Source organism: Gambusia affinis, linkage group LG23 (genome assembly GCF_019740435.1).
Source record: "Gambusia affinis linkage group LG23, SWU_Gaff_1.0, whole genome shotgun sequence".
Taxonomy (NCBI): Eukaryota; Metazoa; Chordata; class Actinopteri; order Cyprinodontiformes; family Poeciliidae; genus Gambusia; species Gambusia affinis.
Window position 1 is genome coordinate 17,382,390 of NC_057890.1, and position 144,179 is coordinate 17,526,568.

Consider the following 144,179-nt stretch of genomic DNA (forward strand, 5'->3'; position numbering starts at 1 on the left):
TCACTCTTAGGTAATGTTTTAGCACCTTTGTCACGCTAAACCAAATAAACTGCTGGCCACGCCCCCCAACTCAATGATTACTCTCACGTGAAAATGACTGCAAATTGATGCGCAATTATAGAACCGTACATCTTTGAAAAGCATTAGTAGAGCGTCCTGCACAACCAGCAAGAATGCAGGAAGTAGTTTCGGGAAGGTAAGTCAACAAAAAAATATCTGTCTATGTAAAACCAGCTGACTAAATGTGCTGGAACTCTGCCTGGGTTGCCAAGTAACGGGCGGAACTCTGCTGGTGTTGCCTGGCAACAGTGGAATGTGACGTTACATTCGGAAGGTTTTTGAAAGAGCTTGTTTTTCAGACACCAAAAAATCTTAACTTATTGGCAAAAAACAGCTGGGTGCTTTTTTTAAACACTTGGCCTGTTTTTAGAAGCAGTTGAGACCAAAATTGAAGCATAAAAATTTGCAAAATAGAAATTTTGCATAGAAGATGCCTTTTAAAAGCCAAACAATTAGAGATTGACTCAAGTTTTATGAAGTATAAAACCTGTGGGATGAGAGAAATCTCCACCACTCCGCCTGTAAAAGCCACACAGTGTGTCTGTGAGTCGTCCCTGACAGCATGCGGTGTTGTTGTATTAAACTCAGACGTGGGCGGTTATTTATACCAGCCGGACGCGTTTCATTCACAAAGCAGAACCCGGCACAGACTGTCGCTGTTCATCAGTCAGAACAACAAACATGCCCACAGCCTGGGAAAGCGGGAAAATGTTGCGCTCACCTGCCACGTCAAACTCGATCTCCAGCGTGAGCTGCGCCGTGATGGACGAGTCTCTGAGCAGCTGGTTGGTTTCCTCCAAGGTCGAGTCTTCGGTCGGGACGCCGTTAATCGACAGGATCCTGTCACCGATCTGCAGGATGCCACACCTGCACAAACAAACACAGAAATCAGAAAGACTTACATACACTTCAAACTGAAAAGTTCCTAACTGAATGTTTTAACAACAGTAATTAGAATTACAGAAACCTCCATGAAAAAAACTAATCTTGATGAAAAATTGTTTTTTAGCCATATAAAAGAAAAACATGCATATTGTAACGTTCACTGGAAAAAAGAGAAAATATACTTACATCCACTTATACACAAATATATTCAAGAACAAACAAACACTAAGGACAAGACTCATCACCACAATAATATTTGAATTGTATAGTGTACATGATTTATTAATTATATAATGTGTCTGTATCTTTTCAAAATTAGGAATGAAATTATTATATTTAGTAATTGTGTGAAGGTATTGGTGCAAACTGTATAATGTGCATTAAACATGATTTCAGTGTAAACTGTCTCCAGCGTTTTTCAATAGGGAACCAAAGTTGCAGCCTTTGCTACATTTTTCACCAGCCGAACCTTGGAGGAGGCTGTTCCCCTCCTCGCCTGCGGGAGCGCTGCACCAAAAACAACATAAAAACCTCTGAAGAAGACACTGAGCGCAACTTCCTTCTTCACAAAATGTAAACAAAAACGGAGTAGCATCATATTTTAGCGACTGTAGAATTTCTTTTTTTGTCTTTGGTAAAAAACGAGTCATTTCTCCCGCTAGCACTAGGTTAGCACGTTCATTTTGGTTGTATTTACCCAGAATGCTTTGCGCTTAGGGGCGGGTAAAGTACCCAAAAATAATACTCAAGTAAGAGTAGCACCACTTTAACATATTTTTACTCAAGTAAAAATAAAAAGTAGCCGTCAAGAAATTAAAGGAGAAATAGTAAAAAGTATTTGGCAAATGAATTATGAAAGTAACATCATCAGACGGACCAAAATGTAAAGTTATGTGGAAGTTTTGGTATTTTAAAGACCAAAGTGAGAATAATTCATAAAAACAACAAAGTTATAAAATAAAATCAGGCAAACACAAACATTTTTCCAAATTAATTTTTTTCCATAAGAGACGAAAACTGCAGGTTTGTTTCTAAATCTGGTGAATTTTTGGTTAAAACTTGTGAAATTACTGCCAGTATGAAATGTTCACAGTGAACCTGCTCACCTCTCTGCAGGGCTGTCTGGGTCAATGTAGGCGATGAGCGGCGGGGACGACAGCGTCTCTGTCGCAAAGACTCCGCCTTGGAGCTGCAGGCCAAACCCCATGATGCCGTCGCCTAGCAACGTGACCTCTGTGGTTTCCGTGTGGACCACCTGACCGGCGAGGCCGACCGTGCTGGAGGCCAGAGACACTGCAGACGGACATCACAGATCAGTTACTGATGAGCCGATAGATCAAGTTTATCAGTCTGGATTTTTTAAGATTTAATCTTCTGGAAAATTGTTATTTCCCAGGGCGGCCATCTTGTTTCACAAACGTTCACACTTTGAATTCAGGTGAACTCTATGATGGAATATTAGGGCCAGGTTACAATTTTTTATTTTTAATTAAGAGAAAAAAGTCCTAATATTACAAAAATAATGTAAAACAAAAAAAATCAAAATGATATTAGAAAGTTGTAATATTAGAAGAATTGAGTCAAAACTTTATGAGAAATCAAAAATAGAATGAGAAATGTTGAGCATCTTGTGAAGTTATGTTTTGGTGGAAGATTTATAGATAAATACTACTAAGATAAAATCACAAAATTACCAGAATAAAATCGTAGTTTTACGAGAACTCCAACATAATCTTTTAGCAGATTAGCATAAAATTATTATCTTGAAGCGATCATGGAAACAACTGAGTTCATTTTGAAGAAAGAACCACAAACTAATAAATAAGCTTAAAAACATTTTTCTCTTAATTTTTAAGCCTTTTTGTAGTAAAGTTTTGTCTTTTTCTGCTAATATTACAACTACATTCTTGTAATTAAGCAAAAATGCTCATAGCCTGGTCCTGATACTCCATTGTCCAACTGAAAGATGGGATAATTTCTGGTTTCTTTTTCAAAAAAGAAACCAAATCAGTCAGCTTTTTATCCGGAGACAGACTCACAGGAGCTTTTGAAGTCCTTCTTCTTGGCCTTCCTCCTCATCATGGTGCTGCGCGGACTCGTGGGATACATGTTCCTGGGCAGAGTGCTCATGTTGAGGGACGACAGGCTGTAGGCCGACATGGAGCCGGGAGAGAACGAGTGGCTCAGAGCTGCAGAGACACGGAAACCCCCATTATCGGGTTTTTGGTTTTGGTTTTTCCCCATCAAAACCAAACCGAAAACCAAGGAGAGAAGACGTACGAGGGTTGTTTGCATGGCGGTTGTGGGATCTGACGCCTGATTGGTCGGGGTGGTAGGTGTTGTAGTGGTAGGGAGGGAGGATGGGGGCGGAGCCTCCAGTTTCCCAGGGAAGGGGGCGGGGACTACGCTGCACCTTGACTGCACATGCACACAGGCACAACCATGCACACGGAGGAGGAAGGAGAGGTTAAAACAAAGGGACAGGATGAGGGTCAAAGGTCAAAGGTCGGGGTAGGTCTCGGCATTAAGGACGCTTTATTTTTAGCGGTTTGCTAGCAGGAGCACGTCACAAGGAGTCTAATTTTTGGAAAATGTGGATTTATTTCCACCCCAAGGTGATGTCATCACACCCACGGCGGCCATCTTGTTTACAGCTTCTATTTATCTATTAATCTATTTGAATTCAAATCAAGCTTTTTTTTATTTTTGATTACAAGAATAAAGTTACAATGCTACTAGAATAAAGTCAAAATTTTATGAGAATTCAGACAAAAAAATAACAAAAATTATAAAGGTTTGTTGGGCATCTTGTGAAGTTATACTTAATAATTAATTATGCATAAAATTATTGTCAAACAACTGACTCCAGAAGAAAGAACTACATGAACTGAGATGCTCACATTAAATCCTAAAAAATAACGTTTTATTTTAATAATTTTTCTGGTAAAATTGTATTTAAACTACAATATTTTTGTAATTAAACACAAAAAAATTGTAGCCTGGCCCTTATACTGATGAGTGAAATAAAAATAAATTTTTGAAAATATTTTCTGTCATTTTTTTTTTTTAAAGAAAACAAGCAAAAAAAAAACATGGATTCAAATTGGATAAAAATAATTGGAGATTTTACATCTGAGCCGTATCTACCAGCCTCTGCAGAAATTTAATTCAGCTCATGAAAAAAAGCCGCCATACATCTCCTTTAAAAATCACTCTGAGGTGCATTCAAGGCCTCTCAGTGCACTGAGTTTGTTCAGGGCTCATTAAGTTTGATGTCTATATGTTTACACCGCGCTGAGGGACGTTCCGCTCCACCTCATAAACACTTTGTTTCTGCAGAGATCTGACACATTAAATGTAGCTCCAAACTGTTGGGCATAAATCTGCAGGTTCTCCAACTGCAGTTTTTCTGTGTTACCGTGCTGCGGTGCGTTCAGGGCCGGTCGGGCCTGGTGTTGTGGCAGAATCTCCATGCGGACGGTTTGACAGGAAGCAGAGAGAAGCTGAGTGGCTTCAGCCAGAGAACAGAACTCCATCGACTTCCCGTCGACAGACAGGATGTGATCCCCGGCATGAAGCGCGCCACACCTGCACAACCACATGACCGTCTGGGCGTAAACATTGTGCATGAAGAGTGATAACCTAATTCAATACATTATTCTTGGTACTATGTCAAGATCAGAAGCCAAACGTAGGGAAAACAACTTGGTGAACATCAGTGGTGGACACACTTCCTCCAATCTGCTAATGGGCTAATAGTGGAGCTAATTTTTGACATAGCGCTTTTGCTAACTTTCAGAATCATTGGTGCACTTAGCTTCCCCTAAATAAGCTTCTTCTAAGATGCTAATAGCAGAGCTAATTTTTTTTTGTTTAGCACCTTTGCTACCTTTGAAGATTTTTAGTACACTTAGCTTCCCCGACATAAGCTAAAGGTTGTTAAAACAAATTGCCAAATATCAGTGCTGGGTGAACGTCTGACAATCCGCCAATAGTGGAGCAAATTTTTTTTTGTTTTATGATTTTGCTAATTATGAAAATGTTTTGCACACTTAACTTCCTCTAAATAAGTAGTCAAAAAAACTTTTTTAAAAATCAGTGGTGGTAATATGTCCGCTAATGCGCTAGCATCAGAGCAAATTGTTTTACCTAGCGCTTTTGCTAACTTTGAAAACGTCTGGCGCACTTAGCAAATGACGTTTATTCTGTTCCCAGAGTGCATTGCAGTAGAGATTAAAATCTAGTGATGTCCTGCTTGCTTTCTGACTGAAGCGCTATTGTTGTTAATTAGATAAAAGCAGCAACAGTTAGCGAAACTTAACAACTATAAAACTGAACTACGAGTTAAAGGTCAGTTCCAAAGAATCACTTCCTGAAGCGCAGGTAGGTGTGGAATGAAGGTAGTGATTTAGCGTTTTAGCATTAGCTTGCACTGAATACCATATTGGCGCTTTAGCATTAGCGGGACTAATATTTGTGATTTTTCTTTAGGTTTAGCACAAAGGTTTAGTGTAAATATAAATTAAGCTGCAAATAAATCCAGAAAGAAATAATAAAAGATCTTCAATCAGAGACCGTCAGACTCATACCTGTCTGCTATGCTGGCTGGTTTGACTTTGTCGATGATGATGACCTGCTTGCTGCAGAACATGGAGGTGGACAGAGCCACGCCCAGGCTGGATCCCGCCGCCTTGGCAACCTCAACCAGCAGGGGCCCCGACGCCGTGGCAACTGAGTCTAAAAGGGCGAGAACAGTCACTGGTGTTCACTGGTTTGAAGTTAAATTATCAAAACATTGACTAAAACTGAATAAATAAATAAGGTTTTGTTATTTAAAACTTTTCTGTAACTTCTCCTGGAAATTGATGATGTTAAGTTTTGTAATCACAAATAACAAACATCCTAAACAACAAAACAAACATTTTACATTGAAGCTGCTGAAATCGTGACTTCCTGTCAACAGAAAAAGCGGACTGACCCATCACCGACACGTCGTACTCGATCAGTAGCGTGGCCTCCTGGCCGCACTGCTTCAGGATGCTCATGGCCTCCGACAGCGTGCTGCCATGGAGACGAATCCCATCGATGCTTAGCAACCGATCGCCCGGCTTGATCGTTCCTTCTCTGCAGAACGACAGCGTCAGGTTTTAGCTGCTACAGAAGCTCCAGAGGTTACAAAAAGTCTGCAGAGGTCGGTACCTTTCGGCGGGTCCGCCCGGCCGAATGGTTGTTATGACGATGGGGCGGGTCTTATTCCTGTCCTCATGCGTTCCTCCTATAAGAACAAGTGGCTTTATAATTTTATTTGCATTTATTGTTGAGATGCTCAAACACAAACCGAGCCGCGCTCACCTCTGATGACGAAGCCGAAGCTGTTCCCTTCTTTGTGAAGCGTCACTTCCACATTTTTAAAAATGACCCCTGACCCCTGCACGGCTGCAACAGAAACACATCATCAATCACACAGGCACACAACTTCCACATGTGGAACTAAATCAGATCCGACTGTTATAAAAGCGTCTGCAGTCTGAAAGGTCATGTCGCATTTAGGGCTGCAACTAACGACTATTTTCTTAATCGATTAATCAGATTAATCAGATAATCCGATTAATGATTATCCTGATCATTAATTAGATAAAAATTGTCATATTCTGCAGATTTTTCATTAAACTGCTTAAGCATTTTCTATACAATATTAGAAATACATTAAACAATAAAAATAAAAAAATAAATTCCTTTTTAAAATAAGAAAATAGACATTTTATTGTGTAAGATCCCATAACGCAGCATTCCTTTAGTAAATTTAATCAGGTGAATAGGAAAAAAAATTAGTTTAGGTAAAATATATTTACAGACAATTATGCTGACAGATAACGAGTAGACATTCGTTAACTACTAGAGTATAACTAGATTGTATACTCTAGATAACGATTAATCCATTAGTAAATTAGTTTAAGATTTAATTCTGCCAAAAAATAAGAAACTTTTCGATTATTCTCAGAAATTTTCTAGAAAGAAACTTGGAAATTTTTGAGTTTCAAAAGTTGAAAATGTTCAAGTTTTTTCAAGAAGAGATTTGAGATTAATCTCAAAATTTTTAAGTTTATTTTTCACAAATTTTTAGAGATTTGTAATTCAGAAATTCCATTTTTTCTAGAAAATTTCTGAGATTGATTGTGAAAATTTCTGGGGGGTTTTATGCAGAAATGTATTCTTCTCTGTCTACAATGGACCTAATTGTAGCACCAGTGTACTAAAATATTGCTTCAACATGTCAAAATGTAAAAAAATTCAAAGGATGTAAATGCTTTTGGAAGATTAAAGTAGCTCCTAAATTCAAAACTCAATAAATTTCAGCTCCTTGGAAGATAAGTATGAAGATGCTGAGTCACTTACAGACGGGCGGCAGCTCGTACTCGACCTCCAGCACCACGCGCTCCCCGACGTTCTTCAGCAGGCTGATGATCTCGTCGTGTCTGAACTTGGCCAGGTTGATGCCGTTGACCGAGCGGATGTAGTCGCCCACATTCAGCTGGTCGCTCCTGAACAAACAGAAATGGTTAAGAGTTTTATGAAATGCTTCATTTAAAGCTGATAATTCTGGTATGGAATATATATATATATATATATATATATATATATATATATATACCGTAATTTCCGGACTATAGAGCGCACCTGATTATAAGCTGCACCCCTTACATTTTTAAAGGAAACACATTTTTATACATGCATAAGCTGCACCGGTGTATAAGCCGCATGTGCCTACATTGAAACATGAGATATTTACAAAGAAAGACGGTACACAGAAAGTGTTTTTAAAGTTTTAATAATATGCTGCAGCTTTTCTTTCTGAACAGAAGCAATATAGCAAAACAACACTAACAGGGCTGGTTTAAATAACAAACGGTTAAAAGTCACGGAGAGCCGTCATCCTCTTCCTCCTGTGCACTGAAACCATGGAAGTCTTCTTCCTCACTGTCTGTTTCCTTCTTTATCGGCTCGATTGCTTTTAACTTGAAAGCTGCATCATATGCATTTCTTCTTGCATTCTCCATGATGAGGGTCTGTTCAAGCTCATTTTATTCATGCACAAAGCACGATGTTACATTAGTCTTCCTCTACAGATATATTCCAGCTGTCTCACGCTTACCTTTTCTGCTCCAGCGGCCCCTACTGGCCGTTAGAAAAAAATTCATAAATAAGCCGCATCGTTGTATAAGCCGCAGGGTCGAAAGCCTGAGACAAAAGTCGCGGCTTATAGTCCGGAAATTACGGTATACATATAAATAAGATGTGGAGGAAACATGTTTATTTTACAAGACACACAAGTAACAGTGCGTTTTGAATAAACTTTAAACCGAACAAATTAAAAATTTGTGTTTGTTTATGGAACGTAAAGCTTAAAATTATGAGTGTAAGAGATATTACAGCCAATGTTTCTGGGCGCCTCCCTGCTGAAATTCTGACGCAGTTACCTCGGTTCTGACGTCAAACCCAGCTTCGAGTTTCCACTTCACAACCAACTGGAACGCAGCATTTTTATATGAAGAAACCGGCAAATAACGACAACAAAATGGCGTACAACGTTATGCTATGTGTACTACTTAATCTCTAAAGGTTAACACAACCTCTACTAAGGAAAATACCGGAATGAAGTGGAAGCTAGTGAGATGGAAGCTAAAGGTCAAAAGCGCATGCGCTTTCAGTGTAATACTAAAGTCCCAGCGCCTTCTAGCGGTTTGGCATGGCAATTACATCTTTTCCCCAAACACCTGTAGCAGTTTCCAGGCAGCGGTATCTTAAATGTAGACGAAATTAATCGATATCACCTGGCAGCGATCCCTCCTTGTCGCAGGTTCGAAACCCGAGGCTTTCCGTCTTTGTCGATTCCTCCTGAAACGGTGAGTCCGAGCGTCGTTCCCTCCTTCTTCATCAGCTCCACCACTGTGCAGCCCCGAAACTCATCTGAAAAACAGGTCACTGCGGGTCATCGTCAGTGTTTCTACGACAGCGTAGCAGCGCAATCATAGACAAAAAAGAAGTAAATTTCCAACAAAAAACTCAGCAATTTTCAGATTAATATCAGAAAAATTTCAAAAAGATAATGAAATTTGAGTTTGAAAGGAGGAAAATCAGCTTAAAAAAAGATCAGAAATTCTGAGATTACTTTTAGAAATTTTCTTTTAAATAAAAGAAGAAATTTCTCAGTCTGAAAAGTAGAAAATCTGCTACAAACAAAGCTCAGAAAAGTTATCTAAAAATTTTTCTAAAAGAAAAAGGAAAAATGAAAAGCAAAAAAGACATTTCTGTGCTGCAAAAGTCAATATTTCCTCAAAAAATCTCAGAATGTTTTTGATTATTCTCAGAAATTTTCTAGAAAAAATAATGAAATTCGAGTTCGAAAAGAACTGGAAAAGCTCAGAAATTGAGGTTAATCTCAGAAACTAAAACAAATGACATTTCTGAACTCCAAACGTTGAACTTTGCTTGAAAAGTCAAAAGTAAGTCAAAAATTTACTAAAAAGACTAAAAATTTTAAAGTAATTTGAGAAATTTTCTTTATAAAACTTGTACATTTTAGTTTGACAAGTCAAAAGTTTGATTTAAAAAAGACTCAAACTTAAACTTTGAGACTCAAAAATGTGCAAGTTATTTCAATAAAATTGTTTCAGGGGTTTTTTTTTTAGCAATTTTTTGACTTTTGAAACTTAGAAATGTTCTTGTTGTTTCTATAAAACTTCAGAGTTTTTTGGTGGAAATGGACTCCTTTCTCCATCTACAATAACCCCAACACGCTGCCGTAGTGTTTCTCTAAAACACAAGGAGAAATTAAATAATAACCCCAACAAACAGAAAAGAAGTCATCTGGTCTGTCGGACATTTATTTTTTATCAAACCTCTGAATTATTCAGCGGCGGAAGCGGTGGGCGAGAGGAAACTAAGAGCTGCTGCCGCGCGATGTGAACCGTCCTCAGGTGATAAAACAGAAATCTGGATTTCACTCAGTCGTTGGATTTTAATATTAATGAGTCAGGGATTCACCTCTGTTCATTCAGCCAGGATTACGACGGTTTCACAAACGGCAGCGAACAGCGACTCCATCTTAAATAAGAAAACCTCCAATCTTTGATTCTGCTCCCATGTTTGATGAAGCAGCTCCCTGCAGCTGCAGAGGAGCGACTTCTAAAATTGTTTCTTCACAAAACGGCTTTTTTTACTTAAAGGAGCTGAGGAAGAAAGCCAGCCTCACAGGAAGCTCTATTTCTGTAGACGGGCTCTTTGCAGCCTGAATGTGAACTGTGGCTCCTCTGTTTCACCGCTGATGAAGCAGCATCAACCTCCAGTCTCTGTGCCAGGAATTCAACCAGGAAATTTAACCCGCAGCATTTTTTAAGGTTTAATTTTAACTGTGATTTAATGGAAATGCAAAAAAACATTTAATTTTACCAACTGCTTGTGACTGGATACCAACAAAGTGTATCCAACTGGGAATGTAAAACGTCAAATAGGAATATCTGCTTGACTTTATGATTTAAACACTTAAAGAAAAATAATCCAGTAAAATTAAATCAATTAAAAATTTAAGCAAATGTAAAGAAGCAAATAAAACGCAGCAAAAAATAAATAAATTTAAAATAATTCAGACTAAATGAAGTGGAACGTATTAAAAAATAATAATAATTACAAAGCATCGCAAAAATTATATTATATTAAATTTGAAACAATATTTTATGTCAAAACAAATAAACTATCAAACCCATTACATTTAATCAAAATAAAATTAAAATTAAAAAATATTTTAACCAAAACTAAATAATTAAAATATTACCGAGTCAACGCAAAACAATGAAAACATTATTTTCAATTTTTAAGATCTTAAATTTGACATATATGTATAAAAAAAGAGTTAAAGGAAAAGGCAATTAAAAAGAATGTAAATAATTAATAAAATAAAACCCAAAAAATACTAAAGTGTTTCTAGCAGCATCGGTTTCAGAGGGGTGGAAACCATCATGTACTGGTCTTACTGGTGTAAACACATTAAACAAACATCTCCACCAGTTTCTGTGAATAGTTTAAACTAACTTATAACAAGCACAGATTTCTCGCTCGTTTTCGCAGAAAGCAGTTCTAACTGGGACAGCAGCTCCAGGTGGGAGCAGACAAAGTGCAAACAAAGCATCTTCCTACAACTAAAGGGAGGAAAACATCAGCTGTTCCTGTTCTCCACTTTTAGCTGCCGTCTTCATTACTCCCAACCACAGGAATCCCAGTAACTCATTTTAAACCATCAGCAGGATGATACCTGGAATACTCTGCCTCCTGATGGCCAGCGCTCCATCTGGAGGTCGCGACCCGGCCGAGTGCTTCGTGTACGGCCCTTCATCTGAAAGGAACACACAGAAAAACACACCATCATTTATTGATTTAAACTCCAATCAGCTGGATTCAGAACAACAACACTTCCAACTGGTTTTAATTCACTTCAGACGTCCCACCAACAATGACTGGTTAGTTTTAAACATATCTTAGATAATTCTGGGAAAAAAACAAACTTTCTGTTTCATCAGTTCCTTAAACTGGTTTTCAAGCTCCAGCCATTCATTTAAAGGGGAATTATTATGGAAAATTCACATTTTGCAAATTTTTGTACTTCCCTTTCTACAGTTTCTAAAACCAACTAAAACGCTTTAAAAAACCCACCAAACCATGTTTTTTGGTGTCTGGAAAAGGAGTCATTGAAAAAATGTTAAGTCACATTCCATGCGCACTGCACCGTTACCTAACAACCCAAGCAGTTCTGCCCGTTACTTAGCAACCCAAGCAGAGTTCTGCCTGTTACCTAACAACCGCAGCAGAGTTCCGCCCGTTACCTAGCAACCCAAGCAGAGTTCCGCCCGTTACCTAGCAACCCAAGCAGAGTTCCACCCGTTACCTAGCAACCCAAGCAGAGTTCCGCCCGTTACTTAGCAACCCAAGCAGAGTTCCATGTGGAACTCTTCTTGGGTCTCACATAGAGACACTTATCTCTATGCAAGACAAGTGATTTGTTTTTGATCGGTCTGTTGTAACAGATAGAAAAATTCCACTGCAGTATCCACCCTTTGACCAAAAGAGGGCAGCATTGAGACAGTTTTAGGCAAAAATGTAACAAAACTAAATAAATGTGCAAAAAACATCAGTTCACACAGAAACATAAAGATATCACCCTAAATAACATATTTAGACAATTTATCAACACACAAAAACAATACAAACTTTTTACTTGTCTAGAATACATATTTTTTTCAGTTATCTTTTGTTTAATGAGTAAAAAAAAAAGTGTAAGATAAAAAACTGTCAGTAAATACAGACTCATGGTTTGATTTAATTATGAGTTTTAATCCAGTTACAGTCTCAGATTATTAAAAGAAAACACAAAAATATCCAAAAGTTTTCCGTCGAGCTCTTTCTGTTTTATCTCACTCTTTACCATTATTATATTTTGGCTTCCAGTTGGGCTGTAATTTATTCTAATCTGATGTGGATCGGCTCTGTTCGGTTCCAGCAGCCGGGCTCAGAAGCAAAATGAGATTGTGGAAACACTTCATTGTTTTCCAGCCACTGTGAGGACATCGCTATCCTGGAGGTTCAGTTTGAACTGAAGATACTTTCTGACCCTAAATCTACGTCATTCTAATAAAATTTGAGGATTGTTTTTATTTTGTTCTCCAAATTGAATCCCCTGAATGTGATTGTTTCAGGTTTTGGTCCCCAGTAGTCTTGCAACACACACACTCACATTCAGACCATATCTAAGTGAAGATGAAAGCCGTTCCTCCTCCTCCTCCTTCAGATGTAGGGCAGCAGCATCCAGCCTTTTCTGTGCTCAGCGACACTACTATGTACTCAACTTGCTCCGTATAATACTGCATAAGGCTCAAATAAAAGCTTTGGATGAAATGCTGACGTAAATTCACTCAGACTGAGGATTAAATTTGCATTTTCAGTGATGCTAAAATATAAACAAGCGATGTTTGTTGCGTCGGGACATCCTAAAATGAGGTGAACAGCAACAAAACATGACACTTCACACCTCTCATTATTTATTCAGAAGAAATGAAACCCAAAAGCAGGAGCAGGGAGTGAAAACCAGCCCTATCCGTCACCACATGAGGGAAAGTAACAGCAAAGGATCTTTAAACGCCTTTAAAGGGAGTCCATACTTCTGTAACCAGCGCAAAATAATAACCCGGTCTTAGTTTGACTCATTGATTTGTTGTTCTGATTTTGTGTTTTTACAAACAGAATAAAGATTTCCTGATGTGTTTTAGATTTTGAGCAGAAATGATTGGATCCAGTTGACTTTTATGAGTAATTCTACAATGAGTTCATGTTTTTTGGCATCTGGAAAACCTTTCAAAAACCTCTGGAATGTAACGTAACAAATCAGCAGGCATTGCCCGTTACTTAGCAACCCAGGCAAAGTTCCGACCGTTACCTAGCAACCAAAGCAGAGCACCAACACATTTGGTCAGCTGGTTTAACAGCTGTGTGCGTTGTACAACGACTGCTGGGAAAGTCAAGTGTTTTATTGTTGACCTACCAGCCAGAAACCCCTCGCTGCGTTCCCGTTGGTTGTGCAGGAGGCGCTACTAATGCTTTTTAAAGATGTACGGTTGTATAATTGCACATCTGTTTGAAATGTTGAGTTTATTGAATGTAAAGTGACGAGTCCCTAAAACTGGGCAGAACTGAAGAGATAAAAATTTCATTATTATGCAAAAAAATCTACCAAACATGTTTTGTATAGGCCATACACCTACCCTAAGACTAATCGATCACCTAGATTAAACCTTATTTAATTTAGGTTTAAATAAGTCCATTTGTCCAAGCAGGGCTGGACAAATGGACAAGAATAACAAAAATTGAGGTGTTGAAACGTCCCAGTCAAAGCTCAGACCTTAAGAGAGCTTCAGATAACAGGTGTAACAAACAGCTCAGGTCAGTTTGTTGTTTTGACGAAGGTCTCCTCACAGCGCCTGCAGATCGATACGGTTGTTCTGAGTGATTCCCTTTATCCTGTGGTGAAGCAGCAGGGGGTCCCTGAACAGAGTGATGCCTATAAACTGATCGGTGTTGGCAGAAACTGACTGGATAACACCTTCTCAGGTCCTGGTTTTCATTTTGGGAACGCATAATGTAATAATTTACCTCATTATTTCCCCTAAATGTCTTTAAAAATGTGCCGTACCGATGATCTAAGGCTTGCTGCTTATTAAAAATAAACAAAATTTGCATTTACATTCATTACTCTTGTCCTGCAGCTACAATGTGGGGTTTCAAAGCTGAGTTGTGTTTTCGGTTGTATATTTAATATCCTCTGAGGAATACAGCGACACACTGACGCTCCGTATCTTATTATAGACTCATTCAAAGCCATTTAAAACACACTGGCAAACCGAAGGAGCAGCCGCTGTGGCGGAGACAAAGCTTTTCTCCGAGGGTTAAATTCAGATGTTAAGAGGTGCTGCTTTAAAAACCACTGAGTCAAGATGTTTGGCTGCGAGAGGAAACCTACTGAGCCACTTAAAAAGAGCTGCGAAACTTCAAATGGAGGCAAAAATGATGAAAGTTATTCCCCAGCTTGATCCTGGGAGTCCTGGGGCTTGGAGTGGAGGACGGGGTCCAACTTGCTCAAGTGTTTGCTGTGATTCCCGTAATTAAAAAGGAAGAAGAGCGGAGCCAAAGTCAGAGTCTCAATGGATTTCAGGCAGACAAGGTTCTGGTTTCCAGTCTGGTTCTGCTGCTGGGACACGGAGGAAGCGGCTCGTTTAATCCAATAAACCAACCGCTTTTCAAAAGGTTAAATATTAGGGGCTTTTTATAGACATCTAAATATAGATAACCAAAGGAAAGCACATTCAGATCAGGTGTTCCTGTTAATTTGTGAATACACAAAATTACTCCAATAAATGACGTGTCTGGGAATACGACCCAGACTCTGAGTTGAACGACAGAGTATAGAGTCAGGCTGTGCAAAGTTTTGTTAAATTATGATGGGATAGTCTGCGGGCAATGCAACGTTACCTAGCAACCCCGACAGAGATCCGCCTGTTACCTAGCAACCCAACCAGAGATCCACCCGTTACCTAGCAACCCTGCCAGACTTCCAGCATGTTTGGTTAGCAGGTTTTCCCGCTGTATGCATTCTACAATGGCTGCTGGAAAAGACTAGTGTTTTATTGTTGATAGGCCTGTTGCAGTAAGTAATATATCAATAAATTGAAACAAATTCAACCATGCCCATTTGAATGATTTATTGCTTTTCTCTATTTCTACCATAAATGGGATGATAATCCGTAGGAAAAAATTGTAACAAAAGAATATTTGCGTCGCACCTTACTTACAGCACAGATGAGAAATAATATTTGATTTCACTGATGTTGTCAGAAGAAGGAAAGCAAATTTTTTACATTTTACATCCACTAGCAACTAACTACTATTTTTATTTGTCCACCGATTCAATATTTGTTGTTAAAACAAAAATCAAAGGTGCACATAATAGAAACAGAGCAGAAAGTGTCCTGAAATAAACTCCAACTGCCAAAAACGCTTTGTTCCAACACGGTTGCTGTTTGTTCAGGATTTAGCCATTCAGACATAATCTGATGTTGTTTTCACCTCATCTGTGAGGCTGCAGCACAATCCTGGTTGTATAATGATAATTCAATTCAATCTGTAACGTTTCAGTAAACCGTGACATTGAACCAGCTAACATCTGAACTGTGTAAACAAAAGAAGGAAGCGCAAACGGAAAGAAACAGCAGATGAAAAACATCAACCGGAACATGAAGAGAAGCACAAGCCATTAAATCTGAGAAATTAAAAAGGAGTTTACATTTGATATGGACTGAATTTTTTCTTTAAAAAAATAAGCAAAACAAAAACAAGCCTCTGAAATTACAACAAAAATAAATCTAAATATTCCTACTTTTCATTTTTAGTAAAATAAATTTGCAACAATAAGTAAAATAACATTATGACAGCGACATTAATGTAACGCAACTAAATACACGAGTTAAATGTAAACTTTTCTCAACTCTTATGTAGAAAAGAGAGGACGTTGAATAGTAATCATGACTTTCTAAAAAAAGTATTCTGTTCAAACCATTATTTAGAAAAATGGAAAGTCTGAATCACTTAGAGCAAAGTCTAGCTGAGTTTTGACAGAAATCAAGCTTCAGATGAAAGTTTTTATTCACTAAAGTTCAGCTTTAGTGGGCTGTGCTCCCCACCAAGAGCTCTTAAATCACTCTGTGTGGTGCTGGATTGTCAAGTCTCTCATTTAATACAAGTTTCACTTGGATTCTTAAAGGATAAATCACTAGATAAACATTAATTTAAGATCATTTTTGTCTTTTGGTTATGTCCGAAAAGTTCAGTGTTTTCGACCAAGATTATTCTTTCACGTTATAGAACATATTTATTTAATTTAGACAATAAAGTGGATATAACTGCATAGCTACAAGGTAAAACAATAATGAAAAGATAACCTGTCTAACAAGAGTGATTATAGGGAGAAATCTCTGTAAATCCTAAACATTTATAATGACAAATTCAACAAAGATCCCAGGATAGGACTCCTGACATTGGAACCTGGAGGGTTACAGTTAAATAGAAAAATATCTCTTTAAAATATTGATAACTTCATGTAAAAAGAAGCCGGATGACATGCAAACCTCCAAGGACAGATTCCCGACTCCACACAGCAGAAACTGACTCATTTTTAGAAAACGTCAAGGCTTTGACTCCCTGAAGGGTTTGATGAATGATGCATGTTTCTTGTCAGATTCATGTTGATGTTTGATTTGACATTTTAAGAAAGCAAACGGTTGAAAGAGCCGTTTGTGGCTGTTAAGTCAGGTAAATTATCCTGTCTTAGCCAGTTCTGAGAGAAAAACACTTCAAATTTGAACAATTTAGAGTTTTTCCACTTGACTCGGTTTGATTGGGGATAAAAATTGCAACATCTGTTACATTTGCAGCTGCTGTGGTTCTCTTTCTCACTATACTGAGTCAAACCAACCAAATCCTTTGAAAAACCTGTTCCCCTCCTCGCCTATGGGGGCGCTGCACCTAGAACTACTGAAAGAAACAACATGAAAACCAAAGAAGAAGATCCTGAACTTCTCAACTTCTTTTTTCACAACATGCAAAGAAAAATGGTTTCCACAGGTTTTAACGGTTGTTCTTTTGTCTTTGGCTAAAAACCACAAACAATGTAGGTCCACAGGTTTGTTTTGGTTGTATTTACCCAGAATGCTCTGCATTGTTGTCCACTTCCTGCTTTCGGAGCAACCGCTGGTCTGCTTGGTGTTCAAATATGCATTCGAACCGCAGCAGAGTTCACTTCAACCAAATCCACACCAAGATTTTTAAGCGGTTTTGGTCCAATTACACATTCACACTCCCCCAAACGAACAGAACCTTCTAGGCAAACAAACTGGAGTTGCGTTAAAGCGGACTGAGTTCACTTTAATCGAAACAAGAAAAAAATGTAGGCCTTGTTTTAGTAGTGAACTCTGGTGTGGTTCAAATGCATATGTAAACGCCAAACAGACCAGAGCAGAAAGTGGACTAAATCGCAAGGGATTGTGGGTAAATACAAGCAAAACAAACATGCTAGGCTAGAGCTAGCAAGAAAAATGTGACGTACGTTTTTACAAAAGAAAAACTCTCCAAGCCCTAAAATCTGACGACACTCCTTTTTTGTTTAGATTTTGGGAAGAAAGTTGAGCTCAGTGTCATCCTTATAGGTTTTCATGTCGTTTCCTTCAGTTGTTCTTGGTGCAGCGCCCCCACAGGCGAGGAGGGGAACAGGTTGTTCATTTAATTTGGTTGGTGTGAAAGAGAATCACAGCAGCTGAAAATGTAAAAAATGTTGCAGTTTCAGTCCCAATCAAACAGAGTCTACCGGACTACCAGGTATGAAAACATCCTAGGTTTGTTAGTGGACCAAACATCAACTGCGCATAAACACTTCCCCAAAAGAACCGGACTTTTTAGGCAAACAAACTAGAATTTAATTCAAGCGTACTGAACACAGTTAGTGTAAGAATCGAGGCTTGGAGGTGGACCTGAAGAGTCGAGTACGAGAAGTTTGACTTTAATCTCTGAGAATAATATTTCAGCGAGACACAAACTCTTTCTGACAGGAGAGAAAGCAGCTCAAGCTCACAGTTTCGCCCTGAAAGTTGTGTCACAGCGATGAAAAGCAAAAAAAAAAAGAAGCAGCCAAGAAACACCTGAAGCTTCAAACCAGACGGAGAATCTGATCAGAAACAAACAGATGAGCAGCCATCGCCTGCCTGCTTCCTGTTCACACATGAATATTAGATCCTGATAGTAGGACGCTGCCCGGAGCCGCAGCAACCTGCAGCCATCAACTGGATGGATCCATCAGGAGATCGTTTAGCACACACACACACGCGCACACACACACACACACACACACACACAGCTGGTTGTAATGCCCAATAACCCCTTCTCCTCTCTTCATGCTCAATGTCAGCAGTTTGCCGCCAGAGACACACGACCAACATACAGCATGTATGTTGCATGCTAACACACACACACACACACACACACACACACACACGCACACACGCTGTCTCTACCTTTGTTCACCCTACGCAGGATCTGGCAGCGACACTTAAACGACACGGCGATCATAGTGAAGCCGAGCCAAGCGTCGCCTCCCCCCCGAGCGCCATGCAGGTGCAGCAGCCGCCGATGAAGAACGGGAAAGAAAGACAGGAAAAATGGGAAATACTACTCTTCCTCCTCCTCCTCCTTTGCTCCTCTTCCTCTGCGAGCGGCTGAGAGACGAAGGAGCTCCTCAAACCGAAACTGTCATCGAAGGCGGGAGAGGGAGGCGGAGAGCGCTGCAGATGTGAAGCTCTCAGATAAAAAATAAAAAAAAATCAGCCAGAGGGGAAGAGAGGGAGGAGAGGGGGAGGGGGAGGAAGAGTCTGCGCAGACTGGAGGATGAAGAGGAGGAAGAGGAGGAGGGAGGCTGCTGTATCTCACCACTGGACTGAGCATCTGGATGGACGGATGGATGGATGGATCAAATTTACTGTTTTTGTTACAAACCAAAACAGGTTCTGTGATAAATGTTTTACTTTTGTTATTTTTAATTCAATTTTTAAGAATTTATATTTTAGTTTATTATATATTTTTATAAAAAAATATATTTTTACTTTGAATGCCTCTGAACCCTCAGGAGAAAATAACTGATTTTCTGCTTAATTAATATTTATTAGAATAATAAGTATTTGTTCCGTGTTAAATTTAACCACAAAATGAAAAGAGAGACGACACACCAGCAGAAACAGATTAAACAGTCAAAATGAGCAGCATTATTAACAACAAATCCGATAAAATCAATTATTAAATTGACCCAGACTAATTAAACAGTCCGGTTCTGGAGGCTGCAGCTGTTTAAATCCTGACCTGTGAGGACCAATCAGCGCTCAGCTCCTGCGTAGTGTGCCATGTGATTGGCCGGCAGCTGATAAGGGGGCGTGTCCTGCAGTAGGTAGTGGTCAGACATGTAGGTCAGTGTTCCAGCAGCAGATTACAGCAGATTAACGTCAGTCATTGTGTATTAAAGGTATAATCTGTGATATTTTACTATAACCGCTCTGACTCTCTCCCTCTCTGTGAGCCTTCCTCAGTCCGTGTCTCCCCACCAGCATCATCATCCTCAGTCCAACAAAGACTTCTTATGTCTCAGAATCTGATGTCTGCTGCCCCCTGCTGGTCAGATTTACCATCAGATTCACCTTGAGACTGTTGCGCCTCCTGATGGTGATACGACAGCACCGCAGCTTGAAGCTACAGATCTACAGTTTGTCTTTAAACCAAACTTTTTACTTTTCTTCTTCTTTTTATAACTTCCAGTAATATTTATTCTCAGTATTTGGCTCTAAAAATCAGAAAAAATAAATCACAAAACAGAAAGAGCAACATAAAATCAGAACCAGCTGAAAAAGGACAGAGAGATTACAGCTTAAAGAATGAGATTCTGGAGAAAATACCGAACCCGTTCAGAACTGGAACATAAGGAACAGAACCAGAATTTAAAGGTACCAGAACCGAACAGAATCAAAGATGGCGGAAGTGTAACACCCCAAGAACCAGAGAAATGTGGAGGAAATAAAGACATGAATCCAAAACCAGAACCACAGGAAGTTCTATCCGATTAACCATCAAACCAGTCAGAAACGGGTCTGACAAAAGTTCTGAAAGATCCAGCCAGAACCAGACAAATGGTTCGGAATGAGCAGAACCAACCAGATTAATTTAGAAAATATTTAAAACCAGAACCTGCGAGAAACAGATTCATCAAAGCAAAGACCCAAATCAGTCAGAACCGAAACCAGAAACCCTAAATAATCTAACGCCAGAACCAGAACCAGAACCAGTACCAAGAGGAAACAATATAAAAGAACCCAAACCATTCACAACCAGTTTAAATCAATAAAACCCAACAGAAACCAGAACCAGTTAGATTAGAACCACTGGGGAGTTTCAGAACCAGCAGATTCAGGAAAGACCAGAGCTGATTCAGAACCAGACTGAACCCAGACCCAAATCAAATAATAAGCCAGAAAAGATCCCAGAGCAGTTCGAAACAGAACCAGAACACTTCGAACCCAACAAATGACCAAAAATAAGAAACATCTGGGTTCAGTGGAGGTCCAAACCAAACAGAACCCATCCTACCTGACAATGGTTCTGAAACCTTCAATCCAAGCTAAACCCAACAACTCAGAACCAGCTGAGCAGATCAGATAAATCCAGACAGAACTGGACTCAGAAGAACCATCGAATGCATCTTGGATCAGTACCAGTAAAACCATTAAGAGAACATCAGAAATGAAGAAGAACCAGCTGAGATCCATAAACCCATCAGAACCAGAACCTAGATAGAACTGGACTCTAGGATTCTGAACCAAAAGAACCAGAACTACATGGATCACAGTGTTCCTCGAGAGACTAAAAACAGAACCAACTGTTATCTATAACACTGGTTCTGAAAGGTCCAAAGAATTCAAACAGGATAAAATGAAATAAATCTGTTAAAATCCAACAAACTGGGGCAGAACCAGCTAACGAACCAGAACCAGCTAACGAACCAGAACCAGCTAACGAACAGAACCAGCTAATGAACCAGAACCAGCTAACGAACCAGAACCAGCTAACGAACAGAACCAGCTAATGAACCAGAACCAGCTAACGAACCAGAACCAGCTAACAAACAGAACTTGTTGTATCATAAATCAGAAGGTGGATCCAGCAGAATCGAGAAACTGGGGAAAGTTTTCAAAATCGGAAGAATCAGAACCAGGACAAAAGTTACAGGAAGTAGAACCAAAATAAAACAGAACCAGATTCAGCATCGATGCAAACCAACCGGTCCCAGCGCAGAAAGGTTCTGCTGCAGAGTGACCAAGTTTACGGACGTCCCTAAACGCACCTCGCATGTAATAATACACCGTCGCGAGCTGATGAAGCCCGTCCCGCTGCTGCCGAACACACGCGCATGCGGCCGCAGCGGTTACCATGGAAACAGGCCGATGAATAATTGAGGGGCGAGAGCGACCCCGCGACGTACAAAGAGTGATTTTACAGATGAAAGCAGAGCTCACACACACACACACACACACACACACATTCCAGGTTATCATCACAGCTGCTGGCAAAACAACAAAATCGGTGTGTGTGTGTGTGTGTGTGTGTGTGTGCGTGCGTGTGTGCGCGCGAGTGTGCATGTGTCTGTGCGCGCGCATGCGTGCGTGTCTGTGTGTGTGAACACGAGGTTTTGAGTCACCATGACATCTTCTCTGTGCGCACATAAACTGGGTGTTAATAACACCGCTGCTGTGACGGGAAGAAGAAGAAGAAGAGTGCTACCCCTTAATTAGAGAGAATAGTCTGAGTCCGACAGACCGGCTCATGTGAGAGGCGGACCAGATGGGACAAAGCCACGACACACTGAATCAGACCAGAACCAGAACTCTGTATCCGGCTTTTCCAGGTGGAGTAAGAATTTTAAAAAACTTGACAAAGAATCCAAGTTGGTTGCATTGTTGTCCTAAAGCAAAAAGGTCCAAGTTTTGAATCCCTCTGAGTCCACAAACTTGACCGCCATCTTGGTAGGAAAGTGCAGCTTAAAGTATCAAATACGAAGCTCACAGAAGTGTGACGACACACGAGAAATATGTATTGATGTCTAAATCGACTGTGGGTCCAGCTGGCGGTGGAAACGCTCTCCTGAATACAGCGGACCAAACCGCACCGACCGACCTGTGCCGTACGGAATGAAGGTAACTAAAAAAGCAAAAGACAACTAGCTTTAGCTAGTCCCTTCTCTTTCACACTACACTGAGTCAAACCAACCAAATCCGTTGAGCAACCAGTTCCCCTCCTCGCCTGTGGGGGCGCTGCACCAAGAACCACTGAAGGAAACACTGAGCTCTACTTCCTTCTCATGAAATGTAAATAAAAATTGAGTGCCATCTAATTTTAGCAGTTGTAGGACTTCTCTTTTGTCTTTCATTAAAAACCACAAGTCATTTCTTTTGCTAACGCTAGCTAGTTTGCTTTGGTTGTATTTACCCAGAATGCTTTGCACTGTTCTCCACTTCCTGCTTTTGGAGTGGTCTTGGCGTTGACATTGAAATCGCACCAGAGTTCACTTTAACCAAACAGTGACCGAGGTTTGAAGGCGGACCAGAGTTCACATTTTTGAGCCGATTAGCATTTGCACTTCAACAAATGAACTGGACGTTGGCTTAAAGCGGACTAAAGATGTGATGTGGAGTTTCAGCAGTCCCAGAGTTTCAACACAGAGTATAGAGAAAGTTGTTTCAAAGAGTTCGTTTTGCTCAAACTAAAAAGAAATTATTCAAATTGCCACATTGACCAATTTTTCCAGCCATGTGAGTAAAATATGAAGCTGCAGATTAAGAGAATAAAACAGCAGCAAGAACAGAAACCAGCAGGAAGTCCTGAGCATTAGAAGTATGGAAAGCGCCGGGTTTGTTGCATCACTCAGAGCCAGATGTACCTAATGAACTGGCAACTGTCTGCAGGGAATCAGAGGGGGAAAATGAGGAAGTTGTTCTTTAATTTAAAAGAACTAATTAAACATCAAATCCAAATAATGAGGGGAAAGTGCAGTGAATCCTGAGAGGCCTGCAGATTAATTAATTGCGCCGATTTCTGCTCTACTTTCCGCCGCTCGCTCGCGTGTTCATGGGCTGTGAAGATAATCAGGAGAAGAACGCCGCCTCCGGACGGAGCGGCTCGGCGCCAGCGGCAGCTGACGGACGAGTGGAGGACGTGGGCCTTGGAGCCGGCGGAGCCGAGGGGAGTCTAACACATTCACACATGGTAAAAAACATGTAGGCGAACACTTCATGGTGGGTCTGCTAATGGCAGCCAGGAAGGGATAAAAACAAAGATGTTCCTGCTTTTAACAGATTTGTTTCCTCCAAACAGGAACAATCAGACGCAGCAGAGCTTCCTGATCTTTCATCTCCGTCACGTTGGACGCAGAGATGTTAACCGAGCGCCGATTGGAGGCATTAATTAGCACGATTTCTATGTCAGCAGCCTTCGCATCACACATGACGGCTGTGAGCTGCACCGCTCTGGATCATCCAACCGTCACTTTCCCTGTGTGTTAATGTATGCACCATAATATTTCTGCACATAATGAGATCACAGAGCGGTCGGAGAGGGAAGGTGAGACAGGTGACAATGACTGCTAAAAATATTAGAAAGCTGCTCATCATCAACAGATCTGAGGGAGAAACATTTAATCTGAGAAGTTCACAGTCTGACATTTTGTTGCACCACAAACTGCAAAGATTTATCCCTCATTTCATATTTATGATTTTTTATGTTGCTCCATCACATAAAGTCCCAATAAAACACGCTGCAGTTTGTTGGTGTAACATTTTGAAATGTGAAAACGTTCAAGACAATATTTATTAATATTGTATAATAAGTAAAGATGTAGGGGGCGCCGTTTGTAAAGTTACAGTCAAAAAATATTTTGGGTTATTTAGTCTGAAATAAGAGGAAAAATGGACTTGATTTCCCAAAGCCACACGGTTACAATTTGTTCAATTATAAAGGCCACTTTTAATTAGATTGATGCTAAATATTTAGGTTGGAACTAAATCATTAGAATCAAACTAAAATTTTGCTAGCTAACTAAATATTTAGCTTGAGGCTAAATATTACCTTTCTAACTAAATATTTAGGTCAGAGCTGCACAGTTAGCTTCAAGCTTGCAAAATAAATATTTATTTTTTGCTGCTGGTTGATAGTCAAACATGAGTCAGTCTGATTGCTTCAGGGAGTAAATAGAGAAGAATGAAGGGTCTGCAAAGGCCTAGTCAAAGTCTAGACCGTTAACTGTGGTGGGACCAAAGGCCTAGTCAAAGTCTAGACCGTTAACTGTGGTGGGACCAAAGGCCTAGTCAAAGTCTAGACCGTTAACTGTGGTGGGACCAAAGGCCTAGTCAAAGTCTAGACCGTTAACTGTGGTGGGACCAAAGGCCTAGTCAAAGTCTAGACCGTTAACTGTGGTGGGACCAAAGGCCTAGTCAAAGTCTAGACCGTTAACTGTGGTGGGACCAAGGAGCAAAGAAATGTCTGCTTCTCCACTCTGGTAAATCCTGTACTGCTTTGTTTTTGCTCATTTCAGAAAATTGGTGTTTTTATCTCCTGTGATAAATAATAGATTATAATGTTATAAAATTTACATTTGTGTCCAAAAAGTAATTTTTAGGAATTTATATCGGTCCCAACTTCTACCTGAGACGTTGCTCACTTAGTCTGCATGCATTTTGTTTTCTAATATTTATGAGAAACGGATTCATGTATCCATACAGTAATGATGAATCCACAGAGACGATTGGAGAAGATCAATTAAACTACATCGATGATTGAAATGGTTAGATTTTTCAAAATGGGCCTAGAACATGAACACATCTCCTCTTTGAATAGAAATGAGTCCTGAGGGGGAAAAGAGGAGAAAACCCGGATATCTCTGATGGTCTCGTTAATGTTGGTAAAGCAGGTTAGCAGAGCCGCCGCACATTAAATCAGTGAGTAAAAACCCAGTGAAGCAGGTCTGAGGAGAGTTTCTGTGTTTGTCTCCGGGTCAGTCAGTCAACCAGCCATAAATCGCTTTCAAATACAATCACACGCTGCAATGACCACAACACACACCCTGAGTCGGACGATGGCTTCGAGAAATGCCTTTTGGCAGCTCTGCAGCACAAACACACACAAACTGTACATTCCCAAAGCAGGGTCAAAGTTCAGCAGTAAATCTCAGCATGTAAACACACTCTGATGTCACGTTTTAGGCGATTAAATTCGCACTCAGAGTTGTTTGTTGAGTCTTCTTTGGGGAAAACCAGCGAGAAGTGGCCAAACAGAATCGTTAATCGGTTTGGAAAAGTTCAGTTAGTTTCTCTGAAGGTTTGCAGACGGCGACGGGAACCAGGGTTCACCCACAAAAACCAGGGTTCCCCCACGAAAACCAGGGTTCACCCACGAAAACCAGGGTTCACCCACAAAAACCAGGATTCACCCACGAAAACCAGGGTTCCCCCACAAAAACCAGGGTTCACCCACAAAAACCAGGGTTCACCCACGAAAACCAGGGTTCTCCCACAAAAACCAGGGTTCCCCCACGAAAACCAGGGTTCACCCACAAAAACCAGGGTTCCCCCACGAAAACCAGGGTTCTCCCACAAAAACCAGGGTTCTCCCACAAAAACCAGGGTTCACCCACGAAAACCAGGGTTCTCCCACAAAAACCAGGGTTCTCCCACAAAAACCAGGGTTCTCCCACAAAAACCAGGGTTCACCCACGAAAACCAGGGTTCTCCCACGAAAACCAGGGTTCACCCACAAAAACCAGGGTTCACCCACGAAAACCAGGGTTCACCCACAAAAACCAGGGTTCACCCACAAAAACCAGGGTTCTCCCACAAAAACCAGGGTTCTCCCACAAAAACCAGGGTTCTCCCACAAAAACCAGGGTTCCCCCACGAAAACCAGGGTTCACCCACAAAAACCAGGGTTCCCCCACGAAAACCAGGGTTCACCCACAAAAACCAGGGTTCACCCACAAAAACCAGGGTTCTCCCACAAAAACCAGGGTTCACCCACAAAAACCAGGGTTCACCCACAAAAACCAGGGTTCTCCCACAAAAACCAGGGTTCTCCCACAAAAACCAGGGTTCTCCCACGAAAACCAGGGTACACCCACGAAAACCAGGGTTCACCCACGAAAACCAGGGTTCTACCACAAAAACCAGGGTTCTCCCACGAAAACCAGGGTACACCCACGAAAACCAGGGTTCCCCCACGAAAACCAGGGTTCACCCACAAAAACCAGCTGCAGGAAATCAAACACTAAATATCCTCTCTAGTCATCTAGAGGCAAATATGTTGGTGCTTTTTAAAAAAAATCCCATCCTTTAAAGCCCAGAAATTGGGATGAAACGTTAGATTTTAACAATATTTCTCCGATATTTCAACATTTCCAGAGCATAAAAAATCAGCAGAACGAACCAAACTGTGGAAGCTGTAACTACATTACAACCTCTTCACAGTTTTCATCAAGACTACATGATAACAGGTGCAATAAATCCCGTTTTGTTCACCGTCAGCATTCTGGGCCACTAACAGGTAAATTAATATTAGCATCCAATCCTGTGAACTGCAAACACTGACACCACAATGACATATATCATATATGTCACAAGTATTCAGAAATAACCGCGAGCAAACTGTTATATCCAATATGTCTGTTTCATCCAGGCTGCGAAAGAGCGAGAGAGAGCCAGACTTCAAATTTTAAACAGGATTTTTTAAACCAGGTGAAGCTAAACTGCCACTTTAGGAGTTATGAGAGGAACAAATTTACATACAAAGAAGGTTATTTGTATTTTAAATGCAATATTTATATATTTTTTCAACAGTTTTGGCTTAATTGCTGCTTTTGTCTGTTGTTCTTTAAGCAAATGGCCTTCTTTTGATCTCCCAGGTGCCTGAAACAAGTCTGAACGTTGTCACTTCAATGGATTGATTTGTTTGGTATATTTAGATCCAAAGCTGGCCTCAGAGGGTAAACCAGAGTCTAAAACAGCGAAAAACCTGCAGGATCAGGCTGAAAGCACCACGCCCTGCCACCTTTTTAGCAACAGATCCAGTCTGATCTGACGGCATCAGATCCACAGAGGCCTGATTTGTAAATTTATTCAGGGACGGATGGAAGAACAAAGACAGCTCAGCTTTGTCAGACACGGCCGAGTGAGAAATAAAACGGTTTGGTTTGTTAATGAAGCAAACACCTGAAAACTGTCAAATTTAAACTGAAATTAAAGATGAGAGAATAAAGATTGGAACAGGCCTGATTGATTGGAAAGTCTGGAGATGGAAAATATATTTTTATTAAATTCTTCTAGGGCTGAACATTAAACTGATTTTATCTATAAATCATATTTTCGGTTTTTGAAGATTAAATTTTTGGAAAATTGGGATTTTTTTTTCCACCAACGTACTCCTTGCCCAGGGCGGCCATCTTGTTTGACAAGCACACTTTACACTTTGAACTGAATATGAAGGTCGGGCTACATCGTTTTATTTCCATCAACAGCCGTTTGACAACAGAGTCAAAATAATACGAGAATAAAGTGGCAACTTCATGAAAACTAAAAAAACAACAACATAAAAGTAGTTTACGCTGGTTTGACAAATAAGGAAACACTTAATATTTTAACACATCAGCATCAAATTATTATCAGCAGCAGAACTTTGGAGTATTTTGAAGAAAGAACCAGACAAACTGAGCCGGTTGCTGCAGAAGATTTTTCTTACAAAAAACTTTTTTCACATAATTTTAAGATTTCTTCTGATAAAGTTGCATCTTTTTACTGCTAATATTTTGACTATATTGTTATAATTACACCAAAATCCTGCGACGTCCAGCTCACAGAAGGGATGACTGAAACTAAAAACACTTTAAAAATATTCTCTCTCATTTGAAATTTCTTTTTTTAAAAAGTTTTCAAAATATTCAATTTTTAACCCACGTTGCTTAAAATGGCTTTTTACAAAGAAGCTTTTTGCTCTTAATTGTTCTAAAGTAACGATTCAAACTATTTTCTTATAAACCAACAACACCCAGTTTTATCCAGTTTTTCTCAAAGATCAATAAACATTAACTTCTAAAGAATACCAGTTCATGATTAATCAATTACTAAATTAGTTATTTCAATAATCAAATCATCACGATTAATCCGATTAATCGTTTTAGCTCTAAGATGAAGAACATACACAGCAGCTGCAGGTTTTCTACTTTTCTACTAATTTTTCGTAGACAGGAAGAAAAACATGCTGTTCATTCAGCAAATTTTATTTTTTACAGTGTATACTCCAGCTAACGATTAATCGATTACTGAATTAGACTAATCACGGTAAATCATGTCCACCAGGAGAAGTCTGATCCGTAAATAAAAGCCAAGAAGAGGATTCCTGCAACGCTTGTTGATGTTCAGCAGGATTTCACTGCAACAGAAACCTGGAATTATGTGAATTTCCCACATTCCTTCCTCCTGTAAACACTTCCTGCCTTGTTATTACCAACAATCCACCTGGACACCTGAGCGGGCGTGTGTGCCGTAACTGAGAAAAGACCTTCATCTATAATGGAGGAGCCGCCACACGCTCCTATTTTCACCTCATTTTAAAGTCAAATCGAAGGGAACCTCGCGTGCACCTGCTCCCTGCGCCCAGCCGGGCCGCTTTCAATCCCCCGGCGTCCTCTGAGGAGGACTCCAGCCCCAGCTTGGAGCTCCTTCAGCAGTGATAATCTGTTGATAAGCTGCCCTGCCTGCAGCACTCACTCAGAAGGTGTGTGTTGTACTTGCTGGTGTAGTAGTAAACGTCTTCGTAGCCTTCCTGGTAGTCGTCGTCCGCCCGGTACCGCCTCCCTCGCCGCCTCCGGCTCAGGAGGCGCAGCAGGGCCAGGAACCGCTCCATCCCGGCGCGCCACGGGTCCAAACCGGGTCCAAACCGGGCCGGGCTAAGCTAGCAGCGATGCTGAGGACGATGAGCGAGCTCCACACAGGCAGACGGGGAGAGAGAGTGGGATCAGGTTTCCTCCTCCTCCTCTTGGCTTTTTGCTTGCTGCTGCACTCACACACACACACACACACACCTCTGGACGCCTCACACACACTCTCTCTGACACACTTGCTCTTTGTATTCTCTGCAGCCTTCCTCTCCTCCTCTGTTCCAGTCTTCTTTCAGCGGCCTGGCCAATCAAAAACCTCGCCTCACACACACAAAACACTCCTTCATCTCAGCTCTCCATTGTGTGCTTCCTCTCCTTCATTAGCTCCTTCCTCCCTTTCTTTGTCATCCTTTCCTCCTTCTCATCCATGATTGCCACCTTCCTCCTCCTCTTCACACTCCAGGGGGGAGGGGAAGGCTCTGGATTCCTCGGCATGGTCTGTAATTGCGCGCTGAGAGGAAGAGGCGGCGTTTTTTTTTTTTTTCTCCACTGGTTTTCTGTCTTCCACCTTTGTGGAAACAACACCTGCTCAGCGTTTCTCAGTTTTCTCAGTCCGACCGGACCAAAGAGCAACACCAGCATCCCCCGGAAAACGCTCTGAAGTTTCTGATTCTGCCATCATAGACCAACATTTCACCACAACGTGTCACAGAAATCACAAACTTCATGCTTTTCATGGAGATTTTATGCAACAGACCAACTAAAAATGTCACTCAGAAATCTGAAAAGCAGGGCGATAAATCAATCGGATCAATTAATTAAATGTTTGACTTTTGGAGGATAAGGATTCTTTTCACGCCTACGGTGGCCATCTTGTTTTACTTCTTTTTACATTTGAAATAAGATTAAATTTATGGTGGAATATTAAGGCCAGGATACAATTTCCAAATAAAGTCGCAAAACCACCAGAATAAAGTCAGAAAAAAGTTGTAATATTATGAGAAATTTAACATAAAAAGCCACTTTTTGAAAATATTTTGTAAATTCTGTTTTAGAAAAGAAATCGACTAAAATCAAAAATCAAATCTGGAATGAAAAAAATCTGATATTTTATTTTTTAGCCGTATCGCTCAGCTCTACTGAAAAGAGCAACCTGAATTTTTACTCCAACCCCTTTATTATGATACTCTAAATAAAATCACCCAACAATATTCATCAATATTTGTTACATCCCAGAATGGCCTAGTCAAAGCCCAAACCTAGATATACTTTATAACCTGAACAAGTTTAGTTAGTCTGTAATGTTTTATTAAACAAAAAGTAGTAAATAACTTTTTTAAAAGCTAAAACATTTTTGTTACCTGTTCAACAACAAACTAAACATCCAAACACAATTATTTTTGTTAAGAAGGATTTTTGCATGTTTACGTCATTAACAAGGATCCAGTTTGCATTTTATCAGCACTAAACCAGATTCAGTTGACTCTCTGAAAACACCTGCTGTATTTAATTAATAAGTTAAATAAATGCATATTTGGATCAACTAAAGTTTGCTTCAGAGCAGGTGACGGGATAAATGTGGTCAGATTTACTATAAAATATTAAAATATAAACTCTTCAATTACTGCAGGTCCTTTGTTAATCCACAAACCAAACTGTTGATCCAGCAGAAGCTCATCGCTGATCCAAGCAGATCCCAGTTGGCAGAAGAAAAGCCAAACAAGCCGAGTGCAGAAAAATCAAACACACAAGAGACAAATTAACACCGTCTGACGCTTCCAGGTTGGACTAAAATTAAAGTCTTCATGTTTCAAAACGGTTCTGTTTCTGAGCCCAGAACCTGATGGGATTCCTGGGAAAGGTTCAGACGGGAGGTGATGGGAAACGTCTGAGTTCGTTTTTAATAAGAATCCAGAGGAAAAGATGCTGAAGCAGCAAAAACTACAACACAGACTGAAGATCAGGCCGAAAGAAACAGAACGAGGCAAATTCATCAAATTAGACTGATCAGAAACTACCGTTTTCAATTTCCACACAACGGTGTGTTGGAGTCACTGCAAACAAAAACAAAAAGTAGGAGCAACTTTCCAACAAAACATGTCTGAAATTTTCTAGAAAAAAAAAAATTTCACTGTCAAAAGTAAAAAAAGAATTAACTTTTAAAACAGGAATTTTTGAGAAAATTTATGAGTTTTTTCTAGCAAGTTTTTGATTTTTCAAACTCTGAAATTCCAATTTTATCCCAATAGATGATAACCGATATGATAAAAGTCCAATTAATTAGGGTTTGGATGCCTAAATATCTAAATATATAGAAAAAAAAAGCAAGTTTTATTTATATAATTACCTAAAAGGTAGTAAATAAGAAGACGGTTCTTCAAAGATGACAAACGTCTCAGCAGATATTTATCAAAAGGCTTTGTTTACAACTAAAGGTTGCAGACTGCTGGTTTATCGCAGAAACTCTCGTGGAAATCCCTGGTTTGTGTTTGTAAGGTGAGAAAAGGTGTAAAGTTGCATTAAAAACTGACTGTAGGAACCGTAAAACACTGTGACGCTCAGTAACCATCGCTTGATTCCTGACTGACAGCCGCTCTGCAGGGAGTTCAGTCACACACTGCAAAATATGTAGCATCATGTGTTAACCTTTGACCTCTGTCATGCTCTGACAGCTGTTGTTGCAGCCGCAGAAACGCTGACGGAGTTTATGTGTTTAAGTGTTCAGACTCTAAAAACTCACTGTAGTTTAATTCAAAAGTACTTTATTAAATGAAACAAACTTTTCTGGACGGTAAATTGTCCCAGAAGTTATTGCAATAAACGATACTATTGTTGTTTTAAAACCATTTTCATGCAATAAAATGGTAACAATAAAAAAATCCATCCAAGAAATGACCCAAGTAGGAGTAAAAAAAGTATCGGATCAAATTAATAATTTAATATTCAAAATCTAATGTTATGTGAAAATTCTAGTATTTTAAGGACAAATATGACAAAAATTTATAAAAGTAACAAAAAATAACAAAATCAGACTAAATAAAATGTTTCCAAATCAGTTTCTTTCCATTAAAAACTGATGAAACAGAAACTGCAGGTGTGTCAGGTGAAGTTTTGGTTAAAACATGTTTGTTTTTCATTCTGTGGGTAGAAAATCCAGAAATTTTACTCTTTGTTTTACTTCATAATAAAAATTCTCAAACAAAAGTAAAAAGTGCAGTGCAGTAAAAAATGTTACTCACGTAAACGTAACAGAGTGAATGTGACTGTTTGTGGTTATTTGTTGGAGAAAATATCGGGTTGGTCAATAGAGACTGACCAACCCGATATTTTCTCTTTTTAAGACCTCAGAGACAGTTGTGTGTAAAAATCCCAGTAGATCAGCTGGTTCTGAAATACTCAGACCGGCCCATCTGGCACCAGCATAAAGTCACTCAAATCTCCTGGAGTCCAAAGCTGCAGAGTCTGCATTATTTGGACATTTGGGGCTGAAATAGAAACTCACCAGCAGCAGTTTTGAGGTTTGTTGCTCTAACTTCGAGCATTTTAACCTGGATTTAATGTGTGGAGCATCATCGGACCTACAGAGACAGTCTGGATGTGAGAAGAAGAATCCAAGAGGGATGTTTGAAGGTAACGTTGGATTAGCATCTTGGAGGACCAGGAGGAAAGCTCGACTCCTCCCTCCTCACCTGTCCGACGTCCCAGAGGGCTTCAGCAGCCCAAAAGCTAATTCAGCAACGCTTTACGCTCACAGAACTGACAACCGACCGCCGGGTCGAGAGGCGCTGACTGAGAAAGGCGGAGAGAGAGAAAGAGGCTGCTAAAGTGGAGAAGCTCAAATCCATATCGCTTCCAGGCTTCTGCTGCTCTGTAACGTGATTGGACGGCACATCTGTGTGTGTGTGTGTGTGTGTGTGTGTGTGTGTGTGTGTGTGTGTGTGTGTGTGTGTGTGTAATCTGGTTCTCCACGCTCCACTTAAACACACGCATGCAAGCCGTTTATCCTCTGCTGCCACCTGCTGTCCACTTTGAGGAACTGCAGCGTGTGGAGCTGTAAGTTACACCCAGCAGCCTGGAGGCGAAAACTGAACGTTTCTGTTGGGTTTTTACACTGGACACTACCCATAATGCAGTGGGGCAGAGTCAGGCAATGATTGATGACGCCCGAGGCCGAGTGAGACGGATGGAAACGAAGTAAAAGAGGTTGAAAAGAGAGAATCAGTGGTTGTAATGGACTGCAGAGTGGCTGACCCCGATTCCTACTGGACACAAAAACACACAAGGCATCGACCTGCATTCATTCACCAACGGCTCGGTCCGACCTGGACCCAAATCCAGTTGGAGGACAAAAACAAGACCAAACAACCAACAACAGGGGAAAGTTCTGATATATCTATAGATGCTTCTGGAGGAAACTCCAAGTAAGTTTATGAAGATCCATTTCATTACCACCTTAAATTTCTGATAAAGTTTTTAGTCTTTTAGAGTAAAAAACTTTCAACCAAAGCATTTTGTGTAAAACATTTTCCTTCCAACAGTCTTGATCAAAAATTGTCCAGGTTTGAATGTTTTTCTTTGGACGTTGGCTGCTCAACAGATTCCCACCTTTTAACAGAGACAAAGAGAGTAAAAATATAAAATAACTACAAAAAAAACACAAAAAATGACAGAAGCTTGACGTACAGTAGTCCGCTTCAATCCAACTCCAGTCCGTTTGCCTAGAAAGTCCGGTTCGTTTGGGGAAGTGTGAACCCTAACCGAACTCTGGTCCACATACAAACCTCGGTCTTAGTTAGTAGGAAACCGCTCCAAAAGCAGGAAGTGGACTATAATGCAGAGCATTCTGGGTAAATACAACCAAGAAATGACTTGTGGTCTAACGACAAGAGAAAATCAGATGCCTCCATTTTAGTTTCCACTTTGTGACTAAGAAAGTTGCGCTCAGTGTCTTCTTCATGTCGTTTCCTTCAGTGATTCTTGGTGCAGCGCCCCTACAGGCAAGGAGGGGAACTGATTTTATTTTATCGTTTTGGTTCTTTTGATACAGTGAAGTGTGAAAGAAAATCGCAGCAACTGAAAATGTAACAAATTTTGCAATTTTGTACTCTCGGTCCAGCGAAACAAAGTGTTTCAGCTTCCCAAACTGCCTTTTTACTTCTACTCTACAAAAAAAGCAAATAATTGTTTTTCCTGCAATGAATTTGGAGTTGCACTCTACAGAAAAAAAAATCAATGAATAGGTGGGAATCCACTGTAGTTTAAAGCTTTCACTCCTTATTGTACACTTACAGAAATAATTATGATACCGTTTAAGAAGACAATAAGACCAGAAGTCTTATTGGGAAGCAGAAAAATTTATTTTCATTCACCAGATTTCCGGAGGAGGAATTCATTCTGCAAGAAGAACTGATCCACACAAACCCACGGCGTGAATCTGCAGCTCACAAACAAGCAACATCATTTGTATTCCCTGTGGTTAGTACATCTGTGCAGGAGAAAAATCCTTGACTGAGCTGCATTCCTGTAGAAAACAAGCACCAGTTTCCCAGAATCCACACCTTACGGCGGTTCACGCCGGACTGAACCGAACCTGCAGCGTTTTGTCTCAGAGCTCAGCCTCAAAAGGAGGAAGCAACAAAAAAATCAGTTATCAGACGATTGCAGGTGGCAGACAGGCACACAAAAGAGGATGAAGCGGATCAGAGAGGAGTCCGTCTCTGCAGGCTGTGGAGCCGAGCCGAGCGCCGGACCATCAGAGACACACTGGGACGCAAGGTGTGAACGGCTCTGAGTCCACGCTGGGTTTATCCACGTGGAAAATGACTGTGTGTGATGCCAGCGTGTCCACCTGCAAGCTGCCAGGGCTCAGAGTGTGTGTGTGTGTGTGTGTGTCTTACACTCCCTTCCATCTGGAATTAAAATCCTATTTTTTTGTCTTTATTTTTTCAAAATGCTAAATTTAAGTTGAAAACCAAAGCTGAATGCTGAATATCAAGGCGGCAGCGAGTCGTTGTGAGCAACACAGACAGATTAATAATCTTGTTTCAAACAGGTGACTGTAATCCCGAGATTATCACCCAGCCTGTTGATAGGAAGCCTATTCCTATAACGGCAGAGAAATGATTAGCGATCACATTCTGAGAAAAACATCAGGCTGTTGATAGGAAAAAAGCAGAGCAACATCAAAAAATTAAAATTTTTTTTAAAAACAAAGCAATTCTACGAGGTTTTATTCAACTGAGTCTCCAGCCATTCAACCGTCTCTCCGTTTCCAAAGACAGTGAACAAATATTGAAGCTAAAGTAAGAGAGATGGGCCAAGCAGAGACCTCCCCAACACGTGCACTTCAAATATCCAACACAGAGCTTCACACCTCCAGCTCTGTCGCAATAAGACATAAAAATAAACTCAACAATTTACATTTAAATAATTTATATTTATTCCTCTTTTCTCTCTTTCTGTCAAAAACTGGACGATAAAAGTCTTCAGTTTGGCCTCAACTAGTGTTTTTCTTAGAGGACAATTTTGTTTACAGGCTTCATATTTCTACCTGCATAATTATAACAATATTATCATTTATCGCAATAAATTCTGCGATAAATTTATCGCCCACTGAAATTTGCTATTGTGACTGGTCTTTGTGTTTCCATTACAAATGTCTGCAAAACTGGGGGTGCTGCGGTGGAGTGGTGGATACCGCGACCCACGTTTGGAGGCCTTGAGTCCTCGACACGGCCGTCGCAGGTTCGATTCCCGGACCTGACAATATTTGCCGCATGTCTTCCCCCCTTTCCTGTCAGCCTACTTTCATGTAAGGGACACTAGAGCCCACAAAAACCCCTGGGGGGTAAAAAAAAAGAGAAGAGTCTGCAAAACTTTGACAATATTCCCCTAATGATGAAAAACCATAAAACATTTTGCTAGATGATAAATTGTCCTAGAAGTTATCGCGATAAACGATGATTTATTGTTCCGAGATCCTTTTCAAATAATATAATGGCATAGTAATGAAAAAAATCATTCTCAAAAATCAATAAACTTTAAATTCTAATGAATATTTAACACTGGAACTGGAAAACGTTTAAACATCCAAAATAATAAACGAACCAACAGAAACAACAAATAAAATGAATTTAAAAATTCTCCAAATTGTCAAAAAAGGACCAAACTGAAGATTTTTATCATTCAGTTTTTGTAAAATAAAAATCATGCAAATGGAAATGACTGAGCTTATTTTACTTTATGATGCGATTAATTGATTATTATGACAGGCCTAACGGTGGCTGGTCAGTATGTGAACACAGAGAGAGGTGTTTAAGTCTTTATAGTTGGTGTTTAGGAACTGTTAATGTTTTCTAATAACATAATTACCTAGTCATGTGAAATTTCCTGTCAACTTTAAACATTTTTTAAGTCAAATAATGTTTGATTCTACCATCGAGCTTTTCTGGGGGAAGTCATGAATTTCTGTTAAAATATTATTTTTTTGTTAATCTGATGTATTTTTCTGAGGCATCAAATTGTGATTTTCATTCTCTGTACAAGAAATAAAGATTGAATATTTCACTCAGTGTTTGATGAATGAAATGAGGAACAAAAATATTGATTTTTTTTTCACAATCCTGCATTTCTTTTGGATGTTTCTGTAAATGTCTGACAGTTTGAGGTTACTCTCTTCTGTCTTTTATTTTGATATATTTTTCCAGCCTTATATAAACTTCTGAGTGCCGCTCTGCACAGGCAGAGTAACTCGCTTTGGAAACAATATTTGCACTTGAAACAAACGCATGAAAATGGGTAAAAGTCACGCAGCAGTTTGTTCTTCAGAGAAACAGAGAGGGAGAAAGTAAGGGTGAAATCTGTGAGAAACGGAGGAGATAATACACTAAGCTGAGGGAAATGGATGTAAACACACACACACACACACACACACACACACAGAGTGAGGTCTGCTTCAGTAATCCTGAGCACAAAGATGAGCAGAGTTCTGACATCAGCACCTCTTAAAGGACGCTGTGTGTGTCTCAGTGTGTGTTTCAGCGCATGTTTGTGTTAAAACCATTTTCTCTGCTTCTTAGGCCAAAAGCTTAAAACGGCAGGATGATGTCATGCTCTGACACACACGCGGTGGCTCCGCCGCTCCGCTCAGAACATCCTCCCGCGCTTCATTTACTCAGCCGCAACACCAACACAAACCGGGTTTACCCAGCTGGTGCCGACGGTCCAGAACGGCAGAACCAGGCTGACATCAGATAGTAAAAAATAAAAACTATAAAGCAGATAGAAATGAAAAAAATGGATGGATGGATGGACAAATCATGGATGATCAGGGAATATTGATTATCAGCCCAAATGTTCATATCTGAGCATCCAAGGAAAGAAACCAAGGACTTAAAATGGTCTAGTCAAAGTTCATATCTCAACCAAGCTGTTGAATATGAGAAACAGACGATCATTAACTGTTAGAAAAATTAACATTTATGTCCAGAAATCCTCTTCCGACTCCATTTTCTGAGTCGCTCTGATCCATCAGCTTGTAAGAACAATAAACAAAACGACCCCAGAGAATAAACAGAGCTTCCCTTTTAATAAAACCTGAGAAAAACACAAAATGGAACCAAAAAATTAATCACTGTTACAAAGTGTTTGGTGAGCAGCAGGAAGATCATGTGAACAGAAAAGAAGCAAACAGAATTAATCCTCAAAATATTTATCGTCTTATTTGAATTCCCGACCCAAACTCAGGGGACAAATTTGACTAATTAACATGACAAAACTCCTGTTCCAACATCTGCAGCTGCCATTTTGTCTCCGCTTCGAATTCCCTCTTTTCTTTTAACTGGTGTTCAGCCTGAATTCCTCATCAGCTGTGCTGTAAACCCTGCTGAGAGGACGGCTGACATCAGGACGACATGAGGCGGGACAAATAAAGCTCACTTCAAACATACTGCTGCTGTGCTGTCTTCGCTTCCTGATGAATTAATAATAAAAACTATATATAATAAATACAAAATTCATCATAAAACTATAAAGTATATAAAAAATAAAAAATGGACGGATGGCTAAATCAAAGGTAAAATGGATGGAGGGATGAACTAATGCATTTTAACTTCAGTTGAATTCGCTATCAGCTGAGCTGCAAAAAACTCAGCTAATATCAGCTAACACCAGGCTAATATCACACTGACATCAGGCTAACACCAGGCTAATATCACACTGACATCAGGCTAACACCAGGCTAATATCACACTGACATCAGGCTAACACCAGGCTAATATCACACTGACATCAGGCTAACACCAGGCTAATATCACACTGACATCAGGCTAACACCAGGCTAATATCACACTGACATCAGGCTAACATCACACTGACATCAGGCTAACACCAGGCTAATATCACACTGACATTAGGCTAACATAAGGCTAACACCAGGCTAATATCACACTGACATTAGGCTAACATCAGGGTGACATTAGCGTAACACCAGGCTAATATAACACTAACATCAGGCTAACAACACTCTGACATGAGGGTGACATTAGCGTAACACCAGGCTAACATCAGGCTGTACAGATGAATCTGATTTCCTACATGTTCCGGCTCCGTAGCGCAGCGCTTCACCGGCTTTCTTTTGGTTTCCTGATCAATTATTTACCCATTCTCTATTTTTACTCTCCTGCTCGTGGCTGGAGGTTCCAGCCTCTGTTTTTGTGTCTCTGGCTGTTGGGGGAGTGAAGTGGCTGGAAGGTAAACACATCCTGAGTGCATCATCACCTCCGCAGGATCTCCACACACAGGTTTAACATCGCTACAGTAAATTTAAGCTGTATCTCCGTCTGGAGGCTCAAACTGGGCCGGGCCGGCGCTGGACCCCATGATGAATCATCTGCCAACTATTTCTGGAGCTAATTAGGCTGAAAGTTTTATGTGAAAAGTCTGAATCTGATAGGAGAGAAATTCTCATCTTCATTTGGTAAAAAAAACAAACAAATTGGCATTTTCTATTTAATAAATGACGAAGTTGTGTGATTTTTGCTTTTGTCCTATTTTACTATTTAAAAATCAAAGTTTTCTTAAGGGAGAACCAATTCTGATGAATCAAGATTGGTTCATTTAACTTTATTCTCTACAACTGTTTTTTGGTAAGATTACAACTTTATTGTGGTAATAATAACACTTTATTCTCACAATATTTCCACTATATTGTTGTACGACTGCATTTTTGAGATATTATAACTTTATTCTCGTAATTAAAAATAAAAAATATCAGTCTGGCCCTAACATTATGCCGTGGAATCGACCTGAATTCAGATAATTAGAAGCTTGTGAAACAAGATGGCCGCCCTATTAAACCCCAAAATGCATCTGCAGTGTGTAAAAACGACGGCCTTCACTGCTCCACGCCTTCGCATTCTTCTCACACTTCCAGCACTCCGTTTTCTTTCAGTCTGTAGATAACGTCTCTCAGCCTTGCAACTGCTATGCAATCTTCTGTCATAAATTCTGCAGCTGTAATGAACCGATCAATAAAAAGAAGCAAAGCAAATTAATCTTTTATTGGCGGTCAAATAAAAGAAAACATTGAATTTGTCATGTTTGGTTCTGAATGACTCGAGGTTGGCTTCTTCTCTGACATTTCTCACACTCAATAAAGTTAAAATCCATACCCGAGTCTCTTTCCTTAAACAGACACTCTGAAAATAAACAGCTTTTCCTGCCACTTAATGCACAATCAAGATGTTCATTATTAATTATTTTTGATGCGTTTTATGTTGTTGAAATGAACTCAATACAATTTAAAACCACATTTTCTTCAGCAGCTGTGATGACCAGTCTGTGGGGTTCAGACCTCAGAAATAAGAGCTAAACATGGTTTGCTGAATCTGACAAGTGGAATAAATTACATTTGTGTTTTTGGTTTGACCACAACGCGACGTCCATCACGATGATGGACGACTTGTTTTCTGCTTCTCCTGAACAGATTTAACAAGCACTAATGAGACAAAGTGGGCGTATTCAGCTGGACTTTACTTCAATAGCAGAAAAATATTTTCTAAAAGTTAGTCAGCAGTAAGTCAAAGTAAACATTTTAGTAAAATGTATGTTTAAGAAAGAAAACCTTACTTAGCTAGCTCAGTCAAAAACTGAAATAAAACAACAGCTTTCGTATTAAAGATTTTCCATGTTACGTTTTATATAACTTGTGGGTTAAAACCTGGAAACTTGTGGGTGAAAATTCAGAAAATGGGGGTTGAATTTGGAAATGTAGGTTAAATTTTAAAAAGATGAGTGCAAATTTGTGAAAGTGGGATAAACTATAGAAACTTATGGATTAAAATTTAGAAATGAGTAAAAATGTGGAAACTTGTGGGTTGAAATTTGGACATTCAAGGGTTGAAATTTAGAAACGCAAGCTAAAATTTGGAAATGTCACTTAAAATGTGGAGGCTTGTGTGTTAAAATGTGGAAACTTGAGGGTTAAAATGTGGAAATTTGAGGGTTAAAATGTGGAAACGTGAGGGTTAAAATGTGGAAACGTGAGGGTTAAAATGTGGAAACTTGAGGGTTAAAATGTGGAAACGTGAGGGTTAAAATGTGGAAACGTGAGGGTTAAAATGTGGAAATTTGAGGGTTAAAATGTGGAAACGTGAGGGTTAAAATGTGGAAACTTGAGGGTTAAAATGTGGAAACTTGAGGGTTAAAATGTGGAAACTTGAGGGTTAAAATGTGGAAACTTGAGGGTTAAAATGTGGAAATTTGAGGGTTAAAATGTGGAAACTTGAGGGTTAAAATGTGGAAACTTGAGGGTTAAAATGTGGAAACTTGAGGGTTAAAATGTGGAAACTTGAGGGTTAAAATGTGGAAATTTGAGGGTTAAAATGTGGAAACGTGAGGGTTAAAATGTGGAAACTTGAGGGTTAAAATGTGGAAACTTGAGGGTTAAAATGTGGAAACTTGAGGGTTAAAATGTGGAAACTTGAGGGTTAAAATGTGGAAATTTGAGGGTTAAAATGTGGAAACGTGAGGGTTAAAATGTGGAAACTTGAGGGTTAAAATGTGGAAACTTGAGGGTTAAAATGTGGAAACTTGAGGGTTAAAATGTGGAAACTTGAGGGTTAAAATGTGGAAACTTGAGGGTTAAAATGTGGAAACGTGAGGGTTAAAATGTGGAAACTTGAGGGTTAAAATGTGGAAACTTGAGGGTTAAAATGTGGAAACTTGAGGGTTAAAATGTGGAAACGTGAGGGTTAAAATGTGGAAACTTGAGGGTTAAAATGTGGAAACTTGAGGGTTAAAATGTGGAAACTTGAGGGTTAAAATGTGGAAATTTGAGGGTTAAAATGTGGAAACTTGTGGTCTCCCAATATTTGTGGGCCATTGCTTACAGCTCAGGTTAAGAAGAAGAAACCAACCAACTGTAATGAAACTCCACCACTTCTGGCAAAAAGTCTGGTCCAAATTTCAGCAAGAATTACAGACGCTTGCTGTCGGCTACCAAATGTCCACCATAAAATCAAATTTGTGCACCTAACTCTTGATTTCAGCTAAAACCTCAATCAGGCATAACATTACGACCACTGGGGAGTGAAGCTCACTTATCTCCTTTTCACTGCACCTGGTTTTAGTTTCAGATGATTTACAACTCTTTGGAACATTTTGTTTACATGCCTACTATTAGTAACTTTTTGCCTTTATAAGCTCAAACAGAAAGAATGTTGACACGATTTAAGACGGAAAACAGATGATGATTTTTTCCGAAACTAAAACGTGTTAAACATTACTACTTCTTCTGTCAATATTTAAATCAAACCAACAGATTTCACCTCCGGGCGAACCGACGCTGAAGAGGCTGCCGATTGCCGCTCTCAGCCCGGTGAAGGTGGTCGTTACACGGACACCAAGGGCAGACTCTCCCCCTGACCCACCGGTGGTCCAGAACGGGCTAGCTTGTTAGCAGTGCTGCTAACCAGCGAGCTCGTTAACCGGTCACCGGTGACCACTAACACGTTATAGCACAGAGCGCAAGAAAAATTTATAAGACATAAAAATCACGGGGACGTCACTGCGCGTGAGATTAGCACGAGATATCCCAGAGGCACGCGCACACATTCACGGTGTCAAGTTTCACTAATTAAAAAAAAAAAAAAAAAAAAAAAAAAAACACACCCAGCCAATACCAAGCAGCACGAGAGATTCTACTGATAATTACCGCACGCGCGTGCAGCACCACAAACACACACGCGCCAGGAAACGCACGCTCACCGGTCCGTGTGGCTGTGAACACGCACGGTCCAGTCCGGGTCCGCTCTTACCTCCTTCCTGGTCCGGTTGGAGACAGGCCGGAATGTTCTTCTTCCAGCCGGGCATGATGCACCTCAGGGCGGTTAGGGAGTCCAGGGCGGCCCGCTAGCAGTCACACACCAGCAGCAGCGGCGGCGGGGACAGCAACATGGCTAGTTAGCCGTAGCTTCAGCTGCTTCACCTCCCTCTCTCTCCTCCTCCCACTCCTCCTCTTGGTCTCTCTACCCCCTCCCTCTCTTGTAACTCTACCCCTCGAGCCTCTGTGGTCTCCGGGGGAGCACGAGAGAGAGGGTGACGTGATGACCGTGAAGGAAAGCGGGGCGGACGGTTTGTGAAGCCGCCAGCTCCGCGGTCTGTTCCGTTATCTCCACAGATGGAGCTCGGACTGGTCCAAATTAACGCTCCATTTACCGGGCTGTCAACTGGTTTCACAACACCGCTGTGCACGCGCATCATTCATTCGTGGCAGGATCAGGAGAGAGGATGAGATCGATGTAAAGATAAACGTAGCATGTATCTGTCCTTTAACTACTTTAAAACAAACTTACACACTGTGTAAACGGTAAATACTCTTCGTCAAATCAGTTCGCTCTACTTTTATTATGATAATATAATGATCAATAATTCTCCAGGTGTTTTCGTTTGACCTTTCACTGTGTTTCAGTTAACTTTTTGCTCCAGACAGTAGCATAAAAACGTGACTCTGCATTATATGCAAGGCATAGGGGCGCTGAGCTTGGGGGGGCGCCAGAAAATGGAGAAAAAGTTATTTCTAGGTGGGATTTTCTGTATTTAACAGCACTGAAAAAGTGTGAAGTTGCCCAGCTGCAAACCAATAGGGTCTGTTTTGACTGTTTATCATTCAGGCATAAAAAAGACTCCTAAGCTCTTTTGGATGAACCAGTGTGGTTGTGTCTACTCTCCAGTAGGTTTCTGTCCTATTTAAAGCATCAAATTGAGACAGTAACTGCTCCCCAGAATCTTGGGGGGAACATAAATCTCTTTAATACCTTAGCAATAACAGTTTCCTACAGTCCGTGGGAGTTTGAGCCAGGCAAACACCCAAACTACATAAGTGATGTTTTTTAAGTGCGACCCAAACCGAACCTTTGCCCCAACCATTCAATGACCCTGAGTGGACCAGCCCACTGGGAAATGTCTCGCTGCTCCCAGCGGACTGGCTGGGAGTCCGCCAGTCTCCCTTATTGACCATCCCTCCATTTAACAGATGGAGGGATGGCTCCTGTGTATTTAAATAACCTCAAGTTATCGGTAGCTTAGGCGTTAATTACATGTAAATCATGAGTATTTTTGGAGCAAAACTTGGGAGTCTCCCAAACAATGTCCTACCTGTTTCAGCTACTGAAACAAGTTTGTGTTTTCCGCCAGGTAAACCAGTGTATGACTCTATTTCAGGGGTCTCAAACTCCAGGCCTCGAGGGCCGCAGTTCTGCAGCTTTTAGATGAGCCTCTGCTGCATCACCTGAATAGAATAATTAAGGCTCTGGAGAACTGATCTACACCAGGTGGAGGTAATTAAGCCTTTTCATTCCAGTGTTTTCTACTGTGGTACATCTAAAAACTGCAGGACTGCGACTGGAGGCCTGGAGTTTGAGACCTCTGATCTATTTGATTAGTAATATTATATATAATATGCGTTTAACTCTAAATATTGGTTCAACTTTTGGTGATAAGTGTTTCATTAATAAAATCTATATCTTATATAAATAAAAAGGTATTATTGTTGGCTAATGTTGTTATGAAAAGCAGCGTAGAAGTACTGACCGTCTTAAAATATTTTTTTCCTAAGTAATTTTTGGCAAAAGAAAATCACCACCTCCTTCTTTCCAAAATATGTTTTAGGGAACAAAAAATCACTTAGCAAAAAATGACCTTTGCTTTTAATTTAAGAAGGTGATGATGTGACTTTCATTCCTTTAAAAACCTGTTTTCATGAAGCTTAATGGAAAAAAAATATACAAATTATGCAGACATGTTCACACCCATCTCTGCTAATAACCATAATTGTGTGTTTATTCATTTATGAAAGCATGAGGAGAATTATATCAGTGATTTATATCTCAGAACTTATGAAATTTCTCACTAATGTGTCATTATGAAGCTTTAGGAAAGAAACAAAACTTGCATGCTAATATCAGCTGTTTGTAATAATAACCATCATATTAGCACTTTAGAGCAGCTTAAGCTTTTAAAATATAAAACTAAACAGTGATCAAAATATTTATTTCACAAAATACTTGCAGCAGTTTTCTCGCTCTGTTTTTTTCCCACCCAGCTGAGGCTGTTTTGATAAAAGACAGTATAGATTAGATTAAATGTCAGTATCTGTTACAACTCAGCGTGTGTTTTCCACACATGATGTGGGGAGATAAAACACGCAGATCCAAGAAGACACAATGCTGTTTGAAGATGCGACGCTAATGAATCTGCAGAGACCACACACACAAAGCTGAAGTCTGGATCCTGTCCGGACTCGCCGCGGAGGAATTCAGCCTCCAGCTCCACTCAGCTGGGAATTAAAGGGCCATTCTGCCAAAAAAGACGCCTCTTAAAGGCAACATATAGAAGAAATGAAAATAAGTATGGAAGACGAAGTGAATCACAGTTTTGTTTCTGTTTTAGGTTCAAACTTTGCTATGCTGAAAAAAGAAAACAAGTGATCTAATTTAATTTTTAAAAAGTTGAAAGTAATCAAACTAAGTTTATCCAAGTAAATATATGACATTTAATAAGTTGTCATGTTAAATAAATTAAGTTTGACAAATTTAATTTGATTACATGTAACAAACACTGCAAAAACAAAATATCTTACCAAGTATTTTTGGTCCCGTTTCTGCTGAACATTTGAGACAAGACAAAAATTAAAGTTACTTACAACTAGCTTTTAAGCAAAATATGTCAACTTGTCAAAAAATCCTTAATACTGATGAAAAAGTACATGTTCCACTAGCAGTTTATTTCACTTATAACATTGGAATGATGTCTTGTTATAAGTTAAATAATCTGCCAATAGAACAAGTGCTATTTGTTAATAATAAAATACATAATTATAGTGATAATTAAGGTTATGTTAATTTTTAGTGAACTCATTAGATTTTCTGTTTCTGAGGGTCAAAATTCAGAAAGTAGTTAAATATTTACAACAAAAAGTTTGTTATACTTTTATTGTTTTATTGAAAACTCTTCAAGTTAAAGTAAAACTGAAGTGCGTTAATGAGATAAAGCAAAGCTGAAGCCTGCATGAGTAATCAAACTAAAGATTAATTAATAATTAGAGTCGCTGTCAGAGCTACTAACCAGACATTCAGCATATAAATTAATAAACATATACATATAATAAAGTCAGTAAAGATGAAAACCTGCTCAGCATATCGATCTAAACAGAAATGTTGTTGAAACTGCTCTGTGGTTCCTCAGAGAGGTTTTCAAATCTTTAGTAAGCAGCTTTAAGGTTTGATTGTGAAACACTGAGCGAATAAAGTCAGTTTAAATAAGTTTTCTCAGATTAGAAGAAGAAAATGATCCGCTAACTCAAGTTTTATTGATAGATCAAATTTGACATCATCAGTGTAACAAGTTCTCCATCATTCCAGATGATACTTCCCAAAGAACAGATGAGGTCCTAATCTAAACCCCTGTGGAACACCATAAGGAATTTGAATAAGCTTGGAAAACATGTTTTTGATATACAGTATCTGGGGTCTGTCCAATAAATAAAACTTAAACCAATGTGAGCATCTTTTGTTCAGATTTGTTCAAGTCTTTGCATTAAGAGCTTGTCTTCATAGAGTCGCAAATTAATTAACTTTTTATAGATAAAATAGTAAATTTTTTCATTTCACATAACCAAATACTGGGGTTGTTTAAATCCTCCATCATGTAAACCATGATCTTCATCTCAAAATTAGCTAAAAATAAGTTTCTTAAAGCAGAAAAAGTCACCATTGTGTCTGCAGTGGACTGGATCTGATGGTTTGACAGGAGGAAGAAACCAAAACCCCCACTGGATCAAAACAAACAAACAAAAACACCATATTGTTCGCAACGACGACAGTGATTAACTGACAGCCTTCACTGTGACAAGCATCCATCTTTGCTCCCAGCAGAGTTTTCCAGAGATGGATGGGGGGAGAGAGAGCAGGAAAAGACCCAGTGAAGTGGAAGAATGGGTCTCTGCAGGCTATGAGATAAAAAGCAGAGAATGACCTCAATATGAATAGAAATACAGACAGAGACATGTGACTGTCTCACAGGGAAACCACGCAATTTTACTGCCCTTCAGAATAAAAGTAGCATGTAAGAGCTACTTGTTCTCGCTAGCTCAAGTTATAAAAAGCAATGTGATTAGTAACCATATGATACTCAGCTCTACAGTACAATGTCACAGGGTTACTCTGAACCCGTCCAAACACTGAGCAGGAAGTGCCTTAACTTTCTCTGGATGAACAGAAACTGAAGTCTTGGTCTTGGAGCAATCAAGAGTCCACACCGCTTCAGTTATCATTACAGCTGGAAACTAGAGATCAGGCCCAAAATCTGGGTGTAGTAATGAACAACTGAACTTTTAGAGTCACAGAAAGATGGTTACAAAGTCAGCCTTCTATCACTTGAAGAACATTTCCAGGATTAAAGTACTAATATCCCAGAAAGATATAAAGAAACTCCACGTGTTTCTCTTTAGTCGCATTAATCACTGCAACCGTGTCTTCACAGGTCTGCCTTAAAAAAATCATTCAGATCCAGAACGCTGCTGCTGGAGTTCTGACGAAAACCAGGAAGATAGAGCACATCACCCAGTGTAGCTCAGAGAACAGGCTTTAAGAAATCTCTGATAGTTTGTAAATCACCAAAATACTTACAGAAGAGACACATAAAGACAATTACAAAGTCGGCCTTCCATCACATTAAAGATCTGCTGTTGTTGTCTCAACCTTCCAGGCCTCTCAGATCTTCTGGTTCTGGTCTGCCCTTCGTCCAGAACCAGAACCAAACATGAAGAAGCAGCACTCAGCTTCTAAGCATCACAAATCTGAAACAAACTTCCATAAAACTGCAAAACTGCCAAAACATAGAGTTTCTTTAAGTCAACACTAAAAACCCACCTATTTGAGGTTGCCTTTGATTATCAGTAACTGGAATCAAATGCTAATGATAGCATTTGATTAAATGCAATGTTTATTGATTGTTTCATAGTTACTGTATTATGTTTTTATGTTATAAAGCGCTTTGTTGCTGAAATATGCTAAAACAAATAAACTTCACTTGAAATGTCTGCTGGATTTTTCCATTAACAGCGTTAGCAGGAAGCCTCTTTTCTGCACAGTAAAGTCTGTAAAAGTAACTCTGTCTCTTGATTTGGACCATCAGCTGTGGATGGATGAACTTTCTGGATGTTCTTGATGTTTAGCCTCAGGCCTTCTTCTTGACATTTCTCCAGATTCCCTGAATGGTTCAATAAGATTTGACATAATAGGAGAATATCCAAATCCTTTTCCTTCTGTTTCTGAGCAGTCGCCAAAAAGCCAGATTAAATACGGCTGATGAAATAAAACCTAAAATATTTATTCGTTTTTAGATTTTTTCTCCCTTAAATCTCTTGGTATTTTCTTTTATTTTTTCTTAATAGTGATGATTTTAAGCTTTGTATGTTTTATCCAAAATGCACTGAAATCTAATCAGGGTGTATTTTTTGGAGAATTTTTTTTTTATGAGTTTAACTAAATAGAATAATTAATTTTTTCTGCAGAATTGAACACACTACTATTACAATTTGATTCAATTTATAATTATCTAAATTAACTTTACACAAAGAATAAAAATGGAACAGAATCACATTTGTTGCTAATTTCTGACTTTCCCAGTTTTAAATAATAATAGATTCTGGGAGAAAATCAATAAAGAAAACAAAACAGACAGTAACTAATGAAGCTGACATTTAAGGTGTAAAAATTTATAACATTTGTAAAGATTTATTTTGGTGAGGATTGAAATTAATAAAAGCATAAAAATTCTGAAGAAAATCTTCTGAAATCTTTAAACAAGCTTTTTCTGTCGAAGAGAACCAGAAATCTCTTGTGTCCAGTTTCTCCATCTTCCCCCTGAACATTTTGACTCATTAGATGGCATCCTTTTGTGTACGGTTACCATGGTTTCAGGTGTTATTCTCGTCCATGGCGAGGGAAACGGAAAGGACTCGGTGTCAGTGTCCTTCTGGTCTGTGGTGACACGACAGACGCTTCACGTCTCGGCAAATATCTCATCTCCAAACTCCGCCACGTCCAACAAAATCCTGTTTAATGTCTGGGAAGATAATTACAGTGACTCATCCCGGCTTGATTTTCCCCTCGTCTTCATCAGACAACTAATGAGAGCAGAATGACTGAAAAATAATCCTCTTCGTTACACCTTCATCATATTATTTAGCTTCTTAATTTCGTTCCTGACAGGAATCTGAAGGAGTGTTTGTGATGCAGCTGCAGCCAAATTTCAGAGATTATTGCCAGCTGCTGTTGAAGCCGTAACACAAAGTCATGTGCAAACATTAGCACACATATAGTAGATGGATACACCTACACGGGAATCACAGCCTGCATATGTCAGCAGCTGCATTATGTGTCAACACGGAGAGCGCCCGGGGCTTCGTAAACATCCCACGCCGCTGATCGGTGACTCATCACACGTTTAAACGTCTGTCCTTTCTGAGGAGCCTCATTCACATAAAGTCAAACTTAACTCGAAGCGAACCAACGTCCACATCCAGTCTAATTTAAACCTTATCTTTTTGTAATTTCAGTTTGGTTTCATCTGAACATAAAACCTAAAACCAACCATAAGCAAACACAGAGGCAATCTGAACTTTCTTTATCACAACCTAGTTTAGATCTCATCTGAAAACCAGAACATTTCTTAAGAATGTTCTGCTGAGTCATTGGTTGCTATGGTGATTCCCAGCATTACTGGGGAAAAAGAGGGAGGGGCGGAACACACATCATTACCATGGTAACCGCTAACTGAAAAGTTAGTTGCACTAACCCTAAAGCTCTAGTCATAAACATTAGTACCACAAAGCACTACACCAACACTGCATTTAGCAGAAGCTAATGCTAATATGCTAACTTCAATTCAAATTATATCTGCTGTTGAGAGACTTCAACCCTCAACAACCAATTAAAATGTAAGATTATATTTCATGTATTCGATAATGCTCTTAGATGTTGTATTTATTATATTTTGTTCTCAACTGTTCTCAAGTTTTATTTTGATATGAATATGAAGAGAGGAAATGGAATCACTTCAAAATAAGAGCATGAATATAAATGTTTAATATAGTGTGTTGAAAATGTTCCGAAATGTGATTTTTGTACACAGTTACAACTTTAGGGACAATTTGAAGCAAACTTATGCTGAATGCAAACCTTAAATCCATTCACAAACAAGAAAACCTCAAAGTCACCATGATTTAGTAACCTGGATATTTGTGTCATAATGATTAACTCAAACAAATCCATTCCTAAATCTGACCTAATAAAATGTTTACCAAAACTTTCCCTGAGTCTTATGTGGATTAAATGTTTGAGAAAGATTTTTTAAAATCACAGATTTAAGCAGAACTACCGCTTGATCACACCTACATCTTCATTTTTACTTTAAAGTAGACTTTAATAAATTATATTTGAAACATAGGCTTCACTTTCACTAGATTTGACCTGAAATATTCTCCCAAATTAATTTTAAACCAAACTTTTAACCTGATATAAACAAAAACCTCCATACATACACCATCTCAATGTAAGTTAAACTTTTTCTCCTCCAAACCGAAACCAAAGAGATCTATGAAATGTTAAAATGTTCCTTTTTTAGGATTTATTTCCCTCTGCAACGGGAACATGACTGTCCGAAGGAATTTATGTCTCTGCAACATGACTAATACAGGTGCACACTAACACCCAGAGCATGAACAGCATCCCTAATTTGTCTCCTGCAGCTACAAACCCACTGTGGATGTGATGAATCATTTCTGAGCCGAGAATAATGTCCTAAATAAATAAATCTGCACACACAGAAAGCTGCAGCGTCTCTCTGCAGCTGTATTTGATTTTCTTTCTGTTTACTGATCCGGTGCTCGACAGACGCTCTCATTGATGACATTTTCTATGACTACACCTGCTGCAGAGAGGTTAGAGGCCCTGATTGGCTGCACTAAACAGTGGATTAATAAAGCAGAAAACTGCATTCAAACAGCTGCAGATTAAGGTCATATAATAAATGGTATCATTCTGGTGCTTAAACCAGAACCCCCCGCTGCCTTAATCATTAAAACACGTTTGGTTCTTTATGCACAATGTGTGACAGGAAAGGACTTCAGCTCAGGTTCAGAGACAATCAGATAATAAAAAATTATAAATGATCAAATGTGTAAGGAGATTATATTCTCAAAAAGCAGAGATACTTAACTGTTTCATCAACTCAAAGAGTGAGGCATATATAATATAAATCCATTATCCACTGAATTATTTATTTCAAGGGGTGAATTTCTCTTCATTTTAATGATTTTGCCAAAATTAAAAAAAAACTATAATAATCTTTCCTGAACCAGATGAAAGTAATACATACACCCATAAGTATATACATATGCATCTACCTGCATATATACATCAATAGTATTTACCTATTTACACCCCCACACACACCCCCACACACACACATATTTACACACACACACACACACACACACACACACACACACACACACACACACACACACACACACACACACACACATATTTACACACACATACACAAACCTGCACCAATTGCCCCAGTCATCCACAGTGCTGTAATTCCCAGCCAAATTCATCACCCCTGATCATCCTTATACTTTTGAATAGTGAACATTTTGAGTCTTTTGTTAAAATATCTCATGCTTGGACTTTGCTTCAGCTCTTTAGTGAGTTTATTCCAGATCTTCACTCCAATAACAGAATTGCACATTCTTTTCATTGTTGTTCGAACATATAAAGTTCTGAAGTTGAGGTTTTCTCTATACTCATATCCCCCCACTCCATCAGTAAATAAGTTTTGAATATTTCCTGGTAATAATTTGTTGCTAACTTTATACATAAACTGTGCAGTTTGAAACTCTACCAAATCTGGGAGTTTCAGAAAATAAGAATCTACAAAAAGATTGTTAGTATGACAATAAAAGTCAACCTTGTGAACTGTTCGAATGGCTCTTTCCTGTAATCTGCATAATGGTTGAAGTGAAGTTTTGTAAGTGTTGCCCCAAACTTCCACACAGTAACTTAGATATGGCAAAATAAGTGAACAGTAAAGAATATTAAGGGCAGATGAGTTTAGAAATGTTCTAGCATTGGAGAGAACTGAAATACTTCTAGTTATTTTAGATTGAACATATTTAGTATGAGATTTCCAACAGATCTTATTATGAATCAAAACTCCCAAAAACCAAATGTCACTCTCTCCAGTCAGATTATCAATTATTATTTGTAAATCACTATGCCTTTTACAATTCCCAAATAACATAAACTTAGTTTTATCTAAATTTAGTGATAATTTATTAATATCAAACCACTTTTTCAATTTACATAACGCTAAATTAATTTCTATCAAAAGCTGCCGTAAATTTTCACCTGTACAAAAAATGTTTGTATCATCTGCAAATAAAACAAAATTGAGTATTTTGGAAACCTTACATATGTCATTTATCTATAAGATAAACAGCTTTGGTCCCAATACTGAGCCTTGGGGAACACCACAAACAATGTCCAGGCATGAGGACTGGAAATCACCCAATTGCACAAATTGTTACCTGTTGCTGAGATAACTTTTCATCCAGTGAAAAACTACTCCTCTTAGACCATAGTGATCAAGTTTCTTGATGAGTATTTCATGATCAATTGTATCAAATGCTTTTTAAAGTCAATAAATACCCCAACAGCAGGTTTCTTTTTATCTAATGCACAGGTCACCTCTTCAGCGATGGATCACAAAGATCCATCGCTGTGGATCTTTGTGACCTAAATCCAAACTGACTCTCAGTGAGTAGTTGGTGTTTGCTAACAAATCTATCCAATTCAGCAACAAATATTTTTTTCTGTTGAAAGTGAAGAAAATACTTTGAATTTTGATTTCAGCAAAAACATTATGGGGTGTACTCTGTTGTACAGTACTTTGCACTTTCCTATCTCCCAGCACAATGCAACATATTTTTGACAACACTGGCATCCCATACAATGTCGCTACAACCACTGATACAAACACTTTATTTGGTTTCAAAAGATTGCTACAGATCTTTTAACAGAGATATTCAAAATTATGCTGCATGAGATGTTTTTTTTTTTAAAACAATGTATTTGTAAAAACAAAAACATTACTTGTTGAAGGAACAACTGATGGTTATATTCTTTATCTAGTATTTGTGTATGATTTCACATTCCTGCCAAAAACCACAGGGAACTTAATAAGAAATAACTACAATGTTTATATTAATGAAAAAGCAAATAGCTATGCACCATCTCAACTAATAAATGGTGGTGGTAATTTAGTAAGACACTCCTTGGACTTTTGACAGGAATGCAAGGCCATACTTTATGCCTCACTTTCTCTAATGCTACCCATGTGGACCATATCAAAAGCCACCACCTGGTGTGAAAGTCCAAGTCTTTTGATTTATTCAGTCAGTTTAAACTCGATAAACTTGCGAATTGAGTTTGACTCGATTCCAAGTCCTTAGCTCTGCCTCTAATATTAGTGATCCAGTTAAAACAACCCGATTAGTTATATTTTTTTGCTAAAAATAGAAAAAGCAGGTAAGAAAACCATCGTCAATCCTGCCTCCGCAGATACAGCACTGTTTTTAACAGCAAGAAAATGTGTGAACCGTGACCTTCGACCCCGCTGCGTCCGTCCCTGATCACTCCGCCCCTCTGCAGAGAGAAACGGCTGCTCCATTCAAACAAACTCCGCGCCCCGGGATGCGACAGTCGCTGTAGACGGAGAGGACGGTGGCTTCAGCAGCAACAACACACCCTTTTAGTCTTAAAAAAATCACGCACACGCAGAAACACGCAGAGACACGCAGCGGGGCTCGCAGGAACTCTCACTGAGCGCAGTGTGCTAGCGGGAGGCTAACAGCTAACAGCACCGACATGGCGAGCGCCTCGTACCACATCTCCAACCTGCTGGAGAAAATGACATCCAGCGACAAAGATTTCAGGTAAAATCGGCACAAGTGGTTCCGCCTTATGGATCGGTTCTAGGTTCCTGTTAAACCCGCTGCTGTTGTTGGTTAAACCCAGTGCAGTCTCAGTAAGGCCTGAGACTAATGTGCTAGCTGCTAGCTTCCACCTGTCTGATCATCGTCACCCCGTTAGCCTGGTAGTTAGGCCCGATCCTCGGGTTAGATTTGATGTGACAACCGGTGTTTTGCTGCTAGTTGCTGGTTATCAGGGTAACGATCGGGGCGTTAAGATTTTAACCAGCTGGAGATGCGGGTTAACAGACAGCTGAGCTGCGGGTTAACGGCCGTTGGTTAGCAGCTAGCCCGCCTGCTAGATGTTTGCCACCAACTTCAGTCATGCAGCAGTACTGTGAGGTTCTGCTGCAATACAGCTGGGTCTGAACCCCGAACTCGGGTCCGGAGATGACGTCAACTCCAACTTAACCGTGTTCCGATTGGAAGCCGGTTGGATTTGACCGTGAAGTGGTGATCAGAAGCGATGCTAACTACCATTAGCAAACCAGTAAACATGGCTTGTGTTGGTTTGGGGCATTCAGACTGTCCAGCAAGTTTTCTGACAGAAGTGGGACTAGTTTTGTCTATGGATGATGGATTTAATGAGACAGCAGTCCACTAGGGTTCAGATAAGATGTTCGACTGCGTTACATACAGGAGGCCGCCATATTGTATTTAGTATCCAGTGTTGTTCAGGGACCTGAGATCTGGGGTATTCCAGCTCATTTTCTGATACTTAAGTCACACTTACTCCTCTTAACACTTACCTGACTGGCTCACAGGGAATCCCTGAAGACGTCATCACACAGGGGTGCATTATTGGTACTTGGTAGCTTCCTGGCAACTTCACAGGCGCTGTTTAGAGAGAGAGAGTTATAGTCTGGAGTTTATGACAAAACAAGGATTTTAAACTTGGTAGAGCTTCGTAAAGGATCTTCGTAAAGGATCTCCAACATCTTTCTAGCTATATGACCAGACAGAGATTTAAAAAGGAGCAGCTAAAGCAAATGTCTTTGTTTAGTGTTGCTTTGGACATGCTAATGTAGAATATCGTCAATTAGATGTTACCATAACAGTTAATAGGCTGTCATAGCAACATTCTTCAGTCAGAGGCCTATTCAGGTTTGTTGCAAGACTGACTGTTACTGGAGATTCATTGCTCCATTAGATTCTGAATCGCAGTTGTTATCGCATGCTAATCAGAGGATGCTGGTAGAGAATATTTAGTTGGATAGAGCTGCACAACGTATCATAGTCGCCATATTAAAATTGCAAATCAATACAGGGATTCAATATTTGAATGGATACGGGATTTAAAGTGTCAGAAAATCAGACGCTGAATACATTTGAGCAGGATGGTCTCTTAATTGGCTTTATTGTGAAATGGTAAAAAAGACACAAGTGTTCAGTTTTCTGTAATAATGACACATTTTTCAGATTTTTGTGCAGCCCTGGTTTAATATTTACGATGGGTTTATATGATTAACCACTTAAACTGGGATTGTGTTTTAATCCTTCAACCCAAAGTTCTGTTATATTGGTAAAGAATGTCGATTAATCTCTGTTAATATTGTTAGTATTAATCAATAATATCACCACAAGCTGTTTGACATGCAGCCCAGTTCAAACTGGATCACTGCTTGTGGTGCTTCATGTTTTTTATCACTTTGTACAGATCGCCAGTACTTTCTTTATTACTTAATAATTTATTAAAGAATTATTTTCTTCTGAAAAACTTTTTTTCTTCAAAAGATTATCATATATATTCCACAAAATAAAATTTATCAATGCAATGTGTTCTGAACTATTTGAATATTACATATAAAATTAACATTGAACATTATAAAAACAAATCAAATGAAGTTGTAATGTTTCCATATTAACTTATATTAAAAATTAAACATAAAATTTAAAATATGTTGACCAAAAATAAAAATGTTTGGGTAGCTTTAGTAACAATAATTTATTATTATTGATTTGTTGGGCCGTCAGGTTCTCCTCAAAGATCAAAATAAATAAAAATTTAAATGTCATTTTATGCTGTTATTAAAACAAGTCAATAGGTGTTAAAATCTATTTGTCTCCATTGACCTTTTTAGGATCACAGTTTAATTCGGAAACCAATTTTTCTATTTAAGAGGTCTAAGAATTCAATGTAAATCGTGACTGACAATAAGAAAAGACAATGTAAATAGAATATCTTTAATACAATTCTATATTGTTTCATACTGCATCAATTTCTATCAGTTTATATTTTAACAAAAATATGTTTATGCAGAAAATTCTGTTACTTAAATTATTAGTATGAGGTTAGCTCAACTGCATGGCTTTTTTTTTAAATAAAAAAAATCTGAGAATTATTCTAAATATAATTTTACAAAAAAATTAAGTAAACTAAAATAGATTTTTTAACATTTTGAATTGATTCTGAATTTCCAGGACTAACAGTTATGTTTTTATATAGAATAAATATCTATTAATTGGACAAAAATTTGTTGTGTGATATAAAGTAGGTTGTGTTGCTGATTATTTGACTATGTTGTGGTTGTTTGTTCAGTGTTTCTTGAAGAAAAGAATTTTTCTTCAAAACAAAAAAATCTGAGAATTATTCTAAATATAATTTTACAAAAAATTAAAATTAATTTTTTGAGCATTTTAAATTAGTTCAGATTTTTTCCGCACCTCTAATAATTGAAAAAAAAACTTTATTGTATACTATAGAAAAAAGATTGTGCTTCAGATTATTTAACTATTTTTATGTTGCTTGATTTGTTCAGTGTTCTTTTTCTGAAACCAAAAAAACATAAAAAAATATTCCATTTATAATATTATAAAGACTTCACCAGATTAAAATTGATTATGAAGCTTTTTGATTCAATCCAGAATTCCCAGCAGTAAGAATTGTGATTTTTCTGAAGAATAATTATTTCCTGCCTTTGTAATATCGGACAGAAAGGTTTTGTGTGCTGTAAAATAAGTTGGTAATTATTTGACTTTGTTGTGGCTCATTTGCTTGATGTTTCAGCTGAAACATTAAACAGACGCAGTTGCAGCAGTGAAACTCCTAAAATCTCATCAAACTCTGGGAGCAAAGCAGCTTGTTTGGTGAGAAGCTCCAAGGCGACGTTATCGTTTTCATCGCCTCCGACAGCAGCCGCGTCTGTCCCATAAATCTGTGAAAAAATGCGCTCGCTGTGGAAATTGCTCGTGACCTCGGCTGAGTGGAGCTGAGGAGCCGTTCTTATCGGAGCGCTTTAATACCAAATCAGCGGATGCTCAGCAGGAGAGGAAATGTCTTTTTTAGGTGGAGTGTCGCTGCTGGAGTCTTCACAAATGATCTTCTTAAAGCTCTGCTGCGTCGCTGTCAAACATATGCAAATGAGTCGCCGTGCTTGCAGGATGTGTCGCAGAGGAAAGCGTGATTATTGGATTGGACTTGCTGTCAGCAGATCTCATTTAGCATTAAAGGATTTGGATTAATAGCAGAAAAAATCCCCCAAAAAACAAGAAGGCTCCAGTGAAGAAGTTAATAAAAACAACTTTAGATTTCTTTGATCTGGATGTGAAGCAAACAGAGGAGACTTGTCATAATTTTGTTGGTGTTTTATGTTTCTCTTAAGGTTTGTGCATAAAGACGGACCGAGTTCATTCCTGGAGCTAAAAAGAAAACATATTTAGCGTTATGAACTCCAGCTGCCCTGATCTGGTTTTCCTCTTCAGGGTTCAAAATGTTGGTGCAGAAAAGAGAAACTTAATCTGATTCCTGTAATTCTTTACCAAGACAAATAAAAAGCTTGAAGTAGTTGGAAGAGTGATGGATCAACACAAAGTAGAGCAAAGCTGAAAACAAGAGAAGATCTGAAAAGTGTGGCATGCTTTTGTTTTTGAAAATCCTTTGTTACATGTTTGACTATCCAGAGCAGGGCTTCCCAAAGTGGGTCCTGGAGGCCCGGCATCCTGCATGTTTTAGTTCGAGCTAAAAAACCATCATTTGATCCAGGTTTTGTTAAACCAGTGAGACTAAAACATGCAGGAGGCCGGACCTCCAGGACCCACTTTGGGGACCCCTGATCTAGAGTAGGACTATAATAATGATTGATTAATCAATTATTAACTAACTACCTTATACAGACTCCAAATCCCCAGTTTGCTTATAAAATAACTTATTCAAAGCACTAAATAAGCCAAAAGTTTACACAATATTTATACATTTAAACAAAACTCCTCAAGTGGCAGTTTTAGCTTCATCCAGTTCAAATTCACGAAAGGAATTAGGAAAATAAAATTTTTATTTTGTTATTTAAAAGAGGAATGTATTTATTTGCACCTTTTAATACATTTTTAAAATTGTACATAAAAGGTTAAGAGGTTAAATTAGAAATCTGCAGAATGTGAAAACAGATTTATTATCAGTAAAATTGTTGCTTGTTGTTCTTTATAAAGCAGCTCAAGTTTAGTCAGATTGGATGGCAAACAATGGTAAACATTAAGTCTTGCCTCAAATGTGGGTTTGGACTTTGACTAGGCCATCCTAACACCCGAATCTGAAACCCGTATCAGGTTTTAGATTTTTGACTCCATTTGTCTTTATTTTTAGATTTTTATGTGTAAAAATGAGAACAGCATCTCATTCTGCATAACAACAGTACTTTGTGTTTGTCTGTCAATAAAAATGTAAGATTTTAATGTAAAAGAGAGGTTGGTAAATGTTTGACCTTTGAACCCTGAGGATAAACGGTTGAATTTGTTTTTGGTTTTAGGTTTATGGCCACAAACGACCTGATGACAGAACTTCAGAAAGACTCGATCAAACTGGACGACGACAGCGAGAGGAAGGTCGGTTCGTACGGATGAAATCCACTGAATGCTTTAGTTTCTGGACTAATCGATCGATTAATTGTGATTATTGACAGGTGGTGAGAATGATCCTGAAGCTTTTGGAAGACAAAAACGGAGAAGTTCAGAACCTGGCAGTCAAATGGTAAAAAAAAAAAAAAAAAAAAGCATCTGTTTTGAAACGTTTTTGTTTTAATTGCGGAGGTAACTGTGGGTGCGTTTGATTCGCCAGCCTGGGGCCGCTGGTCAGCAAAGTGAAGGAGTATCAGGTGGAGACGATCGTGGACACTCTGTGCACAAACATGCTGTCAGACAAAGAACAGCTGCGAGACATTTCCTCCATCGGCCTCAAAACCGTGATTGGAGAGTTACCGCCGGCTTCCAGCGGTAAAACATGACCTTAAAATTATTCCTAATAGTAATAATAATCTTCATTTTTCTTTTGTTGCCAATAAAATGATCTAATTTACTTTAATACGAGTCTCGTTTACCTTGTCCGTGTTTCAGGCTCTGCTTTAGCTGCCAGTGTTTGTAAGAAGATAACGGGCCGCCTGACGAGCGCCATCGCCAAACAGGAAGACGTGTCGGTGCAGCTGGAGGCGCTGGACATCATGGCGGACATGTTGTGCAGGTATGGAAACACCTGGATGCAGCTCTGAGCCGCAGGAACGTAAAGAAACCAGAATAAACTGAAATGTGTCCCTGATGATGACATCATCAGGGACACATTTCAGTTGCTCTAAGTGATCAAACCTGTTGTTTTTTAGACAAGGCGGCCTGCTGGTGAACTTCCATCCCTCCATCCTCAGCTGCTTGCTGCCTCAGCTCACTTCCCCCCGGCTGGCGGTCAGAAAGGTGCATTCAGGAACCTCAGGTTAAATCCGCTGCCATGAATCCCTGTTGAGCGTGTTTTCTTCCTGTTTCCAGAGGACCATCATGGCTCTGGGCCACCTGGTGATGTCGTGCGGGAACCTGGTCTTCATCGACCTGATCGAGCATCTGCTGACGGAGCTGGGCCGGAACGACAACATGTCCACCACGCGCACCTACATCCAGTGCACGGCGGCCATCAGCCGGCAGGCGGGACACCGCATCGGTGAGACGCAGCCCGAAGCGTCCGACCGTTCTGACCGGACGCAGAGCTGACCTTTGACCTGTCTCTTCAGGGGAGTACCTGGAGAAGATCATCCCTCTGGTGGTGAAGTTCTGCAATGTAGACGACGACGAGCTGAGAGAGTATTGCATCCAGGCCTTCGAGTCCTTCGTCAGGAGGTAGAGCGAAGCGCGGCGGCGGCAGCTCTTCTTCTTCTTCTTCTTCTGTTGGCTTAATTCGTGTCTCTGCAGGTGTCCCAAAGAAGTTTATCCTCACGTTCCAACCATCATCTCCATCTGCCTCCGCTACTTGACCTACGACCCCAACTACAACTTTGACGACGAAGACGAGGACGACAACGCCATGGACGCTGAGCAGAACGATGAAGACTACCAGGGTAACAAAAGTTTTTATCGCCGCCGCCATGTTGGAACCAACCTGGAAAAATGGGAGTGGTTTTAATAGAACTGGACGATACGGCTTAAAAATACAATCTGATTTCTTTTCTAAAGAAGAAATTACAAATGAGAGAAAAAATTTTCAAAAACTGGCGTTTATTCCAGTCTGAGTTGTACGGCTACGGGAGCACATTAGAGGAAATTTTAATAAAAAAGAGAGTAAAGGGTGCAAATTTCTGCCAAAATTTTGAGATTCATTTCAGAAAATTTCCAGAAAAAAACCTGGGAAATTTCTGTACTTGAAAAGTCAAATATTTGCTAGAAAAACAGATTTATTTATTTTTTTAGAAAAATCTTGGACATTTCTGTTTGAAAATGGAAAATATGCTTAAAAAAATCTCATAACCACATAAATTTTCTAGATTGTTTCAAAAGTAAAAACATTTTCTTTTAAATTCTTGAAATTGATTTCAAAATTTGAGATTTTTCCAGGCTAGGAGAATTTTCCTGTCAATGGATTCCTTGGGTTTGCATTGGGCAAAAAGAATCCAGGTTTCCTAAAAGTTAAATCTTCTAAACCAAACATTTGATCAATCAAAAAAATAAAATTTTCAGCCAGCTCTGGGTTTTAGTTGAACTTGTTTTTCCTCTTTCCTGTCCAGGTAGTGATGATGAATACAGCGACGACGACGACATGAGCTGGAAGGTCCGCAGGGCGGCGGCCAAATGTCTGGACGCCGTCGTTTCAACGCGCCACGAGATGCTGCCGGAGTTCTACCGCTCCGTTTCGCCTGCGCTCGTCTGCCGCTTCAAGGTAACTTCAAACGTCCCGTTGCTGCCGCTGAACGTTTCACTTATCGCTGGACAGGGGAGCAGCTATTAGCCGCCATCGCTAGTGGCGCTGACCTGCAGACAGGTCACTACAGAGTCCTGTTCACAAAACCAGCCTGAGGTTGAGCTGGATCATGTTACAAAACCATCATAAGTCCTTATTTCTTATCTGATTTCTGTAAAATTAAAACTGAAAAAATTGCTAATATTTTGGTGTGTGAAATATAGATTCTCCATAAAATAAATCTATAAACAGTTTGTTTTCTGTCGAGATAAAAGAGCAGATTTCTCTTTTATACTGCACATTAATTTAATTTTACATAATTCCTGTGTGTTCAGGAGAGAGAGGAGAACGTGAAGGCGGACGTTTTCCACGCCTACCTGTCGCTGCTGAAACAGACCAGGCCGGCTCAGAGCTGGCTGGCCGACCCGGACGCCATGGAGCAGGGCGAGACGCCGCTAACGATGCTGCAGAGTCAGGTGGGAAAAACCCGGCAGACGACTCATTATGCTGGACGTGGTGGGCTGGCGCATCAAATCTCAATAACATGCAAGTTATTGCATATTATTGCAACATAAAATAATAATTAGATGCTGATGTGGTAAAAGATTAAATATTTTCTTATTTGTAAGATTTATACCAAAGTATAACGTCACAAGATGTTTTACTTTCTCGTTTTAACTTTTTTTTTTTTTTTTTGTCCTACGACTTTTATTATTCTAACTTTATTCTGGTGACTTTATGACAACTTTTTTCTCGTTGTATGACTTTATTCTTGCAATTAAAATTTGTTTTCTTAGCCTGGCCCTAATCCTCTGTTTGTTTTTGATAAACATCCATTTATTTTACCATTAATTAAATATGTTTAGCCTTTTCAACCCATGTAGTTGCATTTTTCCTCTGAGCCTTTCTAACCTGATTTTAAAACCTGTCTCACACTTTGGCTGATAAACTGAGGTCAGACGTTTAAAAGTTTAATTTGAGATATTTTAGTGGACAGATGGATACTTTATTGGTAATGTAACAAGAAAATGTATCAAAACTTTTATTTATTTGTCTTTAAAGCTCTTTGCAAACAACACGATTCAGTTTTGATTTCTTCATAATTTAGACTAAAATCTTAATAAAAAAGTTGAAGTAGTCTAGATTTTATGCTTTAACTGGACCAAAATGTCTGCAGTGTAGTTTCTGTGCTGCAGGGGGCGCTGTTGCTCACCTAGTGATGCTGCTGGTTTTTTCTCACCCGTTCCCACGGTGACAGGAAACCATCAGCATCCTGCTCTGCCAAACAGACTGAAGCAGGTGACAGGAAGTAGCTCTCTCTCTCTCTTTCTCTCTCTCTCTCTGTTAATGTTGCTCGTCCTTTGCAGGTGCCCATGATCGTCAAAGCTCTTCACAAACAGCTGAAGGAGAAAAGCGTGAAAACCCGGCAATGTTGCTTCAACATGTTGACCGAACTGGTCAACGTCCTCCCCGGAGCGCTGACGCAGCACATCCCAGTACTAATACCAGGTAATGCAGCACCACAAATAAACAGAAACCCTGTAGATTTACAGTGAAATTAAAAAGTATTCACGCCCCCAAACCTCATACGTAGCTCTGCCGCCATTGGCAGCAAAAATTACCATCAGCGTTTGCAACATTATCAATTTTGTTCCCGAATCAAAGTGAATCTTCAGGACGATCAGGTGTGAAAACACCCTGAATCAATCAGGTCGGGTTAGTAAAACTGGAAATTAGTTTAATCGGACAAACTAAAATATGACCAGAAATAGCTAATCAGAAAAATCTGTAGGGTTTGGAAATACTTTGATGTGTCAAAATAATAAAAATATTCAGATTTAAAATAGAACAAACATGTTTTACTGTCCATTCCAGCAGAAAACACATTATTAAACCAATGAAATTGCTGATTGTTAACCTGTGATGGTTTTTATGTCCGAGGTATCATCTTCTCTCTGAACGATAAGTCCAGCAGCTCCAACCTGAAGATCGACGCTCTGTCTTGCCTCCACGTCATCATGGTGACGCACCCCGCTCACGCCTTCCACGCCCACGTCCCCGCCCTTGTGCCGCCCGTGGTGGCCTGCGTGGGAGACCCCTTTTACAAGATCACCTCAGAGGCTCTGCTCGTCACGCAGCAGCTCGTCAAGGTGGGATTCAAACCAGCGACTGTAATGCATTCGGCGTCTCAGACGGTGTTTATTGATGTGTTTATGGCCTCCAGGTGATCAGACCTCTGGATAACCAATCAGAAGCCTTGGACAGCTTTGACCCCTCCCCTTACATCAGCGACCTCTTCACCTGCACGATCAAACGCCTGAAAGCCGCCGACATTGACCAGGAGGTCAAAGAGCGAGCCATTTCCTGTATGGGGCAGATCATCTGTAACCTAGGTAATGGCCACCTGTCAGTCACATGATGTGACATTAAAAAATAAAAAATAAATAAAAATAAGACGTGACGCAACGTCATGAAGTGGTTTTGTTGTGCAGGTGACCGTCTGCCCAGCGAGCTTCCAGGAACGCTGCTGATCTTTCTGGAGCGTCTGAAGAACGAGATCACACGGCTGACGACGGTCAAAGGTCAGCTGATTCGTACAGGAGCTAAAAGAAATACTTCAGTGATAAACAGTTTGATAAATGCTCAACCCTAATTGGTACACAAATTTCTAATGAATTATAGTCTTTGAACTAAATTATGACAATTATTATTCATTAGAATAATTACAACATTGGTCATCTTATGGCAAGGAGTATTTTTTTATTTCACTTTTTGCATTTTTTTGTTTTTCCATTTGGGTCTCAACTGCTTCTAAAAACAGAGCAAGAGCTTAAAAAACAAATATGCTTCTGTTTTTTCTTTTTTAGCAACAAGTTTATATTTTTTGGGGTCTGGAAAGTGGGCAGTTTCAAAAACCTCCCAATTAAGTCACCTTTAACGGCAGTGACCCGTCACCTAGCAACCCCAGCAGAGTTTCGCTCGTTACCTAGCAACCCAATTTGAGTTCCACACGTCTGGTCCGCTGGTTTCTCCCCTGTCTGAGCTGCACAGTGACTGCTGGAACAAATAAGAGATTTGTTGTTCACTTACATCCAGAAACCAATTACTGCATTCTTGTTGGCTGTACAAGAGTTGTTACTAATGCTTTTCAAACATGTATGATGGTGAACGATATTCTAAACGTTGATTTGGGGGCGTGGCCAGCAGCAGTTTATTGGATTTAAAGTGACAAGAGGCCCTAAAATGTCTTGACAAACTAAAGTCCCCCTATCTAAGAATTATTTTGTGCAAAAAATGTAATAAAAATGTTTTGTTTAGGCCATAGATCTACCATAACCAGGTGAAGGAAGTGTAATAGGTCACCTTTAAGAATAATATTTCTTGTGAGTAACCAGTAACCAGCAGTAACCAGCAGTAACCAGCAGGCGTAACGTTGTCGTTTTGTTTGTAGCTCTGACGCTGATCGCCGGCTCTCCGTTGAAAATCGACCTCCGACCCGTTCTTCCCGACGCCGTTCCCATCCTCGCCTCCTTCCTCAGGAAGAACCAGCGGGCCCTGAAGCTCTGCACGCTGGCTGCTCTGGACATCCTGCTCAGAAACTACAGGTAGTCGCCACACCTGCGTGCCCCGCCCACAAGCTTGAGCTCCGCCCACCTCACCGTTTGTTCCTGCCCTGCAGCTCCGCAGTGACGCCCGTCATGGTGGACGCCGTTCTGGCCGAGCTGCCGCCTCTCATCTCGGAGAGCGACATGCACGTGTCTCAGATGGCGCTGAGCTTCCTGTCCACGCTGGCTGTGACGCACCCGTCCTCGCTGGGCCAGCTGGCCGGCGGAAACATCCTGCAGCAGCTCATCGCGCTGGTCCGGTCGCCGCTGCTGCAGGGAGGAGCGCTCGCCGCCATGCTCGACTTCTACCAGGTTCACACTCATTTCTCTCTGTTCTCACCTGGCCGTCCGGTGAGAACGGTACCAAAGTATCGTTCTCACCTGATATGAGACCAAAGTATTTGTGTTTGCTGTAAGTCAGAATAATGAAAATTAAGTAATAAATCCTGAACCAAATAAACTTTTTGACTATAACTTGTTGATAATCACAGGTTCATTAACTCTGTTCAGGCTCTGGTCGCCACTAAAAGCCCTGGTTTGGGTTACATGGACCTGCTGAGGATGCTGACGGGTCCAGTGTACAGTCAGAGCGCCGCCCTGCCTCATAAACAGGCGTATTGCTCCATCGCTAAATGCGTGGCGGCTCTGACCAGAGCCTGCCCCAACGAGGGGCCAGCTGTGGTGGGGCAGTTCATCCAGGTGAGACAATAAAACCTCATGGAGGAAGTTTAGATTATTCCACGTTCTGCTTGTGAAATCTGATTTCTGTGTTTTGGATTTTCAGGATGTGAAGAACAGTCGCTCCACAGACTCCATCAGGTTGCTAGCTCTGCTCTCATTGGGCGAGGTGGGACACCATGTGGACCTCAGCGGCCAACCAGAACTCAAGACCGTCATCCTGGACGCGTTCTCCTCCTCCAGTGAAGAGGTAAACCACCAGTTTTCTGGGCTAACAAGCAAATTTAGCTGGACGATTAAAGGTCCCAGAATTTATCACAATAAACGATAATATTGTTTCAAGTAACAAAATGGTAATAATGCAAAAACACCTGATTTCATTTTTTCTGTTATTTTTTGTGTTGGACTTCCTAATATTATTATTTTATTATTGTTAAAAAAATTTTTTGCCTGGCCCTAATTAATATTCAAAGTCCAAATAAACAGAAGCTGTAAGACAAGATGGCCGCCCAACCATACTTGTAATATTTGAGAGTGTGAATTGACTTGACCTCTGACCTGCTGTGTCTCAGGTGAAGTCTGCGGCGTCATACGCGCTCGGCAGCATCGCGGTGGGGAATCTTCCGGAGTATCTGCCCTTCGTCCTGCAGGAGATCTCCTCCTCCAAGAGGCAGTACCTGCTGCTGCACTCCCTCAAAGAAATCATCAGTAAGAAACAGCATCCGCTAACGCTCTGTGTGTATGGCAGGCCGGTTTATCATAAAATCAGATTCACCACACTTGCATCCCTGAGATCTGATGCTGGTTTATCACTAGACATATTAGTAAATTAAGACATCTCTCCAGATTCTTCAGTCACTGTCTGAATAAGCAACCTTGTTACTTAGTAACCTCAGCAGAGTTCCACCCGTTACCTAGCAACCCAAACTGAGTTCCAGAACATTTGTTCAGTTGGTTGTACTGCTATACAATGGCTGCTGGAAAAGACAAGTGTTTTGTTTTTGACTTACAGAAACAACTTGCTACATTCTTGTTGGTTGTGCAGAAGGCTCCACTTCTGCTTTACAAATCTGTATTCTATGACGTTAGAAAAGCCTGTAGTAGTGTGTGTGTGTGTTTGGTTTTAACATGTGTGTGTCCAGGTTCGGCATCTGTGTCGGGCCTGAAGCCCTACGTGGAGTCGGTTTGGTCTCTGCTGCTCAAACACTGCGAGTGTCAGGAGGAGGGGACCAGGAACGTTGTGGCCGAATGTTTGGGCAAACTGACGCTGATCGACCCAGAAACTCTGCTGCCCCGCCTCAAGGGATACCTGCTGTCAGGTGAGCAGAACTAAAATCACAGGATAACCAACACCAGTAGCAGTAGAGTCAGACGTTTATCCGGTTCTGTCTGTAGGCTCATCGTATGCCAGGAGCTCCGTGGTAACGGCGGTAAAGTTCACCATCTCTGATCAGCCGCAGCCGATCGACCCACTGCTCAAGAACTGCATAGGTAATTCCTCTGTTTTTATCCTAAATATGTGGGATTTTTATTCTTTTTGTAAGCGGATCTGACAACACTGAAATAAATTTTCATTTTCTTATCTAATAAAGAATGTACTTGTTTTTTTTTTTCTATTTAATGTATTTTTAATCTTTAGCTTATATGTGTACATAAAAAATCTGCAGTATGTTCCAAATCTGATTAATAGATTAGTAGAATAATTGTTAGTTGCAACCCTAAACTCAACATTTCTTTATGTTTAAGACATTTTTATCATCAAGTATTATTTCAGACAAGGAGCTCCAGTCTTTCCAGTAAATATATTATTTTATGGGATTTGTTGCGCCTTAACCACAAAAACTGGTCAAGCCGCCATCTTGAAACACTGTTTATAATTTTGGAGGTCATCTGTTTTTACTTAAGAAGTTGAACTGAATATTTTCAGTAGAAGGTTAAGAGTCTGATCCCTCATTGGTTGCTTTTTCTCCCAGGTGATTTCCTGAAGACGCTGGAAGACCCGGACCTGAACGTGCGCCGCGTTGCCTTGGTAACCTTTAACTCCGCTGCCCACAACAAACCCAGCCTGATCCGAGAACTGCTGGACTCAGTTTTACCGCATCTTTACAACGAGACCAAAGTGAGGAAGGAGCTGATCCGAGAGGTGAGGAGAGCCGGCGCCGGGTGGAGCCCTGCAGGTGGGCGTGGCCCAGGTGGCTCTGGGCGTGGCCCAGGTAGCTGACCGACTGTTGGCTGTGCGCAGGTGGAGATGGGTCCCTTCAAACACACGGTGGACGACGGGCTGGACCTGAGGAAGGCTGCGTTCGAGTGCATGTATACTCTGCTGGACAGCTGCTTGGACCGGCTGGACATCTTCACCTTCCTGAACCACGTAGAGGACGGGCTGAAGGACCACTACGACATCAAGGTCGGTCTGTCGACCCGAAACCACACCAGTCCGGGTTCTGTTGTTACTAACGCTGAGCGATTGATCAGTACTTTGGTTTTTGAAGGTTTTATTTTTGAAAAAAATACAAAATAAAAATTTGGGGATGTTGAGCATCTTGTGAAGTTATACTTTAGTATCAGTTTTAAAAAATAAGGAAATACTTAATTTAATCCTGGTTGTTAGTCTCAGTTTTTATTATTGCCCTCATTAACCAGAGTAATGGGTTAATGTTTAATCTTACATGTGTTCGGTTCCAGTAAGTGCTGGTTGAATTCTCGTTGGTTCTGGTAGATGCTGACCTTCCTGATGCTGGCTAGACTGTCGTCACTTTGTCCCAGTGCTGTGCTGCAGAGACTGGACAGACTGGTGGAGCCGCTGAGAGCCACCTGCACCACAAAGGTACAGCTACAAACACACACCTGGTTTCTTTTCAAATTGAGCTCCTTCCATTCTGTCTTTAGCCGACACTATATTGATTCTTGGATTTGATTCAGTTGAGATGTTTTGGACAAGAGGTGTCTGGCAAATTTAAATTAAAAATGCCAAAATTAGTTTACTCCGATTTTTGTGGTTTGTCTTTTACTTTCTCAACAGCAAACAAAATTGTATGAAATCTGTATATAACGGCATACAATTTCCAATTTTTGGGGGGATCATCAGTTGTTTTCTGTTTTGTTGGCCAAATTTTTACCAGTTGTAGTCAGAGGTCCAAATAATAATTTCAAGAGCCACAAATGGCCCCTGCTCCACACTTTGGGCATCCCCGATTTGGACTGTATTCAACTTAAACATAAAATAATTAAACATATTTTCAACAGGAATAGATTACACCGTTTATGCCTATTTATTGAACTTTTACAGTGGAGAATTTTAGCTAACTACATTTATAAACTATTAATTTTCAGGTCAATTTAAATGTTTTTGACTGTCTGCGACATAAATAGAAATTGAATTGGGCTGTGTGTGGTAAATTAAATTGATTGTGTTGGGTGAGATGAGCTGCCGCCTACCAGGAGAATAAAAATGGCGTTTCTCTGCAGGTAAAGGCAAACTCGGTGAAACAGGAGTTTGAGAAGCAGGACGAGCTGAAGCGGTCGGCGATGCGAGCGGTCGTCGCGCTGCTGACGATTCCAGAGGCCGAGAAGTCGCCGCTGATGTCAGAGTTCCAGTCACAGATCTCGTCCAATCAGGAGCTAGCGGCCATCTTTGACTCCATCCAGAGAGACTCCAGCTCCGCCAACATGGAGTCCATGGACACCAGCTAAACACGCGGACAGAACAAATTAACACAATGCACCATCCCGCTGCTGGAGCGCTAACCCCGCAGCATGTTTCCATACCAACATAACACACACACACACACACACACACAAAAGTTGTAGTGATACACCCTCTCCTCGCGATCGATTGTTTCCATGATGCATTGCACTGATTTTTGCGTTTGGAAAAAAGGACGAAGACTGATGGACGGCTCACACGGACAAAAAACAAAGATTAAAAAATGAAATCTAGAAAAAAAATATTTGGAAGCTCCTCCCATGAGTTGAAATGATTGGTTGATCTCCCTGTGCATTGTTTTTTTTCTTTTTTTTCTTTTTTCTACATAATTCCAGAAAGTTCTGCAGGTACTGTAACCTGATTGGCCGCTGCTGAGTGACTGACAGTTGGCGTGTTATTTGAATGGACCAATAGGAGAAAATATACGAGAAACAGCCTTTTCTGCCTCAGGCTGTGGTGACCAATGGGAGAAAGGCCCGCCCTAATCCTTGCAAATGACATAGGCAACCAATGGGAGGGGGAGAGAACTGATGGGCGGGGCTTTACTGTTTGTGGACCAATCAGCTTCTCCGTTGTTCTTCTGAGTAAGTAGATGTGCCCTTGACTTCTTCAATCCAAGGAGGGAAGGAAGCAAGAAAGAGGAGAGATTACCGGACCAGGTTACTTCTGACCAGACCCGACTGGACCATGCTGGCTGTTGCCATGGTTACATAGAGTAAAACAAAGTATCGATTTTCTGTTGGTTGTTCTGGGAGTTCAGCTGCCCTGAACCGGTTCTGGCCGGTTCGGTCTGGTAAGCTGTGGTTGGATTTTGGTTCTACTGTGTCTCGTTTATTTTAGTCTGGCCTAGACCGGTTTAATCCGGTTTGGTCTGGTCAGGACAATCCACTGTTTATCACCTGAGGAAAAATAAAAAAAAGGTCCATTTCTGCCTGCCTACGTACTCTGACTGCTTTATTTGTGTTTGAATCAGATTACATAAACAAACACGCATTAATGACCCACTTATGTAGCAATAAATCACTGGTGGCTGCATTACATATGGGGGAAATCTTATTTGGCCTTTTTATTTATTTTTTTAGCAATAATCTGTTACTTTATCAAATAAAAAGCATTCCAAATACTAACAATGCTACATGACATGCTAATAGTGGATGTGCTAAGAAGCTAATTTATTTTCCTTAATGCTGATTGGCTGAAGCCCAAAGAACGCAAATATAAATAAATGCCTTAAATTAAGTTGTAAAAATTGCTCACATCCACAAAAGTAAAATTTTCTTTAATGAATCATTTGATTATTATAGAAAATTAATTCAAAACGTGTTTAGTTTGTAACCTATTGACCAAAAAAACAATCTTATGGAAAAACTGCATGTGAATTTCATGAAAATGCATTTTTGTGACTCTACATTTTAAAACTGCTCAAAACTTAGATATAGAGTGTATTCTAGATAATTATTCAACTTAAAATGCATATTTTGAGTTGTGTGCAACATTAACAGTACAGTGATCTGGTTCTGCTTTAGGAAAAAACTAATGTCTTCAAACAGGATTCATTTCTAACCAGAGGTGAACATTGAGGGAGAAAATATTGGGAAATATTTTCATGTTGAAACTGGATTTTATCCTGGTGAGGAAATCCCAGCGTGTGTCAGCATGAGCTGCTAAATTAGATCATTTCCTTCGTTTTTGTTTTGTTTTTGTAATGTTTCCACTGAACTGCTAGTCACAAACAGGATTCAGTCAAATCTGAAACTGATCCTGGAAACTTATTACAAAGTTGACAAATTAACAATTTGGTCACACAATTGTTAAGTAAGAGTGTTTAAAGGAGGGTCAGAGGGCCGATTGGGGCCACCAGAATTAATTAGCACAAAACTACAACTTTTAAATAAAAAATACTCCTTTCTATAGAACAACACCAAACAAATAAAACTGTTATTGTCATCTACAAAGCATTGAACACACCGTAACAGTGAGCCGAGATTAGTGCCCTGAGGAATTCAGGTACATCAATATTTGATGGCTGTTTTTTCAGAAGAAAACTGTATTTTGGAGTTTCAAAGGTAAAATTGTAGAACCTAAAATACACAAAGTAATAATCATGTCCAAGCTTTTTGATTTTCTTCTATTCTCCACATCTGTCCATTGACTATAAAGTAAACCATCTAGATCTTGTTTATATTCTTGAGAACAGTTTCCAATTTTCTTCAATTGAGCCCAAAATTTAACAATTTAGCAAAGAAAACAATCCTGTTCCTATAAAAAAAAAAATCAGATAATTTATTTTGTTAATTAGATTATGCTGAGTTTATTGTTGAGAAGATAAAAAATAACCTTTTAGGTGATTTTTATTTTTTATTCTAAAAATAAAAATCCCTCTGCTGCTGTGGAAACAGAGTTTCTGCTCTGTTTCCACAGCAGCAGAGGGAGCCAAAGTTCACTTCAGTGTTGAGTTTAATCTGAGATATTTCCTGTGAATAAAACTCAGCTTCTTACCTGGCGCAGTGTTTACCTGAACATGGGTTTTTCCAACAGGTGACTTTCTTCTCGTTCGGCTGCTTCCGGCTCTGATTGGCTGCTTAAATGAGGCAGAAACTCATCAGACAGTAAACAAACGCAGTGATGCTCATTCATCTGGTCTCTTAGCAACATGTGAATATCGGCGAGCCTGGAGCCGGATCATTGACATGCTGATGATTTTACTTCTTTGAAGCGCGGTAATTTATTCTGCTCTGATGGGCCGCCTGCAGAAAAGGTGAGAGCTGTGTGGGAGGGAGCAGAATAATTTAATTTGGGGGAAAAAAACAAGATAAAAATGACAAAGAGTCACAATTTAACAGCAAGGAATTGAAATCTCCTCTGTTGTTGCGTCCAGGTTGCTTATTTTTTGCAGTTCTGGGTGAGCAGAACTTTGCAAGAAGCAAACAAACAGACTTAGAGGAAGTGTGTGTCAGTGAAAGGGAAGCTGGTTGGGTGGAGGGCCGCTCTATTCTCGGTGACTCCTTCCTGTTTGGGTGTGGCTTCACAGCAGAAAACGCCTCGTCCTGCGGGGCTTCATCCTGCAGATATGCTGGGTTTTTGAAGATCAGTTTCAGTAAGTGAGAAGCATGTTGGGCTGTCGAGGCGTTAGCATCACCGCTACGCTGTGACACCCACCCACAGATCACCACGTCATTTTCTGTTCTTTTGTTGTCAATCTGACACAAACTGCAAACAGGGAGGACAATTATTTCAGTTTCTGCCCAGTCACCATCTCAAAATGGAGAGAAAAAGTAGAGATTTAAATAAAACACAATTTTTAATTGCTGTAACTGTTAAAGAATAGTTTCCGTTATTTTGTTGTGTTAATAAGCTTTAATTACAACTTCTGTCGAAGATTTTTAATTGAATTATCTTCTATATGTGGTTTTTATGTCTATGTGTTGAGTGAAAGCTTAACGATCAGAATTACAATTAACTGACAGGAGTAGAACATACCAAACAAATAAAACTGCAGTTAGACTGAAATACAACAATGAGCCAAGATTACTGCCCTGAGGAACTCCGTTACATAAACTCACTCAACCAGTGAACTATTGAAAGATTCATGTTCAAAATCACAATTAAGATTTGAACTAAATAAGACAAGAATCAGACTGAAATATGTTTGTGGAGGCCAAGTTAATGTATAAAATAATCAGTCACTGTAAAAACTTATTTGTTTAATTAGTAATTTAATAAGTGTATTTGTTTAGGTATAGGTAGCATTATTATATTGCATGTAGCTAATTTCATAATGTTTTATTGTGAATAAGTGTTTTATTTTAAGTTTGTATGCTTTGTAACTACAGTGGCCACTTTGCAATTTATGCAAATGAGGTGCGCGGCCTGAGTGTTAACAAAGGTGAGAGAGAAGTGAGAAAGGAAAGGCGCTGCAAGTGAGAATCGACAGTCACACGGGTTTTCAACCGTAGTTTGTTTTGTGGAGGTTATTTAAGATTTAATTGCTCTTGTAAAGGATAACGCAAGAAACTGTGGAATAAATTTTTGTTTTACATTTTTACATCGGAGCGCTGTGGAAGTTTTTATTTTCCTCTTCAAACACACGAATGAAATCAGCGAAATTAACCTTGTGGCAACACAATGTTGTTGTATCATACACAAAGCAATGGATATCAAAGTGAGCCGGGAGTCGGGCCCTGAGGAACTCCGCTACATTAAATTGCAGGACCTGAATATTACATAGATATTTTTTCTGAGTAAAATGCAGCATTTTGACGTTTTAAAGTTACAGTGAAGCAATAAAGTTGGAGAACCAGCAACCAAGAGACCAAACAACTCTGGTGTTGCTCTGTGTTACCTTAATTGTTAGTTTGGGAAAAGCCAAACCAGAGTTTTCTGCTGTTTACCATAATTAACATGTTTATGTTACGCTGTAGATTCTGTGTTGCTCCACTGTGTAATACTTAGGTTCATCAGTGTGTACTCTGATCCAACTCACAAAGCAGCAACAATGTTTGCCAATGTTTATTTTGGTTATGTTTTGTTCCTGTAAGACCTGGCAGGTCAAAAAGGACCCTGCGTTGTCATCTTGGAATATTCCCGTGTCATCAGTGAAGAAACAATCCATTTATGACATTATGTCATTCAGCACTTTCAGGTAGTCTGGACCTCATAATGTTGTTGAACTTTAACCAGACCAACTGCAGAAACCTCAGGTCATAGAGTTGACACCACAGGCAGCTACAGTGTCAGACTTTCTTCAAATCCCGATATGCTGATCAGTGTGGAAGAGGGCAAATCTGGGCCACATGACCGTTTTCCACGCTTTCTTGCAAATTGAAGCCATTTTATACTCAGCATCACTGATTAGTGGTTTTCTTGTGGCTAAACTAACATCTTTTCCATGACTACAGTGTATTTTGACAAGGAAATGTATTTCTGTTTTGGATTTTTAAACATTGGTTGTGTTAATCTAATATTTGAAATTAAACTGAAACACAATAAAAGTGATTTATGCTTCAGGAAGCGGGAACCAGCTGTAAGAGATTGAAAAAAGATGCTAAATGACAGAATTGGAGCAAGACCGGAAATTAGACTTTCTGCCTTCAAAATAAAGTGCTACCACAACAACAAAAACCAAAGAGGCCAGAATAACTGAATCTATCGCTGTTCCAAATAAACGTTTTATCATTGCTCATTTTAAAGCAAGATGCTAAAAATTTCCTGTTTTAGTTTTATAGATGCATTTTAAATAATAACACTAACAAAAAAAACTCTATGTTGTCATACAAGCTAATTTCTGAAATGTGCAAACGACAGAAGTATCTGGAATGTAACCAGGTTTTGTTACACGATAAAATGAAATTACTATATAACATTTTAAACAGTTTTACTTTCATTTGTTTATACTAATTATGTTTTCAATGAATGAATATATATTAATTTTATATGTTAAACAGGTTTGGATTTGAACACCAGACTCTATTGCTATGAAGTAATAATGCCAGTATTTCATCTACCAAGCAGTTTATTGATCATTTTAAAATGTAAATATGTCAAAAAATACAATTAATTTTATTGTCACTATTTTTCAATCAAAGTTAATTTTATTTATTTGATCTTGTGTCTACCTCTGTTGGTGTGATTATTGTGAAGCACGCTGTTGTAAGTGTGCTATATAAGTAAAGTTTTGTTGCTTGGAGTACAAGTTTTTCCTCCTAGAACATGTTCTGGTTCGTTGATGGTTTTATTTTGAAAAGTTTTTCCGGAAGCTGTCACGTTTACGGCGTCCAGCTTTACGTCAGCGCGGAGGAGCGGCAGGAGGGAGCGGCTCTGGTCGAGAGAGCTTCACAGAGAGTGGGAGAGAGAGCGACGCGCAGCACAGCGGACGGGTGGATGACTGTAAGTACTGTCGCTGCTGATTTCCTCTTTTTTCTCCCTTTTCTTCTGATTTCATTCTCATTTATTGGATGGAGGTTAACCTCCGGTAGTAGGAGGGCTGGTTTAGACAGACAGGAGCGGTCAGGGAGGTGGACAGACCGGTGCCGAGGCGAACCGAGCTGGGTTGGGTTTGCGGAAGCGACCGACCGGCGGACAGACCGACGGACAGCTAACGGATGTTAGACAGCTGGGTGGCATCAGGGCGGCTGTCTCCCCGGCTCCGACTCTGTATCCGATCGCTAGCAGAATGTTTGGGCTTTAGCTTATACTCGGCATCAGGTTCTCCATGGGAGCGGGGCCTGCCGCATGAGCAGCCCGGACAGGGAGCGCTGTGGGGCGGCCGCGGTACGGAGGAACCCCCGCTGCTCCGCTGGAGGATAAAGAAAGGAAGTGAAGTGAGACTGAGTGGAGGAGTTCAGAGGATCCTGTCTGCCTCACACTGGGTCTGTTATTTCCACACAAAGCTCGGGTTTATTCCCTTGCTTGCTGTAATGTCAGCAGCAAATAGAGGAGTATTGACAGGCCCCACCTAGTTCTGCTGGACTCAGGGATCTGTGGCGGTTCGGTCCAACTTCACTCCAGCAGATTAACCTGCAGTCAGGAAAAAAGGCAGGTTGGCTAATAAAGCTGCATGGTGATGAAATAAAACAATAGGTTCTGATAAAGTTCTGTTTAATCAGCGGCACTTTCACTAACTGGGCCTCTTGTGTCACATATAAACAAACTGCAGATGCTGGTGTCAGAAACACAAACAACACAAATAAAGCCTGGTACCAACATGTGTGGGTATGCAGGCGAAGAACGTACTCAGTGTTAAAATGCAAGTCTTTATATTGAGATAACAGCAGCTTAAATTGGATTTAATCTGAAATAATAATAAAATTAACAAATAATCAAATCTGACGGAGTAAAAATACAAAATTCTGCTGTAATTTAAGTCTGTCAACAATATTTACAGAAAATAATCACAATAAATCCTGAATTTAATTTTAAATGTTAAGCCAAAGTTTGTCCAGTTAGAAAATCACATTTAAAACAGAGACAAAGTTATTTAACAAATAAATATTACAGTTAAGTCCTGAAAATGAGAAAAACTATTAAGTTTAATTGGTTGATTAAGCAGAATTAGATGAGCATTTTTAAAGTGTTTCTATTTAATACATTAACCAACCATCAGGATCTTACGCTCTAGCTAAAGTTGAAGAAAAATGTAAATTTATCTACAAGATCTTATCCAAGCTTTTGTTTATTTATTTTTTATTTTTTGGCAAATTAAAAGTGTTACTTATGCAAGGACAGAGTTCAAATGTGAAAGTGGGGTGAAAAATAGAAAATAAAGAGGAAGTTGTTGACTAAAAACATGAACTCGTCACAGCTGAGCATGAAAACGAGGCCGTTTCAGTTTCTTTGCTGCATTCTGAAACTAAATATTTGATAAATTAGTGAAGTTAAACTTTCTGTGCTGCAGACAAGCAGAAGTTGAACAGTTTCCATCAGTCCAGCTCCGAGCCTTACTGGACAAATTGGTTTTCTGTTGCTTTAATTTCAACTCAACACACTTTACAGACATTTTAACTACCCAGAAATCATACAAAATTACATTATCTTGATAAATTTGGGTGATTATTACACAAAGTGGAACCAAACTGATTAAAAAAGTAAGAGGTCTCTGCTGCTGTTTTATTCTTCTAACACTGAGATTAATATTATTAATAATCACACTGGATTAAAATAATTGATCTTTTTTATAAACCAGGACTTTCTTTTAACACCTGAATGCAGAAATGAACAAAAGACAAACATGTTCTTCAGATCTCAGTGACGTTCCAGCTGCTGGTTTTGGTTTTATTAGAGATATTTTAATAAAACATCCAGCAGGAATTAAATCTTTTAATATATGACCAATGAGTCAAAGTCATTCTTTAATCAACTTATTTAATTGTTTTTCAGCTTTTAGAGGTAAAATTGATAGTTTTTCTGAGACTTCAGTTGTGGAGCAAAGAAAACTAAAAACTGTTAATTAGCGAAGAGTTCTGGTTCCGACTGGGAGGAATCTGATCGATTTATTTTTTTAACAAATAAATTACAGGATTATCCCCATCTCTGGATTATATTTATATAATTTATAATGTTATTAATCTCAAACTGCACGCTGCTGTTTGATTTTAGGCAATTCTCAGTTTTGATGACTTAAAAATAAAATCAGATATTTTATCATCTTGAGTGAAAACTGAATGATTCTGATATGGAGACTCTACTTGGTCTTTTTTTAAACTAAATTTAAATCACTACTTCATTTTTTAGCCTTTTTATTAAACAAAAAGAAAAATAAAATTTTATTTCTATTGGGTCTAAACTAAAAACAAAAACCTGTTTACTTATTTACCTGTGTAAATATTTACTTTTCTTTCTGTAATTTCTTCTACTTCCGACTCTATTTTAGGGAGAAAACTGCACGAATTAAACATTTATATTCAAACAAATAATAAATAACAGCAGCTGGTGTTTCAGACTCGATTGAAAACTTAATTTAGGTTTTTGATTGGATGTAAATCATAATTTAAATAGCGGTAAACATCAACGTAGCGCCTCATTTAAGCTTGTTGTTGAGTTTATTGTCACCTCTGATCTTTAACTCGCCTCCTGTTGTGACGTGTTCAAGGTTTTGTGTTTTAGTCGTGATGTTCGGGGAAACTTCAGATTCCTGAGTCCTGACTCGTCTAGACTCGTAGCATCGACGTGTGATCGACAAACAAGCCCTTTTTACAGAACCTGAGGCAATAAAATCTGCCTCTGCTGATGCATTCAGGAGCAGTCCGAATGTTGAAACTCGGAGTCATGTTTGTCTAGTTCAGGCTTGCACGCTGAGATTCCTATAACGCTCTGCAGATTGCGTTCTGTTTTTTGTCATTTTAATGATTTTGTTTTTCCTGACGATCTCCTGAACGTCTCCGCTCATCAAAGAAACAAATCAGGAACAAATCAGGATTAAAATCTGTTCCTGCTTCATATGTTGGGGAGATGTTGCAGCCTGAAATGCAGGAATAACTCTAGAAACGATTATTTTGATGATTAATCGGATACAAAATTGGCACATTCTGCTGAGTATTAATTTACACAACATTAGAAATCCATTGAAGGATCCAAATAAACGATTGTTTCTTATTCAAGTAAGAAAATAAACATTTTATTGATCAAAATGCAATTAAAGAACTCAAACCAGGTGAAACTAAAACATATTGACAGACAGAGAAGGTTTTTGTCTATATATAATTATAATATAATAATATATTTTATGCAGTTTTGGTTGTTTTTTCACCCATTTCTCAGAGTCTGTAAGATCCAGTAAGTGATTAATCGATTGGTATATTGGTTGACGATTATTTCCATATTCGTTTCATCATAATTAATCTGATTAATCGACTCAGGCCAACTTATTTTATTGCTAATTTGAATCCGTTTTTTGAGAAACTGAATTTTGTGTTGGCTGTAAGTCATAATTATGAAAATTAACACCAATAAATTCTGGAATAAATGAACTTTTTGATTCTAATTTAGTGAGAATCCTCAGGATTAATCAGATTAATCATGACGGTTCACCATGCATACCTCTGGTTCTGATTTTCTGGATTTAATATTACAATTATTGTGAGTTTTTGTTTTAAGTCAGGATTTTCAAACTTTTACAGATTGCTCTCATTTTGAGGTTTGGAGAATCTAGTTTCTAGATTAAAAATCCAGATTAAATCTCCCAGGTTTAACGTTGCAACAGTGGAGAAGATCGCAGTTCAGCCTTCGCACCACTAGATGTCACTTTATCCACTAATGTCGACCTTTAAAAATGTAAAAACATTTTAAATCGGCTGTTTTTCTCTGAATCTCAGCTGGTGCTGAATTTAAACATCAGAGCAACACAAACAAGGTTTAAATGGGATGTTGTTGCTATGCAACAGTGCAGGAGTTTCTGGGTAATCTGAGAATGTTTTCGAACGGTTACCTGGTTACCGTTGCTAGGGGATTAGATGAAGATATGAGTAGCAAACAGCTAATCAGATAAGTATCGCTTCACAGCTGGATCTGTTGTGTTTTTAAAGTAATCTTACAAGAGTTAGATTTAAGTTTTGGAGTGGTCTAGTCAAAGTTCAGAGTTAATTTCACTCCACAGTGGTGAAAATGACTGCTAAATGTAAAAAAACATTACAGGAAATGGTGGATTTCTGAGTTTGTCTATAAGAGAAAAATCTGATTTTTTTTCCTCAGTGTTTGATTTGTTTGTCTCTTAGATGTTTTGGATGAAATTTCTGTTTTGCTGCTTTAAACATGTTACCTCATCGCCATGGCAACCTTAGTGGCCCTCATTAGCTGATTGTGAGAGTTTGTCTATGCTTGTGAGGACGCTGTGGCCGTTTCTTATTTTAGATCTAAGCTGAACACTTTAAATGATGCCGAAAAGGCGACAGGTGTTCAGTTTGTTTTCAGTTTATTTTTACATTCACTTTTAAAAAAGCAGCAGAAATACTGACAGTATAAATGCCAGGTGATCAGCTCCTCTCAGTTTCTGCACCGTTTATGAACTTTCTGTCTAAATTCAGCCCTTAAAGAGTATTATGGGCTCAGAAAATATAAATCCTGCAGTAAATATAAATCCTCTAATTCAACTATTAGCATCAAAATTAAAATAATAAATAAATGTTATAAAATGTTGAATAGGTTTAGTTTTTAATTGAAAGAAATGAGATATGTTTTTGGTTTAAAGTTTACTGTGAGTACTATGAAACTATTAAACTATATTTTAACATAGCTTCCTTTTAAAATACATTTATTTTATGCTTATGGATTCAGATTTTTAAAAAGAATAGTCCAGATTTAGTTGTTATTAAATAAAAACATACAAAGCTTTGAAACATTTTAAACCACATTAAAGCTTTGATTTATTTCAGCCTTTTTTCCTGGTCAAAACTCTAAAGTTCTTATGCCTGCGTTGCCGTGACGACGCTGGCTGCTCACATGCCTACACATAGCAACCGTAACCAGGAAGGGGGAAATTCCGCCAGCTGTGTGATCACATGACCTGAAGCTGTACTGAGTTTACCTGAGGGCTCAGCTGCAGGTGGAGTGAGCTGTGCTCTGATTGGCCGCTCTAATGCTCCTCTCTCTCTCTCTCCCTGTCTCTCTCTCTCTCGCCCAGCAGACAGACAGTCAGGATGCGTGAATATAAACTGGTTGTTTTGGGATCAGGAGGCGTCGGGAAGTCAGCGCTGGTAAGTCCCGCTAACACTTCCTGGTTGTGTTTTCCTGACTAAACATCTCAGAGCTGCTCTGCAAACAAAAACACACATTTAAACCAACATTTTTTTAAATGTCCATAACAAGTGGCAAAACATTGTTACAGACATTTGAGTAAAATAAAAATTGGGTGATATGGCTAAAAAAGTAAAAATATTTTCAGATTTTAATGCTTGTTTTCGCTTGTTGTCTTTCTCACCTTCTGTGTGTTATTTGATGAAGTTGTATGAGAATTTGTGTTAAATTACAGAAAATAGTCATATTAGAAAATAATTAAATTACGATAGAAACTTTGTTTTAATGACAGAAAAGTTAAAATCTGACATGACCAACTCTGTCCTGATGCTACTGATAATTTGATGCTAATGTGGTTAAAGAAAGATTAAATACTTGTATTTAGTATTAAATATTATACCAAAGCATAAATACCTGTAAACATTTAGAAATGTTGCTTTTTAATCAGTAAAACTGGTGATGAAGCTGCTCTTCATCTCCTCCTCTTCCTCTCTCTGTGCAGACGGTCCAGTTTGTTCAGGGAATCTTTGTGGAGAAATACGACCCGACGATAGAGGACTCGTACAGGAAGGTAGGAGCGCCAGATTGTTTCTGATTGGCTGAAAGCAGAGAAACTGATATTATGGGATGTCCTGAGGCCGATTCCTCTCCAATCCAGGAACATTAGATGTAGGAATGTCACCTTATAAATTATTTAATCAACGTGTGAAAACAAAGATTAAACAAAATTTAAATACTAAATATTTAAATTTGAAATAGTTTATTTATTTTAATTAGGAATAAATTGCTCACTGTTTACAATCTTTTATTATATTTCTAATTCTTTACTATTTTTGATCAATACTTAATTTATGTATTTATTTTAAAGTTTTATTTATATATTTTTATGTATTTGTTTATATATTGTATTTGTACATGACTTTTAGTAACATATTTTATTTCTAAACAGGAATAACATTTTAATTTTTTTATTTATTAATTATTTTAATTGGTTGTAGATTTATTCAGAGACCTATAATTTAATATTAAATTAATATATTGTAGTTTTTTTACTGATGTATTCATTACAACGTATTTTCTATGTTACATGATCAATGCATGGCTTAATTTGTTTTATTTATGTATTTTATTTAGAAATAAAATGTCTTTCAGTTATCATTTTAATCGTTTATATTTTTATATCATAGTTATAATTATTTTTCATATTAATATGCATTAAATTAAACATTTTACATTCTATTTATTCTATTGATTTCTTATATTTTCACATTACTGAATAATTTATATATTTATACCCTTATTTTAGTTGGTGTGAATTTTCTGCATTTGGATTTTCTTTGTTGTTTTATTATGTAAAATAAACATTTTTCAATTTATAGATTTTTAAGAAAATAAACTGCAAAAAGAAAATGAGGTTTTAAGCGACGCAGTGAGTCAGTTTATGTAAAACGTCGGAGAATATTGTTGAGTTTTGACTTCCTGTCCCTGCAGCAAGTGGAGGTGGACGGGCAGCAGTGCATGCTGGAGATCCTGGACACGGCTGGAACAGTAAGGGCCGGTCAGAGGTCAGAGGTCAGCCGTGCGTTTGAGAGTCTCCTCACCTCCGCCGGTGTTTCCACAGGAGCAGTTCACGGCCATGAGGGACCTGTACATGAAGAACGGCCAGGGCTTCGCTCTGGTTTACTCCATCACCGCTCAGTCGACCTTCAACGACCTTCAGGACCTGAGAGAGCAGATCCTGAGAGTGAAGGACACCGAGGATGTACGACACACACACACACACACACACACACACACACACACACACACACACACACACACACACACACACACACACGTCGCTTCAACACAACCCCACTAACCAGGATGGTCAAAATATTCAGCTGCCAGAAAGTACTGAAAAAAACTCCTTCCTGTGAAATATTTAAAGCTTCGGCTACAAATGTCAGATTATAATCCATCTATAAATAATTAATAGAAGATTTAGGAACGACGGCGAGAAACAAAATATAATTTCAGTCTTAAAAGTCTGAATTATGCAGCTAAAATTTTTTAACTCTGTATAAAAACTCATTTTAAAGGCTAGATGTTAAAAATGACTGACCTTTAGCTGTGCTGCCCCCTGCTGGCCACAGTTTCCCTCTTCCTGTTTCACCTGTAAATGATTTAAAGGATTTTGTTTATCTGGGATAATTAACATGGAGAGTCTTTGAAGTAACAAGTTACCTCAATTAAAACATTTACCATATAAATGTATTTATTTTTAAGACAATAAGAAAATAATTCACTAAAAAGCTTTAGAATTAGATTAAATTTTTTTGGAATAACATGATTTAAACATTTTGTATTTTATTGACAAAAACACACAATTTTATCAAATAATTGTTTATATTTCATTTTTGTCAGATTTGAATAAATAATTAGGATTTAAATGTAAAAAAAAAAAAGTCAGGGTTGTCTTTTTTTTAAGAATTAGATTTAAATGTTTTTATTTTAAAAAGCATTAAAATCCAACTTTAACAAGTAAAAAACGTCAGGATTGTCTAATAGTTTTTTGAAGAACTAGACTTTGATGTTTGATGAAACAAATTGAATTTTTAATGCAAAAGGAAAAGGTCAGGATGAAGTAATTAAACATATGGTGATTTAAGCGTCTCTGCTGCGACGCTGCAGGTTCCCATGATCCTGGTGGGGAACAAATGCGACCTGGAGGTGGAGCGCGTCGTGGCCAAAGAGTCGGGCGTCGGCCTCGCCCGCCAGTGGAACTCCTGCGCCTTCCTGGAAACGTCGGCCAAGAGCAAGATAAACGTCAACGAGGTGAGCGCACCTGAACCAAAAAGCCAGCAACGCCTGCGCCCTCCACAAACCGACGATGTGACGTTTGTTTCCGCAGATCTTCTACGATCTCGTCCGGCAGATCAACAGGAAGACTCCCGTTCCAGGAAATACTCGCAAAAAGCCCATCTGCCAACTTCTCTAATGACAGGTGAATCCCAAACGGGAAAAAAGCCGTTTTCATTTATTAACCCGGCAGGAAGGCGATTTGCCTCTCAGCGTCTTCAATTTTCTAACTGTCCTAGTTAAAGCCCCCCATGGTTTGGACTTTGCAGCTCTTCGTTTACAGGATAATTGAATTAAAATGGTAAAGAAGAGAAACAAAGACGAAGCCTTGGAGTTTGTTTGTCCTGGTTTAAAATAGTTTGACATTAAATATATAATATATAACTGACTTTACAAATTTCAGCTAAAATTGTCATTATTGCCTATAATTAAATATTTTTAAGAAACATTTCTACCCTATTCAGAATCATTTTTTTTTAAGTTTACTGGCCTTTTTACAGTGGAATTTATTTGATTTTATATTTATTTCAGAAACAATTAATTTGTATTGGTCAGAATTAATTGATTATTCAAATAATCAACTAATTAATTAAACATTCACTGGAGTAGACAGTCTCAAATAAAGGCAATAAAAACAATCAGAGCAGTAAAAAGTATGTATTTATACAGAATAAAAAAACTTTATCTGCAAATATGTTTTAGCCGAAACTGCTGAAGTTCAAATTCACTGAAGGAATAAAATGTTACTGCATTTTAGGCAATAAATTCTTTATTTGTATCTTCTAATGGGTTTCTAATACTGCATTAAAAAGGCTTATGTGGTCACATTTAAATTTTTTTTAATCAAATTAATCAATTACTAAACTAATAGTTGCAGCCCTTTAATTTAAAACTCTTTAAAAAGGAAAAGTAGCGTTTTAGTCAAATATTTGTCATTTTTAGAGCCTCTCTCCGGCGCCCTCTGCTGGCTGTTAAGGCAAAAACTAAAACTAAAAATACCCAAAGATTCACAATATTAACATTAGTTTGATATTTAAATGTTGAAAACTCTTCATCCGTCACTTCCTGTTTACATTCTGTCTCTTTTTCTGTCTTTTAGTTCCGACTTGACCGACGTCCTTCAAGCCAACCAATCACAGAGCATCTTCCAGCTGGCCACGCCCCTTTAACACAACCACGGAATCATCAATATCAGCCACGCTAAACCCTCTGTTACCGTGACGACTATGTCCAATCCCCTCATTGGAGACCGTTGCCTTGGAAACATGAAAAAAATCCCTCAAACATCCGATGATGATGACGGTGAAGGGGGAGGGCGGGCTTTTCCAAACAACTTCCCAGATTAAAACTCCAGTTCCCATCATGCTCTCTGCTGAGGCTCTGCTCCGGGCTTGGGGAGCCGCCTCCAACTTTTTTTATTTTTATTTTTTTGTTCCTTATCATTTATTTTTCTTTCACTTTTTGGTTTCCAGCAATTTTTTTCTAATTCAACCGCATGCAGCTTGACCGTCAGCCATCTTGGCACTGCGGTTGCCACGGTGACGGCTGTGTGTACCGCTCTGGTTAAACCTGTGGATCCTTACAGTGGTTATTATTATTATAATTATGGCAGTACTTATTATTATAATTCTGTGTAAAAAGAAAAAAAATCTAGAGTCAGTTGATGTTTTTTAGTTTTAATTTCCGGGTGGGCGGGGCTAACGGTGTGCAGCAGGTCATAGGTCAGCTCACTGTGTTGCTAAAGTTCAAACCGGTTCAGCTCAAAACTAAAAGTTTGATCAAGTGACAATTAAAGTCCAGGTTTCAATAAAGCTGAGCAAATTTTCTGAGTGAATAATGTTCATGTTCCACAGGACACACGTCACTATCAATAAAAAAAAATCAATTTATAAATTGATTATTAAAGCAGATCAGCTGTGATTTATGGTTCTACTGGGATTTATTGGGAAACTGAGAAGAGAAATAGGAAAATGTGTGAATTATGAAAGATTTGTTGGTGAATTTTTGTTTTTGATGGCATTTTATCTTTAGCATTATTCCAAAGAAATAATTGATTTAGCTAGAAGGTATGCTAACAGCTTTCTTCTGATTCAGTATTCTGTAATTTTAAGAATAATTATAATATATAAAATAATTAATCACTTTAAACACTAATGTTCCACTATTTGGAAGGTATTAGCTTCATAAGATACAATAATATTAAATGCTACCTGGCTAGTCTAAAACATTAGAGCTGCATTTAGCTTTTAGCTAAATTAATGTAACATTATCTTGAAGCTTCATAATTTTTGAGCTCTAGTTGCTGAAGTTACTAGCTACTGCCACTTAAAGCTAATCGCTAATGTTAGCATTAATGCTAATACTAGTTTTAATTACTAACATTACGCTCTTGAAGCTACTTAATGATCATCTTTAAGCTCTAGTTGCTAAAGTTACTAGCTACTGCCACTTAAAGCCAATAGCTAATGTTAGCATTAATGCTAATACTAGCTTTCATTATTAACTTTAGGCTCTATTAGGTTAGGTTATAGGTAAAAGTATATACTACCAATGAAACTATTAGTTTTAAGTAATGCTAGCTTTAGCTGTTAGCTTAAAGTGCCTGTCGCTGAAGCAAATTCTAAAATTAGTTGCTAGTAAGTTAGCTTTTGCAACCGTTCTGTGGTTATTTTTGAAAGCTTTTCTTTTTGTTGAGTAATAAATATTTGTACGTTGCTGTAAACTTGTGGATAAATATCAGCTGAGGAAGAGAAAACTTTGATGAAAGGGCAAAGCTAGTGAGTTAGCAAACGTGTTAGCAGCACAGTGAGCTCAGTCAGAACCTGCTGTGATGGGCGAACATGTTGCCTTCAGACAGCAGACTCACACTGGTCCAGAATATTTATTCGGGCAGAATAGCTGAGATGGAGTCACAGAAAACAGAAAAAGTGTTTGTAGTTTGGGTTTAAAATTCATTCCCTATGTGAGGATTTAGCCTGTGGAGCTGCACAAAGTCTGTGAACAGCAGATTATTTTTGTTTTTAATGAGTGTGGTGGTGTTACAGAACCAGTAGTACATCGGACCTCTGTGAGTTCTGCTGCGGTGTTGTACTGTGGTACGGCGCGGTACTGCTGCCAGTATTCTGCTTCTCCTCCAGTACGTTCAGTCATGTAGCATGTTGATGTTCAGTAAGTACTCGGTCTGACCTCCAGGAGGTGCTGTGACGGTTTGCATGCCGGTCAGAGGAGACGGAGGGTCCGTTTGCAGCCGCGGTGATCGGACCTCTATGTTTCTGCCCGCAGGGGGCGACAGCGTGCTTAAACAGAATCTAACACATTAATGTCTCGTTTTTCAGTGCTTGGTAATTTAATTTTCCGGCTTTCTAAGAATGTGTTTTATAAATGCCTATGAATGTCCTTTTACCTCTTTTCAGCTACTTTTACACTGATTTCCTCGGATGTTTCAGTGAGTTGGTGTGTTTTGGGCGAGCCGTGGCTGCAGGCGGACCTTTCCGGCCTCCAAACATCGGGGGCTGCAGGGGCTTTTGTCATTTGCCAAACTCAGATTCTGGATGTCTGGAAATCTCTTTATTTTAAAGAATATTGAGGCCTTAACAGTAGTTGTTGTACTAATAATTAGCATTTTTCAGTTGTGGGGTTTGTAAAAAAAAAAAAATGTAATAAATGGAATAAAACTTTGTGATGTAGCTATAAGCAGATATGTTTGTGTGATGCTTTCAAAGGAAATGTAACAAAAGTTCAAATGGTGTGCAATAATAAACTCCTCCTGTCCATTTATCTGCTTACACCCACATTACAATGTTTTATAAACCATTTTATGTTTAAATTGTTGGAATCCCCTAAAATGCCCAATTTTACACTGAAGTGACTATTGCAACTGCAGCTAAATGCAAAGTGGAAAAAGTTCCCCGTGATTGAAATAACGTCTTTTTTTTTTTTTTGCACTGTATAGCACAGTGACCAGTGAAATGTAAAAGAAACCAGTTCAGCCAGTGACGCGCCAGGCTAGAACTGGTATGGAGGTCGTCTGAATTGGTTTCTTCATTCCAGAAACCCGCAGCAGCAAGAGAGGCAGCAGAGTGGAGGGGGGCGAAGCCAAATGTAAAAACAAAACTAAGAAGCCTTAAATGAATAAAACTGGTGCAATTTTGTAACAGAAACACGTGTTGGTCGGTTATTCCCTCTTATTGATGGAGAAGGACGTATTTAAAAGTTTCACATTATCCTATAAACTCTGATTTTTATTGGGGACAAGTTGACAAAATAATATAAAATTAGGTGGTAAGAAAAGGTTGCATAGTTTTCCAAAGTTTTGAAAAATTAAAATCTGTGTTTAGCCCCTCAAAGTTGATGATTGTTACATTTACATTTTGTCCTGAATTCTCAGTAATTACAAAATGATTACATTTGACTAGATGGAAAAAAGAAAAACGATGTTATAACGCGCTTGCGCGTAACGCCTCGCTGCCATGGCAACGAGGTGTTGAGTCGGGAGGAGTTCCACCCTAAGGATGTGATTTCCCATCTGGTCTGCCCTGCTGTTCCGATATTGCGCTTCTACACCGTCCTTTACGGTTAACGGTGATGACCTCACGGTGCTTTCAAGTACACCTCGTACATTGGAATATATATATATTCAGAGGAATCTACTGGAATCGTTTTCAACACATCATTAATACCGTAATTTAATTTTACTGTAAGTTTTTATTAAAGGGTTGTGACAGTATCATTGGGTTGTTGCAAACAGAAATAAAACTTAATACATTTCAGCCAAAAAAAATGAGATTTTGATGATAATTACAGGACAAATAAAAAACATTTCTGAATATGAAAAGTAAAAACTTCAAAAATTTTGAGGTTAATCTCAGACATTTCTGAATTTCAAAAGTTAAACATTTGAAACCTAGGGTTTTTTTTTTGTTTTGTCTTAGAGAAATTCTGAGATCAATCTAAAAATTTCTGAGTTTTTCTACAATAGACATAACAAAAGTAAAAAGTTAAATCTGGCCAAAAAACAACAACAAACTTCAGTAATTTCTTTACAATTCACAATTTAAAATATTTTAAAAATATATTGAAATAATTATTGTTAAACAACAAAATCAAAAACATGGAACATTTCAAAATAATTACAGCTGTTTTCTAATATATATGAATCATTGATTAACACCTCAGTGCCATTTGGTAATAATAAAATACATTTATTCATTTTAGAGTCATTTCAGTATAGATTTTCTAATGTACGATTTGACTTGAATGCACCATATTATCAACCGCGGCCGTAACTCCAGATGTAGAGGCGCAAATAATAGGGAAGCGATTAGCTATGGGGGTAACTGAGCTCGGCACAACACCTGTAGTTTGACGCTTGTAGCTAGCTCGTAGCTCCGGGTGAATCAGCGGTAAACGGAACTAAAAGAACCCGTTAAACCCAGTTTGGGGTTTTGCTTCCGAGGAGCGACTTTTCCCGGTGTTACCTCAACAAGCAGGCGCGCCATGACGGTCCGCTTCAAGGTAAACAACAGGTGATACAAACAGTGATGCTAGCTGTCGTAGCTGCTGCTAATCGCGTTTAAAAACTGCTGGGAATCAGATTAAAGATCACTGTGAAATAATAAAATGCTTTATATTAAGTTTGAGTTGCCGTGAAGCGTCGTTTCGGTTTACAGCTCAGCAGAAACGGGATCAATAAGGTTTTAATCTGATATAATCTGATAATCCAATGTATTCCCTCTGACTGATTAATTTTTTTCACCCATCTATTCCAATTTGGAAAGTTAAATGTTGACTTTACTGTTTTTTATCCTAAACTGAACTGATTATTACAGATCGCCTGATTTAGTTTGTAGTCTAGTAACCCAAACAGGGCCGGTCCGAGACGTTTTGGGGCTCTAGGCGGATTTTTATTTTGGGCCCCCATTCACATTCAAATTCAGACAATTTTGAATTTGAATTGATCGCAAAGGGACATTAAATAAGTACAAACAGCTCAGAACCAGATACAAGACTACTCTAAGTGTGTAACATGCCTCCTATGGAACCAGAACCTGGAACCAGACTTATTTTTTAAACACAATTTATGATTAAATTAGTCATTTTCCTCCAATATGGAAATATGGACAACCACAGAAGTACACAATCAATTGCAAAAGCAAAGGAGCTCAATTAGCAGAGCTTTTTTTTTTTTTTTACCAACAAATAGAATAATCCAGAACAATTAATTTATTTTATGTCAACTTTAGAGAAACTACATTCCTTCAAAATATTTGCTTGTCTTTGGTCTGAGATGTTGGTCATTTTTATTTTATTATAGTTCAGAGCTAAACTGTTTCTGTTTCAGAGTCAGAGTGAGTACCAGAAGAGCTACGGTGTCCCTCGCTCCAGAAGCGTGTCGCCTCAGCGCTGCCGCCCGCTGGCCGGACTCCGCCCTGATCAGAACCGTAAGAACCTCTGATGAGGTTTTTTATCTAAAAAACAAACAAAAAAATTTATCTAGAAGCAACAAATGGAAATATTTTAAGAATCAGCAGCTTCCTGCTGTGTTTGTGTTTGCAGGCATCAGCAGACCTCTGGGTCTCCAACGACTGAAGAGACCCGGTCCATCTGGTGCGGCTGAGTCCGGTAACTTCCTGCCTGGTTCTCCAGCAGATCCAGTTTGCAGAACAGCGCCCTCTACTGGCAGAAAAGGTGAATGTCTGCAGGAACAGGACATGATCTTTTCTGTCTGGGTGAAATTATTTGTCTTTTTTCAATACAATTTTCTCTTAAAAATCATGAAAGCATAAGGAGTGAAAGGGGAAAAAAAGTACATTTCTAGAAATTTTGGCAATAATTTCTTCAATTTTCTAGAAGGGATTGTTTATTTTCTCTTGCAGAGCGTCTTTGAAATTTTGAAAAAGCATCAAGAAAAAAATTGTATTATTACCATTATGAATTTTTTTAAATTTGAAAAGTCAAAAATTTGCTGGAAAAAACTTTTAAAAAACAAAATTCATCTCAAAATTTTGCTTTTAAACTTTTCTCACAGTAAAATTTTAAATTTCAAGTTTTCAAACAAAATGTATGTCTTTTTATTAGGTGTGTAAAAACTGTAAATATTGTTTCAAAATTTCAAGCTTTTATTAAAATGTTAGATTGAATTTTATTACAAAACTTACAGCACAGTTTAAAAATCAAGAACTTTCCAAATTCAAAGATTTTCCAGGATTGTAATAATCTGGATGAGGCCTTTTCACATGATTCTGCCTTAAATTACAGATTCTCCAGTTTCTAAACCACCAAATGTTTCTGGATCGGAACCAGAACCTGGATCCAGACCAGTAGCTGATGGAAAATCTGGTAAAAGTGCAGAACTTTGAGGTTCTGTTGTCCCAGATCGTCGCTGGTCTCACATCTGCTCTGTCTCCTCAGTGAAGCTCCGCCCCTTTGAGCCCGGCGGACCTGCAGAACCGGAGCAGCAGCCCGGAAACCAGGTGAGACCATCTGGAACGCCGAACCGGCAGCAGCAGGATGTGACCGGTTTGTGTTTCAGGTCGACAAGGCGTGGGGTCAGAGGTCAGAGTACCACAGGCAGTTTGGCTGGAAGAAGCCTGTATCTGCAGCGTCGCCATTACTGACAGCAGAGCAGGTGAGAAAGACGACTAAGCATAACGACTTCCTGTTGTCCTTCAGGAAGCATGAACGGCGTTCGTTGGGGAGGCGTGTTGCTAATCGCCGTTAGCTTAGCGCTAACAGGAAAAATAACTCGTGGTCTTTTTTAACCAAAGACAAAAGAAACTCAACCACTAAAACCTGACACCTCTCCATTTTTGTTTACATTTCGCGAAGAAACAAGTTTTGCTCAGTGTCGATTTGCTTCCTTCAGTGGTTCTTGGTGCAGCGCCCCCGCAGGCGAGGAGGGGAACAGGTTGCTCAAAGGGTTTGATTGGTTCCCAGTCAGATCTGGGTAAATACAACCAAAACAAAAGCGCTAGCCTAGCACTAGCAGGAGAAGTTTTGAGCCAATGACCAGAAATCTGACGCCACTCCATTTTTGTTTGTTTTGCGAAGTATCACACAGCATCTTCTTCGGCAGTTTTCATGAAATTTTCTTCAGTGGTTCTTGGTGCAGCGCCCCTACAGGCCAGGAGGGGAACAGGTTTTTCCACAAGAACCACAGCAGCTGAGTAACAAATGTTATTATCCAAATCTCACCGGGGGGATTATTAATCCCATCAGACCTTGGAATGAGCTGAATGAGATAAATGAATATTAATTAATCAGTTAATTTCACACAAAAACTCACAGCATACTGTTTATTTTATTATGAATATCACTAGGATTAATTTCTGATTTAATAAAGGAAAAAGAAACAAAAACAGTCACACTATGACAGAATGAGAAACTCAGCAGTTTAGTAAAACTAGAAATTTAAACTATAAACATTTAACACAGAAATCCAAATATCAAAATAAATGTGATAAGATGTAAAATAATGTCCAACAAAATACAGCTAACTGAATTTGGATATAAAACACAGAATAATTAAATATTAAATGTAAAACAGAAATTTTGACTGAATTCAGGAGGTTTTAATTTGCTATTATTACATCACAGAAAGTTTTTCTCTTTGTTTAAAAACAAAATTCTCATTTTAATCAGATTAATTCAGTTTAGGTATTATGATAGGTAATAAAGCAACTTCAGTTGCTTCAGATAAATTTCTTAATGTGACCATAGAGATGAGTTTGTGTTATATTAAATCAGTAACACAGATAATAATATGTTTTTATTTGTAAATGAATGATTTATCACTTTATCGGACTGTTGCATAATAATAAACATTATATTCTGTCACAATTTTTTACAAAAAAGCAGCAAATGTTTTACCTTAACTTTCTCACCAGGGGGCAGCGTTTTTAAAATCAGACGTTTTTAAAAAATATTTTTCACCAAAATGAATCAAACTCATCAGATAAGGGAACCTTAAACACATTCAGTAAATAATTGCTTTTATTAAGGCAGAAAATGTGTTTGTTACTAACTAAATTAAATAAAATTGTATTTTAAAACTGTAATTTAAATGCAAGTGTAATTTATCACATTCTGATGCAGTTTTTATCTGAAATGTTGCACTTAAACATCAAATGAAAGTTTGTCATTTTAAAATTGCATTCTGGGTAAAAAAAACAATCCAACCCATTAATATACGAACAGAAGAAAGAATTGATAGAGTTCAGTTTATTATCAGTGAACGATAACTGTAATTCTCCTGTTTGTCCACCAGATGGCGGCATACCAGCCTCATCCAAACCGATTAGATCACAACTCTTTTCAGGTTTTCTCAGTGGTTGTTCAGTGGCTGACCTTTGACCCCATCTCGCAGGTGTTGCACTCCAGCAGCAGGTCCATCCCGCCCTTTAAGAAGAACCCCGTTCCCATGGAAACGGAGTACCGCCGAAGCTTCCAGGGTCTGGCCCCGCCTTCCGGTCTGCGCCTTCGGAGAAATCATGGACATCCGGTGTTTCACACATACAGAGTAGGTAACACACACGCACGCACACACACACACACACACACACACACACACACACACACTATGCAGACTTGCTTGCTTCTAATTGATTTGGTTCTTTAAGATTAAAATTTTTAGAAAATTTGTCATTTGTAATTTCTTTTTTTAGAAAAGAAATCAAGTAAAAAAAAACAAAAAAAACCACCTGATTTCTTTGTATCTTGAAGCTACTCTGTTCAGCTCTGCTCTGTGACCTTTGACCTGCTATCTGATCTTGTTAACCTACTGTCCTGTTTTTACCTGCAGACTCATAGAAGGAAAAGTTTGGACGGACAGAGTAACGAACTTCCTGTCAAACAGGAAACCGCTCAGGGCGACGGTGGGTCCCGGTTGCCCCTGACGACGGCCCTTCCGCCCGCTCAGGTGCGGAGGAGACACAGGTGAGGTCCAGGCTGAGTGTGTTCAGCGTTTCTGACAGGCCGGTGAAATGATGCGTGGAACCGTTCCTGTGTGTCTGGCAGGATGTTGACTGAGTATCAGTCCAGCTTTCGTTCTCCTCTCTGCAGGAACCCAAAAGGGGGCGGAGCCACGGACGACCTCACCGAGCAGGTCAGAGGTCAATTTACATTCATCACACCGCCTTTCACTTTCTGTGAAATTCAGCACTTTGTATTTCCTACTGTAAAATATTTTGGTAGAGAACAATTGAATACCAGAGGCTGCCTTGGGGGAAAGTTATAAAAAGACTTCAAATGCCGTCTTCGATATCGAAACTCCACCGACAAGTTTCAGTTGAACTTTGAAGTTAGAAATTCAATGCAACTCTAAGGTTTTCTGTAGCAGTCAGACTCGCAACGAATCTGAAGAAGCCTCTGACTGAAGAATGCTGCAGTATGGTAGTATCCTGAAAATCTGATAGCTCAATATTCATAAGTAACAAGTCCTGGATGACGTCTTCAGCTGCTAATCCGCCTCCTTTGCTTTTGCTACTCGTCTTTGAATCTCTGGCCAAGTGGTTAGACAGATGTTGGAGTAGGGGATATGATCATTCTGCAATATGAAAGAAAGAAGAGATGGTTTGAATTTCTTCCCTCTCTCTTTCTGCTCTTGGCTGCAAAAGCAATACACCTTGTTGCCATGGTTACATATGATAACAACAGCCCGAAAGTAAAAAAATGAAAAAAGAGAGTAAAAATCCTTCCAGAAACTAAGGGGATAATTGTCCAAACATGAAACGACTCAATTAGAGAAATTATAAACAAAAGTGTAGAAACAGGAGAATAAATCATAATTAAAGTAACGGAGCTAAAGGTGTCAGATGATTTAAAATTAGATTTTTGTGTATTTGCAAAAAAGCAATGGAAACACTTTTTCGCGTCACTAATAGACAAAATAATTTTCATGACTTTAATTGTATTTCTTATTTAATGATAACGCCGTTTATTTTGCACACAATTTGTAACTGAAACTCAGCTGCAGACCTTTGTATTATTACAGGGTTTCTGTGGGTTTCACCAACCAAATTAAGACTTTTTAAGACCACCATGAAAGGAATTTAAGGTTGGGTTGGCAACAGCAGTGATATAACTAGCTGCTAACCTGCTAGTTTTACCTTTGTTAGCTAGCTGGCTAGTTAACGTTAGCTTAATGTTGATTATTTTCTCCACAGCTAGCTGTTAGCTGTTAGAAAACAGCTAACAGAAACTAGCTTCTAAGTACCATTAGCTTAATATTGATTATTACCATTAGCAGCTAATGGTAACCAGCTGCTAATATAAAAAGCTAGTTAGCTTTTTATGTTACCAGCTAGATACTGTTAGCTTATTTTTTTAAATTTATTTTCTGGATCCTAAGCCCAGATGTGGCTTAGGGTGGAGAAAAAACAGCAACTAGCTGCTAACTAGCTACCTTTACCCTTGCTAACTAGATGGCTAGTTACCATTAGCTTATTTTCTTCACTGTAAGTTCAGAGGTAGCTTAGGGTTGAGGAAGAATTTTATTACTCCACTGATCAACCTCATTCGTGATAAAGAAAACGTTCCTAATGAAGAAGGCAGGAAAACCTGGTGTGAATACTTCACAGTTTTAAGCAGCAATAATTTTCTCCTCAATGTTTGGCAGGAAGGACAGTTTAAGTTTGATAATTTAAACTTCATCACACAGGAAGTTTAAATTATCGTTTCTGCCTCTTATCAAACAGAATAAAGAAAATAAAAGCTCCGCCTCTTTAAAAGAAAAGAGGAAAGCAGGTCAGGTGGAGGAGGGGGGCTTGAAGCAGCAGGAGCCTGTGGTGAGTTCACTGTCTGCAGGAAAATCTCACTGAAGTTGTGTTTTAGGGTATTGTTTCGGTCGGTGTGTGTTTTTCTGTGTTGCTCATGAAAAACCAAAGTGCTGAGTGTCAGCAGAAGAAACCACAGTGGTTCGTTTCAGGGAAACTTCTCTGCGTTACTCACAGTCTGGTCGGTTCCCAACAGCCCTGTGGAAAATGTTGTTGAGGAGGGGGGCAGCCGTTTGCACAACATCAAAGATTTCGCCTGAAGGCATCAAAATACTAAGAAAAGCACCTGCATCTGTTTGCTTTGCAGGAAAAAACAGTTTCTGCAGCTGCTGGTGTGTTTTCAAACCACCAGCTGTTAATCTGCTGATGTAATAAATAAAATAAAAAAATCAATGCAGCACCAATAACGGGGCCTAAAACGACCAACAATCCAAAACAATACCACACGTTTCGGTTGCATTCGTCTTTTAACGACAACTAAAATGTTCCCAGAGATCCAGTTGGAAAAATTTAAGCTAAAACGAACAGTTGCTGCGCCACCTGGTGGCAAAAACAGGGAGGTGAGTGCAGCAGAACCAGAGCTGGGCGATTTTTAAAAACTAAATCAGATTTTTTTCATACAAGATTCAATTTTAATCTATTTTTATATTATGGATGACAGAAAATATTTCCCAAAAATGTGCTTTCACTTCATCTAAATGACACTTAGTGACAATTTTAATTAAAACAATAATTTTATAATTTCCATTTGCATCATTTATTGTTTTTCTCTTTCTACCAAAACCAGTTTTCAGTTGCAACTACCTCTTTTTTTAATAATTCATTTTTTTTGTTTTTTCTGTTTTGTTATTAACATTTAAGACTCTTTTCTTGCATTATTATTATGCCATTAGCATTATATTACCTGAAAATGGTCTCAATAGTTTCGTTTATCGCGATAATTCTGGGACAAGGCAAAATTTGTTATTGTGACAGGACATTTTTTTGTTTAATCAGGAGAATATAGTCATAATTTTACCAGAAAAATGTCTTAAAATGTTAAGAAAGTTCTAAAAATGTGATGTGAAGTTGTTCAAGTTTTGTTATGAGTATCAGGAAACCCTGAGAGAAAACATGAAGCTGCTTGTAAAGAAGCTAAAACTCAAAAATAAAATCACAGTAAAGTCAATAACTTGGATAAATTCTAACTTTTGTTGAGCTTTCTGAAATATTCTTGCTTAGAAGTCAAACTAATTCAGGCTGACCTGGTGGAAAAGCAGAGGGGGCATTTTTTTCCCCTTTTGGGGTTTTATATTTTCGGCGGAACATCTTGTTGGGCGGGGTTCGGACCCGTCGTTATTTCAGTTCCACCTTTCGAATAGAAATGATGCAGATGCATCTGCTGAGACTCAAATAAAAACTACTGAGTCCAAACTTTTTAAAAGTCAAATCTCTAGTGGGGCTTTTATGTGTTTCTTAAATATCATCATCAAAAGTTTTAATCCTCTAAATGAATCACATCAATTTTCTCTCCGTCTTTTTGACTCGGTCTTTTTTTTTTCTGAGCCGACGTCACGAACAAACCGTGATGAAACGCTGACAGGTGATTCCTGTCGAGGTTGAGCCGAGGACAGACTGAGGTTAGCTTCACAAACGGGGTCAGAGGTTATCCAGGGTCCAGAACGTCGGGTTTACCAGAATCTACGACTTCAGCTGCAGTGACACGACTGGAGCGAAGCTGCTGAGGTTTGACGGCAGAGACAGAATAATTAAGGCCACAAACTACCAGATTTCTCCCAGACAACTCCAACAGAGCATATCAAACTTTTTATTTCTCTTTTAAAGTCAATATCTTTAAGATAATAAATAGATTTTTATCAATCTATATGGAAAAATGGCTCTTTTGACGTCATATTTTATTTTCTGATCTTATTTAAAACGAGGAATTCACCAGTGGAAAAAAAAAGTATTACATCTTTTTCTTCTGACTGTGAGATTTTTAAATAAAACCTAAATTATTTATTAGTAAAATCAAGTTTCAAATGAAGTTCAAAGTGCTTTGCATCATATAATACAGAAATAAAGTCATAAAAGCGTCACACAGTCACCAGTTGGGAAACTAGTAACTAATATTTTGTTTTTGTTAAACTCATCAATATGTTGGTCAGTGATTATTGGCTGGAAGCCGATGACCAGGCGGGTTTTAGGCTCAGAATTTCACCTGTTTGTCCAGGTGAAGGAGCGCAGGCAGCAGGCCCAGGCGTACCGACGCAGAGCCTGGGGAACCAACTTCTCCAGGGACCATCTGAGCCAGCTGCTGTCTGAACACAACGCTCTGTGGGAGCCCACCGACTCCCACTCCGACCCCGCCACCCCACCACCCCACCGTGACCTTTCACCTGAGCCGGACAGCCGCAGCGCTTCCTGCGTAGAAGCCCTGGACCTGGCCAGGTGAGGAGCGACGCAGGTAGGAGTGGAGCTGGGCAATAAATCGGTTTTAGCGAATTATTTAGAGAAAATCTGGATTCATCACGCCCAGGGCGGCCATCTTGTTTTACAGCTTCTATTTATTTGAACTTTGAATTCAAGTCAATTCAATGACAGAATATTAGGACTAGACTACTTTGATTTTCTTCTAATTATGAGAATAAAATGAGAATTTTATAAAAACGCCAAAATAAAAAATAAAATGAGGAATGTGAAGCATCTTGTGAAGTTCTATTTTGGTATTGACCTGTAGCAGCGTAACTGCACAAAACCACGCCCCATCATCTGCTAGCAAAAAACTGCTAGCAGATGATGACTAGCATTGGTTTTAGCTGTTGTCAACAAAATGCACCAAACCTTAAATGTGAGCCTGATATATAAAATAAAAAGGGAGGCAGTGCCCTGCTACTAATGATCAACACTAGGACAGCTTGATAACAAAGTCAGTTTTAATTAAGAAGAAAATAGGAGGGAAAAGGAAATAATTCAGTTTTGCTAGCTTGACTGTGACAATCTCCATCTTATGTAGATGAGAGGTGAAATTTGTTGTTTTGGTTCAGTTAAAATAAAAAAGGCAACCTAAACACCGACTCTAACAGACCATCAGTACATCAGCTGTTTCAATTAGCTAATCAACCACCACAGTGTTAGCTTAGCTAATAGCAGCGGTTAGCGGTAGCTAATCTACCAGAGCGATCGCTTATCAATAATCGCATCAAAAGCCCGAAGAAAAACTATAATGGACTGAATGTTTTATTCTGGGCTGCACAGTGGTGCAGTTGGTAGAGCTGTTGCCTTGCAGCAAGAAGGTCCTGGGTTCGATTCCTTGGGTCTTTCTGCATGGAGTTTGCATGTTCTCCCTGTGCATGGTGGGTTCTCTCCGGGTTCTCTGGCTTCCTCTCACAGTCCAAAAACATGACTGTCAGGTTAACTGGTTTCTCTAAATTCTCCCTAGGTGTGAGTGTGTGAATGGTTGTTTGTCTTGTAAGTCTTTGTGTTGCCCTGCGACAGACTGGCGACCTGTCCAGGGTGAACCCGCCTCTCGCCCGGGACGCTGCTGGAGATACTAATACTTTCATCTCCCGGTTTCATTTTGTTAAACGTCTTTTTGCCTCCAGCTTCTTTCACATTCGCAAAACTTCCAAAGGTAAACAATAACATGCAGCAGGCTCCATAAGTTTTACAAATAAGAAATGCTTATTCTTTTAACACACCAGCATCAAATTATTATCAATTTGAACCGATCCTGCAAACAATGAGTTTATTTTGAAGGAAGATCCTCATGACCTGAGCTGTTCACGTCCATCCTGATTTTAAAAAAGCCTTTTTTCCTCAGTAGAACAACTTGTGATTGTAAAGTTTTTTCGGTAAAATTGTGCCTTTTTTCTGCTAATATTCTGAATATATTCTCGTAATTAATCCCGATGCGCCGTAGTTCGACTCACAAAACAGATGATTGAAATGAAAGCCACTTCTTGAAAATAATTTCATTTGTAGAGAAAAAAAACCGGATTAAAATCGGATTGGGTGTAAATATAAAAACGTAAACCGTATCGCACAGCTCTAGGCAGGAGGCTGGAACCTGATCTGACCTCTGACCTGAACTGGTTTCTGTCTGGTGGCTCCAGTATGTCCAGTAGGAGGTCGTCAGTCAGTGGAGGAAAAACTCAGAGAATCGCTGGGAGGGAAACGCCTCCAGGACCTGGAGCTGAGCGCCACACAGCCTGGGCAGAAGAAGAAGAAGAGACGGAGGAGTAGGTTTTTTTATTTCTCTATGATAGTAGTTATATATTCTTTGTTTTGAAGTCTGTGGCGTTTTAATTAAGCAGTTGTAACTTGAGTCTATTTTTGCCTGAAGATAATCTCCAGCACTGACAGAAATGTGTCAAAAGAGTGAGAATCAGGTCAAAGCCACCTCAGCTTTCAGAAACCAACTGTGTGTTTTCAGAGAGGAGGGAAGGTTACCGACTCCCAGACTGAAAACGAGGCCGGTTCAGAGGACCCACCACGACCTGACCACACCTGCCACAGGTAAACATTCCTACAGGACACGGAAACCACCCAGCGCCGTAAAACCTCAAGATAATCTTTAATTCACCTTAATGTTTCTGATTTCCAACAAGAAAAAAATTACATGCAATCCGGATTTAGAGTTAAAGACAAAGTTCTTACAGCCATTTTAAGAAGCTGCATCCGCAGCTGACAGAGAGTCAAGGGTTTCCAGGAAGATCAGAGGTCAAGCTGAGGTCTCAAAAACCTCAGAAGACCTAAAAAGCTTTCCGAGAAAACGACTCAGAAGAAATTACACTTCTGTCAGCTGGTAGAGCAGAAGATCAGGCTGCAGCTTCTGGTGTTTTTCTCTAAAGGATGTTCTTTTCCTGCAGAAACATGCAACATTTCCTCTCTTTATTGTGCTCACTGAAATTAATAAACCACTTCCTCGCGGCACGCTCAGATGCAGCAAACACAGAACTGACTTCTGCAGAAACCTTTCAGCTAATTTTGGACGTTTTCACTCCTAAGGCATTCAGTAATGATGAAACATCACAATGCAATAAACAGTCACGCTGTATAACAGATTTATACATGCAGAGGGGACGGCAGTAGATGTGTTTCCATGAACAATATAATTGCACAATTTGACATTTTGAGAATGAATGTATTTAATGGAAACACGTCAATTTGGAAAACACTTTATTTCAGATAAAACGTTTTTACACTAGAATGAGAAGTTGATTTATTTTGCAAAACTGCAATGCAAACAATTTTTAGTCATACGAATCACATGATCAACAACCAGCTGTTACTACTGCTGGAGACGACAAAGAAAACGTTAGTTCATGTGCACTTATCACATTAACTAACTTATTCACATGTGATTTCAATTCCATTTCTTATTTAATGGAAAGATCGTAACTGCAACATGTTATTTTTCAACAGCAGCAGAAAAAAGTTTTCTGCACATTTGTAGTGAAAATTCAGCCACTGTAAACCGTCTCCAAATAATTTCTGACTCTACTTGATATTGATTGTAGGTTGTTTATGATGTGAGGATCTCACATGAATGACCGCAGGCTGAACAATAAATCAGGAAGTTATAGGGGCCAAAATTGCAACATTTGTTCCATTTCCAGCTGCTGTGGTTCTCTTTCAAACCGCCAACGTTTGAAAAGCCTGTTCCCCTCCTCGCCTGTGGGGGCGCTGCACAAAGAACCACTGAAGGAAACAACAGATAAACCTCTGAATGAGACACTGAATGCAGCTTCCCTCTTCACAAAATGCAAAATAAATGGAGTAGCGTCAGATTTGAAAAGTTTTAGGATTTCTCTTTTGTCTTTGGTAAAAAACAAGTAATTTTTCCTGCTAGCACTATGCTAACATGTTTGTTTTGGGTGTATTTACCCAGAATGCCCTGCTCTTTTGGAGCGATCCGGTCAGCACATATGCATTCCAACCCAAAATATCCACGATGAGCTAAAATCACAGCATGAACTTAGATTTGACGGCATGTTCGGACCTCTTTCCGTTGTTGAGGCTCATACTTGCAGCGCTGCACTCCCTCATCTGTCCTGACAAAAACATCAGCATTAAAATTCATCCAAGTCAGACTTCTGCATACATCCTGGTGGTATTTTTAATAATTACTTTCTCTGTGTCCGTTTGAGTTTTTCAGTCATATTCTACAGCCAAACATACCAAACATATGCCCTGTTTGCCCTGCAGGGGGAGCTATACTTGTTGGAAAACCGACCAACAAGGACGATTCTTCTCCTATCAAACAAAAACAGGTAACTTGGTTCTAATAAAACTTTTTTTATATATATATGATGTCACACAATAAAAGGTCATGTGACCTTTTTTCTGTCCAGAAATTCACTTCACCAGAATTTGGGTCAGAGGTCGGCGTCAACAAGCCGGTTAAACTGAAGGAGGCGTGGCCAGAGAACACCCCCATGTCTTTAAATCCCCCTCCTACCAACAAACAGACCTCCAGCCCCCAGCCTCAACCAATCAGGGCGAAGCAGGCGCCTCCTTCTCCAGTAGCCCCGCCCCCTCTGGACTCCCCGCCGCAGTATGGGATCCAGGGAATGCTGAGACACCCGGACTTCCAGCACAACGGTGATTTCTGGTTTTCTACATCTTTCCTTCCACTAAACCTTCTACTGTTCAATGTGTGAACAACTAGCTTCTTATTTATTTACCAACAAATCAGAAGTTTTCCTGCGGAGATCCGTTTCCAGTACGGGTTCATAAACGGTTCTGGAATGTATTTAGGGATGATTTTCGACTTGGAGGTTGTAATTCGAAAAATTTTAGTGAATCAGGTTTCCTCATGCAGAATCCACAATGCGGACAAAAAGAGTGAAATCAGACCAACATGGGATTAATCTCAGGCCGTACAAAAGAATGACAAGTCCAGACTCACCGGAAAAGTGAAAGCCGGATGTGTAATTCAGTAGGTCAGAGAAAGTTTAATAATTAAAACAGTTGTGATCGTTTTAATCTGCATCTCAGATCAAACTATAAAAAATATTCCAACTTTACTGATTAAAAAAGGCTTTCATGAAGCATTTCTGGCACTGAAGGCTTCCCATAATTAATATTTTACACTAAAGTTTTATGATTTCAATAAAATCAAAATAATCAACTTTGTTTTTATTGCACAAAAGCACAACAGTGAATTTGGAAACAAAATATACAAAACTATTAACTGTAATTATAAATACATATATAAAAGTGTTACTGGTGCAGAAAACAATAAAAAACCTAAAATAAATATACAAATAATAATAAATTAGTTTTATATTTAATATAGCATCTAAAATTGAAGAAGGAAATAATGTAGATTATTTTCACTACAAAGCTCCACTTGTTTGGATTGCATTGATTTAATTTTTGTCTAGTTTGTCAGTTCATGCATTAGAAAAGCATCTTAATATAATATTTAAACTTTAAAGAGGTAGAGCTAAAAGGATTTAAACAACGTACTTCCAGGAGTAAACCACAAAAACTCTCTGGTTTCTGCTTACATTCAGAGAATTAGAAGAGAAAGGAGATAAAAAGTTCCTCCTTAAAGAAAGTTGATGCTCTGCAGCTCAATCAGCAAGAAAAACCCTTTTTATTGTCATGTTATGCAGTGCAGCCCAACAGCTGAGGCCTTCGAGGGAAACTAAACCCAGACAGACAGAGGAGAGAGTGTTAGATAACAAAACGGGTTTGTCCCTCTTTCCTTTTTACTTCCTTCTCATCTTTTTCTCAACGGATCAGTTTTCCTATAAAAGATGGAAGATTTGACAAACGCACGAATGAGAAAAGAGGAAGGCGGCGACTGTTATGGTTCTGAGACTAATCAGTTTTTTCCCTCTTCAGGTGATTTGGGTTTGAGGTTCAGGGAGCTGCCATGTTCCAGAGGAGGCTGCGGTTCTGATGAAGGTGAGAAAACCATTAAACGGACTCTGATCTGAAGATGGAGCACATCACCCAGTTCTGAAGTCCTTCCAGAGAGAATAGACTTTAAAACACTTCTGCTAGTTTAGAAATCACTGAATGGCTTAGCATTAAAATACTGACATATTTGGACATTCAGAGACACATAAAGACAATTACAAAGTCAGTCTCCTGTCACATTAAAGGTCTGCTGTTCTGGTTCTGGTCTGCTCTACAGAATCAGAACCAGCAGCATTCAGCTTCTATGCACCACAAATCTGGAACAAATTTACAAAAAACTGCAAAACAGCTGAAACCAGGGAGGCACTGATAATTTAGACCAATATCAATATCCGATATTAATATTGCTGTTTTGGCCAATAACCAATACTTACTGATGTTATATATTATTATGTCACCCAAAAAATTACCAGAAACAGAGGCAGCAGGATGAAAATAAATACTGGTTGCAGTTTTAGTTATTGGGCCGATACTGATGTGTTAAAAAATGACTAATATCGGCCGATTCCAACATTGGTGCCAATGTATCGTTGATCCTTTGCTGAAACACAGAGTTCTTTTAAACCTAGACTAAAAACCCAAATGTTGCTTTGGAACATAATAAATGAAACATTAACAAATATTTTTAAGTGTAATGACGGCAAAATGTAACATTTCAATTGTTGATTTTTGTGTTTTTATGATGCAAAGCTTATTGCTGAAATGAGTTATAAAAATAAACGTGACTGATAGAAAACATTCAAAACTCGACAGTGAATCTTTTTACGTTTTGTCACCCAGACGACCGGCTGTCAGTGATGTCATGGCGCTCGGCGGCTTCGTGCTCGGCAGCGTCCGCCGTCCTGGAGCGCGCTCAGAAGAGACGGGACGACTTCTGGGGAAAGAGATGACGTCGTAAACTCAAACGTTGTAGACAGTAGAGATCTGTATTTTTGTAGCAGATGTAAATAATGTTTAATTGTTTTTATCTCAAATGAACATGATCAGTTTTTAAGTGGAAGACAGCTGGACTTGTGGCTGTTTAGTTTGTGTAAAACTGCTTCCTGTCTTGGTGCGACTCGGTTGCAGGAACCGGACCAGAGCAAACTGGAGCCGTTTGTTTATAGTGAGAATGTAAACCAGTTTGGTAGTAACTACACTGCAAAAGCACAAAACATTACCAAGTAGTTGTTGTCTAGTTTCTAGTATAAATATCTTAGTACACTTAAAATAAAACTAACTTATAAGTAACTTATAGGAGCTTAAGTCAATAATTCCTTAATATTGATGAAAAAATGCTGGTTGGCTGATTATTTCACTTATAACCTGGGAAAATGTCTTGTTACAATAAGTGAAATAATCTGTCATAAATTAAATATAATAATAATAATAATTGTATTTGAAAGTTAGTTTTATCTTTTTAGAAATATTTTCTTTTTCTTTCTTCTCCCCTCCAGGGGGTCTTTTTGTGGCTCTAGTGTCCCTTATATGACAGCAGGCTGACAGGAAGGGGGGAGGGAGAGGGGGAAGGACATGCGGCAAATGTCGGTCGGGTCCGGGAATCGAACCCGCGACGGCCGAGTCGAGGACTCAAGGCCTCCAAATGTGGGTCACGCTGTCCCCTACGCCACCACAGCACGCCCCTCTGTTTGGAAATATTTAGAAACTTGACCAAAGTTACTTGGTAAGATTTTTGCAGTGTACTAACATTTACTTGAGTAACGTTTTGGAAAAAAATACTTTTAGGAGTGTTTTTATATCTTATCATGAAATATCTCCACTTTCAATGAGTAAAATTATCTGTAAATTCACTGAATGAAAAACAAACTGGTTTTAATCAAACATTCTCCAAATACAGACAAACATGCAGCTTTTCTTAAATCACAAGAATTTGATTTGGAGAGAAATTCATTTGTCTGATTTTGTTATTATGCATTTTATATGAACTATTTTCATTATTTTGACCATTTGAAATCCCAGAATGTCCACATAATTAATGCTTTAATCATTTAATGTGATTTAAAAAGTAAAAAAAACCTTTTTTATTCATTTGAGTCATGTCATGGACAGCTACTTTTTACTTGAGTAAAAACATGTTGCAGTAACACAACCAGTGAACTCAGCTGATTTGAACCAAAAGGTGTGAAAACAACAGAAAGTATTTATGAATGTGATAAATTTATTTAACAATTTGTTTAAATTATTCAATTTCTTCTATTTTGTAGATTTGCAGATTTGTCTCTCGTTTCCTGATAATTCTTTGTAACAATTTTATTTTCCGTTCAGTTTAATTGATTGTAATGTATCGGGCAAATTGTAGTGCAAAATTGTAAAGCTGAAGGAAAATTACTCAATTAAATTATTTCTTTTATCAATACATTTGTTGCTTGTTGTTTTTTTTCTGGTTTTGGGATTTTTTTGGTACCGTAGACAACCTGAGTTAATACAACAAACCGTTTTTATGATTTTATTTTCTATCCGAACCAACCTGGCGCTTTGTGAAAACGTAATTCACCTTTAAAAGTCGGGAATTATCGTGTTTCTGGAAAGTTGGGTTTAATTGCAGCAGCACATTACAAATAAACCCACCGTGTCCTGATATAAAGACATTCAAAAACAATCCAAACCTGCTGTATGAATACTTTTGGCCTGTCTCTGCTGAAGGAAATAAAATGTTTGATATTTAGATTAGCGCCACCTGCTGGGCAGAACTGTAAAACTTTAAACTATCCAGAAACATCAAACGTTTTGTTGTTGTTTTAAATGTTGCCACAAGAGGGCAGTAAGCATCAAAACCTGACAGTAAAGCGGATAAACTTTAAAAAATGACACCCGATGAAGAATAGATAACATTTTACTGGACGATAAATTGTCTTAAATTATTGCAATAATCAATTATATTGTTATTCTGAGACTATTTTCAAATAATGATAATAACGTATTGATTTTTGCTCTCTCAAAAATCAAGAAATTTATATTTTGTAAAGAATGCTGGAACAGAAAGAAATTTTAACACTATAAAAAACTGTTTCATAACAAAATTGTCCTTCAAAAAAATTAGTAGAATTGAAATTATTGAGCTGATTTAAATTTACTTTGCAATTAATTGATTGATTATTGCAATAGATTTATGAATAAATAAATAAAAACTTATAAATAAAAACTGAAATGACGATGAGCAAAACCAAATATTTGAAAAAGACATTTGAACATTAAAAATCTTGCCTTTGTAGTGAATTAAGTTGCAAATCTCTGTATTCTGTTTTTATTCATGTTTTACAGTGCACTGGAACTGGACATAAATCAATGCAGTAAAATCCAGTGTGTGTTCAGAGATCTTAATTAAAGCAGGAATTTCCAGCAGAACCTTTTCCACGCTGCGCCGTGACGCTTCGGCAGAACAAAAATGCGCTGGCTCTGAACAAACACACCTGGCCACGCCTCCAGGTGAGTCCGTGCTGCAGAGCGGCAGCTGACCGTGAATTCCCCTCACAGTCAGAGCAGAACAAACAGCGCTGAGCTCACGGAGGCGGCGGCGGGCGCTCCAGTGACGTCTCTCAACCTGTTGCATCAGAGGAAACGTCTCCAAACACGAATCCTCGCTGCAGATGGACGAGAGGATTTTCACAGATTTCACTAAATCTCCCACAGACGTAACAGAAAACAAAACATTAGTCATTAACTGTTTCATTATCCTTCATGAGAATGGACTCCAGCTAAATTTAGCCTGTAATATATTAATGACCTAATTCTGGGAAATAGTCTCATTAATCTACTTTTCATGAGCCTGAACAGAAAGTTTTACAGTGAAACTGTTTTGTAAACTTTCTGTCTTTCTAAGCCTGTGGCAATAGGAAATTAATTGGAACATAAATTTAAATGATCTCAATAATTTCCATTCTGATGATCCATAGTACTTATGGTTTCAGTTTTGTTTATTGTTTTATTTTGGATATTTAAAAACTATTCAAAGTTTATAATTTTTTGAGAGAGCGAACTTGTATTATTACGTCACTGTCATTAGATTACATGAAAACTCAAAACAAGAATTTTATCTTTTATCGTGATGATTATTGGGACAATTTATCGTCCAGCAAAATTTTTTATTGTGACATATTAAAGTTATTTTTATCATAACAGTAATCGAGGATAAATGTGTTGTGTAATGGATGGATATTATAGTAATTACTATATTAGTATTTCTGTTTTTACTCATTTTTGTTATTGCACATCCGTTTTTCTGCAGATATCGTTCTTTGAGAGAGCAATAAACAAAATCAATATCGTTTATCGCAATAATTACAGTAGCAATTTATCATCCAGGAAAATGTTTTATTGTACATTTGTTTATTATAAATGCAAATATTATTGCCTTTTTTAATCTTCATACAAATGGAAATTATGTAAATTTTAGAAAAAGTCATCCAATTCAGTTACACATCTTTTGGATTGAGTCCAATCACTTAGATCAAACTCAAAGAAAACCCGGCAACGTTTACCAAACAAGCAACGGGTATTCTTGGTATTGTAGATTTAACTTATTTTGTTTGCTGGAAAAACAATTTCCCAACAAATGAATTATTAAAAATTGAGATTTATGAGCATAATAAACTCTGCTTAATGATGTTTTAATAAAAAGCCAAACAAAACCATTTTTATTGTCAGGATTGATAGTTTGATATTTTTTTGTTCATTGAAACCATCAATTAATAGCAATAAATTTGAAAATAATGCAGATTAGTGACATAAATCATATTTCTTAATGTGATTGGAGTCCTAAAGAAAGAAATGTGAACGTTCTTCAACAGCAGAATTTGTGTTTGTGGGGACAGTTACCTAAAAAAGACAAAATAAATACTTTCATTGTTCTTACAATAGTACAGTAACATGTTAGAGCTTAAAACACTGGAATAGATTTATAATAATTAGCTAGAGAAAATCTAAAATATTAGGGCTGAACATTACAGTAATTTCCACTGCAGGGTTTTACAGCAGTAACTTCCAGAGTTTGTTTTGAGAAGCAGGAGAGTCGTCGGTTCAATTCCCGGCTCCTCTTGTCTCTTTTGAGCCAGATACTGTAATAAATGTCACATCAGCTTGTATTATATCATAAGATTAACGGGTTTAATGAGATTCAGAAAATTAAAAATCAGTCTTTTGTTCCTAAAAACATTTAATTATTCTTCAGTTTCTGCATCCTTGCTTTAGAAATGATCTTTGAAATGCATCAGCCTGGATGCATTGTTACTGCAGGAGATGGTAAGACGCTGTATTTGTGTAAAGGATGCAGGTTTCTGATACTACACTGCGTGACACTGAATTTTAGGGCAACAGGATATGCAATCAATCGGAAAGTTCAGTTTGTGGTCACATTATGCAAATCTGGACATTTCTACTTTTCAAACTGAGAAGAACATAAATATAAACTCATTAAAAACCAGGCTCAGCTCCACTAACTTGCTCCTGATTACATCAAATTTCTCTGGATTTGTGACTAAATCTTTTGTTCTTTTTCCTTTTTTGCTGACTCGGCGCTCCGGATTTACGCTGCTTTTTCAAAACAGACAGAAAGTGTGTCAACGGGTCACAAGCGGGGACGTCTTCTGTGACGCAGACCTGATGCTACGAGTTATTCTGTCAGTTTTATTTGAAATAATGAAAAAGTTCCAGCAAAAAGAACCACAGCGTAGTTTCAGAAGACCTTGCACATCAATGATCAACTTGCTTTTGAACGCAGCTGAAAACGGCTAAACCCAAATAGAAGTTAATGTTTAAATATTGACCATAAATTGAAACCTTTGGGTGTTGTTAAAGACTGACTTATTCTTTAATTACATTCCATCAGTGGCGGTGACTGTTTTCTGCGGAGCTTCAGCCGCGCCGACGTCTGGTGGCTCAAACTCTACAGAGTTTTTAGAACCATAATAAATGTTAAATTGACCAACATATTCAACTTGTGTTGATGATTTTGATCATGGTGTCACTGGTTTATCAACTATTGACTGTGTTTTTATGATGCAAAACACTTTGAACTGCCTTGTTGCTGAAATAAAACTTGACTGATTCATTGAGTTTTAACCCCTTTGGTGCCAAACAGTTTTTGCACAGGATGCACTTGGCGTCATAGAAATGAGTGAAAATAAAAATCATCCAGTCAACTGGTGATGAAATTTGCACTGAACCCAGCATATTTGCAAAAAAGCTAGCTAGCCATGCTACATTAGCTTCTAGTTAGCGTTAGCCTCAACAGTCTCCAGTTACAGAACGGAGTGAAGATGTTTGAGGGCGACTCAAACTTTTAAAATATCTGAGATTAAATAGTCTTACCACAACTTAATTTAAGGCCTATAATTAACATATTTCTAAAATAATCTCAAGACCTTGATGAACAGGCTTTTCATAAAAAGAAATAAACAATTTAATTGCATTAATTTCCATTTGCTCTTTTTCTACCAAAAACATTTGACCAAACTTCATTCTGGTGTTTTGATCTCAACTTGCTCTTTTTTGAAGGATAATTTTGTTTACAGACTTTCTAATTCATTTTAGTTGCTTTGTTCATTTATTTTGTGCATTTAAAATGTTTTCCAGTTCCAGTGCTAAATACTCATTAAAGTTTATAGATCTTTGAGAATCTGTTCTTGCATTAAAATGTTCTCAAAACAACAATATCATAATTTATTGTCCAGCAGAATGTGTTATTGTGACAGGCCTATTGGTGAACATGAATTTAAGAATATGAAACTATATATCACCAACATACAAAAACTTTTGTGTTTTGATATGCATTGTGCATAAAATCACCATTTTTGACCATAAATCTGTTTAAATCATGCAGAAAACCAATTTGTTTATCTCTTAGCTAGACAAAAGGATTGTCTCTTACTGCTGTATTTTACTAGATGAGGCAATTTCTCCCCTGATGCCACAGTTTAGAAAACCTTTACACCTCAGCGGGATTCACACCCACAACCAACACAATAAGAGTGAAAACACAAAGGAAGGAGCCACTTGATCTTTAAAGGTGGAACCAGGAAAACTTGGACGGCTGACGGGAAAAGCGACGTTGGTACTTACCAGGAGAGAAAAGGCATTGTAAATGAGTTTTAAAAAGACGCCTATCCTTTTATGTAATGAGGGAAAAAAATCTTACATCCAAATGAAATTTTTCTCAACTTAATTTCAGGTGACCTCCTGAACTTTTACAATAGTTTTTGTTGTTGAGTTATGCAAGCGAGGCTCTGCCCCACTGGCACCGATTAATAAACAGGTTCAAATCCTACATGAATACAGAAAGGGGCTGCTCTCCATTCGACAGCTGACACCGAGTCGCAGCACAAACGCTGACATTGATCGAGATAACCATCACTGTGCCAAAGCCAGGTTACATAACATCTACGCTCCTGTTGCTGCAAGGTGAAAGGTTATTGTTACAAATAAACTGTGGCGACTTTTTGACATAAATCAGCAGAATCTGTTGCTGACAGACTGAAGGTAATTTCCATGCAGAGGTAAATAATTAGGGGAAACGTCATGCAATGACGTCACAGCTGACTGATGTTGATCAGATTTTTTGCAGGTTATTTCTGATGCACATTTTTAGCGTTTAGTTTTTAAGCAGTAATGAGTTTGCAGCAGTGAAACACTAATTGTTCTCTGAACCGTAGCAATAACTCCGCCACTTTAACGTGTAAGCAGAGCTGATGTGAACACGTTTTTTTTTCCAGATAGGGAAATAATCAGTCACTTCCAGTTTTTGACTCACCTGGGAACAGATGCACGCACACACACACGCCTACACACACACGCCTACACACTCAAATAGATACGGGGAGGAAATTGTACATAGAAGAATAATTAAAATATTTTTCTACACATGGATAAGGAGTAATCTTAGCCGTCACACCTTGAATGACACCTGTAATTTCCTCTTTGTGTTGTTAACAGGAATCACGGCAGACCAGCGTTGACCTGTGTGTGTGTTGGCGTGTGTGTGCTGGGGTTTTTTGGTTGTCCTAGATTCTTGGAGTGGGGGCGGAGGGTTGATCTGTATAAAGGACCGAGTCGCTCCAGCATCTTCACTACAGCACCTGCAGACAGGTTGGTGAACACTCAGCAGCAGATCTGCTGCCTCCATCAACTGCTGCAGATTTTTTTAACATTTCTGATTTTTTCTTTCAGCTGAAACGTCTCTGCTCTCCACCAACGGATCACCATGAAGCTCGACAACGCTACGATTCTCTCCTGCCTGCAAATGGCCACTGCCACGCTCGCCGTCCTGTTCCTGATTGGCTGGACCGGGCAGGTGGTGTCGCACCCCGTGCACCAAGCTCACCTCTCCCCGCCGCTGAACGACCCGAAGACACACGAGAATATCCAGAAACTGTCGCAGCATGTAAGTTCACGCAAAAAAGAACCTGGCAGATGTTTTCTGAGTGGCTTTGTTTGACTAAAGGTGTTTAATTCTGGTTTCTAGGCTCAGAGGAAAGAGCTGGAGGAGGACACCAGCATCAGGCTGATGCCCAGAGTCGACACCGACCAGGTGAGTGAGGTTCCCATTCAGCTAACAAATTTCCATCAGAGCTGAACCTTTACTGAAGATCTCTGTCTCCTCCAGGACCACATGGAGATCTGCTGCCTCCACGCCAACATCCTCAACTTCTACCTGAACAACATCCTGCGCAAATACAGCGAGGAGCATCCCAGCATGCACCCGCTGCAGAGCGACCTCCACCGCGTCAGCAGCGACCTGCAGACCCGAGGCTGCGTAAGTCTTCACTTCTTTCATAAAGCTGCACAGGAAGCGCTACAGTCTGAGGCTAGAACTGTACTTCACATCAGGGCTGAAGAACAGACGTGTTTTCTGTCACTGCGGTCGATTCTGGCGCTGATAACGACTCCCTGCGGTTCGCGCTCATAAACAGAAAGATCAAACTGATAACCCTCTGAACCTTCCTCTGTCTGCAGAACGTCACTCACTACCATGACCATCGCCACACCGTCGAGTTTCGCAGGAAGCTGGAAAGGGTGAGTTCATTATTTCAGCCCATTGTTTGATTCTATTACTTCTTTAAAGCTGCCTGGGTTTTATTATTACAACAGAAAGAAACTCGCATCAAAAGACTGCAAAAAAGTAGAAAGATTGGCAATAATTTGGATCATCAACATATTAAATAAAGTCCTTATTTAGCTCCTTTAATAACTGCAAAATCTCACTGAGGGGTTTTATTCTGGTTTCTAGTGTAAATATCTTAGAAAAAGTACAGAACTGATTGATTAGAGGTTTTGGAAAATTGCTGCAACTGAAGTTAAGTCTTGGTTTCTGTTCAGGCTATTAATTTATTTTCTTTATTTTTATTTTTTTAATCAAACTTAATTTTGTTTCTTATTTTGTCATTTATCTATGATGTTTTAATTGTTGTGAAGCATTTTGGTCAGCAGAGGCTGCTGTAAATGTGCTGCATAAGTAAACTTTCACCAGAAACTTGGAATAGGACAAAAATAACTTACAAGAATCATTTCAGGAATATATAGGAGCCTGTTTTAAGTCAATAATTTCTTAATACTGAAGAAAAAGTTCTACTTCCGTTGCTGGATTATTTCATTTATGGCATGGAAAAATGTATTCTTAATGAAATAATCTGACTTTTTATTCAGTTAAAACAAACTCAAATGTATTCCTGAAAAGTTGGTTGTGTATTTTTTCCAAGTCTACTAAGATATTTGCACTAAAAGTTAAACCAAAAATACTTTGTGAGAGTTGAGTTTTTGCAGTGAAACCAAAGAAATTGCCTTTAAATTTTATTTCAATTTATACTTCCTTCAGCCTCCCAAGTGTGAAATTTATGACATTGTTGTTAAAAAGTTTAGAATATAATACTCAACAGAAGAACTTATACTGTTAACCAAATCTGAAAACCACTGAAGAAATAAAATTAATTTCCATTATTAATCCATGTTTGATTTAATTATCTTTAATTGTTTAATAAATGTTCCTCTTTATGGTTTTTGTTCAGATGGAGGGCGACCGCGGCATCAACAAAGCCGTTGGAGAAATCGACATCCTTTTTACGTACCTGCACGATTTCTGCAAGGAGCCCAGAGCCGCCGCCGCCGCCGACAAAAACTGATTCCCCGACTTCCTTCCTAACATATTTATTTTATTTAAATTTTTATTGCAGCAACTTTTGTATTTTATTTATTGGTCTATTTAATTGCAAATCATATTAAATTTCTTTTTATATTATTATTGCTCACGTAAAATATTTATACTTTTTGTTGGGTTTGTTGTTGAATGCCGGAGCTGAGAAGGTTTTGGTGTTCATTATGTTGTTGCCATTTTATGGCTGATTTTTACAGTATCTGAACCTCAGACAACTTGGTGTACTCATTGAACTGCTTGCTATAAGTTTTATTGGTAATGTTTTTAAAATAAAGGAAAAATACTTTGATTTAAGTCTTGTGATTTGATTTTTTTCAGAAAACACTGATGGGTCACATTTTATTTTATTGAACTTATAAAATCATTTTTGGTTTGTTTTCTTCTCACTAAATCACATTTATAAAACACTAACTTTAACAGCTTCATCCACGCTGCTGCGCCTGAAGGAAAACTGGATAAATGAGTCAATAAATAACAGAAATAATAAACAAAAACAGGATAAAATCAAATCTTCAACATCCAAAGACTGAGGGGAGTTTTAAAACTAAGCTCAAAAATCATCAGAATAGTTTTTATCTAAATAAATTCAAACAAACTGGGAGTATTTCCCATAATACCTGAGTAGTAGCGTAATGTGCGAACAGTAATATTTACTGTTTCAAGTGAAAAAAGCTTGAAAAACATCAGTTGTACTGGCTGTAAGTGAGAACTGCTTCACTTCCTACATGGAGTCGACCGACTTCTACAACCTGAAATTAACTGGCAGAAAAACATTTAGTATTTCTGTAGCCGTTGATACGAATGACCAGACAATATTACTGGATAGAAAAATGGAGTCAGACGAAATGAGTTTGTAGAGGTTAATAATAGACAATCAGCTGTTTATTAGTTGTGGAGTACCACAGGGATCAGTCCTCGGACAGGTACTTCACTTTTTCTTACGCATATGAATGATATTCTTCTAGTTTCTAAATTTTTAAAGTGAATCTTATTTGCGGATGACACAACCTTAATTTATTCAAGAGAAAATTCATATTTATCTCTGAAATAAAAAATTTAATTAAATTACCGTAATTTCCGGTCTATAAGCCGCGACTTTTGTCTCACGCTTTCGACCCTGCGGCTTATACAACGATGCAGCTTATTTATGAATTTTTTCCTAACGGCCAGTAGGGGCCGCTGGAGCAGAAAAGGTAAGCGTGAGACAGCTGGAATATATCTGTAGAGGAAGACTAATGTAACATCGTGCTTTGTGCATGAATAAAATTAGCTTGAACAGACCCTCATCATGGAGAATGCAAGAAGAAATGCATATGATGCAGCTTTCAAGTTAAAAGCAATCGAGCCGATAAAGAAGGAAACAGACAGTGAGGAAGAAGACTTCCATGGTTTCAGTGCACAGGAGGAAGAGGATGACGGCTCTCCGTGACTTTTAACCGTATGTTATTTAAACCAGCCCTGTTAGTGTTGTTTTGCTGCTGTGCAGAAAGAAAAGCTACGGCATATTATTAAAACTTTAAAAACACTTTCTGTGTACCGTCTTTCTTTGTAAATATCTCACGTTTCAATGTAGGCACATGCAGCTTATACACCGGTGCAGTTTATGTATGTACAAAATGTGTTTCCTTTAAAAATGTAGGGGGTGCAGCTTATAATCAGGTGCGCTCTATAGTCCGGAAATTACGGTAAATCTGTGAAACAAGATGGCCGCTTTTCTTAGCTTTTCCCCAGAAAAGCAGGCGGATCGATGCAGAGCTGCAACTAACGATTAGTAAACGAATAATCTATAAATGATTCTGATGATTAATCGGCTAAAAAAAGTTTTATATAAAACTAAATAAGGCTTTTCTGTGCATTATCAGAAATACATTAAAATATGGAAATAAAGAATTAATCCAACTCCTTTTATAAATAAAAACTAAACATTTTATGGCATTTCTTTAGTGAATCTGAACTGTGTGAATGTAAAGAAAGCCACTGGAGGAGTTTTGGGTCAAACATATTGAATGTGAAATATTTTGTATATTTAATTACTGCCCTGAATTGGTTGTTTCTCTTTCAGCAAATGGTCTTTTATTGAGTCAGCATGGTCCAGTTCACGATTAATCAATTGCTAAACTAGTTGACGATAATTTTAATAATTTATTCATCGTGATTAATTGTTTCAGCCACAGATTTAGCTGATATTTTCTCGTCAGTTCGGTTCTGTTGATGCGCTGAGTGTACATGTGGGTGAAAATGAAAAAAGGTTTTGTGGTTCATGAACGCTAGAAAGTTTCACTTTAACAAATGAAATAATTTCAAAACAGCTTTTTGTGTTTATTTAGGTTATTTCTGACATTAGAAGAGAAGAAATGTGGAAGGAGTTTATTTATTTATTCAAATGTAAATTTTCTGATTCTGAATAGATTGAACGTCTATTTTACGTCCAGATTGACCAAAATGTAAAACGGTTAAAGTTGAAGACAAACAGTCCGACTGTTTGGATTTCACACTTTGAGACTAATTTAATTAAAAACTTATTTTATTCACGGGAAACAGGATCCGACCCGCTAAAACCAACAGAACCATCAAACTGTCTGGAAACTGGAGAGAGTTTAATTGGACAAACACCAGTAGGTGGCGCTAATGGGAGATGTTCTCATTATTCAGATTGGTTATTTTTCTGTACCAACCCACCATAAAATCAAATCTGATTAGAACATTTTTGCCTGCATGTTATTTCTTTATATACTTTAGTTGAGTGTTAATTTTCTCTGTAATATAATCTTTGGGCTGGATCATGTAGATAAAATCTATAATAAATGTATACTTTAATCAAAAATATCAATTTGTTAAATTAAGTTCCATGTGAATTGTTTGGTTTATTTCAATAAGAAGCTCCATTATTTACTGCATTTTTTAAATGTCTTTCAATCGCTATATGTTTCTATAATTTAGGTGATACGAGGCAATTTTATTTGTACATCACCAGGGTAATAATTCAAAGTGCTTCACATGATTAGAAATAAAACAACAAGCAGCAAATATTATACTCCACTGGCAAACTAAGGGAAAACAAAGATCGTGTTTTGGCAGTTTTGCAGAACTAGAATCAGAACCAGAACCAGAGTCAACCAGTCGTTAGAAGACACTCTATAAACGCATCAACATCACCAACAATTTCCCAATAAGTTTGGGAATTAGAAAACAGGCCAAAATTGAGACGAGTGAGAAGTTTGCAGAGGCTGAAACGCCGCTGATGTCAGCGATTCATTAGTATCTGTTGGCGTTATAAAATAGAAACTGTTTAAATCATCTAAACGAGTATCGCTTCATTGACGCACAACTTTAAAAGAATGAAACCGAATATGTGCCAGTGGTTTATTTTCATGCAGTAGGTTTGCTTTGATTTGAAAAGCTGCTGTTAAAGCTCTTTCAGGCGGGCGCAGAAGAAACCCTATTTATTAAAGGAGAGAGTAATTTATAAAACAATTCAAAATGGTGCATTTATTAGTAAATTAACAGAAATCCCTGAAACAAAATGTTTCTCAGGAGCTTCTGAAAGGTTTTAGTTCTTAGATTAACGTTTTGTCACCAATCGGCTTGTCATGATAAATTTTGTGGGATGATAAATTGTCCCAGAAGTTACTGCGATAAACAATAATATTGTTGATTTGAGGCCATTTTAATGGCATAATAATAATAGTAATGCAAGAACACATTCTCAAAGATCAATAAACTTTAAATTCTTGTAAAAAATTAACACTGGAACTGGAAGACGTTTTAAACAACAGAAACAACAAATAATAAATTATAAAGTCTCTGGAAACAACATTGTTCTTCTGAAAGTCGGCCAGTTGAAACCAAAACCCCAAACTGGAGAGTTTTATTATCCAGTCTGGTAGAAAGAGAGAGAAAAATTATCATACCAATGAAAATGATTGAGCCCGTTTTAATTCATTATCCGATTAATTGATTTATTGATTATTGTGACCCGGCCAAGTCACCAATTCTCATTCATGAAACTTTTATTTGCAATAAATCCAAACATAACATGTTCCAACCAGCAACCTTTGAGTTTCTGCTGGAGTTAAAGTTTTCCCGGGGAATCCAAAACTAAAGAACAGGTAATGAACCTGCAGGTTGTCGTCTCAGTCATTTGTTTCCCTCCCGCCCCACACAGTCAGCAGAGTTAAGGTCTACGACGCCCGCTGGGTGAGCAGCGGTTAGAACATTCTGTGGCAGCAGCTCTTAAGTAGGACACTGGTGCTTTCTGCTGCATCTGGGCATGCTAAGAAGTTGCTAGTCTGCAGCTTTGTGACCTGAGATGATTGTAGGAGCGGCTGATCTGAGTCACAGCAAACTGGCTTGTAGCTTAAAGCTCCACTGAAGTATTTCAGTGATTACTTCAGGGATTACTTCAACTGGTTTTGGGTCTGGATACAAATTTCCACCCACTTAGCCTGAGAATGGATGTTGCTAGAATGATTTACTTTAGATTTTCTCCAATTCACTCAGGGTCAAATGAAATCATACACAAACAGGGTTTCTGAAGGTTTTGCCAACTTTAAGACTTTTTAAGACCATATGAATGGAATTTAAGACCTATATCTCCACAAAAATGTACAAATTTTATCCAGCCAACTGGCAATAATAAATGCAAAAAAGCTTGCAAGATAGCTAGAAAGCTGATAGTTAGCGGTAGCCTGAGCTGAAGATGTCAGAGTGTGACTCAAACTTTTGACAGAATATTCCCGCTGGAAAAAACAAAACACAGAATATATTAGATTAAATACTTCAATCGAGACAAAATTTAAGACTTGTAAGTAGCATATTAAAGGCCAACTTGCTGTTTTACAATCAATTTAAACCCTTTTAAGGCTTTAATTTCAGATACGCTAATTTAAGACTTTTTAAGGATGCATGGACACTGTGCCTAAGAAACATGATAAAATGAAAACTTCCTGTGGCCATCAACGAGTTTCTGCCATCACTTTAACATAATATTAGGCTATTCTACTCTAAAACCACTTTGTAAAGTGTTTTAGAGCAACACTTTACATTTTTAAGACTATTAAAAGATTATTGAAAGTCTGATAATTTCCGACATTTTGGTCAATCGGCTCAATTTTGAGCATAAAACTTTTCGGCAGCGTGAATTTGACTCATCCAGGTAAGCAGAAGCTCACTGTGGACAACGCCACAGTGTTCACCATGAGGTCAGTATTTTTGATTCCTGGGTTGTTTCTGAACATCCAAATTAATTTCTTTCATCTGAGGGAACTAATTCATGTGGCCAAAACTCTTAAAATATCAGAATAAATTGTATTTAGATAAAGTTGTTTTAATAAGCAATAATCAATCGAGGGAGCCTGTCACAATAAGCAATAAATCAATTAATCGCATGTTTAAATTAGAATGACCATGATCATTTTCATTTGGACAACAGACTAAATTTTGTTAAAAAGCCGCCATTTTGAGACCCACCATGAAGTAGTTAGTTTGCACTACCTGCTACTTTTGCCTGTTTTCACTGTCAAAGCTTATCTTTTATTTTTTTAATGAAATTTTGGTTACAGAGATTTCATAATCCATTTTAATTATTGTTTCCTTTTTTTGGATATTCAAAATGTTTTCCAGTTACAGATTTAAATGTATAACAGAAACTGATTTTGAAAGAAATTTTAGCCAAAACCTTTTGGGAAGTTTCCCTCAAACGAATAAACAACAACAAACAAAAAAGAAACTTGACTTTCAGCAAATGGAATTAGGTGATAAATATTCAAAAGGAAACATGAATTATTGGTTTAACAGCTCAGAAACAGAAATTAGTTTTTTCCTGATCTTACTGAGCAGAAAGTATCTCTCCGTCTAAACACAACAGGCCCATCCTTTGTCAACTAAATACAGGTATTCACATACTGCATATTATCTAAAGTACTAAAGACTGTAGAAAAATTTGAAATACATGCTGCATCCAATCTGACCACTAGATGGCAGCAATCAACTCACACAGATCCTTTAAATCTCAGAAAACGCCTCAGAAAACTGATTTGGGCGTAAAAAGGAAGTAACAAAACTGAAAAAAGTACGAAATTTAAGACGACAACTGATGATAAAAATCTTGAAAAATGACTCAGAGAATCACAAACAAGCAAATTAACAACTTTCAAAACCTGCCAAAAACAATTTTAAATGTTGTTTACTAACATTTAAAATGCTATAAACTGATTAACATAATAATGTGTTGTCATGGCTGGCATAAGAAAAGACCTGTAGGACTTTTTGTGGTTCCCACTGACATTCAAACTGGTGCATACGTTGTGCTGAGACCACAAGCAGACGAGACCTACTTACCTAGTTTCAAGGGTGTAGGCTGTTTCAGCTCCATGACAATGAGAAAATGCTTGATATGTGTGTTTGTGGGACAGAGTGAACAAAGCAAAACTAAGATTAAAACCAAAGCATTTGTGTTGCAGCTTATTTGAAGACAGAGGCCAACAAAGATGCAGAATTTAAGCAGAAACATCTTCAGCAGCTGGACTTTCTGGAGGTTTTTTAGTACTTTAAATGTATTTTGAAGCCTTACTTTTAGGATTTTTGATAAATGCTCCTCTGGTTTTGCATTTGTTTTTACTGCAATACATTGAATTAAAACTCAAACTGTGCAGTGTTTAGTCACCCTCATTAGCATGCTGCTGACAGACACTTTCACCACCATGTCGTCACTTCACTCTGATAAACTGCAGCACAAAGAGGTGGAAGTATGCATGCTTCCCTATAATTCACCTGTCCGATGAGGGGGCGGGGCTTAACAGAGCTCTACCTGAGTGATTTCATCATCAGGGGTTTTCCCACATGCAAGCTACCAGGAACAGAAGAAACGCCAGCAAACATCCAGCCCAGTGTGTGTTTTATTTATCTAAATTTAGCTTTTGTGTGGACAAAAACCCCAGCAGGTATTTATAGAAACAGTGTTGTTTAAAGAGGAAAACTCTTCATGATACAACAAATCAGAGCGTTGAAGAACAGTCATAGAAATGCGTTACTTGGAGAGTCATTCTCTGACACAGTCTGTGAGTCAAGTTACAAATCAGAAAACCAAGTCAACCCTCCTTCAGTCCACAAGGAGGTGTTACTGCTCCTGAAACTTACAGCCGTGTGACGACTCTGAGCTAAACTGCACTCTGGCTGCACAACAGCACAAAAAACTTAATTTATTGATAGACCGCCTGAATATTATTGTACATATCAGTTTTAAAGATGGTAAAGGATGTAACATCTTTAATCATTCAGTCCTACTAAAATCAGAAATACTTTATTCATCCCAAAGGGAAATTAAATATAACTAATATAAAAGTTCTCTGGTGAGAAATGATCTCCAGTAGCAGTCAGTATGGCAAAGAATCTGTAGAGGCCTGACTGAAGACTCATAACCATCATGAAATGCCAACAGCTCAATAACCGACAACATCTGGTGGCACGCTCTGCTAATCCACCTCATTTTCTTTTACCACTCCTCTTTAAATCTCCGGCCATATGGTTAGAAAGATGCTGGAGTAGGGGACACGACTTCTACTCATTATCGATGGAAGAGACGGTTTCAACGTCCTCCTTCTATCTCTGCATCCATGACGGCCTGAGAATGTTCCAGCTGCGCAGAATCCAGAACCAGAGGGAACAATCGTCCAAACATGCAACGGCTCAACCAGGAAAAACTAACAAAGTTTAAAAAAGTAACAATTCAGAACCGACAACATGAGCGGCCCATCATTTTTAATCAATCTGTCATCATCATCAACAGAGAAAGTTTTCTGTATTAAATTATATCTAATAACTGTTGCCCAAAAACTTAATGACCCAATGTCACATCGTGGCTTATGTTTATGTATAAATTTGCTATTTGAGGTTAAAAATGCAGTGAAACTACTTCAGACTTTTATTTTAACTAGTACCTGCAAATCTTATTGAAACGAAGCAACAGTGGGAAAGAGGTTGGGCCAAAATTCCTCCACAGTGATGTAACCCTTACAAAAAAATCCCAATCCACCAAAAAACCACATGTTTCCACGTTTCCACATGTGATTTTCATGTGATCACATGTGGAAATGTGTGAATCACATGTGATTTTACCACAAAACGTTCCAAAATCACACGTATTCATGTGCTTTCACATGTGATTCACATCATTCACATGTAAAAATTTGTGTGAACCGCATGTGATCACATGTAAAAGTCACATGTGATTTTCATGGGATTTTTTTGTAAGGGAATGTTTAATAAATTAAAATGACAAAGATCAGATCATTTCAGTGAAAACTCTAAACTTGAGAGAGTACACCTTCTTTTTTCCAAAACTGTGTGACCCAAAGAAGGTTTTGCATAGAACAATTAACTCAAATAAGTAAACAACCAGCATCTATGACACTGAAATGCGTCATGAACCCTTACAGCACAATGGTTCCCCTCTATTCATAGAACAACGGGAGGAACAAGAACAATGGTTTTTTCACTAAACGTCTGCAGTGACTAAGGTATCGCGGTTGCATAAAAATGAAAAACTACAGTTGCTTCATCTTGGCAGAAGTATAAAGGAATTTCAGGTGATGAATTTCCCAATGAGGCCAGTTAATACCTGGGAATGCCAGAGTCAGTGTGTCAGTGTTGCAGCATAAAGCTCTTTATTCTTGGACAGGATCATTCCTGTCGCAATAAATCTATTTAAATCAATACATTTATTTAAGAGAAATGTTGTTTACAAAGAGTTTCTAATTATTTTGAATATGTAATTGTCTCCCAGTCCCAGTGTTAAATGTTTGCTATTATTTAAAGTTTGTTGATCTTTGAGAATGTGTTCTTGCATTGTTGTCTCATTATCACATTATATTACTTGAAAATGGTCTCAAAACAATAATATTGTTGTTTTTTTCACCAGTTTACAGCTGATTTGAGGAAAACCATAAAAAACTAAACTCAGCACTGAAAAAAACTTTAAATTTTACCAAGCACAGGTTTTTATTTCAGGTTTCTACAGTAAATATGTCTGAAAAATAAAAATAAAAATAAAAGAAATTACAAGTAACTTTTCAGCAAGATATAGGAGCTTAATTTTTTCACTTCTGTCTGTAATAAGTGAAATAAAATGCCCAACGTACTGGTACGTTTTCAACAATATTAAGAAATTATTGACGTTAAACAAGCTCCTCTATTATTTGTAAGTTCATTTTGTCTTGTTTTAAGTTTTCTAAGATATTTTCAGTGGAAACTTGACAAAAAATACTTGGTAAGATTGTGATTTTTTGCAGAGAGGAAAGTCCAGCAGTCAATTCCCTGTAGAAACACTTTGTCGTTGCGCTGCTTGCAGTTAAAAAGAATAAGATCAAACACACAATAAAAATATGGGTCATGCACCAAGGTGTTTTTGTGTGAAAACTGCTTTGTGGAGCAACTAAACTCCAAAGTCACAACCTACTTTAATCTGACCACAGATCTGAGAGGAACCAACCCAACAGTCTGTCTTCACAGAAAATAAACCTGCAAGGCCACAAAATATCAGGTCATTTAATTTTCCTCTCGTGACTCACTTACAAATTCTGCATTGTGAGAATTAGATAAATATTTAACAAAATGTATGCAAATGGCAAAATACGTTTCTGAAATCTCTGAAATTAAACTTATGGCTTCTTTAATGCATTCAAAGTGTAAAAAATACATTATTTTAATCTTTTTTTTTATTTTCTAACAGAAATAAGACAAAAAGTATTAAATATTCCTTCGATGTTTGGACTTTTTTCACAAACACGCTCAGAAACCCTCAGTGTGGATGAACTGAAGATATTCTTTAAAGAAATTGGGCCTTTAGTGGCGTCTGCTGTGATGTAGGAAACATTTTAGTACACCTGAAAAAAGACAAAACTAACAACAATAATCTGTGTAGATATTACTCGCTGGAGGTGGGTTCTTAATAAAATCTGTTTGATTCTCTCCTGGGTTTTTTTTCTCCTTTTTTTGAAGATCTCAGCCGATTCACTGGAAAAACTATAAATCTCACCAAGTACTTGGTAGAAAATGTCTTAGTAGACTTAAATAAGACGGAAAACAAATCAATAATTGCTTAATATTGAGTTCTAGTTCCAAAGGCAGATTAATAATATTAAGTCATTATTTACTTAAAATAAGTTTCCATATTTTGCTGAAAAGTTTTATTTCAAGCATACTAAGATATTTGCACTAGAGGCCAGAAATCTTTGGTAAGATTTAGTTTTTGCCGTGTTTAACTGAACCTTCAGGGTGGCGGATTGATGTTGAATAAACTGTTGTTTGTCTTTTTGCTTCAGACCAAACATCCGAGTGCGCCGACAGTTTGAAGACGAAGCGTTTGTGCCACATGCAGCTGCAGGTTTTATATCCTGTGCAGCCGAATCCATTCAGGCCGCCAGCCGTTTATTAACTACGATAAATATCGGCTCGTGTTTTCGATACTTAAAGCTTTTCCTCTACGTTTATTGTTGATAAGTTTGGTTGGAAAGAAAACGCCCAGGTCTGAATTAGATCTGGAGGAATTTATAGTGTGATTACTTTGGAAGATCAAAGTTCATCATCTGGTGATTGATGAACCACTTTTGGTTACAAGAAAACCTGAGAAAGTCAAGAACTACAAATGAAGAGGAAAAAGTGACTCTTCTGAATCATTTTTGCCATTTGAAACGTGAAGCAGCTGCGTTCACTGAGCCTCGGTGTGCGGCTGCTTGACCTGGTTACTGTTCTGACTTCCAGGAAGAGCAGAACTGGGTTTTAACTCAGTCGGTTCTTCTTCTGCTCCTTCCACGGTGCCAGCTTGCTGAAATCTTTGTAAACGTTTTGATCTGGGTCGGAGAGCCGTCAAAGGTGGGAGCCAAATCTGCAGAGTCACCGATTCCTCGGCTGGCAGGCTAAAAACCGCAACCTAGTTTTATCTAACCTCACATCTGAACGCCAAAACCAGGGGCCTGATAACACGGGGGAGGAAGGGACATCAGCAGGAGGGAGGAAGGAGAAGCAAAGCTGCAGGTGACATCAGCAGGGAGAATCCTGGGAAAGTCGGTGAAGGTGGGAGAGGCCGGTGGGAGTGTCAGCTGAGGGGCCGGGTCGGGTGTATAAATGCAGCGGCGGACCAGACGGGCTGCAGCAGCTCAGCAAGCCTCCCACCGTCACCATGTCTGTTCTCACTTTGTGCATCTGCCTCGTCGCCGCAGTCGTCACCACGGCGACAGCCGGCCAGGAGCTCACCTGCCGACGGGAGATACCTGACGAGCTGATCCGGGAGCTGTGGAAACAGACGAGCGTTCTGATCGACAGGCTGCCGGTAGGATCAATACGCTGATCGGAGATTTATCATGATCTTGATAATTCAGCCAATGAATTTTACAAAAACTAAAGTTTAACTTTTTCAGAAGCTCGTTTAAAATCAATATCCAGGTTTCTGTTTCTATTGATCACTGTGATCAGTTACTGTTTCATCTATCAAGCATCTGTTATTGTTTTGATTACGTCTAGATTTAAAGTTAACGTTAATTTCCTGTTGATAATTATGATTATGTGAGCAAACAACATTATTTAATTATGAAGAAAGTGTAAATCTGTTCATGATCAATAATATTTGATAGACAGATTTCTGGGGTAAAAACTCTTAATAATCAATTTCAGTGGACAGATTAGTTAAATTCTGTTAACTAATCAATTTAAACCCTGAGGCTGAGAACAAATTGAAGATATTTTATTTAAATTTTCCCTTTTATTGAAGAGTTTACAAATCAGATGCTCATATTTTATCAGTGGAAATTGTGATTTTTTTGAAGTATTTGTAATAAAAGTGGAATTATTGAGTGCTAAAAGATCAAACTGGTTTGTTTTCATGTGCAGAAGGAGAAGAGGTTTTCCCACCAGGAGAGACTTTTACCAAAGTTCTGCACCAAATGTCCTGAGGTCAGTAAATCCACATCCTGCCTGCTCCCATCTCGTTTCCTTTGGCACCAAACGCTTTCGTGGAACTAAATTTCTGAGGTTTCGCCTCTCCACCATGACGGTGTCCGCTCGGTTTACCTCAACCACAACCACACCCGTAACCAGACTTCGCCAGGCCTGAACCAGGCCGCCTGCCAAGGCGCCGTGGCGGCTTCACACCTCTCGCCGCGGGACCGGTTCCCTTCCGCAAACCGTTCAGATACCAGTCAAACCCGTGGCTGGCACTGGGTTTCCAGCCCCTCAGAGCAGCGTCAGATTCCAGGGAGAAACTGTTGAGATCAGAGTTTCGCTCTGCTAGATTAGTGATGCATTCAAGCTCCACTGGAAATTTAGCTGTTGGAGCTGTTGGTTAATCATCTTTTACAGCCAATAAACCAACCTGCATGCAGGAAAGTTTAAACTTTTACAAGAAAATGTTAATATTATTGTGTTACTGTCATAATAAATTGTCTCAGAAATTATCGCAATAAGAGATAATTTGTTGTTTTGGGACCATTTTCAAGTAATATATTGAGAAAAACAATACAAAACGTAACATTTTCCAAAGAATACCTAATTTATTTTAAATATATTCCGGTTAATGCGGATAAAGTAAAATGCGAATCAAAAACAGAAATAAAATGGATTTTGATTTCTGTGAACTTCAAAAAATGCAGAAATTTTTGAGCTCATTTCAGTTTATCGTGATTAATTGCGACATGATTCAATTATTTTTATTCCAATTTTTCCAAACTAATCTGCTGACGTTTGCAGAGATAGAAATCCAGACAGACGTGGAGTGTGTGGAATAAAACGTCGGCCATTTTAAAACGTCTAGCTTAAGTATCATCAGGTATAAATTCACAGAAGCGGAGAAATCCAACACATTTTCAATGTGACTCAGCGTCACACATCGACGCGTCGGGTACCCCCATCGCGTCAGTACTTGACGATTTGGGAAGATTCGCTCAGCGTCACATGCTGACGATTTGGGTCAATAATTGACGAGAAGGCTGGCTATTCAGACGATTAAAAGAATAATTGGATAAAAAGAAAAATTGTCACATTCTGTAGAACCACTTTAAACAATATTAAAAATACATTAAAAGATGCAAATAAATTATTCAGTTCCTTTGTTAAATAAGAATGTACACAGTTTATTGCCTAAAATGTAATGACAGCATTTCTTTAGTATTTGATTGATCATTTGTGGTTTAATTGATGCATTTTTGAATTAACCATTTAATAATTGGATGTTAAAAGGTGCTTAATGATGTTTAGTTTTTGCTAAAGTTGAACTGGGCAAAGGCAAAATTTGTCACTTGAGGAGTTCTGGTAAAACAAATTCATGTAAAAAGTTGTTTTTTATTGTCTAATGTGCAAAATGTTTAAATATTTTTTTAAGTAATTATCTTAATTGCTGCTCAAAGTGTTTTGTTTTTTCAGCAAAATAACCATTTTTGAGTCTTTATATTCCAGTTAATGATTAACGGATTACTCGTTGATGATTATTTCAGCAATCGATTAATCGCGATAAATCCGATTATTCGGTTCAGCCTTATTTTAACATGAACAAAAACCCGTTGATGCCAGTGAAGCAGAGACTTTTTCACGCTTATAGCTGGCAGATTTCATTGTACGTTTCAGTTTACTGACAGAAACAATCTGCTGTAAATGCACATAGAACGAGGTTAGCTGGTCATGCTAACGAACTGCAGCGCTTAGTGTGAAGAAAAGATGAAGATTTATTCACGGTAAAATGGACCAAAACTCCCAAAGAGCGTTAATAAAACAAAACCTGAGCAGTAAAGCCATCGTCAACTCAATCAGCTGTCAAACTAATAATTAAAGAAATTAGGATTGAACTATTGATGAGTTTAGTAACCAATTATTCTGATCGCTATACTGAAGATTATTTTAATTTAGCCACTTACACTAACTGATTAATAATTTGATAGTAAAAGGTGTTCAATAGGGGATTTATTGAAATACAGAATTGTAACCAGATGAAATTTAAAATACGGAACTTGCAGGAATCTGTGTAGAACATATTTACAGAAAAATAATGTTTTTTTAATATCTTAAATGGAAAATGCATATATTTGTGAACAGTTTTGGTGTAATTACTGCTCTGAGGGTGTTGTTCTCTGAGCAAATGGCCTTCTTTGAGTCTCCAGTTAATCCGATTAATTGGATCTAATCTGAACACCTTGATATGCTTCATGTGAAGCCTGGTTTTAACAGTAATGGCAAAGATCCTTTTCACAATCTTTGGACTAGATGTTTTTAGAAAGTGACAGAGTTCATTGAGTTACGATGTTTACGTTGGAACTGTAGTCTCCTCAGCGTTTGATTGGCTGGTTGGAGCTGCAGAAAATGATTGACATCTACCAGAGGAGAGTCTTCAGCACACCGGCGATCAAGAAGTTCCTCCCCCAACATTACGACGAGCTGCTGTACCGACTGCACCACACGCTGCAGCACTGCGTGAGTACGCGACTCTTCAGCCTGCCGTCAAAACGCTTTGCAGCTCTGCAGAGCTGAGCAGGAATCAGGTCATTAAACCAGAAGTCAAACACTCCTCTGCTGAAGTGCTGAGTCAATTTCGGACCAAACTTTGAACGTTAAGACATGCACTTCTACAGAAATCTGCACTTGTTTATTTGGAAAGCTTTATAAAATTAAGGTGACTAACAGCGAAATTATCTAAAATTTTCAGTTAGAAACCATTTTTTATCTTTAGCGGCTGAGGTTTTCAGGGCTGCTGGCGCAGATAATTACAGCTAAATCAGAGCAGAGAAAGCCAAAAACTTACAACTAACAAGTACATATTGCACAAATTAGATTATGTGCAGATTTAAACGTTCTTAATTTACCCTAATTATTTTCGCAGTAGCCAAAACAAATGAAAGGTGGAAGGAGGGTATGTAGAAACTGAACAGAGGTGCTAACGGTGAGCAAATTAAAGAGAAATGTTGAGAATCTTGTGACGTTATACTTTGGTATGAGATTTATATGTCATCAAATTATTATCTGTAGCAGGACTGTGAAAGAGAAAGAACCACAAACTCACTTAAGATCCTGATTAACAACTTCTTTCTCATAATTTTAAGATGGTAAAATTGCATCTTTTTCCTGCTATTATGAGGACTAATTTCTCATAATTAAACAAACAATTGAATAGCACTAATAATGTGTAGAGCAACTCAGAAATAAAAGCCAATTTTTGAAAATATTTTCTGTTCTTATTTTTTAGAAAAGAAAGTGAAAAGAAAAAAGTATTAAAATCAGAAATTGGATCTGGTATAAAAAATATTGGCGATATTTTTAAGCCACATCAGGTATGTAAAGTAGAAAGAGAAGTTGCAGGAGTGATTTATGATAGGAGCATTGCTGCAAGAGTGAAAGTAGAGAGTGACGGTGGTTAGATCTGCTGTGATGTGCAATTTGGAAGTGGGTGTGCAGCTGATAACAAAGCCGGCGTGGCTAGAAATGGAGGAATGTGGAGGAATGTTGACAAATGAATTAATGTGGCGCCCCCTAGTGGGTGCAACAGGAAAGACTAATATTTAAGTTTTTAAAGAAGTCAAATTTATTTATTTGTTTTTGTTTTTTTGTCTTTTGCTCTTGTAGTTTTTATTGACTTATGTCTTGGCCATTATATGTCTAATTAAGTTATAAATAACATAAATAACATTTATGTTATTTATGTCTAAATAACTTATTTAGATATATTGAACTATCCCAGCGATAGCTCTGGAGATTGAACCCAGAAGTATCGCTCTATTACAAATCCCAAACTGAAATCAAAGCCATTTTGTTTCAACTTTTGTCTAAATTTGCTTTATTCCTTTTTAGGTTTCTTCCACAAAGCATTCAAAATCTAAGAAAAGCCAGATCAGGCTTTTGGAGAGAAACATAAAAACGGTAAACATACAGACTGACTGCTGAATGTTAGTTTAATTTAAAATCTAATAATGGAAACGTTTTATTTTACTGCAGAAAAGAGAGGAAGGAGCGCTGAAGGCTGTCAGAGAGTTCAGTTTCATCCTCAGATGGATTGATGAGCTGATATAAGAACCATCTTCCTCATCCTCAGTGTAAACAACCTCATCATCATCATCAGGAGAAGGTTAAACCTCATTATCATCAGTATTTTTTCACCATTACCTCCAGCTTCATTGTTTCCATCTGGTTTTACTGTGAAAAAAATCTATTTTATCTGAATTTAAAATTTGATGTCGATACAAAAAAGCACTTTAATTATTTAATATATATTTAAAATGTGTTATATTAATGAAATGCAATGTTTTTATTGTATCACCAGGAACACAAATTTCCTTTAAAACTGAAGTAAAATGTGAAAGATTCAGTGGAAACAGTTGAAAACTAAAAACTGAGCCGAACTGTCAACATTTGTTTTCTGAACTTCTGAGAAGAGCTTTCTTTCTCAAAAATATTTACTTGATACTTTTATTGTACTCACACAGGCTAACGTAAGTTATTTTTGGGAACATATTTAATATATTTGACAATGCACAAAGCAGTTTTGAGTTTTAGTTACTTGAAATGTTAATGTAAAGTATGAAGGAAGATGTTTTATATGAGATGAGTGACATGTATTTATGTCTGAATTTGTCATACTGAAGTAAATAAATCAGTATTTTATTTCTACTTGTTGACTGTTATTGGTTTGAGTGGCTCCGATTTTAATTTGGATTTGTCTCCCTCTGCTGGTCAGAACTTGGTACTACAGGCACTGAAAATAAGCAGCTTTGTTTGTTGGACTCATTTCCATCCGGATTCCTCACAACTAAACATTAGATGTTACATAATTGGTGTAAATATTGTATCGACTAATGTTTCTTTGCCATGTCGGATGTTTTCAAGTCGTTTCATTTAGAGTTTTATGAAATGTTCCTAAAACCTCCAGTTGGATTCAGCTTACAGCTGGCAATGTTTTCACTGTCACTGTTATCCTTTAAGTCGTTTTAAGAAAGAGAAAAAGTGTTTTTTGAACTGAACTTTTATGCAAATTTGGTAAATGCTTTGACTCTTTAGATTATATAAACTAAAAAGCGGTTAAAAAGATGAATTCAAGTGAAGGCAGAGAAACAAAAGATCAATTCAATTCAAACCAAGTTAATTTAGTTTTGTGATTAAAGGAATGCTTCCCTCAATCATAAAGCTGAGTCAATATCTTCCTCTTTACCTGGAAACTCCAACGAAGACATCTGGACAACCGTCGAAAACCCACAGTTGATCTCCACCCCCACATGCTGACACAACTTTGAACTTTTCAGCATCTCTCTGCTGAGTCAGCCCCTCTGCAGAAGACGGCACCAAACCCCAAACTGTTTCGGGACACATTTTACAGCCAACTCAGTTTCGAGCTACTCAGCATTTAGCAAACCAATTAACTTCGAATACCTGGATGACTGACTTCCATCACTTTATCACTAATCTTCTGTTGATTATTGTGATTGATCCGCAGAGGATAACAGAAGATTTTCATCACAAGCTTGTGCAAACATGTTGGAATTAGATTACCAACAAACTAAATGTATTTTTTCTCTTTCATACCATCATCACCACCCAAGGTAACAACCTTCGTCTTGTGAACACTCCATGTACTTGCAATACTTCCATATCCAATACTTGCAAATACTGAAGGAACCTATTCTGTTCAAGAAAAAAACAAGACTGAAATGTTGCAAGGATGAAAATTGGAAGAGTAAAGTTATTTTCACTGATGAATCCTCCTGATTGTTTGGGAAATCTGCAGATGAGAGTTTATTTTGGTTCTGTGTAGTTCCAGCAGAGAAAAACCCTGACATAGTCCAAATGAGGGGTTCCTCCCAGTTCTACCCCAACGCTCTGCCCAAGCCATGAAACCAGACAGGAGTCAACACTTCCTCCAAAGTAAACTACTTCCTACAATAATATAACATTTTGGTGGTTTTCTATGGCTTTTCCAGTGTCAAAGAGATAAGTGAAGGTTTCTGCTGTTTTCACCAATTCACCAATAATGATTGAAATACAAGATCTGCATCATGACAGAAATTTACAGATGAAAACTGTATATTCTGTAATTCCCTCTTCACCCGTAACTCCCATAGTGTTTATGAACACAATGCATCTTACCAAATGGCCATTGGAAATGAGGGACAGGAGTACGACTGTTTTTTCATTATAGCTTTGCCATTATAGCTTCTGCTTGTTCAAGTTGAATTAATTTGTCTGTGGCAGTAGGAAACCTCGTTGGGGCTCATAGACGGTGGTATTTACAGAAGAAGAAAAAAAATAATTTAGATACATAAAGTTAAGACTTTTTGAGGCTGTGCAGACGCCCTGTAAACTGATGCTGACTTAACTTGATTATAAATCAAATGTAACCTTTCACATTAAGGTGTCTACATATAAACAGACAGAGATTATATGAGATAAAGACTCAAGTCTCAAGTCTTTAGGCTCATGTTTACTAAAGTGTGACAAGAGGCTAAACCTCAAGCGATCATCTCCGTCACCTGTGACAGTCTGCTGAAGACCTTTGAGTCTTTAGGTTCTCAAATACTATTAGTCTGCCCCCATATTAGAGCACTCAGTCAAATCCAGAGCTGTTGGTTTACCAGTTGGTTTACACCTCCATTCTCACACTGTCATCAAAAACAAGCCTGGGAAGATAAGAAGCTATCTAAAGGTCTGCGGAAGAAGCAGAAAAATTAAAAAAACCATATGAAACAATTGATTGACTAAACATAAAACTAGTTTGTCAGTAAAATAATTTTTTTTTCCAAAAACATGACTTCTGCATGAAACCTACTGTAAATCAGTAAATCCTTTACTTGAGGGATTCACCTTTATCTCACTCATTTATCAATTTGAGACTCTGAGAGTTATCAAACTACTGCATTGATGTTTTTTTTTGTTTTTTTTTTATCTACACCAAAAGCATTTCAGTTTCATTTTAGCAGATTCTCTACCAACCAGAAGCATAGTCAAACCTTCCTTACATGTTAGAGGATGTGGTGTATCTCATGTGTCTGGCAGTTGGCCCGCAGGAACAAACAAACAAAAAGCTACTAAGAGGCTTCTAGGAAACAATTACTGCAGCAATTCAGTTAAAACCCTAACAGATGACCACTTAATTCCACTGAATTAGCATTTACCCAGAAAGCCAGTGCAGACTTTGCATGTGATGAGCATAAATGTGCATAAATGTGCAACTGGTATAAATTATTCTATTTTGACCCCAATGCTGCAGCGCTGATATTAAACATTCATTTTAAAATTACCCAATGCATCTTCCAACATTGAAGGGAGATACATGCATAAATCAGCAAAATTGAACCAAAATTACAAAATGAGAAATGTTTCATGAATAAAGCTGCACTTTGTAACATAACTTATAATTTAATAACGGACTGAAAAGTGATGAAAGACAAACAATTAACATGTGAAGGCAAAATTGACCCAAATTTATTTTCAGAACTCTACTATATGCAGATGATGCAGAAATCTACATTTATATTTCAAAAACTAACACTTCTATCAACACTTATATTTGTGTCACTTTATATTTTTAAGAAAAATAAATCCCATTTGATCTCTGACACAAAATGTACCTGGTTTGCAGCCCACAAGCTATTAAAAGCAGTCTTGCTTTGGCAGGTGGTTTTTATCTGAGCGTAAATTATGCTTCCTCAGCTTTACAAAAGTGTGGCAATTTGTGGCCTAGTGACCCAGATAGAGGTTTCTTACAGATTGGAAGATTCTCTATTATACATTTGAAAGTTCAAACTCTGTTCAAACAACTATCCTCACTTAAAACTCCAAATTTTGTTGAATTCTTGCAACACAACAATAACTTTCAAATCTGAGAGCGAATGCTAGTGCAGGGGAAGAAGAACATTTTGTAGAAGCAAAGACTGAGAGGGAGAGAGAAATCTCTCTAGTCCAACACATTTCAACTTAATAGAAGGTCAGAAATCTCTTTGTTGCTGTCTAATGTGGAATAAGTCTCATTATTCCAAGTCCATTTCTGATTGGTCAATCAATCCTTCTTGACGACTCCTTCCCAAAAAGCGCATTCTCCCAAATCCAAGAATCCACAAATGGATAAAGCTGGTTAACACAAAGCTTCTGAGTTGAGTTCTCCAATCTTCCAACCAAAACACGATTGATAATTTATAGTCTATGCTTAGAAGATAAGCATATGCCAGATTCAACTTTGGAAAAAAAACATTTAAAGATCAAATTTAATATGAGATTCATGCCACTGATGAGTGGATGTAAACCTCTGACAGAACCTTCCAGGAAAAGCTAATAACTGCTGATATGTCACATACAAATTAAAATACTTGATTAATGATTGATTATCAGGCCAAACACCTGATTTTCACAAACATATTTGATCAATATGGTCAGAGTAGTTTGGTATAAAACACATTTTGTTACGTGAAAAGTAATATAAAAGCAATACATACATCAAAAATCATTTACATACAATTATATTCAGACAAATTCAAATATTCGGTGCTTGCTGATTCTAATTTGCTGCGAATTAAATGCATCGGGGAATTCTTAGAGAGTTTATTTTTACTCAGGAAAAGTTTGATCTTGCCACAGTGACGGATCAGGTTTCGCTGAACGCCTCGCAGCGGCATTTTCCAACTGCAGAAATGATGCAGCGATTCCATTTTTATTTAATGTCCATCCATTGTATTTTATAATGACCATTTTTAATTTCAGTTGTGGAGTCCAGAAACAATGTTAAAAGCTTCTGTAGCTTTATAAAATCTGCGATTAGTTAAATAAGTTTAAAAGTGTAGAACGCAGCGGTCGGGAAACACCAACTCTGAGTGCCGCAGTGACGACCAAAGTTTCGCTACACTCACTGTGGTGGTATTTCCACCTGCAGAAATGATGCAGGGATGGTGCAGCTTACTAACGTAATCAATTTCTACTCTCAGAAGAGATTTGGCTTCCAGAGATGACTTTTTCCACTACTCCTACTCAACTCTATGATTACATTTTTTCCAGCAGCTAATAGTAATACCAAAATCTAAGAAATCATTAAATGTCTAAAGATTGAGATGGCGATAATAGGGAAGCCACGTATTTGTAGAGGTATAAATATATGTTGGTATGAAAAAAAGTGTGTATATATGTGTTAATCTGGCTGTGTATAATTATTCTTAGGTGAACAAATGGTTGAGGGACAATAACACTCCTTTTAGACTTTTTTGGGGGGATATGGTGTTTTATAGGTTTTATTGTGCTTCCTTTACTTTTTGTTTTCTATTGTGAGATTATTATGCAACACGTGGGAAGCTAAGTATTATTTGCATATTAAAAATAAACAGATATTAAAAAAAAGTGTAGTAAGGAAATGCAAGAAAGAAAAACAGGAAATTTGTGATGCCTAGTCCAAGTAAATGTCAAAATCAATGCAATTTAAATAATACAGTATGTTTCGCTTGTCTACATGTGTTTTGTGATAGAGTTGCAATAAACCCCACTAACAACTGAAACCCACAACTGAGTGGGTTTATTGATATTTTTATCAACAGGCAGAATCACACACTAAAGACGAGCAGTTATGAAGTAAAATAACTGCACAACTTAAAACTGCACACTTCAGTAGAAGATATAAACGTTATACTAAGTGTTATCTTTTCTATTCTCTTATCAAACAGAAAAATTATATTTCTATATATTCTATATATACAATTAAGGAGTTTAACAACTTGCCATATTGTAAATATTCTTATTTTTGGCCAAACTGTGTTGTATTGAGTCAGACTCGACACATACAGCTACAATCTAAATACATTTCCTACACCCACACTTCTCTATCAAAGCAGTAAGCTAATGCTACGTGTAGTTTCTGTTTCGATATGATTAAATGATAATACAGCTTTCCCATTCCACAGTAACTGCAGTCAAGCAGGTGCTTACAGCACTTAAAGAAAAGTAATTTCTCTGCTTTTTAAACTTAGCAATTTTCTGTGAATGTTAGGAAACTTATTTGCTTTTTGTTATGCAGTTGTAAGATCTGAGCAGATGAAAAGCTGCACTAGTATCTAGCTAAAAAATAATAACTAGTAATATTTTTACACTCTAAAATGCTGGATGTTGCTAGTTTCACAGCTTTAACAAGTTTAACAAGCGGCAATGTTTGTTATAACACAATTAATCGTAAAGACACTGGTCATTTCAATTCTAATTAATTTTCATATTGAAAAATAAACTGTCCAGTTCGGTTTATTTTTTATAAAAACAGGGCTTCTGCAGGTCTCACCAACTCAAATGTAACTTTTAAGATCATTCTGAATTAAATTTGAGATCAACATCATGACAGAAAAGTACAAAAGATAATCGCAAATAAACAGATTGCGTGGGTTAGTGAGTGGTTAAGATAAACAACACACATCCGACTGGCGATAAATTTTAACTTACCCATGGTGGAAATAAAAAAGCCAGCTAGCTAAGCCAGTGGATATTAGCAGCTAGTTAGCATAGCCACTATTACCTTGAGTCACCTCAAGGTGACAAAACAGTTTAGTTTTCCTAAACTATTTTGATAGTTTAGGAAAAACTATCAAAATACGAGATTAAATAGTCTGACAACAACAAAATAAGATCTGTGATTAATATGTTTAAGGTAAACTTACTTTGTAGAAAATTAAATTAAGACATTTAAAGGGCTTTCATTTTAGATACATTAATTTAAGACTTTTTAAGGATCTGCAGACACTTTGGAAAACTGCTGAGTTTCTGTCTAAAGAAACTTGGCAGATTGAATTTAGTCGTTGACTAGTAGGATTCACTCCTCCTGGACGAGCATGTAGAGACAGTGGAAAGGAAAAACGCCCCTTTAACAGGAAGAAACCTCCAGCAGAACCAGAACCTGGCTCAGTCTGAGCGGCCATCTTTCTACATAAAAGGTCATCTCAGTGTTAAATATCTTCATGAAGGGATGAGACGTCTGTAGCATCATGCTAACACTTTTGATCAAACGTTCAGAAACATTAACTTTTACATCTTTAGTTGACATGTCTAGCTTTAGTCTTTTCATCTGCTTCGTTAATTAATAAAGAATGTTTTTACAATGCCAGTTCTCCATTTCTCTGCAAACAGCTCTGCTTTTTCTCAGCTTGTAATGCGTTGCCAAGTTCTGCAAGTTTTCTTTCATTAACCATTACGCATGCGGTCAACTCTTCATACAAAATATGGAAGCAGCAGGACACGTGTTAAACTGTTCCCAAGAAGACTCTGCGTTCACTGTGAACGATTTCTACAGCTGTGCTGGAAATGAGAGCGGTCTTTCCTGACTGACCACACTCAGCTGTAAAGACTACAACTCGGGGGTCCGTACACGTCAGAGCACCCACTCTGACCTGATTACTGCATCCACAAATAGGTATGATTCTGTCCCATCCAACGTCTCTCTGCTACATAGATGACTGTTCAATTCTTATCCCCATGTGGCACAGTACCACCAGGCATCTGCTTAAAGACCCCAAAAAGGCACAAATTAGTCCAACAATTCATAATTCAAGGTTAAATCAAGGATCCCGATGAGAAAGCAGCTCAATAAATAATATGTGTATCGGCAGAGTCTAAACCTCAGGAACACAACCTTCAGTGTGTGTATAATATGACAACTAATCCTAATTTGGGTCAGAAACAAAACCGCTAAAGATTCTACAAACTCTAAACTGACAACGTTTTCTTTAGTTTACAGAAAGATAACTAATAACAGTTTCTATTAAATAAAACAAACGGTTAATCCAGGTTAATTTACTGAAATGTAGTTGTGAGATGTTAGTGAGAGGTTAGTGGGACTGATTTATGATGACATAATAAAAAAATACTTTGTTTGCAATACAATGATGTGATATGTTGTGTTTTTGCTTAATAAGTTAGCAAATAAACTGTATTGTTGGAGTTAGGGTTGAGTTATTCACCAGCTGTTGATTCTGATCTTGAATTTGATGTCCTTCTTCTTTGGTTGTAATCCAAGTTAAATTATAACTGTCCATATTATGGCTGACAAATCCTCCAAAAGAAACCCAACAGCATGGAGTAGCACCTGGATCTAGTTCTCCTAGTTGTTTTGGTTTAACTGAAACAGTAATTTATCAGATTTTCTGGAGTCTTCTTCTAAAGAAGACAATAAGACTGGTCAACATCTGCCATACTGACATCTGGAACCGTATATTCATAAGTAAGCCTGTCATGATAACAAATTTACCTGGACAATAAATTGTCCCAGAAATTATTGCGATAAACGATAATATTGTTGTTTAAAGACCATTTTCAAATATTATTATGGTAACGGCGTAATAACTCAAAGTTCAATAAGTCTAATGAACATGAACACTGGAACTGGAAGACATTTTAAATATCCAAAGTAAATAAAAACATAAAACAACAGAAACAACAAATAAAATTAATTATAGAGTCTGTGTAAACAAAATTGGTCAATTGAGACCAAAGCAGCAAACTAAAAATTTGTTCCAGTTTTTGACAGAAAGAGAGAAAAGAGAAAACTGATAAATTATATAAAAGAAAATTATTGAGCTTGTTTTAATTAACCATGATTAATTGATGTATTGCTTATTGCAACAGGCCTATTGATTATAGAAACTTTGGAAGCGCCATTTTTTTGTTGACCTTTTGATTTTTCATGGATGCAAATCCCATCTTAATTATTTACGGTTTTTCTGAATTTCTAAGACTTTTTTCAAATTGATGTTCTCTGAACATACGCTGGGATTTAACCCTTTATGCATGCTTGATTCTATAATTTTCCAGTGGTAATGGAGGACATGTTGAGTTGGACCTGGACATGCTGCCCAGGTCTGATCTGGAAGAAACCTCTGACAGCCAACAAATTCATCCACTCAGAAAAATCGGATCGATTTTGAATATTTTCTAGCAAAAATATTAGGTTCACACACTAATTAGTGAGTGGAGGAGGAACATCTACAGTATGACAGAACCGTCTGAGAACCTCAGCATGGCTTTAAAAGAGGGAACACAATAGACAAAAACTAGGACAAAATCACCAGTCTCCGTTGGAATCAACCCAACCAAACCATTCATTGTATTGTAAATGGATTGGTTGCAATAATGATTATCAATGTAACCATTAATATTCTTCTACAAAATGGTGGTTTGGTCGGAGTGCAACGGCATCTTATTGCACAAGATCTGGAAAAATTAAAACAAGACAAACGTTCCTGATTATCTTGCTAGCATAGATGTAACAGAAAATGTTTTATCTACCCTTAAATAATTTGTTTGCGTTTCCAGTAGGAAAGGTGATGGAGTGACAGACAAGACAATACGTGAGATGCTGAAGGAGGAAGAAAGCACCGTGCAAACAGCTAATGGCTGGATGTCTGAAGGGTACGTTAAGCTAAATCACAATCACAGCGAGAAAAAACAATACCAACTGGAAAATGGTGCGTTTTGTCCTGCAGACTACGAACATTTGAAGTCCTTTTTTAAGGTCTGAAGACAAACAAGAAATCAGAAAAGGATTGTTGGGTTTGTGGAAAAATCAAAGAATAAAGGCTTTCTTACAGCATAAATCAGATACTTGATCTTGAAAATATGAAAATCTCATTTTGATCTCGTGAACTCTATCGCGTCTCATATGTTTTATGTATCTTTACATCCCTATTGTTTGTTTCTAATTAAGAATTTAGAGAAGCAGCATTCAGCCTCTACGCTAAATCTGGAACAAACTTCCAGAAAACTGCTAAACAGCCGACACACTGAGTCCCTTTAAATCGAGACTACAGTAAAAAGCGACCTGGCTAGAGTTGCTTTTGAACCATAATAAATGAAACATGGACCAACTTATTTGATGTGAATTGATGATTTTGCTGATGGCACTCATCAAAATGTAATTCTTGTTACTGGTGTTCCCAATCGTTGATTGTATGACTTTTCATATTTTGGGGTTTTTATGATGTAAAGCACATTGAGATGCCTTGTTGGTGATGTGCTACACAAATAAACTTAAAAAAATAACTGTACAGGAAAAATAAAAAAAATAAAATAACAAAAATCAACCGTCACTCAACAGTTTTGCAAAACCAGAGTGCAGTGCGATGTGTTTTCAGGGGAAAACTGGAGACTTTTCATAGACTTTGAGAGAACATGCAAATGCAAACATGTAACATGCACAGAAACGAAGTTCTGCAACCTTTCAAAAAGCGTGCATGAGGTTTGTGCAATGTTTAGGGCACCACAAAGATGTTTCAATGAATTCTGGGGGTCTTTCTGCAGTAAAACCACCAGGTAATCTCCTCGCTGTGTGTTTGTGTGTGCACTCTGAGAATGGGAGCGTTGGAAACGCGACCAGGGAGTCTCCTCTGTGTGCAGATTTAGAAGCAGTGAAGCGACTTTTTGAAGAAAACTGATGTCAATGCTGCAGTTTCTGGTGCTGCTGCTGAAAGCCCACAGACCACAACCACAATCATAATCAGATGTACCATGAGGCAGTTGGGAATGGAGGTAGCTGTATAAATACAGGTACAGGTCAAAGCAGAGCATCAGTCGGTTCTCTGTTCAGAGCATCTAGTGAACCAACATGACGTCTTGCAGCAATTTACTGGGTCTACTGGTCTTACTGGAGGGCGTGCTGGCTTACGCTCTGCCGCTTCAGGCTGTTTCAGAAACGCTAAAACAAAGTCACGAGTCCATCGCAACTGAGCTGGTAAGTGTACTTGTTGGTGTCCCGCAGGGCTCTATTTTTGACCCTTTTTCTTTTCTTTTTAAAGGTGGATGTTGATGTTATTAATTTTCAGTTAGGATGTAACTGGAAATGCAAGACCAGATGCTGAGATAGAACAAGGATTCAGCATAGATTAAAATGTTTCTTAAATTTCCAACAAGCTGAAAAATAAGCATTGCAACCAAATGACCATGATTATTTACAAACTACAATATGACCTGTTTATTTGCTAAATACAGAGAATAATATCTGTAAAGTGACTTTGAATTGAACCAACTTTGACACTTTCCCCAAAACAGCTTTTTGCAGTGGTTTTCTGAACGTTATTACTCAGCTTGTGGTTTCTACCCAGTACAAATGAGGTCATGCATGTGACCATTGACTGACACTTATACTTTTAATTAATAAGCTTTCTGTAGCCCTAAACGTAAAGTTATCCTACAGTGTCATGTGGTTAAAGTTTGACAGGAGTTTTTATCTGCAGTTGTTTTTTGTTTCACAGATTTTATCAAACTGTTAGAGGAAGGAGGCTGACTTTGATCTCAGCGATAAGTTAGGATTATATCATGTGAAAGCGAAAACACAATCTGAACTTTTATGCATTTTCATCAGATAAGTTATCTCAATAATCTGTGACCAATCAGGGAAATTTCTTTGCTCTCACATGGCTTTATTTTCAATTTAGATTTTACTAAAAATTATTAAAGATATTTCACTGTATAGTTTCAATCTGCTTGGAAAGCTAATATATTTGGTCAAACGCAGTGAAAATACAAATAGTGCATTAATTAAAGAAAAACTAAACCAGATTTTTAACTTGTTTAGATGTTTGGTCTCCTGTTTGTGATGTTGGATGGAAGTGAGTGTAATTGTGCATCATGTTTGCTTTAGGGTCTGACGCAGCTGGACATCAACAGAGATCCTCTCTTCGATTTCGTCATCAGAACCATCAACACCTCCTGCCAGGTAAACAAACAACATGGTGGTCGTCGTTTCACCTCTTTGTCATTTGGAGGTTTTTGGGTCTGAAATGGAGCCGTTCAGTGCAGGACTCTTCGTACCAAACAGCATCAGAGGAATCCTTTCTGATCCATAATTCATGAAAACACACACAGCTTACTGAACAATCTGTGAAACTACAAGAAGGAAAAAGCTGAGATAGTTTTTTCCAACATATTTAAGAACTAGTATCAAGAAAAGTTTATTTCTTATTCTGATGGTTTTATTTTAGATTTTGGTATTTAGTTAACTTCTTTAAACTCTGGCTTACAAAGCCACTACACTTATAACGTGTTGATGTTATCTTATTTAACTGCAATAATTTGAGACTTCATGATGCATAAAAAAGACTCAAAGGCAGGTTAGTACATTTGTATTGAATGTTTTTTTTAAAAATAGGTCAGGCAGCATTTTAAATATCATCTGGTCCTCGTATCGTCATATCTCTGCTGTTATGAAATGAGATTTACAATAAATCTAAGCACTACTGAAAATAAGTAGTATCAAGATTTTGATAAAATAGAAGTGGAAGAGCTGGAAGTCCGTAGCGCCGGGTGTCCAAATGTTTGTCATGTGGGCCAAATCTTTTGACTAAAAAGTATTTGTGGGCCAAAAAACAAGATCCAAAATTTGAAAGTAATTTTTATGGCTGTGAATTACGGAGCCTTTATAGATAAAAAACAAAAAAAAACAAATACATTTCTGCCAAAAACTCAGAAATTTTATGTCTAATCTCAGAGATTTTTCAGAAGGAAAATTTTCAACTTTTGAAATTTAGAAATGTTTTATATCTTGGAGAAAATTTCTGATATAAAACTGAAAAAAATATTTTTTTCTCCATCATATTTGCAAGTTTTTTTTCTCCAAGAAGGTTTTTTAATTTTGCATGTTTGTTGTATTAAAATAAAGACATCTAGTTTTCAGTTTCGACTGAATACTTTTATTTTCAGTAATAAAAACAGGATTTTGGTCACTTTCTTTCAAAACGCTACATTTAGCCAAGTTTTTGCTGATTTAGGTGCAGAAAAGTTGGCTTTTCAGTAAAAGTCTCTTGGTTTAATTTTAAAAGTCTCCATCTATGTGACTCACTTTGGACACATTTGTATTAATGTGATTATGCCCAATAACAATTTAACTGGACCCAAAACTGAGCCCTGAGGATCTCCAGCCTATGCTTACGAAAGATTAAATGTTTAACAATATATATTGTAACTTTTTCTAACAATTCTGCTGTAAACATCCGTTACGACGTTACTTTTGGTGTTATTTTACACGATCTTAGACAGAAAAACAAGCCGCCTCTAATTCCCAACAACTGTCTCTTCCTCCATGTCCCACAGAGAAAAGAAGACATGCAGCTGATGAACGCCACTCTGGATGTCTACATGCGAATCTTCCCCAGTGTCCGGCATCACCTGCTGAAAATGCTGGGAGAGCCGAAGCGGACCGAAGTAATAAAACATCTGGCCAAGCTGGAGAAAAAGGCCAAGGAGCTGAAAAGCCGACTGATTTGTCAAAATCAAACCATAGAGGATGCGCTGAGCGAGCTGGAAAGAATCCAGGTAACATTCATATTTCAATATTTTGGTCATAAAAGAATCACAATTTTTTAAAATGAGAAGTCAAGATTTTGTCCAGAATTCTCTGAGAAAAATAATTAAAATGAACTTTTTTCTCTTTCTTTTTTACTGCTGTTGATGCGTCTCCTGGTTATTTCACTATTTCATATGTTCAGTATTGGAGTCATTTAAAGTGAACTGATCCCAATCAGTGATACGTCCGTTCAAACATGAACGTCTAGAAATTCATCATCTTTACTTGTGATAACCTTTCAAAACAAGACTGTGTGACCTGTCTGGATTCAGCCTTCAAAAAGCAGAAACATGACTAAATAATATATTTATAATGTGTTTACTAACAGAAAAAAAGGTTGTTTTGTTTTTAAGATAATTTACAAACAAAATGAAAAAACTATGAACTGGCTTACAATCACTACTTTTATGAAGCGAGAACAAACTGCTTTAATTTAAACATGAAGGAAAGTTTATGACTGTTATAATGATTCGGTAAATAATTCGTCTAAAAGTTGACTTTAATCCAAGTTTTAATGGAACTTTGCATTCAAGTGTCATTATTTACCAAGTAATGCAAAATTGACACATTAGACCAACTTTTAAAGCAGGATTTAGAACAACTCTGCAGTTAAGTGTCATTATTTACATAATAATGCAAAGTTGACACTTTAATGAGACTTTTAATGCAATTTGCATTAAAAGTCTCATTACCCCCCAAATAATGCATAATTGACACTTTAAATTACTTTCAATGCAACTTTTATAGCAACTTTGTATCAAAAATAATTCTACAAATACCAAATAATTCAAAGTTGACACTTTAAATGACTTTTAATGCAACTTTCAGTGCAATTTTGTCTTAATGTCACTTCATGACAACAGTTGTAAACATTTATAAAGACTCCTTCATGTTCTTGGTAGGTGTTATCAGTCTTGTGCGCAGCTCTTCAGATAAACGTTACCAAATCTACGTGATTAAATGTATCTGTAGATTAAATATAAAATGCAGTGATGTTGGTTTGATTTGAACCTTTCTGTAGCAGCAGAAGTTATTTATTGGCTGTAACTGATATAATAATGTGATTTTAGGTGAATTAACGTGAGGTTTTCTCTGTCTGCAGGTGGAGGACCCCATGGTGCAGAAAAAGGCTCTGGCTCAGTTCCTACAGATCTACCAGGCAGCTTCTGTTGTGGCAGAATCCAACGCTGCTTCTGCAAACTGAACATCAATTATTCACCAGTTGGACTAAAAATCGCTCTGCGAACCAACCAAACCATTCTCTCACTTTAACTTCTTATTTATAATTATTTACCTTATTTTTTTAAGTTATAACTTGAGTTGAGGTGCCATTAGGCCTGTCACAATAACCAATAAATCAATTATTTACATGATAAATTAAAACAAGCTCAATAATTTTCATTCACATGATTTATCTCTGATAAAAGTCTTCAGTTTGATGCTTTAGTCTCAACTATCTTCTTTTGTTGAAGGATAATTTTGAACAGAGACTTCAGTATCCATTTTATTTGTTGTTTCTTTGTTTTCTTTATGTATTTTTGATTTTTAAAATGTCTTCAGTGTTAAATGTTCATTACAATTTAAAATTTATTGACCTTTCAGAAAGTGTTCTTCCATTACAATGCCATTATTACCATTATAATACTTGAAAATGGTCTCAAAACAATAATACTATTGTTCATCTTAACTTCTGGGAGAATTTATTGTCCATCAAATTTTGTTTTTGTGACGGGCCTAGCTGTGTTTGGTGTTCATTTGTACTTCCACTTTCACAATTACTGTAACGGCAGTTTAAGTATTTAACAGGTTACTTGAAGTCATTTCACATTCTAGTGTTTCACTTGACTGAGTTATATTTATTTTATGATTATTTATTAGGAGTTATTTATTTTTAATTTATTGTGTTGTTTTTATTTCAATAAAAGCAAAGAATTTCACCCAAAATGTTGGTTTGTGACATTTTTTTAAAGTAACCTTTGACACCCAGATCAATCGGTTTCCTATTAAACAGTTTGCTTTGTTGACTTTCAGGGCTGAATGAATTGGATCAGTAGAGTTAATGTTAATCTAATCTACCAGACAGTCGAGTGTTTCTGGAGATGACAGGAGTCTGTTTTGTTGCTTTGGGATTGCAGGTCCCTGTGCTGCTCCTGTTCTGTTAACTTCCTGGTTAGACTCACAATCCTTCAGTCTCACT

At 38.1% G+C, this 144,179-nt stretch overlaps 5 protein-coding genes and 3 long non-coding RNA genes across 15 annotated transcripts in view; 4 read left to right on the top strand and 4 right to left on the bottom strand.

Moving 5' to 3' along the window:
• grip1 (glutamate receptor interacting protein 1) overlaps positions 1–42,731 on the bottom strand; it is a 55,650-nt gene extending 12,919 nt beyond the window's left edge. The window contains exons 1-13 of one of the 6 annotated variants that reach the window (XM_044108525.1): positions 42,364–42,731; positions 11,255–11,335; positions 8,778–8,913; positions 7,342–7,487; positions 6,298–6,381; positions 6,145–6,220; positions 5,924–6,069; positions 5,535–5,682; positions 4,364–4,533; positions 3,226–3,363; positions 2,985–3,134; positions 2,052–2,238; positions 782–927 (exon numbers count right to left, since the gene is read on the bottom strand). In XM_044108525.1, coding sequence (XP_043964460.1) covers positions 782–927; positions 2,052–2,238; positions 2,985–3,134; positions 3,226–3,363; positions 4,364–4,533; positions 5,535–5,682; positions 5,924–6,069; positions 6,145–6,220; positions 6,298–6,381; positions 7,342–7,487; positions 8,778–8,913; positions 11,255–11,335; positions 42,364–42,418 — 1,663 coding nt within the window. In that variant the 5' untranslated portion in view covers positions 42,419–42,731. Of the gene's footprint in view, positions 1–781; positions 928–2,051; positions 2,239–2,984; positions 3,135–3,225; positions 3,364–4,363; positions 4,534–5,534; positions 5,683–5,923; positions 6,070–6,144; positions 6,221–6,297; positions 6,382–7,341; positions 7,488–8,777; positions 8,914–11,254; positions 11,336–18,608; positions 18,860–28,937; positions 29,202–42,363 lie in introns of those variants that run through there. The other 5 variants (XM_044108521.1, XM_044108522.1, XM_044108523.1 and 2 more) reach the window with 5 other exon arrangements.
• Positions 42,732–53,295: 10,564 nt separating this feature from the next.
• Positions 53,296–69,721, top strand: cand1 (cullin-associated and neddylation-dissociated 1). The gene is made up of 26 exons (XM_044108520.1): positions 53,296–53,609; positions 58,388–58,463; positions 58,541–58,608; positions 58,696–58,850; positions 58,971–59,094; positions 59,231–59,318; positions 59,391–59,559; positions 59,630–59,735; positions 59,808–59,953; positions 60,617–60,768; positions 61,125–61,265; positions 62,157–62,298; positions 62,731–62,939; positions 63,014–63,182; positions 63,282–63,371; positions 64,241–64,394; positions 64,469–64,706; positions 64,905–65,093; positions 65,179–65,322; positions 65,645–65,780; positions 66,215–66,391; positions 66,468–66,563; positions 67,046–67,215; positions 67,315–67,479; positions 67,792–67,899; positions 68,541–69,721. Exons 1-26 carry the CDS (start codon positions 53,542–53,544, stop codon positions 68,763–68,765), a joined length of 3,705 nt encoding a protein of 1,234 aa, XP_043964455.1. The 5' UTR covers positions 53,296–53,541; the 3' UTR covers positions 68,766–69,721.
• On the bottom strand, positions 59,827–62,150 carry LOC122826536. The gene is made up of 2 exons (XR_006369813.1): positions 62,003–62,150; positions 59,827–59,994 (listed from the first exon to the last, which is right to left on the bottom strand). It is a non-coding gene; the product is annotated as an uncharacterized LOC122826536 (long non-coding RNA).
• Positions 69,722–74,544: 4,823 nt separating the features above from the next.
• LOC122826820 (ras-related protein Rap-1b) lies at positions 74,545–87,032 on the top strand. Of its 2 annotated transcripts, none has more exons than XM_044109159.1 (8): positions 74,545–74,664; positions 79,895–79,964; positions 80,507–80,575; positions 81,496–81,552; positions 81,626–81,766; positions 82,678–82,821; positions 82,898–82,990; positions 83,945–87,032. In XM_044109159.1, exons 2-7 carry the CDS (start codon positions 79,908–79,910, stop codon positions 82,982–82,984), a joined length of 555 nt encoding a protein of 184 aa, XP_043965094.1. In that variant the 5' UTR covers positions 74,545–74,664; positions 79,895–79,907; the 3' UTR covers positions 82,985–82,990; positions 83,945–87,032. The 2 variants fall into 2 exon arrangements, with proteins under 2 accessions (XP_043965094.1, XP_043965095.1); XM_044109160.1 differs by having other exon boundaries at positions 74,554–74,664; positions 79,892–79,964.
• LOC122826823 lies at positions 74,672–79,881 on the bottom strand. The gene is made up of 3 exons (XR_006369875.1): positions 79,796–79,881; positions 75,233–75,294; positions 74,672–75,073 (listed from the first exon to the last, which is right to left on the bottom strand). It is a non-coding gene; the product is annotated as an uncharacterized LOC122826823 (long non-coding RNA).
• A 962-nt stretch (positions 87,033–87,994) lies between the features above and the next one.
• mdm1 (Mdm1 nuclear protein) lies at positions 87,995–104,884 on the top strand. 2 transcript variants are annotated; one of them, XM_044109154.1, is made up of 16 exons: positions 87,995–88,359; positions 89,186–89,285; positions 89,401–89,532; positions 90,103–90,183; positions 90,256–90,317; positions 90,377–90,472; positions 92,210–92,362; positions 92,645–92,778; positions 92,860–92,947; positions 96,829–97,046; positions 98,711–98,836; positions 99,031–99,113; positions 100,806–100,870; positions 100,952–101,201; positions 102,453–102,515; positions 103,311–103,768. In XM_044109154.1, the coding sequence occupies exons 1-16, from the start codon at positions 88,342–88,344 to the stop codon at positions 103,418–103,420; spliced, it is 1,779 nt and encodes a 592-aa protein (XP_043965089.1). In that variant the 5' UTR covers positions 87,995–88,341; the 3' UTR covers positions 103,421–103,768. The 2 variants fall into 2 exon arrangements, with proteins under 2 accessions (XP_043965089.1, XP_043965090.1); XM_044109155.1 differs by having other exon boundaries at positions 87,997–88,359; positions 92,905–92,947; positions 103,311–104,884.
• LOC122826821 lies at positions 92,198–105,961 on the bottom strand. The gene is made up of 4 exons (XR_006369873.1): positions 105,941–105,961; positions 103,297–103,404; positions 98,682–98,806; positions 92,198–92,320 (listed from the first exon to the last, which is right to left on the bottom strand). It is a non-coding gene; the product is annotated as an uncharacterized LOC122826821 (long non-coding RNA).
• il22 (interleukin 22) lies at positions 105,911–112,960 on the top strand. Its single transcript, XM_044109157.1, has 7 exons — positions 105,911–105,956; positions 110,529–110,609; positions 110,691–110,904; positions 110,986–111,051; positions 111,127–111,276; positions 111,477–111,536; positions 112,526–112,960. Exons 3-7 carry the CDS (start codon positions 110,725–110,727, stop codon positions 112,637–112,639), a joined length of 570 nt encoding a protein of 189 aa, XP_043965092.1. The 5' UTR covers positions 105,911–105,956; positions 110,529–110,609; positions 110,691–110,724; the 3' UTR covers positions 112,640–112,960.
• The last annotated feature ends 31,219 nt before the right edge of the window (positions 112,961–144,179 follow it).

Excerpts from the sequence above, each read along its gene's own strand:
- cand1 (XM_044108520.1), top strand. The coding sequence starts at position 53,542 with ATGGCGAGCGCCTCGTACCACATCTCCAACCTGCTGGAGAAAATGACA. Across the intron at positions 63,183-63,281 it reads GCAGATCATCTGTAACCTAG|GTGACCGTCTGCCCAGCGAG; the intron begins GTAATGGCCACC and ends TTTGTTGTGCAG. Across the intron at positions 64,707-64,904 it reads CCATGCTCGACTTCTACCAG|GCTCTGGTCGCCACTAAAAG; the intron begins GTTCACACTCAT and ends AACTCTGTTCAG.
- LOC122826820 (XM_044109159.1), top strand. The coding sequence starts at position 79,908 with ATGCGTGAATATAAACTGGTTGTTTTGGGATCAGGAGGCGTCGGGAAG. Across the intron at positions 80,576-81,495 it reads TAGAGGACTCGTACAGGAAG|CAAGTGGAGGTGGACGGGCA; the intron begins GTAGGAGCGCCA and ends CTGTCCCTGCAG. Across the intron at positions 81,553-81,625 it reads TCCTGGACACGGCTGGAACA|GAGCAGTTCACGGCCATGAG; the intron begins GTAAGGGCCGGT and ends GTGTTTCCACAG.
- mdm1 (XM_044109154.1), top strand. Across the intron at positions 90,318-90,376 it reads AGCAGCAGCCCGGAAACCAG|GTCGACAAGGCGTGGGGTCA; the intron begins GTGAGACCATCT and ends TTTGTGTTTCAG. Across the intron at positions 98,837-99,030 it reads GAAGAAGAAGAGACGGAGGA|AGAGGAGGGAAGGTTACCGA; the intron begins GTAGGTTTTTTT and ends GTGTGTTTTCAG.
- il22 (XM_044109157.1), top strand. The coding sequence starts at position 110,725 with ATGAAGCTCGACAACGCTACGATTCTCTCCTGCCTGCAAATGGCCACT. Across the intron at positions 110,905-110,985 it reads TCCAGAAACTGTCGCAGCAT|GCTCAGAGGAAAGAGCTGGA; the intron begins GTAAGTTCACGC and ends TCTGGTTTCTAG. Across the intron at positions 111,277-111,476 it reads ACCTGCAGACCCGAGGCTGC|AACGTCACTCACTACCATGA; the intron begins GTAAGTCTTCAC and ends CTCTGTCTGCAG.